This window comes from Leptodactylus fuscus, chromosome 9, assembly GCF_031893055.1.
Source record: "Leptodactylus fuscus isolate aLepFus1 chromosome 9, aLepFus1.hap2, whole genome shotgun sequence".
NCBI lineage: Eukaryota > Metazoa > Chordata > Amphibia > Anura > Leptodactylidae > Leptodactylus > Leptodactylus fuscus.
In genome coordinates, this window is record NC_134273.1 from 54,229,726 (window position 1) to 54,367,843 (window position 138,118).

Genomic DNA, 138,118 nt, shown 5'->3' on the forward strand with positions numbered 1-138,118 from the left:
GTTTGGTGTGGAATTATATCCAATTCGGCTTTTTGACAATTATTTTTTTGTTTTTCCATTGCAGACAAATTAAATGAAGATAATAATACCAAAGAATTTGTTATTGCAATTATTTTCTGGAAGAAAATGTATATTATCTGACAGAATTGCAGGGGTGCCAATACTTTTGGCCAACACTGTATATCCATTGATTCTATGCTTGGGACTTGGTTGGTTACTTAATGGGGAGTTAGTATGTGTCGCTGAGGCTATGTCACTGGCTCTGGGGGTGGTAGGCAGAGTTTATTGACTGGGACAGTGTCAGTGTATCTAGCCTGTCAGGGTCCGGGAGCTACATGACTGGGGGATGTCTATGGAGGTCTTGGGCAAGCCTTTGGCAGTTACATGGCTGGGTGTTACAGAAGGGGACTCCACCAGCCACTTCATAAATATTCATTGATCTGACACATCACACTTTATTCACAGTGAATTCTGTGATGCGACCTGTAGTTTGCCCACCATGTGCTACCAGTACATGGCTCATCTCTGCAACAATTTTTGTCTCTTCCTCCCGGGTTGCATGGTGGAGGGTAGATTAATGAAATAGGCAATGGGCACATCGTTTAATTGATTTTCACTCTTGGGACTTCTTTCATGTATGCTGCACTCATATCTATGTAATCTAGCTTCATCTCAGGTGCTGATCAGAGTCCAGCCTGGCGTTTGCATATCTCTTTCCATTTCCTCATCTTTCGATTCCATGATATATCAGTACAACCTTAAATAGATACCTAGTGCTGATTTTCAATCTCTCTATGTTCTACTAAGAGACTATAAGTACAATATGTGATCAAAAGTATCCGGATCCCTGGCAGAAAATGACTTACAAGTTCGTGGCGCCCTCCATCGGTAATGCTGGAATTCAATATGGTGTTGGCCCACCCCTAGCCTTGATGACAGCTTCCGCTCTCGCAGGCATACGTTCAATCAGGTACTGGAAGGTTTCTTGGGGAATGGCAGCCCATTCTTCACGGAGTGCTGCACTGAGGAGAGATATCGATGTAGGTTGGTGAGGCCTGGCACGAAGTTGGCAAACATCCCAAAAGTGTTCTATAGGATTCAAGTAGGACTCTGTGCAGGCCAGTCCATTACAGAGATGTTATTGTCGTGTAACCACTCCACCACAGGCCGTACAGTATGAACAGGTGCTCGATCGTGTTGAAAGATGCAATCGCCATCCTCAATTGCTCTTCAACAGTGGGAAGCAACAAGGTGTTTAAAACATCAATGTAGGCCTGTGCTGTGATAGTGCCACGCAAAACAACAAGGGGTGTAAGCCCCCTCCATAAAAACACGACCACACCATAACACCACTGCCTCTGAATTTTACTGTTGGCACTACACAAGCTGGCAGATTACGTTAACCAGGCATTCGCCATACCCACACCCTGCCATCGGATCGCCACATTGTGTACCGTGATTCGTCACTCCACACAACGTTTTTCCACTGTTCAATCGTCCAATGTTTACGCTCCTTACACTAAGCGAGGCGTCGTTTGGCATTGACCTGCGTAATGTGTGGCACCCAATCACCTGACCACGTTCGAAGTCCATGAGTTCCGCGGAGTGCCCCATTCTGCTCTCTCACAATGTCTAATGTCTACTGAGGTCGCTGATATGGAGTACCTGGCAGTAGGGGGCAGCACAATGCACCTAATATGAAAAACATATGTTTTTGGGGGTGTCTGGATACTTTTGATCACATAGTGTATATAGGTAGGGAGGATGAGCTATAAACATTGTCTCCTTAGCTTTGTGACAGCAACTGACTGCAGCTATCCATAATATATAAAGTCAGGCATCTATACGTTAAGATCTAAAGGAATAACCAAATAACATAAGATTGGGGTTTTTTTTAGTCAAAGACAGGAGTGGATTGAGCAGAAGGTAGAAATATAGAATCTTCCTTTATATTTCCCATTCTCATCATATAATAGTGCTACATAAGAAAGCTAAAAAAATACAAAATATTTTTTTTATTGGTAGCACGTATCTGTGTTTAAACTGAGGGTGTATTGGCAACATGTAATAGTGACAAAGATGATAGGACTTTGCCTTGGTGGTAAATGATTCCTTCTTTCCTGCCACACCCATACACACAACACTTACATTAGGTGTGCTTTTCGTGTTTGTATATACCATATTAATACAATCATGGCTGTAAGTGTTGGCACCCCTTACATTTTTCCAGAAAGTTAAGTATTTCTCCCAGAAAATTATTGCAATTACACATGTTTTGTTATATACATGTGTATTTCTTTTGTGTGTATTGGAATAACACAAAAAAACTGAGAAAAAAAGCAAAAAGAAATTTCATGCAAAATTCCAAAAATGGGCTAGACAAAATTATGGGCTCCCTCAACTTAACATTTGGATGCAGACTGTTTGGAAAAAACAACTGAAATCAATCGCTTCCTGTAGCCATGAACACGCTTCTTACACCTCTCACCTCTCAATTTTGGACCCCTTTTCTTTTGCAAACTGCTCCAGGTCTTTCACAGTTGAAGGGCACCTTCTCCCAACAGCAATTTTAAGAACTCTCCACAGGGATTTAGATACGGACTCATTGCTGGCCACTTCAGAACTCACCACCATTTTGTTTGCATCCATTTCTGGGTGCATTTTGAAGTATACGTGGGGTCATTGTTCTACTGGAAGACCCATGACCTAAGACACAAACCCAGCTTTCTGACACTGGGTCCTACATTGCAACCTAAAATCTTTTGATAATCTTCAGATTTCATGATGCTTTACACACAGTCAAAGCACCCAGTGCCAGAGCCAGCAAAACAACCCAAAAACATCTTTGAACCTCCACCATATAAGATAAGATAATCCTTTAATAGTCCCACAGTGGAGAAATTTTAGTATGTTACAGCAGCATAGTAATACAGATACAGGATAATACACAGTAATACAGTCCTATGAAAAAGTTTGGGCACCCCTATTAATCTTAATCTTTTTTAGTTCTAAATATTTTGGTGTTTGCAACAGCCATTTCAGTTTGATATATCTAATAACTGATGGACACAGTAATATTTCAGGATTGAAATGAGGTTTATTGTACTAACAGAAAATGTGCAATATGCATTAAACCAAAATTTGACCGGTGCAAAAGTATGGGCACCTCAACAGAAAAGTGACATTAATATTTAGTAGATCCTCCTTTTGCAAAGATAACAGCCTCTAGTCCCTTCCTGTAGCTTTTAATCAGTTCCTGGATCCTGGATGAAGGTATTTTGGACCATTCCTCTTTACAAAACAATCCAAGTTCAGTTAAGTTTGATGGTCGCCGAGCATGGACAGCCCGCTTCAAATCATCCCACAGATGTTCAATGATATTCAGGTCTGGGGACTGGGGTGGCCATTCCAGAACATTGTAATTGTTCCTCTGCATGAATGCCTGAGTCGATTTGGAGCGGTGTTTTGGATCATTGTTTTGCTGAAATATCCATCCCCGGCTGAACTTCAAATTCGTCACTGATTCTTGAACATTATTCTCAAGAATCTGCTGATACTGAGTGGAATCCATGCGGCCCTCAACTTTAACAAGATTCCCGGTGCCGGCATTGGCCACACAGCCCCAAAGCATGATGGAACCTTCACCAAATTTTACAGTGGGTAGCAAGTGTTTTTCTTGGAATGCTGTATTTTTTGGACGCCATGCATAACGCCTTTTTGTATGACCAAACAACTCAATCTGTTTCATCAGTCCACAAGACCTTCTTCCAAAATGAAGCTGGTTTGTCCAAATGTGCTTTTGCATACCTCAGGCGACTCTGTTTGTGGCGTGCTTGCAGAAACGGCTTCTTTCTCATCACTCTCCTATACAGCTTCTCCTGGTGCAAAGTGCGCTGTATTGTTGACCGATGCACAGTGACACCATCTGCAGCAAGATGATGCTGCAGCTCTTTGTAGGTGGTCTGTGAATTGTCCTTGACTGTTCTCACCATTCTTCTTCTCTGCCTTTCTGATATTTTTCTTGGCCTGCCACTTCTGGGCTTAACAAGTCCCTGTGGTCTTCCATTTCCTGACTATGTTCCTCACAGTGGAAACTGACAGGTTAAATCTCTGAGACAACTTTTTGTATCCTTCCCCTGAACAACTATGTTGAACAATCTTTGTTTTCAGATCATTTGAGAGTTGTTTTGAGTAGCCCATGATGCCACTCTTCAGAGGATATTCAAATAGGAGAACAACTTGCAATTGGCCACCTTAAATACCTTTTCTCATGATTGACAGACTGGGACAAAAATCTTCAGAAGGTTTGGCAAGAAGCGCTCACCCAATTGGATAACGATATGTTTATTAAGGCACGACGCGTTTCAGGCACTTAGGCCCTTTATCAAGTGCAATAAATCACCTTAAAAATAAGTACAACATAATAATATAATAATAATATATAATATATATATAATAATAATATATAATAATAATAATAATAATAATAATAATAATAATATATAATAATAATATAAAGGAACATCATCTAAAATTTAAGCAGTAGACAACAATTAAGCTGGTCAACAATGTAAAATCACACAAAGTTTTTCACAAAGTTTTTTTTTTCCACAAAAAACGTTTTGTATATATCTTATAACATATATATATATATATATATATATTTATACAAGATATATACAAAACGTTTTTTGTGGAAAAAAAAAAAACTTCAAACACAAAGTTTTTCACAAAGTTTTTTTTTTTTTTCCGCAAAAAATGTTTTGTATATATCTTATAACATATATATATATTTATACAAGATATATACAAAACGTTTTTTGTGGAAAAAAAAAAAAACTTTGTGAAAAACTTTGTGTGATTTTACATTGTTGACCAGCTTAATTGTTGTCTACTGCTTAAATTTAAGATGATGTTCCTTTTGTCTGTATGTTATTATGTTGTACTTATTTTTAAGGTGATTTATTGCACTTGATAAAGGGCCTAAGTGCCTGAAACGCGTCGTGCCTTAATAAACATATCGTTATCCAATTGGGTGAGCGCTTCTCCTTGCCAAACCTTCTGAAGATTTTGGTCCCAGTCTGTTGATGCCTCTACGTCCCAGTGACGTTTCTTCCAGCTGCTTCCCTCTCGGTTTCTAACATCTTTTTAAATGTTGGGGTTGTTGTGTCCTACACAACCCCCTAAGGTGAGCGGCTTTCCATTTGCTTACCTTTACTCATACTTGTGCTGAATTTACTACACTAGGGTCGGCTCGGTGCCGTATTTTTCTTTTTCTCCTTTTCTCATGATTGGATACACCCAGCGCCGCACCTCCCATGAGGCGACCTGAAGCGACCGCTTCAGGCGGCGCTATGCCAAGGCTCCGGGGAGGACGGCATTTTTTCTTATCTAAGCCAGTCCAGGACAAGCTGTCCTGGACTGGCTTAGCACGGAGCAGTGGATTGGGGAGGCCACTGGAGCAGCGCTGCTAAGGCAGCCTCCCCTCACGCTCAGGCAGAGAGCAGGTCTTCTCCGTGCCTGCGAACGGCGCTAAGCCCCGCCCCTCCGCTCCACCACGCCCCCTCCTCCCAAGAGGGGGGGGGGCTTTCTGTAGTTCGCTTCGGGCAGCAAAAGGGGCAGGTTCACTCCTGGATACACCTGGCTATGAAGTTCAAAGCTCACTGAGGTTACAAAACCAATTTTGTGCTTCAGTAAGTCAGTAAAAAGTAGTTAGGAGTATTCAAATCAATAAAATGATAAGGGTACCAAAATTTTTGCACTGGTCAAATTTTGGTGTAATGCATATTGCACATTTTCTGTTAGTACAATAAACCTCATTTCAATCCTGAAATATTACAGTGTCCATCAGTTATTAGATATCAAACTGAAATGGCTCTTGCAAACACCAAAATATTTAGAACTAAAAATGATTAAGATTAATAGGGGTGCCCAAACTTTTTCACAGGATTGTATATTACAGAAGTTTAGAAAAGTAGACAAGAAAAACCGCGCTTCCTTTTAGATCTTAGAAAAAGCAGGAATAATTCGCCTTAGCAAAAAAAAATTTTTGGTAAATAAAATCTCCTTAACGGTGTGCCGAGCATATGATGGCAGCGTTGAACTCACGATCAAAGATCGAAAATCATAGTGGGTACTGGATATACCAGAGATAAAGTAGAACGCGCTCACTCGGACCAATTTAAAACAATTATTGTAGTTTATTCAGATAACGCGTTTCGGGGTTTGTTTGGAGTCACACAGGATTCCACCCCTTCATCAGTGCATTGAGTGCAAGATCTGATGAAGGGGTGGAATCCTGTGTGACTCCAAACAAACCCCGAAACGCGTTATCTGAATAAATTACAATAATTGTTTTAAATTGGTCCGAGTGAGCGCGTTCTACTTTATCTCTGGTATATCCAGTACCCACTATATTACAGAAGTAGGCACACATATGCTGAGAAGAGAAGATATACTAGGAGTCCATAGCAGCTTAGGAAGAGAAGAAAGAAAGAAGGAAGACTTCATAGTCATACTCATTTAGTTTTCTGTGCGGGGTGATCTTCGCTTGGTCTGATGTACTGTAGATTATATTTGACTGTTGGTTCTGTATTCTTTTCTTTGTCGGCCTCATTGTGTTTTCGGTAAACAGTAGAACGATCATCTGTTCACAAGATGTTTTCCCAGAAAGATTTTGGCTTACTCACATACATTTTGGCACACTTCCGTCTAGGTTTCTTATGTCTCTGTGTGAGCAGTGGGGTCCTCTGGGGTCTCCTGTCATAGTGTTTCATTTCATTCAAAAGATGCACCCTGAGCCTGCAGGACAGCTTAAAATTCTTTGGAACTTGATCGGGGCTAGATGGCATTTATCTATGATCCAGACTATCCTACGTTGCAACCTGTCATCAATTTTTCTCTTCCATTCATGTCCAGGGAAATTAGCTACAGTGCCAAGGGTTTGCAATCATTTTCAGGGAGAAATACTTATTTTTCTGGAAAAATTTCAGGAGTGCCAACATTTACGGCCATGCCTGTATAATAGAACATACATGAGTGAGTTTGTTAATAGATAATATATACAATGTTAAGCATGTTTCAAAAAATTGGGTACTGTTGAGGTATATATAATCATATATACTGTATAGTCAAATCAAGTCAAATCAAAGAGGCTTTATTGGCACAACTGAATAGATATTTGGCATTGCCAAAGCAAGTAAAGTGGGGAGGGGGAGAGAGTTGGGGTTTGCGGGGAGAATGGTGGGTGTATGGGGGGTGATTTGTGGTATAATAGTCTTTGGGGTCTCATCTTCCTCTTAGTTGGTGGCAGGTGGACACCTATTGGGCAGCGATCTCTACAGTCGACTCCACTTCTCCCAGTAGGATGTAGAATTTCCTCTTCTCATCATCCAATCAGATTAATGCAAGTCGGAAGAGCTTTATTGGTGCCAGAGGGAATGGTTCGTATGGAGGGCAGGGTGTTGGGATATGTGGGAGTGGGTAATTGGGGGGGGGAAGAAATGTCCAGGGGTGAATGGGTGATTAGGGGGTATAACAGTCCATGGGTTTCATCTTCCCCTCATTTGGTGACAGCTGGACACGTATTGGGCAGCGATCTCCACAATGGACTCCTCTTCTCCCAGTAGGATGTAGAGTTTCCTCTTTTCATCTGCAGATGTGAAGTCTGGGATGTGGGCAGAGAGTCTTTGGTAGTAGACGGCCCTCTCAGCTGAGTATTTGGTGCAGTGTAGCAGGACGTGTGCCTCGTCTTCTAGGACCCCTGGTCGCAGTGTTGGCACAGTCTGTTTTCTCGTGGCTTGTACGTCTACCTGTGTCATCCTGTCTCCATCTCCAGACTGTGGGAGCTCAGTCTGTACCAGCTCAGGGTCTGTCTGTGTTTGGGGTGGGGTATTTTTTCCAAGTAGGTGGCCATGATGTAGTCCCTTTGCAGAGACTGGTATACAGTGAGTTTCTTTGAGTTATTTATTGCGCTTCTCCATTCCTTGATGTACCACTCTTTGTCACTCTCAATGGCCCTTTTTATTTCAGCCTTGTTGGGGGTTTTGGTTTGGCAGACAGCTGATGCTTGTTTGGGGGGTGTCGGGTTTGCACAGGGCTCTGTGGCTCAGCCAGGCTTGATGGTGGCAAGAGCCGGGGTTGCTGCCCTGTATATGTGTCCCATGTTGGAGGTACCACTATGGACATGGAGGAGGTACTTGCAGAACTCTAGGGATGGGGGATTTATTGTGGCCCTTCTTCTGAAATACCATGTCTTTGGTCCTCTTGTGGTTGATGGGTAGAGCCCATGTGGTGCTGAATTTTTCCAGTACTGCCAGGATGTCTTGGAGGTCTTTCTCGGTGGTGGACAGAAGCAGGAGGTCGTCAGTATACAGCAGGAACTTCACCTTGCGATAGTGGTGTTGGTGAGGCCTCTAGGGCTGTAGCCAGTTCATTGATGTAGATGTTGAAGAGTGTTGGGTTCAGGCTTCAGCCTTGTCTGATCCCTCAGGTCTGTTGGAAGTATGCTGTCTTTTTCCCGTTCACCTTCGCACTGCACTTGTTTCCGATGTAAGAACTCTTGATGACGTTGTAAGTTCTTCCTCCTAATCCATAGGTTTTTGTCTTGTATGTTGAGGGGGATATGGTGTTCGGGACTTTTTCCTGGCAGGTGACTTCTTGACAGGTTTTTGTCTCATATGGGGTATGGGCCGGGGGTCTCTGTTGAGCACTATGTCTTTAAGTTCTTTGGCCAGAAGACCGACTCCTTGTTTGTTGAGGTGTTTATCATCGTACAGGTGATGCTGGTTTATGGAGGGGTGTTGTGCCAGGGTGATGTCTGGTGTTGATCCGATTTTGTCTGCTAGCTCTGTGTTGATCTCCCTGATGATGTGTTCAGAGACGTCTTTTCGAGGAAGAAGAGATGACAGGATGATTTCACGGCCCGGGAATTGTTGTTGCGCCTTCTCTGCTAGCTGGGTCAGCTGTCTTGCTATCTGTTGTTGTTGGTCCTGGACCTGGAGGTTTTCTGTCCCTGCGTGTATGACGATGTGGTTGGATTTGGTGAAATATGGGTTGTTGATGATGGCGGTTACTTTTTCGATTGTTAAACAGCAGATTTTGTTGACTCTTTTCCCTGGAAAGAGTCTATTTGTGTCCAGGTATTTGCCATTGGAGTCTGTGATCAGGACAATATCTGGGCCCGGTGATTTCCTAGTCATGTCTTGCCTGCTGTTGGGCTGGGTTGTTGGGGTTTGTTCTGGTTCTGTTCTTGGGGTGGGGGCAGCTCTGGCCTCCCTTGTGTTGTTTTTCCTTCTGCTTTATTGGTAATCTGTCTGTTGTCTGTCCTTTAGTTCTCACCCCCCTCATTCTCTGACCTTCTCTCTTGGGTGAGGTGTAGAGATGAGCGAGTAGTGTTCGATCGAGTAGGTGTTCGATCGAATACTACGGTATTCGAAATACTCGTACTCGATCGAACACTACTAGCTGTTCGAAGTTTAAGGTTCGATGCAGAACCAGCGTTGATTGGCAGAATGCTATACATTCTGCCAATCAACGCTGGTTCTTCTCTTACCTTTAGAAGTCTTCTTCGTGTAGCGTCCCTGCGGCGTCTTCCGGCTGGAATTCAGTCTGCCTAGGCATCCGGCCTAGGCATAGCCGACTGCGCATGTGTCGGCATGCCCACGCATGCGCAGTCGGCTCTGCTCAGGCGTCGGGCTGGGCAGAGCCGACTGTACATGTCCGCGCATGACCGCGCATGCGCAGTTGGCTCTGCCTAGGCCCCGATGCCTAGGCAGAGTGAATTCCAGCCGGAAGAAGTCGCGGGGACGCTGCGCCGGGAGAAGACTTCAAGGAGAATCCAGCCCGACTGTCACTCGTGGACTTGGTAAGTATAATTTTATCGAATTTTGCATACACCTGAAACGAGCATTTCCCCCCATAGACTATAATGGGGTTCTAAATCCGTTCGAACAGTCGAACAGTGTGCGGCTGTTTGAATTGGATTTTGAACCTTGGACATTTTAGTGTTCGCTCATCTCTAGTGAGATGTTGTATCTGAGATTTCATGTCTACTAATGCTCTCCACAATTCTGAATTTTCTTGGCATAGTTTATGAAAATCGCGTTCTAGTTTCTGCAGGGCTTCACATTTCAGTCTGGTCGGCTCAGCAGTTGCTTGATTTGTGTTTTGGCTCTCCTGTGTTAGTCATTATACAGGCAGATGGCTCTTCCGTGTTGGTCTGTATACAGGCAGGTGACTGTCCTGTGTTACTTTGAATACAGGTAGAGGTGTCTGTCTTCTGTTTGTGGGTTTGTGCCAGTCTCTTAATCTTTGCAAAGGCATCTTCAAACTGCTGTAGATTGTCTTCCCTGCCCTGTATTGTTATACTACCAGTATTGTATACAGTTATTGTGAGTATCACGTCGTCATCATTTTGTGAGTCTTTTACCCTAATTTGTCTGCCCGAGCTGTTGTTCCCTTTTGTAGTTTTCTTATAGTGGGTGGACAGGGCAGTGTGCCAGGCAGATGGCTGCTTAGTATAGAATATTAAATTGGTTCTTCTCCTGGCTTCTCCATTAAGAGAGTAATCAGAAAACAGGATCTCTGGATGAGCTCTGAGTGTCCCATGTTTTATGGCTCTCCGTTCTTTGATGCTTAGGCTGTTAGGATATGCAATCTCCAGGGTGCCTGACCCCCTGCTGTGCAGCGATGCTGTCCTAAGCTCTGTCTTATTGTTAGCTATAATGCTGGGGCATTCTTCCTCTAAATTTTGGTAATCCATATTGTAATATCCCAAATTCTTAGGGTGTTCCCAATTTCCTTATTTCTGCTGGAGACTAGAGGGATGATCTACTTGGTTTGGGGAGTAGCCAGATGGCCTTACCTTCAGATGTTCAGTTCTGAAGTGAGGTTATGTGAAGTCAGATGTGATTCTCCTGTTGCTTACAGCCAGTCCTGTAGGTAGGATTCTTGTTTTGTATTTTAGGTTCCTTTTTTGTTCTTGTTTCTTTTTTCCTTAAGCTAATTTTAGTCTTCCTTAGTTCTGTCTTCCATGGAGTCGATATTTTCCAAGTTTCGTCTTGCAGGTAGCTCATTACAAGGTATTCATTTTTTTGTGGGGATTCAGGAGCTCATTTTCAGTGCTCCTTACTCCTCAGACTCCAACAGCCCGAATAGTTTCATACAAATCAGATTTAAATTAAACCAATATTTGGTGCCTACAAAACAGCATCAATTATTTTAGGTACAATTGCAGACAGTTTCTTAAGTTATGTAGGTTTTCTAGTTGCCTAAGTCAGAAGCCCATTGATCTTGGCTGCATGAGCAGGTGCTTCGTCTTTATTACTCCCAAAGAACTAAAGACCACCGACCCTCCATCTCATATTTAAAGATGTTCTCCAAGCTAACATGACCTACCCTAAAAGTAGGTCACTGATCACAGAACTTGGGAGGTCTGATATCCACCAACCCCAAAGACAGACAGAATATGAAAAAAAGGAGTAACCATTAAAAATTGGTAGAAAATGTAAATGAAAACATGGATAAGACATGGGAGTCACTCCTGTGAAATGAAACAAATGGCTGATTTTTATAATAGGAAAATAACATTATGTCAGCAAAGGAGTATAAAAAGAGGTCAGAGGCAGAGAAGTCAAATGGAAGCAGAGTATAGCTAAATGTCTAAATGAAATTCCAAAAATGACTCTCAATGACTTTCAAAAACTTTAGTATGGGAATATTCCCCTACTGGTGGCATGCATGTATCTTTTAGCATATGGACCTGAGAATAAACTTTTCTCATTATCATTTATGAGGGAAACAATCATCTTAGTGGCTTCAAGATCATCCATCTCCAGATTAGATTCTCTGCACAGCTTTTCTGGCCCTGAGCTACATGGAATTTGTGCCAGTATAATTTTCTTAGAAATAGTGCTGGCTCCTTGAACCATAAGAAAGGATCATATTAAGTAAGGATACAAAGAACAGCCCAGAGAAGATAGGTTAACCACCTGTGTGTTCAAGCTTGTACAATTCCAACCTAACTGTGATCTTCTGAGCGACTCCTTACCGATATTGGTTCGGAACCAATTTCTGTGATAAAAAAAATAGTGTCACTATTAGTCTGACTTATAGTGTTTGTGTTTTTTGTAGGGGAATTTTTTTCATGGCGTCTATTACTCCTGTCTTTACTTCCATGTCCTCTCATCCTTTGCCACCTCTACTAAAATGGTGGGGAGGTTTTCTCTCAATCTGACAGTGATCAGCCTTGAAGGAAGATTGATCAAAGTCTTTAATTGATCTGCCTTTATTTACCATCAAGCTATATGCTGGCTTTTCTTTAAATTCTTGTATGTCACGCAAAAACTTTTGTTGCTTACCCTCACTTACGGAATATTGAAAGCTCTCAATTGTCCCTTGTAAGATGAGTTCTTTCTATGAAAATTGAGGATCATTTTTCAGTTTCAAAACCTGTTCTCTCCTTTCATTGACTTCCTTATTCTTTGATTCCCATGAGTTCTTTTCCTCATCAAGTAACCTATGGAAAGAAGTTTGTTTCAGCCCTTATTCAACGTTTAACCCTTCTGAACTTTGTACTGATCATGCAATGCTTGGCCATTTCACTAGTAAACCAATGTGTTTATGATGTGCATACTGCAGTACTACATGTTCTTTACCTGTGCCAGAATGAGCTGATCTTTTGGACACCAGTTTGTTGTACTTGATGTTTCCGGTATATATATATATATATATATATATATATATATATATATATATATATATATATATATTGTGTACACCTTGATCTTTTATTTTAAACGTATACTGTGCCTGAATGTGGGATTGAATAGACGTTTTAAGTGCAAATATATGTTTTAGTGCATTTTCTCAAAAAATCTTTTTTTTAAATATAAAACATTAACTTTAAATCAAAATTACGTGAAGGTTCCTGTTTGCATACAGTACCAAGTGGCATTCTAGCAATGCTGCAGGTGTCTACTTTAGGGAAAATGTATAGGCATAGGGGGGTTGGATGATTTTTATTTTTTTTTAGTGTTGCAGTTTGTCCATCTGAAAACTGTGAAAATTGCTCTGACTAGGTTGGGTGAGGTGCAAAATTTCTGGAAACCCCTGACAGTGAAAGGGGTTAAGGGACCAATATGTACAAAAAGTTAAAAAAAAAAAAAAAAAAAAAAAAAGTGCTTCATAAAATGCTGGTAAAAGGAAAGCACATAACATTTTCGATAATCATAAAAAATCAGAAAACAAAACTTCTGTAATGTATGCTGAAGGCCTGACGCAATAACCCTTTCTAATAGATATTTATCTAAATATGAATAGAGGACAGTAATATAGATTCTATTTTAGGGTTGAGCTGATCTTGAAATTTCAGGATCGTTTTTAAAATCTGATTTTGAAATTAGCTCGATCACCGATCAGGATCCGATCTTTCCTGATCCCGATCGCTCAACCCTATTCATGATATATACATGAATAGGGTTGTCTCAATCTTGAGATAACCTCCGACCTTGATCCCGTCAGAAAAGATCGTGATCGGAATTCCAATTGCGATTGTGAAAATTACTTGATTGCCGATTGGAATCTGATCTTTTACGATCCCGATCGTTCAATCCTATTCTACTTCCTTAGATTGTGTTTTTTCAGGGTTTTAAATATATGTAAAAATTGCCAATATAACATCACACCATTGCAGGCCACAGTCATATACCCCTAACAGAAAATGCAACAAAACATTACGCAACGCACCATAAGAAATGCTGTAAAATACTGTTTGCAAATTGAAAGTTTTTTTGAATGATAATAAAAATGTTTAAACTGAAAAATTTTATAATTTTTGCTATTTTATACACACTAAAATATACTTATTACTGTCTCAAAAAAGGGTTGTATGTATCTATGTGGTATGCTTCAGTCACTTGTGCTGATGAATATGGGATAGCCACTCCTAGCACAATCTTCCTTTACAATATACAGTCTGAGCCTGAATGTACTTGTCATTTTACAGTATGTTACTTTCACGTTTCTCTATACAGGGTCATATGACCTATTCAGTCAGTTACTATAGTTAGTCGTGTAGTACTGCCGTGTTGCTCTGCATTTCCTCTATGTACTGTTACATGGTAAGATGACTGCTGAGCTTATAATACGAGTAAACAGCTCTAGGTGTTGTAGCCCCACCTTTGTCCATTATCACACTCTGGCTTACTTGTCTCCTGACTTATTTTCAGCACGCTCTACATGTAATACTTAGATCCCGGTAAGTGAAATTTATTCAGACTAATATAACATTGTAAACTGATTATAGCATATACCATCTGATTGTTATCTGATAGATACATAAATCATTATGTAAGTATTGTATATGGCTTTATGCAGATGTTCCATTCCCTTCACTGTACAGAGTTTGTTCTAAAGATAATATTTTTTCCAAGTGTAGTAAATACACAAAATATTTTTAGGAAAATACTTTAATGCATCAATTCTATTTACATATTATTAGTTAAATCAAGTTTTAGTTAAAATAACTTACAAATAGGTAAATTGTTTTTTATGACAAATCTTGTCATAATATACTGAGCAAGGATGGATCTGCAGGTCTCAGGTTTATTCATTCATTTAATAGCTAGTATGATTGTGTTACTTTTATTATAGTCAAAATCATAATATCAGTAACAATCTTAGGTTATAAGTATATACAAAGTATCATACAAATGGTAACTTATACAAAGCAGTTATTAAGAACATAAAACAAACCGGGGTTCTTACCATTTGCATGTTCCTGGGCAGTATGCAGCTTGTCATAGTCCAGGCGAGGTGAAGTCCATTAAGTGGCCAGTGCAGACATACCAAGTTCGAGTGAAAGGGTCAAGGAACAACTTAGGGTGTGGATTCATGGATATGTATGGACAAGGTACACACCAACCTAGTAAAGGTACAGCTCAGTATAGCAGGCAATCCTATTGGCAGTCAGCCAAATCCATAGTTCCTCAAACTAGGATTGTTTCTGATCATACAATTATCATTAAAGATTATGTTTTAGTTTGTTCACTCTTTGGATTATGACCAGTGATAGTTGATCAATTAAATAGCTGATACTAGACCAGTCCAACAATGCAAATGGATCTTCTGACTACTAGAGATGAGCGAGCACCGTTCGATCGAATAGGTATTCGATTGAATATCAGGGCATTCGATGTATTCGTTCCCAATCGAATACCAGGCCGCATACGCAGTAAAAATTCGTATCCCCTCCCACCTTTCCTGGCGCATTTTTTGCACCAATAACTGCGTAGGGGAGGTGGGACAGGAACTACGACAACAGAAGCAGTGAAAAAAATTAAAAAAACCCATTGGCTGCCGAAAACATGTGACCTCCAATTTATAAGAATAGGCCAGCCCAATATTTGTCATTTCGCGGTGAGAGATAGGGAGAGAAAGACATCTGCTAAGGGCTAGATAGTGATTAGCTTCTGATAGGCAGGGAAGAACTGAACAACAACAGCTCTTCTCAGAGCTATACACTGTAGGGACAGGAGTCCAGCTTTGCACGGACGGTAAAAACAGGGATACAGAACAGTTACAATTGATATATAGCTGAAAAACAGCTTTCATTTTTGGCTGTCCGCACACAGAATAGCTGGAATCCATAGCAGTTACAAGTAGATATATAGCAGAAAAAAAACTTCCATTTTGGGGCATCCTGTGAAAAATAGCAGGAATCTATTCCAGTTACAAGTTGATATATAGCAGAAAAAAGCCTTTCATTTTGGGGTTGTCCCCTGAGAAATAGCAGTAATCTATACCAGTTACAAGTTGATATATAGCAGAAAAAAACCTTCCATTTTGGGGTGTCCTGAAAAATAGCAGGAATACATAGCAGTTACAAGTTCATATATAGCAGACAAAAACCTTTCATTTTGGGGTGTCCCCCACAAAATAGCAGCAATCCACAGCAGTTACTTCTTGCTATATACGTGCAAACCACAATGAAATCTATGTATTGTACCTTCCCATATTTGTGGTCCATGTATTGATGCATCTTAGTGCATTTGCAAGAAGAGGCCCACAGGGCAATATCAAGGAGGGACAGCTTTCTTAGAGTGGCTAGGGATTCTTCAGATTGTTTGCTGTTATCAGTAACTTCACCACCAATAACTTGACCAGGTGCACCTGCAGCAGGGGTGAACCTGCCCCTTTCGTCGCCCGAGACGAACTACAGAAAGCTGCCCCCCCCCCGCCGGAGGAGGGGGCGGAGCAGGGGCGTGGCTGAGCGGAGGGGCGTGACAAATTGATGGGGGCGGGGCTTATCGCTGTTCGCCGGCAGAGAGCAGGCTCGGACAGGGCCTACTCTCTGCCTGAGCGTGAGGGGAGGCTGCTGGAGCAGCGCTGCTCCAGTGGCCTCCCCAAACCACCGCTCGGTGCTAAGCCAGTCCAGGACAGCTTGTCCTGGACTGGCTTAGGTTAGCAAAAATGCCGCCCTCCCTGGAGCCCTGGTATAGCGCCGCCTGAAGCACTCGCCTCAGGTCGCCTCATGGGAGGTGCGGCGCTGACCTGCACGTATCTGTTATATCTGGATCGTTGAAGTTCCCCATAATAATTATCTCATTATACTTAGAGGACTTCTCTTTTTTGTTCCATTATTAACTTCCTCCATTATACTTCGAGACTTATGGGTGATACACATGGAGGAATTTGATGCAAATTTTTCAAGCAGAAAGATTGAAGCAGAATATTTCTGCTTTTCCACCTCTCTTTCATTTCAATGGGAGTTCTCAGCAGAATCCACCTGAAGAACGAACAGGAAGCTTTTTTTTTTTTTGCACTAGCTGAAATGAATGGCAGATTTCAAGTGAAAATTGAACTGGATTTTTAGGCAGATTCTGCCTCAAATTCAGCATCAATTTTCTATGTGTGAACACCACCTGTTGTTATCAGGTATAAGTATGCAGAGGCGCATTAAGGCTATCATGGACCTTGACTGTATGAAGATTGTATAACCCACCCACAAAGCTAAAGTTTTTTCTGATCTGCCAGCTGAAAAAGTTAGAATATACTCAGAAGTGGAATGCATACTATGACCCTGAGAACAGCGTTTGGAAAGCAGAATGGAGCCTGGATTATTCTGCCAGTAATTAATGTATGAGAGCACATGCCATTTCAACATTGCACCGAACCTGCTATATTTCTAGATTGTGGCCTCTGAAGCTCAAAACATTGACACAGTGGGCCAATGAAATCTATATATTGTACCTTCCCATAATTGTGGTCCATGTATTGATGCATTTTAGTTCATTTGCAAGAAGAGGCCCACAGGGCAATATCAAGCAGGGACAGCTTTCCTAGAGAAATAATGGTGGCTAGGGATCCTTCAGATTGTTTGCTGTCATCAGCAACTGCACCACCAATAACTTGACCAGGTGGGAGTTAAAGTTGCAGACCAGCCAGATGACTGGGCATAGGTTGCTGTTTACCAGACACACATTCCTTTTATGCATAATGACTGACATTGGTGGGGAGGAGGAGAAGGAGAAAGAGATGGAGATGATTATGATGATAACCATATACTAAGTGTAGATATGGCCTGTCTACAAAGACCATGGGTGAGACAGGTGTGTCTTCTGTATTTTTCCGGCACAATACATTTGGCTTTGCCCTTTTTAGTTCATTCGAGAACTGGCATTTGTTTGGTTTTGTTAAAAAATTAACAATTTGGAATATTTGGATCAAACCAAGTTCGTAAAGGAATTAATTCACCCATCTCTAGTTCCAGGCAGCCACCCAAAAAGGTCAAATTTAGAGATGAGCGAACAGTGAAATGTTCGTAGTTCAAAGTTCGATTCAAGTAGCTGCTCAATACTCGACTGTTTGATCGAACATTAAACCCCATTATAGTCTATGGGGAATAAATACTCGTTTAGGGGGAAACCACTATTCGACTCAGGAGGGTCACCAAGTCCACTATGACACCCCAGGAAATGATGCCTATACACCCTGGAATACAAGTGGGACAGCAGGGGAAGCATGTCTGGGGGCATCTAACATGCCCAAGTCACTGTATTACGTCAGGATCCCTGTCAGTTTGCGATATGCGCGAGCTGACTTTTTCCCATAGGAATGCATTGACCAGCGTTGATTGTCCGAATGCCATACAGAATACAGCATTCGGCCAATCAACGCTGGTTCTGCCGGAGGCTCGTCTATGAGGAGGCGGAGTCTAAGATCAGACCAGAATGGAGACTGCTGTGGATCGATCTTAGACTCCGCCTCCACCGGCAGAAAAAGCATTTATTGGCCGTATGCTGTACTCTGTATGGCATTCGGCCAATCAATGCTGGTAAATGCATTCCTATGTCGAGATGTAGCAGTGCTACACTGGATAAGAAGCAGAGCTGAGTGTGCGCTGAACCCTGCTGCACACTCAGCTCTGCTGCATCAGAGATGCTCTGAACCCTGCTGCACACTCAGCTCTGATACAGCTCAGCAGAGGTGAGTGTGCAGCAGGGTTCAGCGCACATTCAGCTCTGACTCATCTCCGGTGTAGCAGTGCTGAGCGCACGGCCAGCACTGCTACATCTCGGCATAGGAATTCATTGACCAGCATTGATTGGCCGAATGCCATACAGAGTACAGCATTTGGCCAATCAACGCTGGTTCTGCTGGAGGAGGTGGAGTCTAAGATCGGTCCACAACAGTCTCCATTCTGGTCCGATCTTAGACTCCGCCTCCTCACAGACGAGCCTCCGGCAGAACCAGCATTGATTGGCCGAATGCTGTACTCTGTATGGCATTCGGTCAATCAATGCTGGTCAATGATTTCCTATGGGAAAAAGTCAGCTCGTGCATATCGCAAGCTGACAGGGATCCTGACCAGATAGAGCCCCAAAGAGCTGGATGAGTTACATTCCCACCTAAATAAAGGTAATCCCTAGCTAACCCTGCCTGTAGATCTATCCGTCTCACAATCACATAGTTCACAGTCTCATATGACCCGGATATTAAATCCACTATTCGTATAAATTGGAGGTCACCTGATTTAGCCAGCCAATTACTTTTTCCGATTTTTTTCGATGCCACCATTGTCGCAGTTCCTGTCCCACCTCCCCTGCACAGTTATTGGTGCAAAAAAAGTGTCAGGGAAGGTGGGAGGGGAATCAGATTTTTAGTGAGTTTTCCACCTGGTGTTTGACTCGAATCGAACATCTCAAACAGCCTGATATCCGAGCGAACATGTACTCGACTGAACGCTGTTCGCTCATCTCTAGTCATATTATTTTTTTCTACTGTTAGTATCTGAACTTTGGCCTGAGTGAAATCTAAGCTTGTACTAATAGTTTACTACGTGTGATACTATGCTCTGCTGTCTTCAATAAATGGAATTTGCACTCAGCTTTACTACACCTTGGTTTTGATCTCACCTCTGTTCTTGAGCCTTGATTCTTGAGTCTTGAACTCTACCTATACCTGACTAAGTGGCTTCCAAACCATTTGACTATTGTGCTTGAAACATGTAGAACTAAACTGAATCCTGTTCTTGTAACCCTTGGAACTTTATGTACTACTTGTAGTGACTGTACTGTTCCATATTCTGATTATTGACTGCTTCTTCAGCAACAAACCCAGTCAGTAACTGTTTTGGGGACCATAACCTGTAGATTCTCTTGCAGGCAGCAGGAGTGAGTCCTAGGCAATTGCTTAGGCTCTGTATCATGATCTAGTATACACCTACCATCTACTGTGGTTTCCAGTCCACACAGGTGAGCAGTCACAACTCGCCATGAATTGTCTACAGAATCCTCTGAATTCCTTTATCACTACATTTCTTTAAACCTTCTAATTATTATTTAAAGTAACACCATTCTTCTTCTACATTTCTTCAAAAACCCAACTTCCAAAGTTCTAACAATCTAAACTTCAATGTACCTATGTAATGCTGCATAGTGCTACAGATTTTAACATTCCAATCCTGTCCATTCAAACATTAAAGTTGGTAATGGAGGAAGGATAGAGAAATATCTAGTTTTGTATGGCCAGATTGTTATCCTAATCTGGCCATCCTTTTTTTTCCAGGCAAATCCCTTAGCTTTGTGTCTTGTGTGCAAGTCATAAAAACATCTCTTTAGTCTAAGGCCCCACATTGCAGGCCACTGTGAAAAATTCCATCAGTGCCAAAATCAGTAGAGCATAGCAATGTAAAGTATGCAAAGAGTTACAGTTGGTGGAGGCGGTGAAAAGTCCTATTTAAGGCCGGGCCCCATGTGGATGAAAGGCATCGCGTTTATTCCTCAGCACTTTTCACAGAAAGTCCTCAGTTTTCCTTTTCAAACTTTCTGTTTACTTTCTACCTATAGGAAAACTGCCAGTGTTTCTGTAGGTATAATTGACATGCTGCAATTTCTATAAACGTGGCAGTTTGGGAAAACACCACATTTACGCTGCAGGTATTATTCTGTGATGGCCCTCACACAATGTCCTAAGCTATTCTCCTGGCAATTTCTTTTGACCACACATCTTCTGTTACAATCAGTCTGATGAAGGTTGTGGATGCAACCGAAACGTCACATTATTTGTTTGGATTGCATTATAAAATAAATCTCAAACTCAATTGCAACACAACCCACTTGAGTGCCAAGTATTTGTTTTCTAGGGGAAACATGGTGGCTCAGTGGTTTGCAGTACAATCTTGCAGCGCTGGAGTCCTGTGTTTGAATCCTGCCAGGAACAACATCTGCAAGGAGTTTGTATGTTCTCTCCATGTTTGTGTGGATTTCCTCCCATTCTACAAAAGATGTACTGATAGAAAAAAGAAAATGTACATTGTGATCCCTATATGGGGCTACCAATCTACATTAAAAATAATTGAAAAAAAAAAGTATTTGTTTTCTATGTACATGGGGTGCAACCCTACTTGTAGCACACAGATGGAGTGGACGTGTATCTTCTAGCTAGAGAAAAAATTCCATCTGCACCAGAATTAGAGGAGGGGCACTTTTGAAGCATAGTGTCAGTGTCTTCTCATTTTCAGAAAATCCTACAAAACGAGTACTATACAGTGTTGGCCAAAAGTATTGGCACCCCTGCAATTCTATCAGATAATACTCAGTTTCTTCCAGAAAATGATTGCAAGCACAAACTCTTTGCTATTAATATCTTCATTTATTTTGCTTGCAATGAAAAAACTCAAAAGAGAATGAAAAAAAAAGTCAAATCATTGATCATTTTACACAAAACTCCAAAAATGGGCCGGACAAAAGTATTGGCACCCTCAACCTAATACTTGGTAGCACAACCTTTAGACAAAATAACTGCGAACAACCGCTTCCGGTAACCATCAATGAGTTTCTTACAATGCTCTGCTGGAATTTTAGACCATTCTTCTTTGGCAAACTGCTCCAGGTCCCTGAGATGTGAAGGGTGCCTTCTCCAAACTGCCATCAAGAGATCTCTCCACAGGTGTTCTATGGGATTCAGGTCTGGACTCATTGCTGGCCACTTTACAAGTCTCCAGTGCTTTCTCTCAAACCATTTTCTAGTGCTTTTTGAAGTGTGTTTTGGGTCATTGTCCTGCTGGAAGACCCATGACCACTGAGGGAGACACAGCTTTCTCACACTGGGCCCTACATTATGCTGCAAAATTTGTTGGTAGTCTTCAGACTTCATAATGCCATGCACACGGTCAAGCAGTCCAGTGCCAGAGGCTGGGTCCGACCGCGGGGGTTAACCCCCGAGATGCTGGGTCAAACATGACCGCCAGCATCTCAGGGGTTTCGGTATATAATTGTGCCAATCAGCACCCCCAGTGATGGTTTAGGGGGGTGCCGTTCTTGGTAGTGGGCAGTGGGGTCTGATCAGTGACCCCACATGGTCTGCCCCATGCTGTCCCCTCCACGTACCTGGTTGATCCTGCCAAAATGGAAGCTGTCAGCCCGTGCATGTGCACGGGGCTGAGAGCTTCCTGTACTCTGCAATACACATGTAACACGTGTATTGCATCTATATCTACTGAAGCAGTGATCAGCAGATCACTGCTTCAATCCCCCATGGGGACAGAAAAAAAAGTTATAAAAAAGTTTAAATAAGTTTCAAATAAATTAGAAATAAAGAAAGCCCCCAAAATACCATTTACCCATATAAAATGTTTTATTATGTAAAATAAAGAAAAATAGAAAAAAACATTACATATTTGGTATCACTGCGTCTATAATAACCTGAACAATAAAATTAAAACATTATTTAACCCGAACGGCGATCATAAAAAAAACGTACAAAACCGCACAAAATAATGATTATTCATCACCTTTGCCTTACAAAATGTTCAATAAAAAGTAATCAAATGGTCAGATGAAAACCAAAATGGTACCAATAAAAAGCAGAGGTCATCCTGCAAAAAATAAGCCCTCAACCAGCTCTGTCTACCGAAAAATAAAAATGTTATGCCTTTCAGAAGATGGCGATGCAAAAATAATAGATTTTTTTCACCTACTTTGAATTTTATTCTGCACAAATAGCAACGCATTAAAGAATAATATAAATGAGGTATCGCCGTAACCGTACCGACCCGCAGAATAAAGGTCACATGTTACTTATGCTGTACTCTGCACAGGAAAACAAATAAATGCTAAAAAGCAATGCCAGAATTGATATTTCCTTTTACATCCCACCCAGAAAGAGTTAATAAAATGTAGTCAATAAGTTACAGGCACCCCAAAATGGTGGCATTGAGAAACACATCTAATACCGCAAACACCAAGCCCTCATACGGCCACATTGCCAGAAAATAAAAATCTAGCTTGTACAAAGTGAAGACAAAAACCCCAAAAGTCGCCAAATCATTAGGACGTAAGTGGCTGCAACTAGAATGAAATGTATAAGCGGTGCAAGCGTTTTCAGGGGACCCCCATATTTAGAGCTTATGAGAGATAATACACCAGCGCTGATCCCCCAGAATGCCCCTCTTCCCCGTCCGTGTCATAGGAGCTAGTGGGAAAATAGAATGGGATTTGGTGTACCCAATTTACTCCGCACAGCTTACATATTCACTTCTGGGTTACTAATGCTCACTACATCGCTTGATAAATTCTTTGAGGGGTGCGGTTTTCAAAATGGGGTCATTTTCTAGAGGTTTCCACTGTTTTGACACCTGAAGGGCTTTGTAAATGCGACATGGCTCCTGAATCTGATCACAGCCAGATCTGCCCTCTAAAAGCTCCTTGGCGCGCCTTCCCTTCTGTGTCTCGCTGTACGTCCATATATTAGTTTACACCCACAAGTGGGGTACTATGGTAGTCGGGAGAACTTGCCTAACAAATTGTGGGATGCGATTTCTCCTTTAACCCCTTGTGAATGTGCAAATTCTAGGGCTAAATGAAAATATTAGTAAAATCAAATCAAATTTGAAAATTTCACCTCCATTTTGTATTAATTCCTGTTAAGCACTTATAGGGTTAAATTAATAGGTATATGTTGTTTTGGCTTATTTAAGGGGTGCAGATTTGAAAATGGGGTGATTTATGGGGGGGTTTAATACAAGGGTCTTTCAAAACCCCTTCATAACTGGATTAGTCCCTTAAAAAATGGGTTTTAGAAATTTCTTGAAAATTTTTAATATTGTTGTTTCACTTGTAAACCTTCTAATGTCCGTAAAAAATAAAAGGGTGACTAAAGTTTAATGCCGACATAAAGCAGAGATCTGGGATATGAGATTTATGATATAATTTTGGCGGTCTGACTATCTGTACGCAATGCACATCATTTCAAACTTTATAAAATGCATATTTTTCAAAATTTCCACCAAATTTCCTATTTTTTCATAATTAAACACAAAATATATCAACCAAAATTTACCACTAACATGAAGTACAATGTGTTACGAGAAAACAGTCTCAAAATCACTTTGGTAAGTTAAAGCGTTCCAAAGTTATTGCCACATAAAGTGATGCATGTCAGTTTTGAAAAATCGAGCTTGGTCAGGAAGTCAAAAAGTGCCATCGGCGGGAAGGGGTTAAGAGCTGCCAAAACCCCGGAGCAGGCAAAACATCAAAGGCAGCAATTTGCTGAATATAGACAGATCATCGACTCCAACAACATGCAGACAAAGTCATGGGCAGAGGCTAGTTCCTTACATTTTGTGGAAGAGTGCGATCACAGCAATAACATTTGTATAGTTTTTCCTGTTTTAATGCCTTCGATAAAATAAAAAATCTTTACATGAAATGAACATTGTTTGCATTTGTAAGGAAGCGAAGGGTTAACCCTTTTAGTAAGCAACCCTGGTTGGGGATTAGTAAATGACCATGCATTCCTACCCAAGATGAGTTAGCATCACTTTGTAACATGTATATTCGATACTATGGTTGTTTCCTGGATATGCTGTGTAACTCTCTGCAGTGCAAAGTATATTGTGTTTCCTTGGCAGATGTAAGGGATGAGTGCAGAAGATTAGATGCACATAGGAGCAGTTCCATTGAGGAAGTTCTTGAAGGTGCCCCCATAGTGTGAAGTTGGCTACATAAAGAGAAGTCTTTACACCTTAAATTGTCTCTGTTACATTTAATCAGACCTTGTTGTTCCAGTGAGCAGCAACTGCGCCAATAAGTGTCAGAAATGTACCTTTGATTTGAAAAAGAGGTGTAAATCCCAAAACCCCTGTACATTTTTATTCTTATTTTTTATTTAATAAGTCAATCTACTAACCTTAACCTTGGTTGGTCACACGTTTGCTAAAATACTTTCATCATAACCAACAACCGGTGAGGAGCGCTTCACTTGGGTCAATGGACTAAGATTCTGGGAGATTTCTTCCCAATAAGTTTTGGAGGCTCCAGTGACTGTGGTTGGGAGTGTCATCTGTACGAACAGGAGAGATAACAGATAGCTCATAAGAGTAAGTCTCAGGTGCTTATTACATTTGCCGTATCCTACATGTTCCTATTGCCGTCTTGTTTTCTTCAATCAGGATAAGTGTGCAGATGCCTATTAAATTATTAAATGGAGCTCTTTTCTGCTGCGCTCTTATGTCAGTTATGCTTGATGGAATCTGTATTGGAGAGTCCTAGGCTGAGGCTCCACATTGCAGAAATGCAGCTTTTTGAGAAATATATTAATTTTTAATAGTTCTCCTGCAAAAAAATCACAGCAAAATCTTCAGCCTTAGGGCTAGTTCACACGTGAGTATAAGGGGAGGTTTTTGACAGCGGATTTCGCGTCCAAAACCTCCCCTTATAATGGTGGTCTATGGAGACCGCCGGACTTCTGTTCTCCGCTAGCGGCGAGCTGCTGCTAGCGGCGAAAAGAAAGGACATGTCCTTTCTTCAGGCGGAAGCCGCGCAGGCTCAGCCGCGCGGCTTCCGCCCCCGGCAGCTCCCTCCTATGTCGGCTCATTCATTTGAGCCGACAGCAGAGGGTTAAGCCGCGACAGCGATGGTCGCGGCGGGCGGGTTTTGACAAGAGAGAGACGTGGCTCGCCGCGTCTCTCTCTCTGTCAAAACCCGCGCGGGCAGTTCACGTGTGAACTAGCCCTTATCCTTAAAGAGGACCTTTGACATCCTCTGACACCCATGCCATTATATACCGCTAGAAAGCCAAATGAATTCAGCACACTGTCAACATTCCAGATCTGGGCCTCCCCACCTCTGACAGTAACCTTTCATAGCACATATGAAACATATTCTGTACTGTCCAACGGTATCCCTTCTGAAAGTGAAGGGATATCGGTGCCGAAACTAACGGTACCGATAGCTCAGGCACCCAAGCACATACTGTCAAAGCTGACAGCTTTCCAGCAATATATAATACTGCCAGTCAAAAAGGATGTGAAAGGTCCTCTTTAATAGAGCCTCCCACGCAAATATGAACAGGACCTACTGTAAGATGTATCTAGTGTTTATAAACCCACTCAGGTATTTTGCGTTGGTTTAAACAGGTCACATGGCTGTGATATATTAGTCATGGATGTGAAGCTCTATGTAGCAATGTCTCACTCTCATGTCTTAGGTTCCAAACCTATTTAAGGCTAAGGCCCCAGGTAAAGAGCCACAGCCAAAAAATGATGAGGAAAACACTGCGGCAGAACTGCATCACAGCATTTTTTTTTCTGTAGATTTTTTCACAGAAAGTCCACAGAGTTTCCATTTCAGCTTTTATTATACCTATATGGAAAATGCCTGCCTTTCATTAGGTATAATTGATAAGCTGTTACTTGTAAGAACGCTCACGTTTTTGAAATAGCAGCATTTTCGCAGCAATTTTTTTTCTGCCATGTTTGGATGGAATTAGCCAGAATCCCATTCACTTTACAGGTAATGTAAAATGCAGGTTTTTGGAATGCAACTGGGACAGCAGGGTAAGCATGTTTGGGGCATCTAACATGCCCAAATCACTGTATTATGTCGGGATCCCTGTCAGCTTGCGATATGCGTGAGCTGACTTTTTCCCATAGGAATGCATTGACCAGCGTTGATTGGCTGAATGCCATACAGAGTACGGCATTCGGCCAATCAACGCTGGTTCTGCTGGAGGCTCGTCTGTGAGGAGGCGGAGTCTAAGATTGGATCAGAATGGAGACTTCTGTGGACCGCTCTTAGACTCTGCCTCCACGGCAGAAACAGCGTTGATTGGCCAAATATAGCATTCGGCCAATCAACACTGGTCAATGCATTTCTATGCTGAGATGAAGCAGAGCTGGCCATCGGCTACTCCGCAGTAGCCAAGCTTAGTGCAGTGTCCGATGTAGCAGAGCTGAGTATGCAGCAGGGTTCAGCTGATCCTGCTGCACACTCAGCTCTGCTGCATCGGACTGCTACATCAGACACTGCTACATCGGCCAGCACTGCTACATCGGGCTGTGCACTCAGCTGGGCTACTCCAGAGATGCAGCCGAGCAGAGTGCATGCCCAGCATTGCTACATTGGAGATGAAGCAGAGCTGGCCGTTGGCTGAGGTCGTCTACTCCGGAGTAGCCAAGTTGAGAGCACGGCCTGATGTAGCAGTGCTGGCCGATGTAGCAGTGTCCGATGTAGCAGAGCTACAAGCTAAGCAAATCTGCCTTACATATGTGACTAACCTACGATTAACAACTGTGAGTGGGCATCTATCACTCAGGATGTCTCCCTCAAGAAATAACTACTAAGGGGGCATTCACACTACTGTTGTTAATGTTCGTTGCTGTATTTTATTATAGGATGACAGCAATGGACATTAAACTGTCACAGAGAATGGTCACAGACTGATTCTGTGACAGTTCCCATTGAAATTAATGTAAGATATCTTCCATCATGTTTGTTTACTTTTGTAATGGAAGATAAAGTCATGCATGCAGGACAATGGTGAACAAACATAAGATGGTCTGTGTGCGGTCATTACTTCGTCATGCTCTATGCGTCTTATCACATTATAGAATATTTATAGCTGTTGTTACTGTTTATGGGCATCGACTCCTGATGACTTAATGAAACATGTAAGGTCTACGTTCTTAGTGGATTCACAGTGCTGCGCCTTGTGAATATTTAGAAAGCTTGACTTTGTTGGCATGACATTAGGCCGCTATCCTTAGAATATATTCCTCCTCTGTTGTTGATTCACGGACATAATATTAGTGTTCATACAGTACTGAGTCCCAGTCATATAAGATAATCCTTTAATAAGATAAGATAATCCTTTAATAGTCCCACATTGGGGAAATTTCTATGGTTAGGGAGGGCTATTCCCCTAAGTTTTGAGACTGGGTGGGTCCAGGATTGGATCTTACGATAGGTTCACACTAGCGTAGACTCTCCATCGTTTGTGTTTGGATAGAGACCCAGAAAGATGGAGAAAAAATAAAAGGGTGACTAAAGTTTAATGCCGACATAAAGCAGAGATCTGGGATATGAGATTTATGATATAATTTTGGCGGTCTGACTATCTGTACGCAATGCACATCATTTCAAACTTTATAAAATGCATATTTTTCAAAATTTCCACCAAATTTCCTATTTTTTCATAATTAAACACAAAATATATCAACCAAAATTTACCACTAACATGAAGTACAATGTGTTACGAGAAAACAGTCTCAAAATCACTTTGGTAAGTTAAAGCGTTCCAAAGTTATTGCCACATAAAGTGATGCATGTCAGTTTTGAAAAATCGAGCTTGGTCAGGAAGTCAAAAAGTGCCATCGGCGGGAAGGGGTTAAGAGCTGCCAAAACCCCGGAGCAGGCAAAACATCAAAGGCAGCAATTTGCTGAATATAGACAGATCATCGACTCCAACAACATGCAGACAAAGTCATGGGCAGAGGCTAGTTCCTTACATTTTGTGGAAGAGTGCGATCACAGCAATAACATTTGTATAGTTTTTCCTGTTTTAATGCCTTCGATAAAATAAAAAATCTTTACATGAAATGAACATTGTTTGCATTTGTAAGGAAGCGAAGGGTTAACCCTTTTAGTAAGCAACCCTGGTTGGGGATTAGTAAATGACCATGCATTCCTACCCAAGATGAGTTAGCATCACTTTGTAACATGTATATTCGATACTATGGTTGTTTCCTGGATATGCTGTGTAACTCTCTGCAGTGCAAAGTATATTGTGTTTCCTTGGCAGATGTAAGGGATGAGTGCAGAAGATTAGATGCACATAGGAGCAGTTCCATTGAGGAAGTTCTTGAAGGTGCCCCCATAGTGTGAAGTTGGCTACATAAAGAGAAGTCTTTACACCTTAAATTGTCTCTGTTACATTTAATCAGACCTTGTTGTTCCAGTGAGCAGCAACTGCGCCAATAAGTGTCAGAAATGTACCTTTGATTTGAAAAAGAGGTGTAAATCCCAAAACCCCTGTACATTTTTATTCTTATTTTTTATTTAATAAGTCAATCTACTAACCTTAACCTTGGTTGGTCACACGTTTGCTAAAATACTTTCATCATAACCAACAACCGGTGAGGAGCGCTTCACTTGGGTCAATGGACTAAGATTCTGGGAGATTTCTTCCCAATAAGTTTTGGAGGCTCCAGTGACTGTGGTTGGGAGTGTCATCTGTACGAACAGGAGAGATAACAGATAGCTCATAAGAGTAAGTCTCAGGTGCTTATTACATTTGCCGTATCCTACATGTTCCTATTGCCGTCTTGTTTTCTTCAATCAGGATAAGTGTGCAGATGCCTATTAAATTATTAAATGGAGCTCTTTTCTGCTGCGCTCTTATGTCAGTTATGCTTGATGGAATCTGTATTGGAGAGTCCTAGGCTGAGGCTCCACATTGCAGAAATGCAGCTTTTTGAGAAATATATTAATTTTTAATAGTTCTCCTGCAAAAAAATCACAGCAAAATCTTCAGCCTTAGGGCTAGTTCACACGTGAGTATAAGGGGAGGTTTTTGACAGCGGATTTCGCGTCCAAAACCTCCCCTTATAATGGTGGTCTATGGAGACCGCCGGACTTCTGTTCTCCGCTAGCGGCGAGCTGCTGCTAGCGGCGAAAAGAAAGGACATGTCCTTTCTTCAGGCGGAAGCCGCGCAGGCTCAGCCGCGCGGCTTCCGCCCCCGGCAGCTCCCTCCTATGTCGGCTCATTCATTTGAGCCGACAGCAGAGGGTTAAGCCGCGACAGCGATGGTCGCGGCGGGCGGGTTTTGACAAGAGAGAGACGTGGCTCGCCGCGTCTCTCTCTCTGTCAAAACCCGCGCGGGCAGTTCACGTGTGAACTAGCCCTTATCCTTAAAGAGGACCTTTGACATCCTCTGACACCCATGCCATTATATACCGCTAGAAAGCCAAATGAATTCAGCACACTGTCAACATTCCAGATCTGGGCCTCCCCACCTCTGACAGTAACCTTTCATAGCACATATGAAACATATTCTGTACTGTCCAACGGTATCCCTTCTGAAAGTGAAGGGATATCGGTGCCGAAACTAACGGTACCGATAGCTCAGGCACCCAAGCACATACTGTCAAAGCTGACAGCTTTCCAGCAATATATAATACTGCCAGTCAAAAAGGATGTGAAAGGTCCTCTTTAATAGAGCCTCCCACGCAAATATGAACAGGACCTACTGTAAGATGTATCTAGTGTTTATAAACCCACTCAGGTATTTTGCGTTGGTTTAAACAGGTCACATGGCTGTGATATATTAGTCATGGATGTGAAGCTCTATGTAGCAATGTCTCACTCTCATGTCTTAGGTTCCAAACCTATTTAAGGCTAAGGCCCCAGGTAAAGAGCCACAGCCAAAAAATGATGAGGAAAACACTGCGGCAGAACTGCATCACAGCATTTTTTTTTCTGTAGATTTTTTCACAGAAAGTCCACAGAGTTTCCATTTCAGCTTTTATTATACCTATATGGAAAATGCCTGCCTTTCATTAGGTATAATTGATAAGCTGTTACTTGTAAGAACGCTCACGTTTTTGAAATAGCAGCATTTTCGCAGCAATTTTTTTTCTGCCATGTTTGGATGGAATTAGCCAGAATCCCATTCACTTTACAGGTAATGTAAAATGCAGGTTTTTGGAATGCAACTGGGACAGCAGGGTAAGCATGTTTGGGGCATCTAACATGCCCAAATCACTGTATTATGTCGGGATCCCTGTCAGCTTGCGATATGCGTGAGCTGACTTTTTCCCATAGGAATGCATTGACCAGCGTTGATTGGCTGAATGCCATACAGAGTACGGCATTCGGCCAATCAACGCTGGTTCTGCTGGAGGCTCGTCTGTGAGGAGGCGGAGTCTAAGATTGGATCAGAATGGAGACTTCTGTGGACCGCTCTTAGACTCTGCCTCCACGGCAGAAACAGCGTTGATTGGCCAAATATAGCATTCGGCCAATCAACACTGGTCAATGCATTTCTATGCTGAGATGAAGCAGAGCTGGCCATCGGCTACTCCGCAGTAGCCAAGCTTAGTGCAGTGTCCGATGTAGCAGAGCTGAGTATGCAGCAGGGTTCAGCTGATCCTGCTGCACACTCAGCTCTGCTGCATCGGACTGCTACATCAGACACTGCTACATCGGCCAGCACTGCTACATCGGGCTGTGCACTCAGCTGGGCTACTCCAGAGATGCAGCCGAGCAGAGTGCATGCCCAGCATTGCTACATTGGAGATGAAGCAGAGCTGGCCGTTGGCTGAGGTCGTCTACTCCGGAGTAGCCAAGTTGAGAGCACGGCCTGATGTAGCAGTGCTGGCCGATGTAGCAGTGTCCGATGTAGCAGAGCTACAAGCTAAGCAAATCTGCCTTACATATGTGACTAACCTACGATTAACAACTGTGAGTGGGCATCTATCACTCAGGATGTCTCCCTCAAGAAATAACTACTAAGGGGGCATTCACACTACTGTTGTTAATGTTCGTTGCTGTATTTTATTATAGGATGACAGCAATGGACATTAAACTGTCACAGAGAATGGTCACAGACTGATTCTGTGACAGTTCCCATTGAAATTAATGTAAGATATCTTCCATCATGTTTGTTTACTTTTGTAATGGAAGATAAAGTCATGCATGCAGGACAATGGTGAACAAACATAAGATGGTCTGTGTGCGGTCATTACTTCGTCATGCTCTATGCGTCTTATCACATTATAGAATATTTATAGCTGTTGTTACTGTTTATGGGCATCGACTCCTGATGACTTAATGAAACATGTAAGGTCTACGTTCTTAGTGGATTCACAGTGCTGCGCCTTGTGAATATTTAGAAAGCTTGACTTTGTTGGCATGACATTAGGCCGCTATCCTTAGAATATATTCCTCCTCTGTTGTTGATTCACGGACATAATATTAGTGTTCATACAGTACTGAGTCCCAGTCATATAAGATAATCCTTTAATAAGATAAGATAATCCTTTAATAGTCCCACATTGGGGAAATTTCTATGGTTAGGGAGGGCTATTCCCCTAAGTTTTGAGACTGGGTGGGTCCAGGATTGGATCTTACGATAGGTTCACACTAGCGTAGACTCTCCATCGTTTGTGTTTGGATAGAGACCCAGAAAGATGGAGAAAAAATAAAAGGGTGACTAAAGTTTAATGCCGACATAAAGCAGAGATCTGGGATATGAGATTTATGATATAATTTTGGCGGTCTGACTATCTGTACGCAATGCACATCATTTCAAACTTTATAAAATGCATATTTTTCAAAATTTCCACCAAATTTCCTATTTTTTCATAATTAAACACAAAATATATCAACCAAAATTTACCACTAACATGAAGTACAATGTGTTACGAGAAAACAGTCTCAAAATCACTTTGGTAAGTTAAAGCGTTCCAAAGTTATTGCCACATAAAGTGATGCATGTCAGTTTTGAAAAATCGAGCTTGGTCAGGAAGTCAAAAAGTGCCATCGGCGGGAAGGGGTTAAGAGCTGCCAAAACCCCGGAGCAGGCAAAACATCAAAGGCAGCAATTTGCTGAATATAGACAGATCATCGACTCCAACAACATGCAGACAAAGTCATGGGCAGAGGCTAGTTCCTTACATTTTGTGGAAGAGTGCGATCACAGCAATAACATTTGTATAGTTTTTCCTGTTTTAATGCCTTCGATAAAATAAAAAATCTTTACATGAAATGAACATTGTTTGCATTTGTAAGGAAGCGAAGGGTTAACCCTTTTAGTAAGCAACCCTGGTTGGGGATTAGTAAATGACCATGCATTCCTACCCAAGATGAGTTAGCATCACTTTGTAACATGTATATTCGATACTATGGTTGTTTCCTGGATATGCTGTGTAACTCTCTGCAGTGCAAAGTATATTGTGTTTCCTTGGCAGATGTAAGGGATGAGTGCAGAAGATTAGATGCACATAGGAGCAGTTCCATTGAGGAAGTTCTTGAAGGTGCCCCCATAGTGTGAAGTTGGCTACATAAAGAGAAGTCTTTACACCTTAAATTGTCTCTGTTACATTTAATCAGACCTTGTTGTTCCAGTGAGCAGCAACTGCGCCAATAAGTGTCAGAAATGTACCTTTGATTTGAAAAAGAGGTGTAAATCCCAAAACCCCTGTACATTTTTATTCTTATTTTTTATTTAATAAGTCAATCTACTAACCTTAACCTTGGTTGGTCACACGTTTGCTAAAATACTTTCATCATAACCAACAACCGGTGAGGAGCGCTTCACTTGGGTCAATGGACTAAGATTCTGGGAGATTTCTTCCCAATAAGTTTTGGAGGCTCCAGTGACTGTGGTTGGGAGTGTCATCTGTACGAACAGGAGAGATAACAGATAGCTCATAAGAGTAAGTCTCAGGTGCTTATTACATTTGCCGTATCCTACATGTTCCTATTGCCGTCTTGTTTTCTTCAATCAGGATAAGTGTGCAGATGCCTATTAAATTATTAAATGGAGCTCTTTTCTGCTGCGCTCTTATGTCAGTTATGCTTGATGGAATCTGTATTGGAGAGTCCTAGGCTGAGGCTCCACATTGCAGAAATGCAGCTTTTTGAGAAATATATTAATTTTTAATAGTTCTCCTGCAAAAAAATCACAGCAAAATCTTCAGCCTTAGGGCTAGTTCACACGTGAGTATAAGGGGAGGTTTTTGACAGCGGATTTCGCGTCCAAAACCTCCCCTTATAATGGTGGTCTATGGAGACCGCCGGACTTCTGTTCTCCGCTAGCGGCGAGCTGCTGCTAGCGGCGAAAAGAAAGGACATGTCCTTTCTTCAGGCGGAAGCCGCGCAGGCTCAGCCGCGCGGCTTCCGCCCCCGGCAGCTCCCTCCTATGTCGGCTCATTCATTTGAGCCGACAGCAGAGGGTTAAGCCGCGACAGCGATGGTCGCGGCGGGCGGGTTTTGACAAGAGAGAGACGTGGCTCGCCGCGTCTCTCTCTCTGTCAAAACCCGCGCGGGCAGTTCACGTGTGAACTAGCCCTTATCCTTAAAGAGGACCTTTGACATCCTCTGACACCCATGCCATTATATACCGCTAGAAAGCCAAATGAATTCAGCACACTGTCAACATTCCAGATCTGGGCCTCCCCACCTCTGACAGTAACCTTTCATAGCACATATGAAACATATTCTGTACTGTCCAACGGTATCCCTTCTGAAAGTGAAGGGATATCGGTGCCGAAACTAACGGTACCGATAGCTCAGGCACCCAAGCACATACTGTCAAAGCTGACAGCTTTCCAGCAATATATAATACTGCCAGTCAAAAAGGATGTGAAAGGTCCTCTTTAATAGAGCCTCCCACGCAAATATGAACAGGACCTACTGTAAGATGTATCTAGTGTTTATAAACCCACTCAGGTATTTTGCGTTGGTTTAAACAGGTCACATGGCTGTGATATATTAGTCATGGATGTGAAGCTCTATGTAGCAATGTCTCACTCTCATGTCTTAGGTTCCAAACCTATTTAAGGCTAAGGCCCCAGGTAAAGAGCCACAGCCAAAAAATGATGAGGAAAACACTGCGGCAGAACTGCATCACAGCATTTTTTTTTCTGTAGATTTTTTCACAGAAAGTCCACAGAGTTTCCATTTCAGCTTTTATTATACCTATATGGAAAATGCCTGCCTTTCATTAGGTATAATTGATAAGCTGTTACTTGTAAGAACGCTCACGTTTTTGAAATAGCAGCATTTTCGCAGCAATTTTTTTTCTGCCATGTTTGGATGGAATTAGCCAGAATCCCATTCACTTTACAGGTAATGTAAAATGCAGGTTTTTGGAATGCAACTGGGACAGCAGGGTAAGCATGTTTGGGGCATCTAACATGCCCAAATCACTGTATTATGTCGGGATCCCTGTCAGCTTGCGATATGCGTGAGCTGACTTTTTCCCATAGGAATGCATTGACCAGCGTTGATTGGCTGAATGCCATACAGAGTACGGCATTCGGCCAATCAACGCTGGTTCTGCTGGAGGCTCGTCTGTGAGGAGGCGGAGTCTAAGATTGGATCAGAATGGAGACTTCTGTGGACCGCTCTTAGACTCTGCCTCCACGGCAGAAACAGCGTTGATTGGCCAAATATAGCATTCGGCCAATCAACACTGGTCAATGCATTTCTATGCTGAGATGAAGCAGAGCTGGCCATCGGCTACTCCGCAGTAGCCAAGCTTAGTGCAGTGTCCGATGTAGCAGAGCTGAGTATGCAGCAGGGTTCAGCTGATCCTGCTGCACACTCAGCTCTGCTGCATCGGACTGCTACATCAGACACTGCTACATCGGCCAGCACTGCTACATCGGGCTGTGCACTCAGCTGGGCTACTCCAGAGATGCAGCCGAGCAGAGTGCATGCCCAGCATTGCTACATTGGAGATGAAGCAGAGCTGGCCGTTGGCTGAGGTCGTCTACTCCGGAGTAGCCAAGTTGAGAGCACGGCCTGATGTAGCAGTGCTGGCCGATGTAGCAGTGTCCGATGTAGCAGAGCTACAAGCTAAGCAAATCTGCCTTACATATGTGACTAACCTACGATTAACAACTGTGAGTGGGCATCTATCACTCAGGATGTCTCCCTCAAGAAATAACTACTAAGGGGGCATTCACACTACTGTTGTTAATGTTCGTTGCTGTATTTTATTATAGGATGACAGCAATGGACATTAAACTGTCACAGAGAATGGTCACAGACTGATTCTGTGACAGTTCCCATTGAAATTAATGTAAGATATCTTCCATCATGTTTGTTTACTTTTGTAATGGAAGATAAAGTCATGCATGCAGGACAATGGTGAACAAACATAAGATGGTCTGTGTGCGGTCATTACTTCGTCATGCTCTATGCGTCTTATCACATTATAGAATATTTATAGCTGTTGTTACTGTTTATGGGCATCGACTCCTGATGACTTAATGAAACATGTAAGGTCTACGTTCTTAGTGGATTCACAGTGCTGCGCCTTGTGAATATTTAGAAAGCTTGACTTTGTTGGCATGACATTAGGCCGCTATCCTTAGAATATATTCCTCCTCTGTTGTTGATTCACGGACATAATATTAGTGTTCATACAGTACTGAGTCCCAGTCATATAAGATAATCCTTTAATAAGATAAGATAATCCTTTAATAGTCCCACATTGGGGAAATTTCTATGGTTAGGGAGGGCTATTCCCCTAAGTTTTGAGACTGGGTGGGTCCAGGATTGGATCTTACGATAGGTTCACACTAGCGTAGACTCTCCATCGTTTGTGTTTGGATAGAGACCCAGAAAGATGGAGAAAAAATAAAAGGGTGACTAAAGTTTAATGCCGACATAAAGCAGAGATCTGGGATATGAGATTTATGATATAATTTTGGCGGTCTGACTATCTGTACGCAATGCACATCATTTCAAACTTTATAAAATGCATATTTTTCAAAATTTCCACCAAATTTCCTATTTTTTCATAATTAAACACAAAATATATCAACCAAAATTTACCACTAACATGAAGTACAATGTGTTACGAGAAAACAGTCTCAAAATCACTTTGGTAAGTTAAAGCGTTCCAAAGTTATTGCCACATAAAGTGATGCATGTCAGTTTTGAAAAATCGAGCTTGGTCAGGAAGTCAAAAAGTGCCATCGGCGGGAAGGGGTTAAGAGCTGCCAAAACCCCGGAGCAGGCAAAACATCAAAGGCAGCAATTTGCTGAATATAGACAGATCATCGACTCCAACAACATGCAGACAAAGTCATGGGCAGAGGCTAGTTCCTTACATTTTGTGGAAGAGTGCGATCACAGCAATAACATTTGTATAGTTTTTCCTGTTTTAATGCCTTCGATAAAATAAAAAATCTTTACATGAAATGAACATTGTTTGCATTTGTAAGGAAGCGAAGGGTTAACCCTTTTAGTAAGCAACCCTGGTTGGGGATTAGTAAATGACCATGCATTCCTACCCAAGATGAGTTAGCATCACTTTGTAACATGTATATTCGATACTATGGTTGTTTCCTGGATATGCTGTGTAACTCTCTGCAGTGCAAAGTATATTGTGTTTCCTTGGCAGATGTAAGGGATGAGTGCAGAAGATTAGATGCACATAGGAGCAGTTCCATTGAGGAAGTTCTTGAAGGTGCCCCCATAGTGTGAAGTTGGCTACATAAAGAGAAGTCTTTACACCTTAAATTGTCTCTGTTACATTTAATCAGACCTTGTTGTTCCAGTGAGCAGCAACTGCGCCAATAAGTGTCAGAAATGTACCTTTGATTTGAAAAAGAGGTGTAAATCCCAAAACCCCTGTACATTTTTATTCTTATTTTTTATTTAATAAGTCAATCTACTAACCTTAACCTTGGTTGGTCACACGTTTGCTAAAATACTTTCATCATAACCAACAACCGGTGAGGAGCGCTTCACTTGGGTCAATGGACTAAGATTCTGGGAGATTTCTTCCCAATAAGTTTTGGAGGCTCCAGTGACTGTGGTTGGGAGTGTCATCTGTACGAACAGGAGAGATAACAGATAGCTCATAAGAGTAAGTCTCAGGTGCTTATTACATTTGCCGTATCCTACATGTTCCTATTGCCGTCTTGTTTTCTTCAATCAGGATAAGTGTGCAGATGCCTATTAAATTATTAAATGGAGCTCTTTTCTGCTGCGCTCTTATGTCAGTTATGCTTGATGGAATCTGTATTGGAGAGTCCTAGGCTGAGGCTCCACATTGCAGAAATGCAGCTTTTTGAGAAATATATTAATTTTTAATAGTTCTCCTGCAAAAAAATCACAGCAAAATCTTCAGCCTTAGGGCTAGTTCACACGTGAGTATAAGGGGAGGTTTTTGACAGCGGATTTCGCGTCCAAAACCTCCCCTTATAATGGTGGTCTATGGAGACCGCCGGACTTCTGTTCTCCGCTAGCGGCGAGCTGCTGCTAGCGGCGAAAAGAAAGGACATGTCCTTTCTTCAGGCGGAAGCCGCGCAGGCTCAGCCGCGCGGCTTCCGCCCCCGGCAGCTCCCTCCTATGTCGGCTCATTCATTTGAGCCGACAGCAGAGGGTTAAGCCGCGACAGCGATGGTCGCGGCGGGCGGGTTTTGACAAGAGAGAGACGTGGCTCGCCGCGTCTCTCTCTCTGTCAAAACCCGCGCGGGCAGTTCACGTGTGAACTAGCCCTTATCCTTAAAGAGGACCTTTGACATCCTCTGACACCCATGCCATTATATACCGCTAGAAAGCCAAATGAATTCAGCACACTGTCAACATTCCAGATCTGGGCCTCCCCACCTCTGACAGTAACCTTTCATAGCACATATGAAACATATTCTGTACTGTCCAACGGTATCCCTTCTGAAAGTGAAGGGATATCGGTGCCGAAACTAACGGTACCGATAGCTCAGGCACCCAAGCACATACTGTCAAAGCTGACAGCTTTCCAGCAATATATAATACTGCCAGTCAAAAAGGATGTGAAAGGTCCTCTTTAATAGAGCCTCCCACGCAAATATGAACAGGACCTACTGTAAGATGTATCTAGTGTTTATAAACCCACTCAGGTATTTTGCGTTGGTTTAAACAGGTCACATGGCTGTGATATATTAGTCATGGATGTGAAGCTCTATGTAGCAATGTCTCACTCTCATGTCTTAGGTTCCAAACCTATTTAAGGCTAAGGCCCCAGGTAAAGAGCCACAGCCAAAAAATGATGAGGAAAACACTGCGGCAGAACTGCATCACAGCATTTTTTTTTCTGTAGATTTTTTCACAGAAAGTCCACAGAGTTTCCATTTCAGCTTTTATTATACCTATATGGAAAATGCCTGCCTTTCATTAGGTATAATTGATAAGCTGTTACTTGTAAGAACGCTCACGTTTTTGAAATAGCAGCATTTTCGCAGCAATTTTTTTTCTGCCATGTTTGGATGGAATTAGCCAGAATCCCATTCACTTTACAGGTAATGTAAAATGCAGGTTTTTGGAATGCAACTGGGACAGCAGGGTAAGCATGTTTGGGGCATCTAACATGCCCAAATCACTGTATTATGTCGGGATCCCTGTCAGCTTGCGATATGCGTGAGCTGACTTTTTCCCATAGGAATGCATTGACCAGCGTTGATTGGCTGAATGCCATACAGAGTACGGCATTCGGCCAATCAACGCTGGTTCTGCTGGAGGCTCGTCTGTGAGGAGGCGGAGTCTAAGATTGGATCAGAATGGAGACTTCTGTGGACCGCTCTTAGACTCTGCCTCCACGGCAGAAACAGCGTTGATTGGCCAAATATAGCATTCGGCCAATCAACACTGGTCAATGCATTTCTATGCTGAGATGAAGCAGAGCTGGCCATCGGCTACTCCGCAGTAGCCAAGCTTAGTGCAGTGTCCGATGTAGCAGAGCTGAGTATGCAGCAGGGTTCAGCTGATCCTGCTGCACACTCAGCTCTGCTGCATCGGACTGCTACATCAGACACTGCTACATCGGCCAGCACTGCTACATCGGGCTGTGCACTCAGCTGGGCTACTCCAGAGATGCAGCCGAGCAGAGTGCATGCCCAGCATTGCTACATTGGAGATGAAGCAGAGCTGGCCGTTGGCTGAGGTCGTCTACTCCGGAGTAGCCAAGTTGAGAGCACGGCCTGATGTAGCAGTGCTGGCCGATGTAGCAGTGTCCGATGTAGCAGAGCTACAAGCTAAGCAAATCTGCCTTACATATGTGACTAACCTACGATTAACAACTGTGAGTGGGCATCTATCACTCAGGATGTCTCCCTCAAGAAATAACTACTAAGGGGGCATTCACACTACTGTTGTTAATGTTCGTTGCTGTATTTTATTATAGGATGACAGCAATGGACATTAAACTGTCACAGAGAATGGTCACAGACTGATTCTGTGACAGTTCCCATTGAAATTAATGTAAGATATCTTCCATCATGTTTGTTTACTTTTGTAATGGAAGATAAAGTCATGCATGCAGGACAATGGTGAACAAACATAAGATGGTCTGTGTGCGGTCATTACTTCGTCATGCTCTATGCGTCTTATCACATTATAGAATATTTATAGCTGTTGTTACTGTTTATGGGCATCGACTCCTGATGACTTAATGAAACATGTAAGGTCTACGTTCTTAGTGGATTCACAGTGCTGCGCCTTGTGAATATTTAGAAAGCTTGACTTTGTTGGCATGACATTAGGCCGCTATCCTTAGAATATATTCCTCCTCTGTTGTTGATTCACGGACATAATATTAGTGTTCATACAGTACTGAGTCCCAGTCATATAAGATAATCCTTTAATAAGATAAGATAATCCTTTAATAGTCCCACATTGGGGAAATTTCTATGGTTAGGGAGGGCTATTCCCCTAAGTTTTGAGACTGGGTGGGTCCAGGATTGGATCTTACGATAGGTTCACACTAGCGTAGACTCTCCATCGTTTGTGTTTGGATAGAGACCCAGAAAGATGGAGAGACTGTCTGCTGAAACGGACACTCCATGGAGGACTTTTCTCTCTGCTGATGTAAGGTGGCATCTGTTGCAGAGTCTCCTACGGACATTCCAACGCAGTTGTGAACCTAACCTGACTTTATTGGTGCTGGAGGTTGTTTTGCCCTACAGGTGACATGAATTACCATTGGGTTTCACTAGTCCCTACCATACACACCAGCCAATTACTGTATGTATTTAGGCCGTTGTGCTGTTTTTAGCAGATTATTTATTTAAAGCTAAGTTTTATTTCCATTACTATAGGCTTCTCACAAAATATTTTTTCAGTGAACAATAACTTTTAATACAGCTAGAAAGTTTTAATAGGGGTTATGTTAACACAACAGTATCTTCATTTGTGATTCACATAGCAGGAATCTTGGCCAACTACATGTTGTTTAAACCTATTTGCATATTCTTGTCCAAAATTCCTAGGTCAAGTGTGACCTTTAAATCTCTGTACATCTGCAAATGGCAGGCAGGCATTCTCCACAAACAGACATAGTACCCTTCCAGACTAGCATTGATAGTAGCAAAGATTATTGGGCTAAATCTATGAAGTAACAAAAGACAGAAGAGATAAGCGGGATGGCACTGCTGGATCTGTAAATATGATTATTGGTAGGCTGGAGATGAATTGGAGGAATTCGACCTTGTAGATAAAGAGCCGTAGGGGTGCTCAACAACCAGAAAATAGCACTATGGCAATAACAAAAAAGAGAGAAAATTGGAAGAGCATTCACCCACATGGAGGCTCATCTTCATAAAAAAGCTTCCTTTATTAGGGTATCACATCTTAAAACAATTCTTTGTAGGGAGGGAAGAACAGCATCAAATGGCAAGAAAGGCCATTCTCTGTATAGTGGTGGAACCAGATTCCTGCAGATTAGCGCCCATTCATTTGAGAACAGTTAATTCAGTGGCAGGTCCATAACTAATTTGATATTAATGACATATTTCTAGGATACAATAATTCTAGGAACAATAATTTTAGCCGGGCCTTGAAATCAGTGGTATATTTCTATGTAGAATATATGTCTGGAGGATACATTATTCAAGATATAAGAGAATGTTAAAGATACTTCTTACTAGCTTTCTGTGTACTTATAGGTTTGTCGTATTACTAGGTATACCTGGGCCTACCAGTGGAATTGATTCTAGGGGACCACCCTACTGTTAGCGTACAAGCCATAATAAAGAAAAAGTCATATCAATTCCCTGGCCACATCAGATTTATCATCATTTACGCCAGTTCTTTAGTATAAATGATGCCAGAGTTCTATGCGAGCAAGAGGATTTTACGGAAATCTGTTTAGGTGCATGGACCTTGGAGGATGTGACTAATTTATGACGATGTGTACCCTTCATTATAAATTATGTGCAAATGCCGACAGATAGAAAACATTAATCTTAATAAATCAGCCCTTATATTTTCTATGTTACTCAGAGGTGTCACAGTCTATATTGACTGTGGCATCTGAGGGGTTAAATGGCTGAGATTAGAGCAGCGGACACTGTAGCATCATGATACAGTAGTTGGCAAGAATAAAACTACAACTCTCAGCAGGTCCTTAGGATCTTAGGGTGCATGCACACTACGTAACGCCGGGTGTGTATGAGAGCCGTACACGCCGGCGTTACAGCAGACTGCCGAACACTTCCCATTCACTTCAATGGGAGCGCTCGTAACAGCGGCGTTTACGAGCGCTCCCATTGAAGTGAATGGGAAGTGTTCGGCAGCCCTGCTGTAACGCCGGCGTGTACGGCTCTCATACACGCCCGGCGTTACGTAGTGTGCATGCACCCTTAGGCTGCTGGGATTGTAATTATCAGAGGGTCAGGGAAGAGTAAGGACTTGTTCAGATGGCAGAAAATGAAGAGAAACTGAGGCAGACTTCTGCCTCAGATTCCTCTTTATTTTCTAGCCCTCTAGCTCCCTAGAGTGGAAAACCGAAATAAAGCTTTGGCCGCCATAGGTGTAGCTCCAATTCATAGACAACCCCTTTAATATTTTCCCCACACGCTTTAATGTCCTTCCCATAGGATATTAGCCCCCCTATATAATATAATGACACTATCACTGCTCCCCAGTGCCATGATGTCTCTTTGCTCCATGTGCACTGTTGTGATGTTATGTGCACCTGGTCAGGAAGGAGCAGGAAAGGCCGGGGAGCAAATAGGTAAGTATCAATACTTACTTGCACATAGCTTGTAGGCAGCATGCTCAAGCTGAAGAGATCAGGGCACCTCTTCTCCACGGTTCCTACGGTTCTGCAATCCTGTTGTGTTTTTATAAGAACTGGGAGAACCAGCTGCATCCTTCACTTACCGATCACTGATCCTGCCCATGGCCTACTCATAACTAGTGTTGAGCGAGTAGTATTTGATCGAATACCTCACCGGCATAGGAACGTGTGTTATCGGCTGAACACCAAGGGGTTAAACGCTTTGAATATTCAATACGTTTAACCCCTTGGTGTTCGGCCGATTACACGCATTCCTATGCCAGCGAGGTATTCGATCGAATACAATTCGCTCAACACTACTCATAACCATACATTTCTTCCATATGTGAGATATAAAAAATATCTAAATTGTTGTCTTGGAACTTAGTGGAAGACAATAGTTTATGTCACTAATTTATTACCTACAGTTCACAAGTGTAAATTAAGCAGCACAAAAGGGCATTACATGTAGAAGGTAATATTCCATGAAGAAATAGAATATTCAATGGCACACCAGAGTATTATATGTCGCAACGTCTGTGAAATGTGACAAAGAATACTGTTTTACAACACAATAACTGTAGGAGAGATGTAATACTATGCATAGTGTGTGTAACCATGACAAATGTAAAAGATAAGACTCTGAAGGAAGTTTTATGTTTCTGCTAAACTTTAACTAGGGAAAAAAAATCATCATCAAACTCAAACCAACAAACTGAATGGCCCTGGAAATTATAATTTAGCAAATTGTAGTTTTGTACAATTTTCGTCTATTCGTACTATTTTCTGTTATGGACAGCTTTTTTATCACTTTTTAATTAATTTTTTTGGGGGAAGGTGAAATAAACCAAAACACATTAATTTGTGTATTTCGATATTTATTTTTTTTAAAAGGGGTTGTCCAGAAACCTGTCCCTAGCATTACTACTTTGTTATGGGTAGAATAAGCCACTGTCATAGCCATGTGTACCTTTTTACCTACCGAAGTGGCTACCGCCCATTAGTGGCGCATACGGATGATGGTGGGAGACATCAGATGTTGATTGGCTCCCTTCCAGTTATGCACACTAGGGGGGCGAGTCGAGGTTCGCGTTTTGGCAATAAATAGCTGGTTGAGCTCAGTGTTGACATCACCTATTCTAAGTACCGGAGCTCACCATTGGAGCTCTGAGAACTGCAGTTATTACTGCATTCTCTACCATTGTCCTCTATCTGTGTTATGGATTTGCTAGATGACAATTCCCCAGAAGCTGCTGGAGAATCCTGGAGGAAGGGGCATCAGAGGTGACTGGGCACTGGGCAGCAATATGTCCCCGCTCATGGCATCTCCAACACTGTACCAGCCCTGGTTTCTCCAGCAGAGAGTCCCTTCTTGGGCTGGTGGACTGCCTAGAAAACACATCTTCAGCTCTTTTCCCTCCGCTCTCAAATAACGGAACAGTCTTACCGGGAGGTGCCCTCCGCCAGGTGTTCTTTGGGGATGGTCGCGCTATAGGGTCATCATGGAGTTCCGCCTCAGTCGCCAGGTACGTTTCCAGAAGGCTGACGAGCTGGTTAGCATCTTTGGGGTCTCCATGTCCAACCCAGTGCTGCAACGCAGGAGGAAAAGCTCCGGTGAACCGGTCAAGGACCACCTTCTCCACCATCTTTGCAGGGGTTTATATATGCAACAAGTTGTCTGCTGAGAACAAACATTCCTGGAGTTTTCTCATCTCACCCACCTGAGTAGTCTGGGTGAGATGTACACCCCCTCCATTACCTGACCAGCCATCAGCTTACACTATATATATGTAGAAAGTTTACTTGCCTGTAATTTTGATCTCCTGTAGTCCATAGTCTGCACACGATGGGTTAATATTCTATGAGTTGGCTACTATTTATGAGTGTCAATTAAATATTTAAGAGTACTTAGTAGCATATATAAACCCCTGGGAAACAAAAATAAGTATATATAATTGATGCAAAAAATAAACAATGATACAATATCTATAAAATATATAAATTTTATTTAATAAATAGTAAAATTCATTTCAGCAGGGCAGATGGAAATAGCCAATTGGACATACACAGAACAATAACGAGAGAACAAAAATTAATAATGTATATGCAGTAAATAATATACAGTCCTATGAAAAAGTTTGGGCACCCCTATTAATCTTAATCATTTTTAGTTCTAAATATTTTGGTATTTGCAACAGCCATTTCAGTTTGATATATCTAATAACTGATGGACACAGTAATATTTCAGGAAATGAGGTTTATTGTACTAACAGAAAATGTGCAATATGCATTAAACCAAAATTTGACCGGTGCAAAAGTATGGGCACCTCAACAGAAAAGTGACATTAATATTTAGTAGATCCTCCTTTTGCAAAGATAACAGCCTCTAGTCGCTTCCTGTATATATTAGACCATTAGGTATTATAACACAAGCATATACATAAAGATATTAACACACCATTGACTTGACAAATCCATCACTATTGTGATAAGAGATATTACTATCGGTTAACATAGGTGTAGAGTAAAGAGATGTTAACCAAATGGTACGTCAATGGCATAAAGGAAAATCTGAACCAGGAGAGATGTATATATTCATCACAATTGTGAACTGGACAGAAAAGCCAAACATATATATATACATATACACCAATGCAATTGGCATGTATATAAATGTTTGTTGTACAGACACTCCCTATGCCTCTTGAGGAAGCCTGAAGTCAGGCGAAACGCGTAGAGGCGCTCATCCGGGGCACAGTATTGAGACCGGGATCTTGTTTTCTTTACACACCATGGCTACAGGTATAACATCTGCTCCCTTTTTTTTGTATGTGGTAATTACGCTGTTACGGGCTGTTACTACGATATATATATACACTTTGGCCTGTCTGTTTGGCACACATTTTGTGGTTATATTTTGCGAGTTCAGATTTGTCCATTATAATAATATCAGTGATATATTTATTGGGGAGTAACTGGTGTATATGTATTACTATATCTGTTTGGCTTTTCTGTCCAGTTCACAATTGTGATGAATATATATATCTCTGCTGGTTCAGATTTTCCTTTATGCCATTGACATACCATTTGGTTAACATCTCTTTACAGTAATGAATCATTTTAGCACCCTATTGATGTATTGAGGCTTGTGGGAAAGACAAGGACCCTCAAAACAAAGAAAAATGAACCTATATATAACAAAAGGCTTGCAGAAGCAAATCTTTGTAGAAATTTGTGACTTATATGCAACACTTAACGTGACAATATGTATGTATGATTCATTACTACTAGGGTTCTGCTGTCCACTAGGTGCATGCACACCCTGTAGACTTGGATATAAAGTCAGAAAGTCACATGGTCACATCAGCCGAAGTGGAATGACAACATTGCATAGATACATAGTTAGTAGTGTTGAAAAAAAGACATAAGTCCATCAAGTTTAACCAGGTTTATGGGAAAGGACATGATGTTCAACACATTTCCATAACAATGAATGCTATTTTGTTCTAAAAAGGCTTCTAATCCTGTTTTGAAGCTGTCATCTCTGACAGAGGGAGTGCACCTTGTTTTTGTGGGGTATTTTACACAAAAAATTGTTTCCGCATATTTCTTGTATGGGTCACTGATATATTTATATAGCTTTATGATATCTCCCCTTAAACACCTCTTCTCCAAACTAAACAGATCTAACTCTTTTAATATATCCTGAGGTCCGTCATGTCTCTTATTAGTTTTATGGCCTTCTGCTGAACCTTTTCCAATTCTAGGACATTGTTTCTATGAACTGCTGCCCAGAACTGACCTGCATATTCCAGAGGGGGCCACACTAATGACTTGTACTGTATATTTGTAACATTACATCCCTGTCCCATGAGTCTAAACCCCTTTTAATACACGACAATATCCTGTTGGCCTTAGAAGCAGCTGACTGACATTTGTATGCTGTTATGTAATCTACGATCCACAAGTACACCTCATATAGCACCATCAAGGATAACCATCTGACTGGTGAGTTTCTGCTAACATCATCCAGTGAACGGAGAAGCCAGCCAAAAAGATCCTAATAAGAAAAGTAACCAGGTCATGAGGCCAAGAGTCCAGAGATATGTAGCCAAAAGCCACATCTGGGTGAGGGACATGAAAACCTTCCTGTATACAACCGATAGCACAAGTAAAGGAAGAGATGAATGAATATACAAATATAGCAGCTTCTGAAAGAAGGTTCTTTCTATCCATTCTTGAGGAAAAAATAAATGACTTATCCTTGTCTCCTGGGGGGTTAGATCTGCTACTATTTGAGTACTCTTAACTATTTAATTGACACTCATAAACCTGTTCTCTTCTGTCTCGAGCCTAGAATATTAACCCATCATGTGCTGTCATATATAGCACAAATATTCAATATCAGTCAAAGTAGCAAATGTTGCAAAGTAAGAATTCTTTCAAAAATAGAAATGTTAATTGTTTATTATTTGTAATGAACAAAATGCAAAGGGACCAAAGATAAATGGAATCTATATCAAATCAGTTGGTGTGAACTTTACCTTCAGTATTAATTCTTCTACACTTGCAGAAAGGGATAATTGTAGGATTATAGTCAGGTATATGATTGTCCTAATATACCAACAAGCGAAACTGGAAACATTTGAAACAGAGACAGTTGTGTAGGAGGCTTAAACTTGCATGAGGAACATCAGATGAAAGACACTTTATACTTACTTTCCTTCGAAATCTGAAAATTTTATCTGGGACACTGTACGCCTATATACTGTTCAGTGAAATGTAATCAAGGCTTCATGGAAGAATTAGAGCTAAAAGTCATATTGTTGATGTGCAGACAAGGCCAAGCAAATCAACTATGCATGAAAACATAGGAAGTGACTGCTCTCAAATGGCAGCTCTGGAACAACATCTCAAAATATGTAACAGAAGGCAGTACAATAATAAGAGTCTGCAGGATATAGTGAAGCTTAGTGGAGGTTCCTTTAAAGTTTGGGGATTTCGTCAGGATTAATGATGTTCTCAATGCTCAGAAATACAGTTAGAAATGTCAATCATGCAACACCAGTCAGGAGGTGTCTGACTGGCTCCAAATTTAGTCTTCAGTAGGAAAATGACCCCACACCTACAGCCAATATCATTAATAACTAAGTTCAGTATAAAGAACTACAAGGAGTAAAAAGTGATGATATGGCCCCACAGAGCCCTGATCACATCATCAAGTCTGTCTGATATTTCATTAAAAGACAGAAAGATTTCAGAAAACCTACACCAACAGGTGATCTGTGGTTAGTTCTCCAAGATTTTTGGAACTATATCCCTGCCGAGTTCCTTCAAAAACTGTGTTCAGGTACACCTGGAAGAACTGATGTTGTATTGAAAACAAAGTGTGTTTACACCAAATATTGCTACAATTTATATTTCTGTTTTGCTGATTCATTTTGCATTTCGTTAATTGACAAAAACACACTTAAGAAATAGAGATGAGCGAACAGTGTTCTATCGAACTCATGTTCGATCGGATATTAGGCTGTTCGGCATGTTCGAATCGAATCGAACACCGCGTGGTAAAGTGCGCCATTACTCGATTCCCCTCCCACCTTCCCTGGCGCCTTTTTTGCTCCAATAACAGCGCAGGGTAGGTGGGACAGGAACTACGACACCGGTGACGTTGAAAAAAGTAGGAAAAACCCATTGGCTGCCGAAAACATGTGACCTCTAATTTAAAAGAACAGCGCCGCCCAGGTTCGCGTCATTCTGAGCTTGCAATTCACCGGGGACGGAGGTTTCCGTTCATTTAGCTAGGGCTTAGATTCTGGGTAGGCAGGGACAGGCTAGGATAGGAAGGAGAAGACAACCACAACAGCTCTTGTAAGAGCTAAATTCCAGGGAGAAGCTTGTCAGTGTAACGTGGCACTGACGGGCTCAATCGCCGCAACCCAGCTTTCCGCGGATCCTGAATGGAATACACTGACAGTGTATTCCCGTATACCCCATATATACACCCCAAATCCCTGTTCCAACGGTGTGCCCCCCCCCCCACCTTCACCCCAGAAATACCCTGCAAGTCCCCTAGCAATAGAATTGGGGCTATATACACCCACTATTTTTGCTACTGCCATATAGTGCCATTGTCTGACTGGGAATTCCAAGAATATATTGGGTTTACAAATACCCTCATTTCTTGCTACTGGTATATAGTGCCATTGTCTGACTGGGAATTCCAGGAATATATTGGGTTTACAAATACCCTCATTTCTTGCTACTGCTATATAGTGCCATTGTCTGACTGGGAATTCCAATAATATATTGGGTTTACAAATACCCTCATTTCTTGCTACTGCCATATAGTGCCATTGTCTGACTGGGAATTCAAAGAATATATTGGGGTTACAAATACCCTCATTTCTTGCTACTGCCATATAGTGCCATTGTCTGACTGGGAATTCCAGGAATATATTGGGTATACAAATACCCTCATTTCTTGCTACTGCTATATAGTGCCATTGTCTGACTGGGAATTCCAATAATATATTGGGTTTACAAATCACCTCATTTCTTGCTACTGCCATATAGTGCCATTGTCTGACTGGGAATTCCAAGAATATATTGGGTTTACAAATACCCTCATTTCTTGCTACTACCATATAGTGCCATTGTCTGACTGGGAATTCAAAGAATATATTGGGGTTACAAATACCCTCATTTCTTGCTACTGCCATATAGTGCCATTGTCTGACTGGGAATTCCAGGAATATATTGGGTTTACAAATACCCTCATTTCTTGCTACTGCTATATAGTGCCATTGTCTGACTGGGAATTCCAATAATATATTGGGTTTACAAATACCCTCATTTCTTGCTACTGCCATATAGTGCCATTGTCTGACTGGGAATTCCAGGAATATATTGGGTTTACAAATACCCTCATTTCTTGCTACTGCCATATAGTGCCATTGTCTGACTGGGAATTCCAGGAATATATTGGGTTTACAAATACCCTCATTTCTTGCTACTGCCATATAGTGCCATTGTCTGACTGGGAATTCCAGGAATATATTGGTTGGGTTTACAAATACCCTCATTTCTTGCTACTGCTATATAGTGCCATTGTCTGACTGGGAATTCCAATAATATATTGGGTTTACAAATACCCTCATTTCTTGCTACTGCCATATAGTGCCAGTTTCTGACTGGGAATTCAAAGATTATATTGGGGTTACAAATACCCTCATTTCTTGCTACTGCCATATAGTGCCATTGTCTGACTGGGAATTCCAAGAATATATTGGGTTTACAAATACCCTCATTTCTTGCTACTGCCATATAGTGCCATTGTCTGACTGGGAATTCAAAGAATATATTGGGGTTACAAATACCCTCATTTCTTGCTACTGCCATATAGTGCCATTGTCTAACTGGGAATTCCAGGAATATATTGGGTTTACAAATACCCTCATTTCTTGCTACTGCCATATAGTGCCAGTTTCTGACTGGGAATTCAAAGAATATATTGGTTTTACAAATACCCTCATTTCTTGCTACTGCCATATAGTGCCAGTTTCTGACTGGGAATTCAAAGAATATATTGGGTTTACAAATACCCTCATTTCTTGCTACTGCCATATAGTGCCATTGTCTGACTGGGAATTCCAAGAATATATTGGGTTTACAAATACCCTCATTTCTTGCTACTGCCATACAGTGCCATTGTCTAACTGGGAATTCCAGGAATATATTGGGTTTACAAATACCCTCATTTCTTGCTACTGCCATATAGTGCCAGTTTCTGACTGGCAATTCAAAGAATATATTGGTTTTACAAATACCCTCATTTCTTGCTACTGCAATATAGTGCCAGTTTCTGACTGGGAATTCAAAGAATATATTGGGTTTACAAATACCCTCATTTCTTGCTACTGCCATATAGTGCCATTGTCTGACTGGGAATTCCAAGAATATATTGGGGTTACAAACACCCTCATTTCTTGCTACTGCCATATAGTGCCATTGTCTGACTGGGAATTCCAAGAATATATTGGGGTTACAAATACCCTCATTTCTTGCTACTGCCATATAGTGCCATTGTCTGACTGGGAATTCCAAGAATATATTGGGTTTACAAATACCCTCATTTCTTGCTACTGCCATATAGTGCCATTGTCTGACTGGGAATTCAAAGAATATATTGGGGTTACAAATACCCTCATTTCTTGCTACTGCCATATAGTGCCATTGTCTGACTGGGAATTCCAGGAATATATTGGGTTTACAAATACCCTCATTTCTCGCTACTGCCATATAGTGCCATTGTCTGACTGGGAATTCCAAGAATATATTGGGGTTACAAATACCCTCATTTCTTGCTACTGCCATATAGTGCCAGTTTCTGACTGGGAATTCATAGAATATATTGGGTTTACAAATACCTTCATTTCTTGCTACTGCCATATAGTGCCAGCTTCTGACTGGGAATTCAAAGAATATATTGGGGTTACAAATACCCTCATTTCTTGCTACTGCCATATAGTGCCATTGTCTGACTGGGAATTCCAGGAATATATTGGGTTTACAAATACTCTCATTTCTTGCTACTGCCATATAGTGCCATTGTCTGACTGGGAATTCCAAAAATATATTGGGGTTACAAATACCCTCATTTCTTGCTACTGCCATATAGTGCCATTGTCTGACTGGGAATTCCAGGAATATATTGGGTTTACAAATACCCTCATTTCTTGCTACTGCCATATAGTGCCATTGCCTGACTGGGAATTCCAAGAATATGTTGGGGTTACAAATACCCTCATTTCTTGCTACTGCAATATAGTGCCATTGTCTGACTGGGAATTCAAAGAATATATTGGGAATACAAATACCCTCATTTCTTGCTACTGCCATATAGTGCCATTGTCTGACTGGGAATTCCAGGAATATATTGGGTTTACAAATACCCTCATTTCTTGCTACTGCCATATAGTGCCATTGTCTGACTGGGAATTCCAATAATATATTGGGGTTACAAATACCCTCATTTCTTGCTACTGCCATATAATGCCATTGTCTGACTGGGAATTCCAGGAATATATTGGGTTTACAAATACCCTCATTTCTTGCTACTGCCATATAGTGCCATTGTCTGACTGGGAATTCCAAAAATATATTGGGGTTACAAATACCCTCATTTCTTGCTACTGCCATATAGTGCTATTGTCTGACTGGGAATTCCAGGAATATATTGGGTTTACAAATACCCTCATTTCTTGCTACTGCCATATAGTGCCATTGTCTGACTGGGAATTCCAAGAATATATTGGGTTTACAAATACCCTCATTTCTTGCTACTGCCATATAGTGCCATTGTCTGACTGGGAATTCAAAGAATATATTGGGGTTACAAATACCCTCATTTCTTGCTACTGCCATATAGTGCCATTGTCTGACTGGGAATTCCAGGAATATATTGGGTTTACAAATACCCTCATTTCTTGCTACTGCCATATAGTGCCATTGTCTGACTGGGAATTCCAAGAATATATTGGGGTTACAAATACCCTCATTTCTTGCTACTGCCATATAGTGCCAGTTTCTGACTGGGAATTCATAGAATATATTGGGTTTACAAATACCTTCATTTCTTGCTACTGCCATATAGTGCCAGCTTCTGACTGGGAATTCAAAGAATATATTGGGGTTACAAATACCCTCAATTCTTGCTACTGCCATATAGTGCCATTGTCTGACTGGGAATTCCAGGAATATATTGGGTTTACAAATACTCTCATTTCTTGCTACTGCCATATAGTGCCATTGTCTGACTGGGAATTCCAAAAATATATTGGGGTTACAAATACCCTCATTTCTTGCTACTGCCATATAGTGCCATTGTCTGACTGGGAATTCCAGGAATATATTGGGTTTACAAATACCCTCATTTCTTGCTACTGCCATATAGTGCCAGTTTCTGACTGGGAATTCAAAATGCGCAAGGCTCCCGGAAAGGGACGTGGACGAGGCCGTGGGCGAGGTCGGGGGTATGGTTCTGGGGAGCAAGGTAGCAGTGAAGCCACAGGGCGTCCCGTGCCTACTCCTGTGGGGCAGCAAGCATTGCGCCACTCCACAGTGCCAGGGTTGCTTGCCACATTAACTAAACTGCAGGGTACAAACCTTAGTAGGCCCGAGAACCAGGAACAGGTCTTGCAATGGCTGTCGGATAAGGCTTACAGCACATTGTCCAGCAGCCAGTCAGACTCTGCCTCCTCTCCTCCTATTACCCAACAGTCTTGTCCTCCTTCCTCCCAAAATTCCCAAGCTTCACAGAACAATAACCCCAACTGTCCCTGCTCCCCAGAGCTGTTCTCCGCTCCTTTCATTGTCCCTCAACCTGCCCCTCCACGTCGCGATTCCACGAACCTAACAGAGGAGCATCTGTGTCCAGATGCTCAAACACTAGAGTCTCCTCCATCTACGTTCGATTTGGTGGTGGATGACCAGCAACCCACCCTCATCGATGACGATGTGACGCAGTTGCCGTCAGGGCATCCAGTTGACCTGCGCATTGTGCGGGAGGAGGAGATGAGACAGAAGTTGGAAGAGGAAGTGGTGGATGATGAGGACACTGACCCGACCTGGACAGGGGGGATGTCAAGCGGGGAAAGTAGTGTGGATGTTGAGGCAGGTGCAGCACCAAAAAGGGTAGCTAGAGGCAGAGGTCAGCAGCTTAGGCGAAGCCAGGCCACACCCGGAATCTCCCAAGATGTTCCAGTTCGTACCCAGCCCCGAAAAACTCCCACCTCGAGGGCATGTTTCTCGAAGGTGTGGAGTTTTTTCAAGGAATGCGCCGAGGACAGATATAGTGTTGTCTGCACAATTTGCCTCTCGAAATTGATTAGGGGCTCTGAGAAGAGCAACCTGTCCACCACTTCAATGCGCCGTCATTTGGAATCCAAGCACTGGAATCAGTGGCAGGCAGCAACGGCAGGACAAAGGCCGCCTGCCGTTCACGCCACTGCCTCTGCCTCTGCCACTGCTGACTGTGCTGGCGATACACTCCAGAGGACGAGCCAGGACACCACTTCATCTGCCTCCGCCACTTTGTTGACTTTTTCCTCATCCTCCCCTGTTCTTGTCTTATCTCCTTCTCCTGCACCATCAAAGGCACCATCAGGCGCTTCTTTACAACAACCCACCATCTCTCAGACATTGGAGCGGCGGCAGAAATACACTGCTAACCACCCACACGCGCAAGCCTTGAACGCCAACATCGCTAAACTGCTGGCCCAGGAGATGTTGGCGTTCCGGCTTGTTGAAACTCCTGCCTTCCTGGACCTGATGGCAACTGCGGCACCTCGCTATGCCGTCCCTAGCCGTCACTACTTCTCCCGGTGTGCCGTCACCGCCTTGCACCAGCACGTGTCACTCAACATCAGGCGGGCCCTTAGTTCCGTGCTTTGCACAAAGGTCCACTTGACCACCGACGCGTGGACAAGTGCATGCGGACAGGGACGCTACATTTCACTGACGGCACACTGGGTGAATGTAGTTGAGGCTGGGACTGCTTCCCAAACTGGCCCGGTGTACCTCGTCTCCCCGCCTAACATTCCTGGCAGGGACACGAGAAGAACACCCCCCCCTCCTCCTCCTCCACCGCCACCGCCACCGCCTCCTCCTCCGCTGTTAGATTGACCCCAGTTACGAGTTGGAAACGTTGCAGCACTGGCGTTGGTAGACGTCAGCAGGCCGTGCTGAAGCTGATCAGCTTGGGGGACAGACAGCACACTGCCTCCGAGGTGAGGGATGCCCTCCTTGATGAGACGGCAATATGGTTTGAGCCGCTGCACCTGGGCCCAGGCATAGTCGTTTGTGATAACGGCCGGAACCTGGTAGCAGCTCTGGAGCTTGCCGGACTCCAACATGTTCCATGCCTGGCCCACGTCTTCAACCTAGTGGTGCAACGTTTCCTAAAGAGCTACCCCAATGTTCCAGAGCTACTGGTGAAAGTGCGGCGCATGTGCGCCCACTTTCGCAAGTCGACAGTAGCCGCTGCTAGCTTAAAATCTCTCCAGCAACGCCTGCATGTGCCACAACACCGGCTTTTGTGCGACGTCCCCACACGCTGGAACTCAACGTTTCAGATGTTGAATAGAGTGGTTGAGCAGCAGAGACATTTGATGGAATACCAGCTACAAAACCCTAGGGTGCCACAAAGTCAGCTGCCTCAGTTTCTCATCCATGAGTGGCCATGGATGAGAGACCTTTGTGACATCCTACGGGTGTTTGAGGAGTCCACAAGGAGGGTGAGCTCTGAGGATGCGATGGTGAGCCTTACAATCCCGCTCTTGTGTGTTCTGAGAGAATCCCTGATTGACATCAGGGATAACTCAGATCACACAGAGGAGTCAGGGATAGCATCCGATCCGTCACAGCTGGAGAGTAGGTCCACACATCTGTCCGCTTCATCGCGTTTAATGGAGGAGGAGGAGGAGGAGGAGGAGGAGGAAGAAGAGTTGTCCGATGATGTGATGGTGATACAGGAGGCTTCCGGGCAACTTCGAATAGTCCCATTGTTGCAGCGCGGATGGGTAGACATGGACGATGAGGAGGAAATGGAGATTGAACTTTCCGGTGGGGCCAGAGGAGTCATGCCAACTAACACTGTGGCAGACATGGCTGAGTTCATGTTGGGGTGCTTTACAACCGACAAGCGTATTGTCAAAATCATGGAGGACAACCAGTACTGGATCTTTGCTATCCTTGACCCCCGGTATAAAAACAACATCTCCTCTTTTATTCCGGTAGAGGGGAGGGCCAATCGCATCAATGCTTGCCACAAGCAATTGGTGCAGAATATGATGGAGATGTTTCCAGCATGTGACGTTGGCGGCAGGGAGGGCAGTTCCTCCAGTAGGTGACCAAGTTCTCACCGGTCCACACAAACGAGGGGCACACTGTCTAAGGTCTGGGACACCTTGATGGCACCCCCTCGCCAAAGTGCCGCCACGGAGGGTCCTAGTGTCACCAGGCGTGAGAAGTATAGGCGCATGTTGCGGGAATACCTTTCCGACCACAGCCCTGTCCTCTCCGACCCCTCTGCGCCCTACACGTATTGGGTGTCGAAGTTGGACCTGTGGCTTGAACTTGCCCTATATGCCTTGGAGGTGCTGTCCTGTCCTGCCACCAGCGTCCTATCTGAGAGGGTGTTCAGTGCAGCCGGTGGCATCATCACTGACAAGCGCACCCGTCTGTCAGCTGAGAGTGCCGACCGGCTCACTTTGATAAAAATGAACCACCACTGGATAGAGCCTTCATTTTTGTGCCCACCTGTGTAAAGCACCCCAAAATGAAACTCCATGTCTGTGCTCAACCTCTCCAATTCCTCCGCATCCTCATACTCATCCACCATAAGCGTTGCACAATTCTGCTAATACTAGGCTCCCTCCACCCTGATTTCCCCCAACTCTGCTGGTTAGAGGCTCCCTCCACCCTGATTTCCCCCAACTCTGCTGGTTAGAGGCTCCCTCCACCCTGATTTCCCCCAACTCTGCTGGTTAGAGGCTCCCTCCACTCTGATTTCCCCCAACTCTGCTGGTTAGAGGCTCCCTCCACCCTGCTTTCCCACAACTCTGCTGGTTAGAGGCTCCCTTCACCCTGATTTCCCACAACTCTGCTGGTTAGAGGTTCCCTCCACCCTGCTTTCCCACAACTCTGCTGGTTAGAGGCTCCCTCCACCCTGATTTCCCACAACTCTGCTGGTTAGAGGCTCCCTCCACCATGAATTGGTCCAAACTGGGGTTTTTAGAGGCTCCCTCCACCATGATTTCCCCCAACTCTGCTGGTTAGAGGCTCCCTCCACCCTGATTTCCCCCAACTCTGCTGGTTAGAGGCTCCCTCCACCCTGATTTTCCCCAATTCTGCTGATTAGAGGCTCCCTCCACCCTGCTTTCCCACAACTCTGCTGGTTAGAGGCTCCCTCCACCCTGATTTCCCACAACTCTGCTGGTTAGAGGCTCCCTCCACCATGAATTGGTCCAAACTGGGCTGTTTAGAGGCTCCCTCCACCATGAATTTGGCTTAACTGGGGTTTCTAGAGGCTCCCTCCACCATGAATTGGTCCAAACTGGGGTTTTTAGAGGCTCCCTCCACCATGAATTGGTCCAAACTGGGGTTTTTAGAGGCTCCCTCCACCATGAATTGGTCCAAACTGGGCTGTTTAGAGGCTCCCTCCACCATGAATTGGTCCAAACTGGGGTTTATAGAGGCTCCCTCCACCATGAATTGGTCCAAACTGGGTTTTTTAGAGGCTCCCTCCACCATGAATTGGTCCAAACTTGGGTTTTTAGAGGCTCCCTCCACCATGAATTGGTCCAAACTGGGCTGTTTAGAGGCTCCCTCCACCATGAATTTGGCCTAACTGGGGTTTTTAGAGGCTCCCTCCACCATGAATTGGTCCAAACTGGGGTTTTTAGAGGCTCCCTCCACCATGAATTGGTCCAAACTGGGCTGTTTAGAGGCTCCCTCCACCATGAATTGGTTCAAACTGGGCTGTTTAGAGGCTCCCTCCACCATGAATTTGGCCTAACTGGGGTTTTTAGAGGCTCCCTCCACCATGAATTGGTCCAAACTGGGGTTTTTAGAGGCTCCCTCCACCATGAATTGGTCGAAACTGGGGTTTTTAGAGGCTCCCTCCACCATGAATTTGCCCAAACTGGGCTGTTTAGAGGCTCCCTCCACCATGAATTTGGCCTAACTGGGGTTTTTAGAGGCTCCCTCCACCATGAATTGGTCCAAACTGGGGTTTTTAGAGGCTCCCTCCACCATGAATTGGTCCAAACTGGGTTTTTTAGAGGCTCCCTCCACCATGAATTGGTCCAAACTGGGGTTTTTAGAGGCTCCCTCCACCATGAATTGGTCCAAACTGGGGTTTTTAGAGGCTCCCTCCACCATGAATTGGTCCAAACTGGGGTTTTTAGAGTCTCCCTCCACCATGAATTGGTCCAAACTGGGGTTTTTAGAGGCTCCCTCCACCATGAATTGGTCCAAACTGGGCTGTTTAGAGGCTCCCTCCACCATGAATTTGGCCTAACTGGGGTTTTTAGAGGCTCTCTCCACCATGAATTGGTCCAAACTGGGGTTTTTAGAGGCTCCCTCCACCATGAATTGGTCCAAACTGGGCTGTTTAGAGGCTCCCTCCACCATGAATTGGTCCAAACTGGGGTTTTTAGAGGCTCCCTCCACCATGAATTTGCCCAAACTCTGCTGGTTAGAGGCTCAATCCACCCTGATTTTTAAAACAAATGTTGGTGCCAACCTCAACTTACTACAAGGGCCAAATTCACTGCTGGTGACAAGCTCTCCTCACTCCAAGTGCCAAATACACATGTTTCAAGGTGTTCTCCTACTGTCAGAGAGGTGGTATTGAGTGTGTAAAGTGTGTAGTTGTTAGGCTGTGATGTTGGGGTAATAGAGGGTCTTTGGTGTATTAGATGCCCCCAGACATGCTTCCCCTGCTGTCCCAGTTGTATTCCAGAGGTGTTGGCATCATTTCCTGTGGTGTCATAGTGGACTTGGTGACCCTCCAGACACGGATTTGGGTTTCCCCCTTAACGAGTATATGTTCCCCATAGACTATAATGGGGTTCGAAACCCGTTCGAACACACGAACATTGAGCGGCTGTTCGATTCGAATTTCGAACCTCGAACATTTTAGTGTTCGCTCATCTCTATTAAGAAACACTTCTGTATTTGAAAGCATTCTAACTTTGAAACCTTTATCTACACATGCCTAAAACTTTAGCACAGCACTGCATATACAACAAAAGGTAAAATGTATTATTATTATTATTATTATTATTATTATTATTATTATAATAAAGGTAATGCCATTAAAGTACAACTCATCCTGCAAAAAAGTCTTTATATGGTTATGTTAATTGAAAAGCTAAAAAAAATATGGCTGTTGGAAGGTAAGTATAAAAAAACTAAAATTTCAAATTAAGCATGCTGCAATTTGAAAATGTAAAAAATCACCACTAACCTCAAAAATGCTAAAAAAAAAATCAAACACTAAATATTGTATGTGTAAACTTTTCAGTATTTTACTAAAGACCTTAAAGTCTATAGCATTTTTGAACAAATTATAATATATTGAAAATTAACCAGAATTCTAGTGTAATTTGCAAAAAAAAGCAAATCATATATGTTTTTTGAACCTTACCTGACAAAGTGGTGTAGTCTAAGCGAAAAGAAGTGTGGCTTTCCAGAAAAGGGGCATGACTTAAGATGTGCTATTGTAGATTTAAACTTAAACTAGACAGCCTAAAGATATGCTAAATTTATCAACCACATTAGTCACTGTGGAAAATCTGTAACATTGGCTAGTCTAAGTAAAAACTTTAGCATTTTTGTTACATCTGCTTGAACTTCTGCACCATCCACTCGCACACTGTGGTGCAGAAGGCGTGTTCAGTTTTGATTCTTTAATTTGGGTTTTTCTTGTGTTTGAGCACTGTCCTATTCCCTCATCTTGGTAATTGATTTACCACCACACCCTTCTCCTTCACCTTGGTTTCCCTCTGCCCCTCTAAAGGTTAATATTGGTCTTGCCTGTATGATTGACAGCCTATCTCCCTATCAGGTCTGGGGCGGGTTCTGCCTTATTGTTTTCTCACATTTACATTGGTGCTTGCTATTGCCTTGTGTGTGCTGGCATCTGGAGTTATCCTGCCCCTTTCGCTGCCTGAGGCGAACGACAGAAAGCCGCCCCCCCCCCCCCGGGAGGAGGGGGCGGTGGTGGGTGGGGCGGGGTGGGGCGGAGCATAGGGGCGGGGCTAAGTGAAGGGGCTGGGCTTAGCTGTGTTCGCAGGCAGAGAGCAGGCACGGAGAGGACCTGCTCTCTGCCTGAGCGTGAGGGGAGGCCGCTGGAGCAGCGTTGCGTCCACAGGGCCTCCCCAATTCACCTCTCAGTGCTAAGCCAGTCCAGGACAGCTTGTCCTGGTCTGGTTTAGGTAAGCAAAAATGCCGCCCTCCATGGGGTCCTGGCATAGTGCCGCCTGAAGCGGTCGCTTCAGGTCGCCTCATGGGAGGTGCGGCGCTGGCTGGCATTTCTCTTGCTGTTAGTTACTTATATTCTTATTCTTGACCTCTGGCTTACCCTTTGACTACTCTATTGGATTTTGATTCTGTACTACATTGCTTGACTGTTATTGTACCCTTGGCTAGCTAACCTCTCTTTGTTGTTGTTGGTCTTGTCTGCGTTCTGTGTTGTCACATATATAGGAAGGGCTTGTTGTCCAGTTGTCGCCTATTGTTTAGGATAGGACCCGCAAGCAGGAAGGGACAGTGGGGGGTTTCAGCTTAAGGCTCACTGTCTATTGTGCCCCTCCCCCCAAGGTTCACCAGCAGCTGCTGGTGAATTGCTGCTCTAGCAATCCCTTACAGTTTTACAGTCCCTGAAAAGTGAATCCCATCCACACACTGCAGAAATACAAAAAAAAAAAAAAAAATGCTGCAATTTCTAAGACCACTGCAGTTTTGGAGATCACAGGATGTCAATTATACCCATGAAAATGCTGGTGGTTTCCTTACAGGTATAACTGAAGCAGAAGTTTCCTCTGTAGACTTCCTTGCAGTGAAAAGCGCTGCAGGGAAAAGTTGTGATACATTTCTGCCATTGTTTTTCCTTACAGTACTTTTTCGCTGCGGCCCACTACATTGGGGCCTTAGCCTAAGGCTGGATTCACACTAACGTTGGAGTTTCCTTGGGACACTCCACCAATGAATCCACAAGGACATCACTATACCACAATTTAGTGAAAAGAGTTCATGTAGGTATTGGTGATAAGTCTCTAATTATATTTATCTTTACTATTCATGTATGAAAAGCCATTTTGTAAATGGATGTACTATATACACTAGCACAAATACAGTACTATAGACTCTTTGGAGAATCACTAAGAGCTGATTAAGGTCAGGGACCAATGTTTTGTATTTTTATTCCCTCCCATTGTTTACACATCGTGTAACTATAACTACAGACCTATAGGACCACAGATTTATAACCACAGACCTATAGGACCACAGACCTATAACCACGGACCTATAGGACAAGTGACGTTACTCACTCGCTGCTCTTGCCGGCAGGACAATCATTCAGCTAATTGCAGTTTTGCTGATAAATCTGAGTCTATTATGTAAACATACAGATAACACTGAGACCATTCTGTACAAGCATCTGCATATTATCTGATCTGTATAAGTGTTGAGTCCCATTCAGCAAAAAGAGGGGGGGGGGGGGAAATACAGGAAGTGAGAAGTGCAGACTGAATGCAAAGCTGCTGCGTCACTCAGATGGGAAAACCCCTTTAACATCTTATTGTTGCATAGAATTGGTAGAAGTGGTCTACGTTGATGACCGTAGAAGTTAGTTATAATATTACCAAATTCAAAAAACTGTTATATTACTGTTTATTATGTTCCACCACCTCCCCTAGGGCTCTGATTATTATACTTGGGGGTCTGAAAAGGTCTGCGTTAGTTTAGAAAGAAAAAATAATAATTAAATTGCCACGGCTCCTCCAGAGTGCCACCTGAGGCCACTTCACCTTGCCTCATTAGAGGTAAGGCCCTACCCCTGCACACAGTTGCCAAAACCGTGTCAAAACTGCTTCAAAAACCGCTAGTGGTTTTTCCGCCTCCCACTGACTCCCGTTGGTCGTCTTGCTTTCTTTTTCCACTAGAGGAAAAAATCCGCTAGCGAAAAAAAAAAAAAAAGCAAGCGGATTACACAGAACTCTATGATGAGGAGTTTTTTTGGAGGCAAATTCTGACATGGATTCAGCATCAAAATCCTCTCCAAAAAACTCCATGTGCATTGACCCTTAGCCAAAATGTGTTATAATTAGAGATGAGCGAACAGTGTTCTATCGAACACATGTTCGATCGGATATCAGGGTGTTCGCCATGTTCGAATCGAATCGAACACCACGTGGTAAAGTGCGCCAAAATTCGATTCCCCTCCCACCTTCCCTGGCGCCTTTTTTGCACCAATAACAGCGCAGGGGAGGTGGGACAGGAACTACGACACCGGGGGCATTGAAAAAAATTGGAAAAAGTCATTGGCTGCCGAAATCAGGTGACCTCCATTTTAGACGAATAGTGGATTTCAAATCCGGGTCATATGAGAATGTGAACTTTGTGACTATGAGACAGGGATAGCTGTACAGGCAGGGATAGCTAGGGATAACCTTTATTTAGGGGGGAATGTTATTAAAAATAACTTTTTGGGGCTCTATCGGGTGTGTAATTGTGATTTTTGTGAGATAAACTTTTTCCCATAGGGATGCATTGGCCAGCGCTGATTGGCCGAATTCCGTACTCTGGCCAATCAGTGCTGGCCAATGCATTCTATTAGCTTGATGAAGCAGAGTGTGCACAAGGGTTCAAGCGCACCCTCGGCTCTGATGTAGCAGAGCCGAGGCTGCACAAGGGTTCAAGCGCACCCTCGGCTCTGATGTAGGAGAGCCGAGGGTGCACTTGAACCCTTGTGCACCCTCAGCTCTGCTACATCAGAGCCGAGGGTGCGCTTGAACCCTTGTGCACACTCTGCTTCATCAAGCTAATAGAATGCATTGGCCAGCGCTGATTGGCCAATGTATTCTATTAGCCTGATGAAGTAGAGCTGAATGTGTGTGCTAAGCACACACATTCAGCTCTACTTCATCGGGCTAATAGAATGCATTGGCCAGCGCTGATTGGCCAGAGTACGGAACTCGACCAATCAGCGCTGGCTCTGCTGGAGGAGGCGGAGTCTAAGATCGCTCCACACCAGTCTCCATTCAGGTCCGACCTTAGACTCCGCCTCCTCCGGCAGAGCCAGCGCTGATTGGCCGAATTCCGTACTCTGGCCAATCAGCACTGGCTAATGCATTGTATTGGCTTGATGAAGCAGTGCTGAATGTGTGTGCTTAGCACACACATTCAGCTCTACTTCATCGGGCTAATAGAATGCATTGGCCAGCGCTGATTGGCCGAATTCCGTACTCTGGCCAATCAGCACTGGCTAATGCATTGTATTGGCTTGATGAAGCAGTGCTGAATGTGTGTGCTTAGCACACACATTCAGCTCTACTTCATCGGGCTAATAGAATGCATTGGCCAATCAGCGCTGGCCAATGCATTCTATTAGCATGAACTGAGTTTGCACAGGGGTTCTAGTGCACCCTCGGCTCTGCTACATCAGATTGCTACATCTGATGTAGCAGTGCCGAGTGTGCATCAGATGTGTAGTTGAGCAAAACTGACTCAGCACTGCTAAGTCTGCATTCGCATAGGAATGCATTGGCCAGCCTTCGGCCAATCAGCGCTGGCTCTGCCGGAGGAGGCGGAGTCTAAGGTCGGACCTGAATGGAGACTGGTGTGGAGCGATCTTAGACTCCGCCTCCTCCAGCAGAGCCAGCGCTGATTGGTCGAGTTCCGTACTCTGGCCAATCAGCACTGGCCAATGCATTTCTATGGGGAAAAGTTAGCTTGCGAAAATCGCAAACTGACAGGGATTTCCATGAAATAAAGTGACTTTTATGCCCCCAGACATGCTTCCGCTGCTGTCCCAGTGTCATTCCAGGGTGTTGGTATCATTTCCTGGGGTGTCATAGTGGACTTGGTGACCCTCCAGACACGAATTTGGGTTTCCCCCTTAACGAGTTTATGTTCCCCATAGACTATAATGGGGTTCGAAACCCATTCGAACACTCGAACAGTGAGCGGCTGTTCGAATCGAATTTCGAACCTCGAACATTTTAGTGTTCGCTCATCTCTAGTTATAATATGTTATTTTTATTTCGTAAAAATTTTGAAAAATGCAAGTTTCAATCTTTGAAATTATACACCTTTCATATAGTCATACTACCCAAATTACTTCATAAGTGTAATGCATTTTTTCTGCTTTATGTTGGTTTCAAATTTTAATCCCCTTTTATTTATTTTTTCAGACATTATAAGGCAAAGAGGAAACCCCCATAAATCATCCCTTTATGAAAACTGCACTCCTAAAAAAAATTAAAAGTAGCATTGAGGAAGTTTCTTAACCCTTTCAGCATTTCAAAGGAATTAAAATGGAGGTAAAATATACACATTTCAATTTCTGTCACTAATATATTACTTTATCCCTAGACTTTGTACATTCACAAGGAAGGGTTAAAGGAAAAATGCATCAGCAATCTGTTGTCCAATATCTTCCAAGCATGGAATTATCACACATGTGGACGTAAACTATTGTATGTGCGCACTCAGGGCGCCAAAGAGAAGGAGCAATATTGGGATTTTGAAGGGCAGATTTTACTGCAATCATTTTCAGGTGCCATGTTGCCCCTGAGGTACCAGAACAGCAGAATCTAACAAAATGTGACTCCTTTTTGTAAAGAAAACCTTTACGGAATCAAGGGGAATAGTGAGCACTTTGACCTTTCATGTGTTTCATGGAATTGGACTGTGAAATTGCAAAGCAATCTTTTTTCCTAGAAAATGTTGCTTCAACTCCAATTTTTGCATTTCCACAAGGGGTTAAAAGACAAAATTCACCCCACAATGTGCTAAGCATCTTCTACTCCACATGTGGATGTAAACTGATGCGAGGGCATACAGTAGGGTACAGAATGAAAAAAACACTATTTGGATTTTGGAGTGCAAATTTTGGTGGAATTTGTTTCAGGCACCATGCTGCATTTGCAGAGCCACTGAATGTGCCAGAACAGTGGAAACCCCCCCAAAATGACCACATTTTCCAAACTAGACCCCTCAAAGAATCAAGGGGTATAATGAGTACTCTGATCCTACAGGTGTTTTACAGGACTTTTTACAATTACAATGTGAAAATGAAAATGTACTTTTCTAATACACTGTTCATCAATAAGTATTTGGACACCCATGCAAATGAAGATATCTGTGGTTGTGATGTACGTCACACCTTCCGCCATTAAATAGGAAACAGCATTGGCATTAGTGCATTGGCATTAGTCGCATGCAAGATGCCACGAACTGCAGAGTTGCCTGATTTTGGGAAAGGGGTAATTGTGGGGTACCACAGAAATGGTCGATTCTTAAGGGACTTAGCAAGTGAACTGAATTACCCCAAATCAACAGTGGCCTATGTGATTACGAAGTGGAAGGTGAACGGTGATTGTTGGAATGTGCCCCGAGTCAGCAGACCCCTGAAACTGGGAGATAGAGATCGACGAGTGCTGGCCAGAGAAACCGTACCCAACCGATGGCTCACATACACCAGGAGTTTCAACAGGCATCCGGGAGTATTGTGCTGATCAATACCATCCATAAGGAAGCATCTGCTGGGTTCTACCAACTATTGAATACGAATAAACGTTGTTTTTCTATTCTACCACAGATGTCCAAATATATTTTCATATGAGGTTAAAGGGGAAAAAAAGCACTCACAATTTGTTAAGCATTTTCTCCTAACTATGTAAATGCACCACGTGTGTATAAACTGCTGTATGGACACACAGTGGGACAGAACACTTTTTGGAGGGCATATTTTGCTGCAATAGTTTTCAGGAACCATGTCTCATTTACAGAGTTTTTTAGTCTCACAACAATGGAAATTCTAAGTATATGACCCCATTTTGGAAATTAGACCCCTCAAGAAATTAATCAAGGGGTATATTGAGCATTTTGACCCCACAGATGATTTATAGAATTGAGTAGTAAATGTGGGACATGACAATTTTCAAAATGTTGATTTAACTCCATTTTTTTTTCATTTCCACAAGAGGTTAAATTTGAAAATGTACTCACAATTAGAGATGAGCGAACAGTGTTCTATCGAACTCATGTTCGATCGGATATTAGGCTGTTCGGCATGTTCGAATCGAATCGAACACCGCGTGGTAAAGTGCGCCATTACTCGATTCCCCTCCCACCTTCCCTGGCGCCTTTTTTGCTCCAATAACAGCGCAGGGTAGGTGGGACAGGAACTACGACACCGGTGACGTTGAGAAAAATAGGCAAAACCCATTGGCTGCCGAAAACATGTGACCTCTAATTTAAAAGAACAGCGCCGCCCAGGTTCGCGTCATTCTGAGCTTGCAATTCACCGAGGACGGAGGTTTCCGTCCAGCTAGCTAGGGCTTAGATTCTGGGTAGGCAGGGACAGGCTAGGATAGGAAGGAGAAGACAACCAACAGCTCTTGTAAGAGCTAAATTCCAGGGAGAAGCTTGTCAGTGTAACGTGGCACTGACGGGCTCAATCGCCGCAACCCAGCTTTCCCAGGATCCTGAATGGAATACACTGTCAGTGTATTCCCGTATACCCGATATATACCCCGATACCCGTTCCAACGGTGTGCCCCCCCACCTTCACCCCAGAAATACCCTGCAAGTCCCCTAGCAATAGAATTGGGGCTATATACACCCACAATTTTTACTACTGGTATACAGTGCCATTGTCTGACTGGGAATTCAAAGAATATATTGGGAATACAAATACCCTCATTTCTTGCTACTGCCATATAGTGCCAGTGTCTGACTGGTAATTCAAAGAATATATTGGGAATACAAATACCCTCATTTCTTGCTACTGCCATATAGTGCCAGTTTCTGACTGGTAATTCAAAGAATATATTGGGGTTACGTGCACCCACAATTTTTACTACTGGTATACAGTGCCATTGTCTGACTGGGAATTCAAAGAATATATTGGGAATACAAATACCCTCATTTCTTGCTACTGCCATATAGTGCCAGTGTCTGACTGGGAATTCAAAGAATATATTGGGGTTACGTGCACCCACAATTTTTACTACTGGTATACAGTGCCAATTTCTAACTAGGAATTCAAAATGCGCAAGGCTCCCGGAAAGGGACGTGGACGAGGCCGTGGGCGAGGTCGGGGGAATGGTTCTGGGGAGCAAGGTAGCAGTGAAGCCACAGGGCGTCCCGTGCCTACTCCTGTGGGGCAGCAAGCATTGCGCCACTCCACAGTGCCAGGGTTGCTTGCCACATTAACTAAACTGCAGGGTACAAACCTTAGTAGGCCCGAGAACCAGGAACAGGTCTTGCAATGGCTGTCAGAGAACGCTTACAGCACATTGTCCAGCAGCCAGTCAGACTCTGCCTCCTCTCCTCCTATTACCCAACAGTCTTGTCTTCCTTCCTCCCAAAATTCCGAAGCTTTACAGAACAATAACCCAAACTGTCCCTGCTCCCCAGAGCTGTTCTCCGCTCCTTTCATTGTCCCTCAACCTGCCTCTCCACGTCACGATTCCACGAACCTAACAGAGGAGCATCTGTGTCCAGATGCTCAAACACTAGAGTCTCCTCCATCTCCGTTCGATTTGGTGGTGGATGACCAGCAACCCACCCTCATCGACGATGATGTGACGCAGTTGCCGTCAGGGCATCCAGTTGACCGGCGCATTGTGCGGGAGGAGGAGATGAGACAGGAGTTGGAAGAGGAAGTGGTGGATGATGAGGACACTGACCCGACCTGGACAGGGGGGATGTCAAGCGGGGAAAGTAGTGTGGATGTTGAGGCAGGTGCAGCACCAAAAAGGGTAGCTAGAGGCAGAGGCAGAGGTCAGCAGCTTAGGCGAAGCCAGGCCACACCCGGAATCTCCCAAGATGTTCCAGTTCGTACCCAGCCCCGAAAAACTCCCACCTCGAGGGCACGTTTCTCGAAGGTGTGGAGTTTTTTCAAGGAATGCGCCGAGGACAGATATAGTGTTGTCTGCACAATTTGCCTCTCGAAATTGATTAGGGGCTCTGAGAAGAGCAACCTGTCCACCACTTCAATGCGCCGTCATTTGGAATCCAAGCACTGGAATCAGTGGCAGGCAGCAACGGCAGGACAAAGGCCGCCTGCCGTTCACGCCACTGCCACTGCCTCTGCCACTGCCTCTGCCACTGCCACTGCTGACTGTGCTGGCGATGCACTCCAGAGGACGAGCCAGGACACCACTTCATCTGCCTCCGCCACTTTGTTGACTTCTACCTCATCCTCCCCTGGTCCTGTCTTATCTCCTTCTCCTGCACCATCAAAGGCACCATCAGGCGTTTCTTTACAACAACCCACCATCTCTCAGACATTGGAGCAGCGGCAGAAATACACTGCTAACCACCCACACGCGCAAGCCTTGAACGCCAACATCGCTAAACTGCTGGCCCAGGAGATGTTGGCGTTCCGGCTTGTTGAAACTCCCGCCTTCCTGGACCTGATGGCAACTGCGGCACCTCGCTATGCCGTCCCTAGCCGTCACTACTTCTCCCGGTGTGCCGTCCCCGCCTTGCACCAGCACGTGTCACTCAACATCAGGCGGGCCCTTAGTTCCGCGCTTTGCACAAAGGTCCACTTGACCACCGACGCGTGGACAAGTGCATGCGGACAGGGACGCTACATTTCACTGACGGCACACTGGGTGAATGTAGTTGAGGCTGGGACTGCTTCCCAAACTGGCCCGGTGTACCTCGTCTCCCCGCCTAACATTCCTGGCAGGGACACAAGAAGAACACCCCCCTCCTCCTCCTCCTCTACCGCCTCCTCCTCCGCCACCGCCTCCTCCTCCGCCACCGCCTCCTCCTCCGCTGTTAGATTGACCCCAGCTACGAGTTGGAAACGTTGCAGCACTGGCGTTGGTAGACGTCAGCAGGCTGTGCTGAAGCTGATCAGCTTGGGGGACAGACAGCACACTGCCTCCGAGGTGAGGGATGCCCTCCTCGATGAGACGGCAATATGGTTTGAGCCGCTGCACCTGGGCCCAGGCATGGTCGTTTGTGATAACGGCCGGAACCTGGTAGCAGCTCTGGAGCTTGCCGGACTCCAACATGTTTCATGCCTGGCCCACGTCTTCAACCTAGTGGTGCAACGTTTCCTAAAGAGCTACTCCAATGTTCCAGAGCTACTGGTGAAAGTGCGGCGCATGTGCGCCCACTTTCGCAAGTCGACAGTAGCCGCTGCTAGCTTAAAATCTCTCCAGCAACGCCTGCATGTGCCACAACACCGGCTTTTGTGCGACGTCCCCACACGCTGGAACTCAACGTTTCAGATGTTGAATAGAGTGGTTGAGCAGCAGAGACCTTTGATGGAATACCAGCTACAAAACCCTAGGGTGCCACAAAGTCAGCTGCCTCAGTTTCACATCCATGAGTGGCCATGGATGAGAGACCTTTGTGACATCCTACGGGTCTTTGAGGAGTCCACAACGAGGGTGAGCTCTGAGGATGCGATGGTGAGCCTTACAATCCCGCTCTTGTGTGTTCTGAGAGAATCCCTGATTGACATCAGGGATAACTCAGATCACACAGAGGAGTTAGGGATAGCATCCGATCCGTCACAGCTGGAGAGTAGGTCCACACATCTGTCCGCTTCACTGCGTTTAATGGAGGAGGAGGAGGAGGAGGAGGAGGAGGAAGAAGAGTTGTCCGATGATGTGATGGTGATACAGGAGGCTTCCGGGCAACTTCGAATCGTCCCATTGTTGCAGCGCGGATGGGTAGACATGGAGGATGAGGAGGAAATGGAGATTGAACTTTCCGGTGGGGCCAGAGGAGTCATGCCAACTAACACTGTGGCAGACATGGCTGAGTTCATGTTGGGGTGCTTTACAACCGACAAGCGTATTGTCAAAATCATGGAGGACAACCAGTACTGGATCTTTGCTATCCTTGACCCCCGGTATAAAAACAACATCTCGTCTTTTATTCCGGTAGAGGGGAGGGCCAATCGCATCAATGCTTGCCACAGGCAATTGGTGCAGAATATGATGGAGATGTTTCCAGCATGTGACGTTGGCGGCAGGGAGGGCAGTTCCTCCAGTAGGCAACCAAGTTCTCACCGGTCCACACAAACGAGGGGCACACTGTCTAAGGTCTGGGACACCTTGATGGCACCCCCTCGCCAAAGTGCCGCCACGGAGGGTCCTAGTGTCACCAGGCGTGAGAAGTATAGGCGCATGTTGCGGGAATACCTTTCCGACCACAGCCCTGTCCTCTCCGACCCCTCTGCGCCCTACACGTATTGGGTGTCGAAGTTGGACCTGTGGCTTGAACTTGCCCTATATGCCTTGGAGGTGCTGTCCTGTCCTGCCGCCAGCGTCCTATCTGAGAGGGTGTTCAGTGCAGCCGGTGGCATCATCACTGACAAGCGCACCCGTCTGTCAGCTGAGAGTGCCGACCGGCTCACTTTGATAAAAATGAACCACCACTGGATAGAGCCTTCATTTTTGTGCCCACCTGTGTAAAGCACCCCAACATGAAACTCCATGTCTGTACTCAACCTCTCCAATTCCTCCGCATCCTCATACTCATCCACCATAAGCGTTGCACAATTCTGCTAATACTAGGCTCCCTCCAACATGATTTCCCCCAACTCTGCTGGTTAGAGGCTCCCTCCACCCTGATTTCCACCAACTCTGCTGGTTAGAGGCTCCCTCCACCCTGCTTTCCCACAACTCTGCTGGTTAGAGGCTCCCTCCACCATGAATTTGCCCAAACTGGGCTGTTTAGAGGCTCCCTCCACCATGAATTGGTCCAAACTGGGGTTTTTAGAGGCTCCCTCCACCATGAATTGGTCCAAACTTGGCTGTTTAGAGGCTCCCTCCACCATGAATTGGTCCAAACTGGGGTGGTTAGAGGCTCCCTCCACCATTAATTGGTCCAAACTGGGCTGGTTAGAGGCTCCCTCCACCATTAATTGGTCCAAACTGGGCTGGTTAGAGGCTCCCTCCACCATGAATTGGTCCAAACTGGGGTTTTTAGAGGCTCCCTCCACCATGAATTGGTCCAAACTTGGCTGTTTAGAGGCTCCCTCCACCATTAATTGGTCCAAACTGGGCTGGTTAGAGGCTCCCTCCACCATGAATTGGTCCAAACTGGGTTTTTTAGAGGCTCCCTCCACCATGAATTGGTCCAAACTGGGGTTTTTAGAGGCTCCCTCCACCATGAATTGGTCCAAACTGGGCTGTTTAGCGGCTCCCTCCACCATTAATTGGTCCAAACTGGGCTGGTTAGAGGCTCCCTCCACCATGAATTTGCCCAAACTGGGCTGTTTAGAGGCTCCCTCCACCATGAATTTGCCCAAACTGGGCTGTTTAGAGGCTCCCTCCACCATGAATTGGTCCAAACTGGGGTTTTTAGAGGCTCCCTCCACCATGAATTGGTCCAAACTTGGCTGTTTAGAGGCTCCCTCCACCATTAATTGGTCCAAACTGGGCTGGTTAGAGGCTCCCTCCACCATGAATTGGTCCAAACTGGGTTTTTTAGAGGCTCCCTCCACCATGAATTTGCCCAAACTGGGCTGTTTAGAGGCTCCCTCCACCATGAATTGGTCCAAACTGGGCTGGTTAGAGGCTCCCTCCACCATGAATTTCCCAAAACTTGGCTGTTTAGAGGCTCCCTCCACCATTAATTGGTCCAAACTGGGCTGGTTAGAGGCTCCCTCCACCATTAATTGGTCCAAACTGGGCTGGTTAGAGGCTCCCTCCACCATGAATTGGTCCAAACTGGGGTTTTTAGAGGCTCCCTCCACCATGAATTGGTCCAAACTGGGGTTTTTAGAGGCTCCCTCCACCATTAATTGGTCCAAACTGGGCTGGTTAGAGGCTCCCTCCACCATGAATTGGTCCAAACTGGGTTTTTTAGAGGCTCCCTCCACCATGAATTGGTCCAAACTGGGGTTTTTAGAGGCTCCCTCCACCATGAATTGGTCCAAACTTGGCTGTTTAGAGGCTCCCTCCACCATTAATTGGTCCAAACTGGGCTGGTTAGAGGCTCCCTCCACCATGAATTGGTCCAAACTGGGTTTTATAGAGGCTCCCTCCACCATGAATTTGCCCAATCTGGGCTGTTTAGAGGCTCCCTCCACCATGAATTGGTCCAAACTGGGCTGGTTAGAGGCTCCCTCCACCATGAATTTGCCCAAACTGGGCTGTTTAGAGGCTCCCTCCACCATGAATTGGTCCAAACTGGGTTTTTTAGAGGCTCCCTCCACCATGAATTGGTCCAAACTGGGCTGGTTAGAGGCTCCCTCCACCATGAATTTGCCCAAACTGGGCTGGTTAGAGGCTCCCTCCACCATGAATTGGTCCAAACTGGGGTTTTTAGAGGCTCCCTCCACCATGAATTGGTCCAAACTTGGCTGTTTAGAGGCTCCCTCCACCATGAATTGGTCCAAACTGGGGTGGTTAGAGGCTCCCTCCACCATTAATTGGTCCAAACTGGGCTGGTTAGAGGCTCCCTCCACCATTAATTGGTCCAAACTGGGCTGGTTAGAGGCTCCCTCCACCATTAATTGGTCCAAACTGGGCTGGTTAGAGGCTCCCTCCACCATTAATTGGTCCAAACTGGGCTGGTTAGAGTCTCCCTCCACCATGAATTGGTCCAAACTGGGGTTTTTAGAGGCTCCCTCCACCATGAATTGGTCCAAACTTGGCTGTTTAGAGGCTCCCTCCACCATTAATTGGTCCAAACTGGGCTGGTTAGAGGCTCCCTCCACCATGAATTGGTCCAAACTGGGTTTTTTAGAGGCTCCCTCCACCATGAATTTGCCCAAACTGGGCTGTTTAGAGGCTCCCTCCACCATGAATTGGTCCAAACTGGGCTGGTTAGAGGCTCCCTCCACCATGAATTTCCCAAAACTTGGCTGTTTAGAGGCTCCCTCCACCATTAATTGGTCCAAACTGGGCTGGTTAGAGGCTCCCTCCACCATTAATTGGTCCAAACTGGGCTGGTTAGAGGCTCCCTCCACCATGAATTTGCCCAAACTGGGCTGGTTAGAGGCTCCCTCCACCATGAATTGGTCCAAACTGGGGTTTTTAGAGGCTCCCTCCACCATGAATTGGTCCAAACTTGGCTGTTTAGAGGCTCCCTCCACCATTAATTGGTCCAAACTGGGCTGGTTAGAGGCTCCCTCCACCATGAATTGGTCCAAACTGGGTTTTTTAGAGGCTCCCTCCACCATGAATTTGCCCAAACTGGGCTGTTTAGAGGCTCCCTCCACCATGAATTGGTCCAAACTGGGCTGGTTAGAGGCTCCCTCCACCATGAATTTCCCAAAACTTGGCTGTTTAGAGGCTCCCTCCACCATTAATTGGTCCAAACTGGGCTGGTTAGAGGCTCCCTCCACCATTAATTGGTCCAAACTGGGCTGGTTAGAGGCTCCCTCCACCATGAATTGGTCCAAACTGGGGTTTTTAGAGGCTCCCTCCACCATGAATTGGTCCAAACTGGGGTTTTTAGAGGCTCCCTCCACCATTAATTGGTCCAAACTGGGCTGGTTAGAGGCTCCCTCCACCATGAATTGGTCCAAACTGGGTTTTTTAGAGGCTCCCTCCACCATGAATTTGCCCAAACTGGGCTGGTTAGAGGCTCCCTCCACCATGAATTGGTCCAAACTGGGGTTTTTAGAGGCTCCCTCCACCATGAATTGGTCCAAACTTGGCTGTTTAGAGGCTCCCTCCACCATGAATTGGTCCAAACTGGGGTGGTTAGAGGCTCCCTCCACCATTAATTGGTCCAAACTGGGCTGGTTAGAGGCTCCCTCCACCATTAATTGGTCCAAACTGGGCTGGTTAGAGGCTCCCTCCACCATTAATTGGTCCAAACTGGGCTGGTTAGAGGCTCCCTCCACCATTAATTGGTCCAAACTGGGCTGGTTAGAGGCTCCCTCCACCATGAATTTGCCCAAACTGGGCTGGTTAGAGGCTCCCTCCAACCATGAATTGGTCCAAACTTGGCTGTTTAGAGGCTCCCTCCACCATTAATTGGTCCAAACTGGGCTGGTTAGAGGCTCCCTCCACCATGAATTGGTCCAAACTGGGTTTTTTAGAGGCTCCCTCCACCATGAATTGGTCCAAACTGGGGTTTTTAGAGGCTCCCTCCACCATGAATTGGTCCAAACTGGGCTGTTTAGCGGCTCCCTCCACCATTAATTGGTCCAAACTGGGCTGGTTAGAGGCTCCCTCCACCATGAATTTGCCCAAACTGGGCTGTTTAGAGGCTCCCTCCACCATGAATTTGCCCAAACTGGGCTGGTTAGAGGCTCCCTCCACCATGAATTGGTCCAAACTGGGGTTTTTAGAGGCTCCCTCCACCATGAATTGGTCCAAACTTGGCTGTTTAGAGGCTCCCTCCACCATTAATTGGTCCAAACTGGGCTGGTTAGAGGCTCCCTCCACCATGAATTGGTCCAAACTGGGTTTTTTAGAGGCTCCCTCCACCATGAATTTGCCCAAACTGGGCTGTTTAGAGGCTCCCTCCACCATGAATTGGTCCAAACTGGGCTGGTTAGAGGCTCCCTCCACCATGAATTTCCCAAAACTTGGCTGTTTAGAGGCTCCCTCCACCATTAATTGGTCCAAACTGGGCTGGTTAGAGGCTCCCTCCACCATTAATTGGTCCAAACTGGGCTGGTTAGAGGCTCCCTCCACCATGAATTGGTCCAAACTGGGGTTTTTAGAGGCTCCCTCCACCATTAATTGGTCCAAACTGGGCTGGTTAGAGGCTCCCTCCACCATGAATTGGTCCAAACTGGGTTTTTTAGAGGCTCCCTCCACCATGAATTGGTCCAAACTGGGGTTTTTAGAGGCTCCCTCCACCATGAATTGCTCCAAACTTGGCTGTTTAGAGGCTCCCTCCACCATTAATTGGTCCAAACTGGGCTGGTTAGAGGCTCCCTCCACCATGAATTGGTCCAAACTGGGCTGGTTAGAGGCTCCCTCCACCATGAATTTCCCAAAACTTGGCTGTTTAGAGGCTCCCTCCACCATGAATTGGTCCAAACTGGGCTGGTTAGAGGCTCCCTCCACCATGAATTTGCCCAAACTGGGCTGTTTAGAGGCTCCCTCCACCATGAATTTGCCCAAACTGGGCTGTTTAGAGGCTCCCTCCACCATGAATTGGTCCAAACTGGGTTTTTTAGAGGCTCCCTCCACCATGAATTGGTCCAAACTGGGCTGTTTAGAGGCTCCCTCCACCATGAATTTGCCCAAACTGGGCTGTTTAGCGGCTCCCTCCACCATTAATTGGTCCAAACTGGGCTGGTTAGAGGCTCCCTCCACCATGAATTTGCCCAAACTGGGCTGGTTAGAGGCTCCCTCCACCATGAATTGGTCCAAACTGGGGTTTTTAGAGGCTCCCTCCACCATGAATTGGTCCAAACTTGGCTATTTAGAGGCTCCCTCCACCATGAATTGGTCCAAACTGGGGTGGTTAGAGGCTCCCTCCACCATTAATTGGTCCAAACTGGGCTGGTTAGAGGCTCCCTCCACCATGAATTGGTCCAAACTGGGGTTTTTAGAGGCTCCCTCCACCATGAATTGGTCCAAACTGGGGTGGTTAGAGGCTCCCTCCACCATTAATTGGTCCAAACTGGGCTGGTTAGAGGCTCCCTCCACCATTAATTGGTCCAAACTGGGCTGGTTAGAGGCTCCCTCCACCATTAATTGGTCCAAACTGGGCTGGTTAGAGGCTCCCTCCACCATTAATTGGTCCAAACTGGGCTGGTTAGAGGCTCCCTCCACCATGAATTTGCCCAAACTGGGCTGGTTAGAGGCTCCCTCCACCATGAATTGGTCCAAACTGGGGTTTTTAGAGGCTCCCTCCACCATGAATTTGCCCAAACTGGGGTGTTTAGAGGCTCCCTCCACCATGAATTTGCCCAAACTCTGCTGGTTAGAGGCTCAATCCACCCTGATTTTCAAAACAAATGTTGGTGCCAACCTCAACTTACTACAAGGGCCAAATTCACTGCTGGTGACAAGCTCTCCTCACTGCAAGTGCCAAATACACATGTTTCAAGGTGTTTTCCTACTGTCAGAGAGGTGGTATTGAGTGTGTAAAGTGTGTAGTTGTTAGGCTGTGATGTTGGGGTAATAGAGGGTCTTTGGTGTGTTAGATGCCCCCAGACATGCTTCCCCTGCTGTCCCAGTGTCATTCCAGAGGTGTTGGCATCATTTCCTGGGGTGTCATAGTGGACTTGGTGACCCTCCAGACACGGATTTGGGTTTCCCCCTTAACGAGTATCTGTTCCCCATAGACTATAATGGGGTTCGAAACCCGTTCGAACACACGAACATTGAGCGGCTGTTCGAATCGAATTTCGAACCTCGAACATTTTAGTGTTCGCTCATCTCTACTCACAATTCAAGTAATTTCTTCCAACTACAGAAATGTCCCAGTAAAGTCCCACATGTAGATCTTAACTGCTGTACTCAGTGGCATTCAGAAGGGATAAAATGATATTTGTAGGGTACATTTTACAGAGTTTACAAGTTTTCCAGTGCCATGCTGTATTTGCAGTGCCCGTGAATTACCAGAAAAATGAAAACCCCCAACTACTGACCTCAGTTTGGAAGCTAGACCCCTTTAGAAGTTTATCAAGGGGTATAGTGAGTATTTGGATTCCATAGGTATCGCATTAATTTAGTGCAAAAAAAATAGAAAAAAATCAGGGCACTCACCAGCCAGTAGTAAAATTCACCAAACTGTAATAATCTTCCATAAAAATAGGCACTTAAACAGCATTTACAGACGGGGGTAGGGTAGATGGAATGTAGAAGAAATGAAGCGACGACCGTTTCGTGCTAAATGCACTTCATCAGGCTTCCCACGTGCCTATTTTTATGGAAGATTATTAAAGTTTGGTGAATTTTACTACTGGCTGGTGAGTGCCCTGATTTTTTTCTATTTTTTTGCACTATATTGGACTATTTGTTTAACAGTGAGCACCACCTGAATGCCAGATCATCTAGTTTGAGATCCAGTGATTTGGTGTATGTTCACACTCACAGAACGGTGCCGCTGCTTTTGAACTTTTTTGCATCGCATTAATTTATTTTCCAGAAATTGATGCACTGAGGGTAAAAGTAAATCTGTACGGAGTACATCAAGGTATAAATCAATTATTTAACCCTTTCCTGACTTCTGTAATAGTATGGCAAATTCTGGGTCTATAAAGAGGGCGACCTCTCAGCTGCGCTGCGGCCGCTATAGTAATTAGGTCTCTGCTATCCTACAGTGGAGGCCCGGTGCTAATGCCCGCGATCAGACTGAAATCTGATCGCGGGCATTGAAATCCAGGACTCCCCTTCCTTTCTCCCCCCCAAAGTTACAAAAATACAGGCTACTGCACAGCGAGATCATGGGAGCCGACCTTTTCTTCTGACAGCCAGGAGCCTTCTGAAGGCTCACAGGTAGATGTCATACTGATAAATGGTGTGCTTCCTTCTGCCCCATTTGGAGCACACTCTGGACTTTTCTTGGGTATTCCCTTTCTTTGCAGTTTGTGGGACTTCATTTGGAAAGTGTTGCCTTGGTATAATATGGGCACCTTCAATTCCAGAAGTATTGGGGCTTGCCATTTCCTGGTCCCCAAATATCAAGGTCTTGACAACTTCCCCCTGAAACTGATGGAATGTTCCTGTCCTGCCTGCACATCCTAATATCACATAAGTGTTGCACAGCACAATCTGTACAATATGCATTGCCAGCTTTTTATACCACACTCCTGTTTCCTCATGACACTATGCGGCTTTAGAACTTGGTCAGATAGATCAACTCCTCCCATATATTTATTATATGACAGGATGCTGTTTGGTTGGGGGTAGTAGCATTGGTATAGTGTCCAGTGCTGCCATCACAATGAATTGTGGCATGTGCTAGGAGATCCCTCTCGTCCTTATACTTGACCAAGAGCATGTTCTCATTGTAGTCTGGCCTGCTCTCAACCTTCTAGAAGGTTGCACAATCTGTGCCCTACGAAGGCTTCTCTGAATTTTGGCACTCTCCCTCAAGCTGAACATGTAAATAAAACTATATAATTTTGGTATCCTACCGGAAACATGCAGAAACATAAAATACAGGATACGTCATTTTTGTTGCAGAGTGAATGCAGCCCACAAAAGTCATACAAATGTTCTTTTTTCCAATTCCGACCATTCTGAATTTTTTTCCAACTTCCCAGTACATTGTACAAAATATTAAATGGTACCATTATGAAGAACAATTTGTCCTGCAAACATTAAGCCCTCATATGGCTCTGTGAACTGAAAAATAAAAATGTTATGGGGTTTGGGAGGCAGGGTGTCGAAAAACGAAAATCGAAAAATGTCAACTGGTGGTAAGGGGTTAAATAGTGGAGAATACTACTTCATGTAATATTGTTATAATATTTCATATTTCATGTTTTTCAGATGGTGCATTCAAAAGAATAGAAGTCAAGGATCTTCATTCTGAACTACTCCAACATGAATTTAATTAAAAAGTCAAACTGCACCAAGTTGAGCGTTAAACTGTTATTGTTCCTCTTTTTGGTTCTTCTGACCCTGGCCTTGATAATTTTAGCCAATTCCATTTGGATTCCATTGAGTTTAGTAAATCCACTTACTAATTTACAAATCGTGGTTCATAATATTTCACAGAAATTTCAGGAGCTAAACATCATTGAAAATAATTTTCCATACATAATTAAAGAGAAAAAATCTGAATATGAAGCAAGAAATATTTTAATTTCTGGAGAAACTATGACTAACATATCTAAAGGTATACAAAAAACGCCATATCAGTATATTATCAATGAACCTGATAAATGCAAGGAACATGCTCCATTTCTGGTTCTGCTTATAACTGTGGAAAGATGGCAGAAAGAAGCACGTCAAGCTATAAGGAATACATGGGGAAAGGAGGATCTTTTGCCCGGAGTCAAAATACTTAGGTTATTTTTCCTAGGTAAAGAGTCCAAGCTGAATACTGATGCTGAACAGGCCATTTTAAAGGAAAGTGAAGAATTTCATGACATTATCCAACAGGACTACTTGGACACATACAAAAACCTTACCATTAAAGTACTGATGGGTTTGAACTGGATAACCACATACTGCCCCTATGCCTTATATGTTATGAAGACAGACAGTGACATGTTTGTTAACACTGAATACTTGGTTAACAAGCTTCTGAAACCAGATGAAGCACCAAAAAAAAATTACTTTACCGGATATTTAATGTTAAATGGTTCACCCATTCGCAACTTAGACAGTAAATGGTATGTGTCACCAGATGTATATCCGGAAAAAAGCTATCCTCCATTTTGTTCTGGAACTGGATATGTGTTATCAGGAGACCTACCCCACAAAATAGTTAATGTCTCTTCAAGCATTAGATGGATACATCTTGAAGATGTGTTTATTGGTTTATGTCTTGATAAAGTAGGAGTTCAACCAGTGGCTCCACCTAAAAATTCTGATTTTAATAGCTGGAGAGTCATGTATTCAGACTGTGGATATCACAATCTTGTAACATCACATGGCGTGAGTCCTGCGGAGATGTTACATTATTGGGGCAGACTACAAAGAGGTAAACATCAGTGTACTTAAAGAGTAACTGCTTCAAATATTTATTTTATATATGAACAGTTCAAGTGAATATAAGAAAATTTGCATTATATGTTTTCTGAGGAAAATGCTCTGCTTTTATTAGGTCATCTCCTGCCTGGTAAACTGCTGAGTTCAGTGACAGAAATACATCTTCATTGACCAAAAGCTGCAGTTCAAACAGCTCTGCAGAGAGAGGAGCAGGAAGAGAAATGAATGAGACATAAGGGAAACAGATTTCCTGGAGCAGATTACAGAAAGATCTCTCTTTCACCAGAGCTTTATTCACATCTATACAACTTAATCATGCTAAGACTGTTTTAAAAAGTGTTTTAAAAGAAATAAATCTTGTTCCTCTCTGCTAGCCTCTGCTTCTCCAGACTCTTCCTTCTGCGTGCCATGGTAATTTGATCTGTGAGTGAGCTAAACTGTATTCACAGTGAACACAGATCTGTCACTGAATTCAGTAGTTTGCCAGGCAGGAGAGAAGCTAATAACAACTGATAAGAGCATTTTCAAAATGTATTACAAAAAATATACTAGTGTATAGCAACAGATTGTTGCCCTGAGGCCTTGTAGAGGGCTATCAACCCAAGATCAGAGAGGCATTAATATCCCAATTGGATTATTGGAAGGCATATTGAAATGAGTTGTAGTTCTGATGCATTCAAACAACAGAAGATTTTTTAGTTGAGTTGGAAATTTACTCCATTGTAATTGTATTCTATTCACTCTTGTACACATAGTGTATGGCATGTTTGTTATCTTAATACCACATAAATATTTTTATCAACTTTTTGTAAATGTTTAAAAAAAAAAAAAAAAAAAAAAGCCGCAGTTTTATAGTGGTTTTTAGAAGCATTGTTAATGTCATTTTTTTTTTTTAACAATTAACAAATGCCATTGATATTTTTTACTTCTGGTAGTAAGGACAATTTTCAAACCTTTGCTATGAACACAAAAAAACTAAAGTAAAACATAAAAAGTATTCTAACCCCCTGACTCCCTCTCTATATATTTTCTGAAAGAAGATATACTCGACATGACAAAAGGTCTTGGCTTTATGGGCACTTTCATGCAATTATGATTTAAACTATACTTTTTATTATTTTATTTTTTTAATAATAATGCATAAAAAAATCCTATGCAGAAATTTATATGCACCATACCTCCTAAATTAGTAATTCAACATGTGGAAAGCTCATATATATTACTTAGGTCTATATCTACATGCACAAACCTTTATAAAATAACCAGAACTGGAAGGAACAAAAATCTGCTTTCATGCTGAAAATGAGAAAAAACAGCACAGTACTCCTCAGTTTATTGGTTCTAGGACAAAGAATAAAAGTTTAAACCATTGTAACTTGAGACCATAACTCTATGAAAACTAGTTATTGGCTCTGAAGACCCAAAATGCCACCAGAATTATGAAAAAATTTACATTAATGAGAACCCATTAGAGATATAGCAAATCCTTACACATAAAAGTCATAAAGAGCTGCTGGACGCTGTAAGTAACTTTCGGTCATGCTACCAAGAGCTATTTCAGGGTTCTGAAAAGTATATATATATATATATATATATATATATATATATATATATATATATATATACTATGTTCCAAATTACTATGCAAACTGGATTTGAGTGTCATAAAGATTGAATATTATGTTTTTCAATTAAACTCAGTTTATCGTTGGTATTGTGTTTCAGTGCTCTTTGGATCAATCTTAAATATCTGTGATAAATAGTTCGCCAATTGAGTCCAATTAAAGGAAACCTACTTAAGGCTAAGGATTCATGTAGCAAGCCACGGCCAAAAGATCTGTCAAAATCCTGTGAATTTTGCTAATCTACCAGCAGTGGCCGCTGTTTCTCTCACTCTGAACTATTGTGTTGCACTTCCACTCCTCACCACTGGAGGCTGCTGTGTTCATCCTAGGAATTGCCTTTAACAAAGCCGCACTTTGGACTACTACTCTTCAATACCTATCTGCTCCTGGCTTATTTCATCTGGCCATATGGATATGTTTTCAGTTTAGTTCCTTATTGCTTTGTCTGAATATACAGTGGCTTGTAAAATTATTCATACCCCTTGAACTTTTTCACATTTTGTCACCTTACAACCACAAACTTAAATGTATTTTATTGAGATTTTAAGTGACAGACCAACACAAAGTAGCACATAATTGTGAAGTGGAACAAAAATGATACATGGTTTTCAAATAAAAACAAGGAACCAATTATCTGGATGACTCTGGGAGCGATTGAGAGAAGATGCTGTGGTCAGATGAAACAAAAATTGAGTTAACTCAACTCGCTGTGTTTGGCAGAAGAGAAATGCTGGCTATGACGCAAGAACATCGTCCCCACTGTCAAGCATGGAGATGGAAACATTATGTTTAGGGGTGTTTCTCTGCTAAGGCCACAGGACTACTTCCCGAAATCAATGGGAGAATGAATGGAGCCATGCACTATAAAATCCTGAGTAACAACCTCCTTCCCTCTGCCAGGACATTAACCCCTTCCCGACATGCGCCGTAATAGTACGGCGCATGTCGGGTCTGTAACTATGGCGACCGTCATAGCCGCCGGGTGTCTACTGCTTTAAGCAGTAGACAACCGGCTCTGATGCCTCCGATCGGTCCCCGGACCGATCGGAGGCATTAACCCCTCCAGCGCCGCGGTCAAAGGCGTCCGAGGCGCCATTTTCCCGGGAGCGCATGGGCGCCGCCATTTTGGCCGGGATCGCCGTTTCCTGGAGCATGCTCCAGGGCTGACGTCCCGTTGCCATGACAGCCGGGAGCCTTGTACAGGCTCCCAGGCTTGTCTGCAAATCCTCTCTTTTGCAGGCTGGTCTATGCAGCCTGCAAAAGAAAGGATGCTTTTTTGCAATACATTGCAATGCATTAGCATTGTAATGCATTGCATTAGTGATCAGACCCCCTGGGGTTCAACACCCCTAGGGGGTCTAATAAATGCAAAAAAATAAATAAAAAAAAAGTTAAAAAAATATAAAAAAAATATAAAAAGAATTAAAAGTTCAAATCACCCCCCTTTCCCTAGAACACATATAAAAGTAGTTAAAAACTGTGAAACATATACATGTTAGGTATCCCCGCGTCCGAAATCGCCCGCTCTACAAATCTATAAAAATATTTTTCCTGTTCGGTAAACGCCGTAGCGGGAAAAATAGTCGAAAGTGCCAAACCGCCGTTTTTTCACTGTTTTGATTCTGATAAAAATTTGAATAAAAAGTGATCAAAGCAATAACATTTCCCGAAAATGGTAGAACTAAAAAGTACACCCGACCCCGCAAAAAAAGACGCCCTATGCATCTCCGTACACTTACGTATAAAAAAGTTACGGCCGTCGGAATATGGCGACTTTTAGAAAAAAAAATTTTTAACACAGTTTTGGAATTTTTTTTAGGGGTCAAAATGTAAATAAAACCATATAAATTTGGTATCCCTGGAACCGTACCGAAACACAGAATATAGGGGACATGTCATTTTGGCTGCACAGTGAACGCCGTAAAACCAAAGCCCATAAGAAAGTCGCAGAAATGCATTTTTTCTTCATATCCACCCCATTCTGAATTTTTTTCCTGCTTCCCAGTACATTATATAGAATAATTAATGGTAGCATCATGAAGAAAAAGTTGTCCCACAAAAATTAAGACCTCATATGGCTCTGGGAGCGGAGAAATAAAAAAGTTATGGGGTTTAGAAGGAGGGGAGTCAAAAACGAAAAACAAAAATCAAAAAATGCCATCGGCGGGAAGGGGTTAAAAATGAGTCGTGGCTGGGGCTTCCAGCAGGACAATGACCCAAAACATACAGCCAAGGCAACCAAGGAGTGGCTCACAAAGAAGCACATTATGGTCACGGAGTGGCCTAGCCAGTTTCCAGACCTTAATCTCATAGAAAACTTATGGAGGGAGCTGAAGCGATAGCCTCAGAATCTTAATGATTTAGAGGTGATCTGCAAAGAGGAGTGGACCAATATTCCACAGGGGCTGCAGCTCCCTGTGTCTATCATAGCATAGATTTACCGTGCACATGGATATCTATGATAGACACTGGGAGCCCCTGCTCTGTATAGATCACTACTTAGAAGACGACGAAGGACCTTGTAGTGCTTTCATCACAGGGACAAGCCAATCACACAGCAGTAGTGATGTCATCACAGGGACAAGCCAATCACAGAGCAGTAGTAACATCATCACAGGTCCTGTGCCACTAGCAGGGAAGAGACAGGTAGAGGCAGTGAATCGAAAGCAGGAGGAGGGACTTACATAGAAGAACCAAGAGAGGAGGGCATGAACAGAGTATGACATGAGGGGTGCACGGGAACGCCCACAGTGTACAGAGGGCTTATTTACATATATGTTTAAAAGGTAATTCATTAAAACGAGGGGGGTATCTTTTAACAGACGATTAGCAGGACTTGAATAGCCTTTTTAAAGGCTATTCAGGCATATGTTTATCTAAAATAGCAAAAATCCAGTGATAGAGCCCCTTTAAGGTGTGATATCCCTTTTTTGCCTTTACTTTTTTTTATCTGTACCTACTGTCTCTGCAATGCCTCCACCTTGGAGCTTTAGTATGTGTACATTGTATTATCCATGCAGCTGTAACACTCTGAATTTCCCCATGGTGGGACTATTAAAGGATTATCTTATCTTATCCAACTGCTATATCCCCATGAAAGCATATGTGAATGCAAATGTACTCCCTGTAGATAAAAAGATACACTAAATCATCAGGAACGTAACTAGGAAATACACACAATTATTTGCACTAGACTCACACCAGTTCTACAAGTGCATCTCAATAAATTAGAATATCATCAAAAAGTTATGTTTTTTAGTAATTCAACTGAAAACGAAAACACATATATTATATTGAGTCATTACAGAGTGAACTTTTTAAAGGGGTTGTCCCATCTCAAAGATCCTATCTATACTGGTAGCTTATGAAAATTGAAGACTTTTCCTAATATACTGCTTTAGAAATTCTGCTTTCATCTGTTATGTGACCTTATTCCTCCCATTGTTTACACTGTGTTGCTATAACCACAGACCTGGAATATAGGACAAGTGATGTCACTTAGTGCAGGCAGGACAATGGTTCAGATAATTGCAGTTTGCTGATAAATCTTGGTCTGTTATCTTTATATGTAAACACACAGCTAACACTGAGTCCATTCTGTACAAGTTTCTGCATATTATCTGATCTGCAGAAGTATTGTGAGACTTCTCCAGCCCGATCTGGTTAGCAAGAGGGAGGGGGCAGAGCTGAAACAGTGAAATGGGAAAACCCCTTTAAGTGTTTCTTTCTGCTAATGTTGATAATTATGGCTTACCGCAAAGAAAAACCCAAAATTCATTATCTCAGAAAATTAGAATATTATAAGACCAGCTGTAAAACAATTATCTAACACAGAAATGTTGGCCAAATCAAATGTCTGTCCAGTAAATGCCCTCAATACTTGGTGGGGACTCCTTTTGCATGAATGACTGCATTAATGCAGCAAAGTGTCATGGAGGGATGAGCCTGTGGAATTGTAGAGATGTATGGAGGCCCAGGTTGTATGATAGCAGCCTTCACTCGTCTGCAATGTTGGGTCTGGTGTCTCTCATCTTCCGCTGACCATCACTGACTGTGGAAACTTTACACTAGACCTCAAGCAGCTTGGATTGTGTACAGTGGCCTCTCCACTCTTCCTCCAGACTTTGAGACCTTGATTTTCAAATGAAATTCAAAATTAACTTTCATCTAAAACCAACATTTTTGACCACAGAGCAACAGTCCAATTCTTTTTATCTTTGGACCAGGTAAGACGCTTCTAGTGTTGTCTATTGGACATGAAAGGTTTGACACATGGAATGCGACACTTGTAGTCCATGTCCTGGATATGGTGTGATGGCTCTGGAAGCAATGACTCCAGCAGCAGTCCACTCCTTGTGAATTTCCCCCAAATTTTTTAAGGACAGGATGTTAGTACAGGGGTAACACTGCTGTACCATGACACTTCCTCTGAAAGCCAGGGGAAAGTCTTCTCCAGTAAGAAGAGGGATAGGAGCGCAGAGAAGACTAGACAGGTGATGGTAGTGGGAGATTCAATTATTGGGAGAAGAGATAGGGCAATCTGTCACATAGACCGGGATCATTGTACGGTGTGTTGCCTTCCTGGCGCTCGAGTTCGACATATCGCGGATCGGGTTGACAGATTACTGGGTGGGGCTGGTGTGGATCCAGCGGTCATGGTGCACGTTGGCACAAATGACAAAATTAGCGGTAGGTGGAAGGTCCTTAAAAATGATTTCAGGGATTTATAAAGCAAGCTGAAGGCAAGGACATCCAGGGTAGTATTCTCAGAAATACTGCCTGTTCCGCGAGCCACACAGGAAAGGCAGCGGGAGATTAGGGAGGTGAACAAGTGGCTCAAGTGTTTGTGTAGGAAGGAGGGGTTGGGGTTCCTGGAGAACTGGGCCGACTTTGCTGTGGGCTACAGGTTGTATGCTAGGGATGGGCTGCATCTCAATGGGGAGGGTGCAGCTGTGCTGGGGGAGAAGATGGCTAGATGGTTGGAGGAGCGTTTAAACTAGGTACTGGGGGGAGGGCAAGATAGTGTAGAAATTGTAAAAGGGCTAAATACTGTAACTGGGGGTGGAGCGGGGGGTGGGGTTAGAGCAGTCAGTAGGCAGTGGAAGAGTAGGGAAGATAAATCTATGAAATGTATGTATACGAATGCCCGAAGCCTTACTAACAAGATGGAGGAACTAGAAGTGATGATGTTGGAAGAAAATTACGACATGGTGGGGGTAAGTGAGACATGGCTGGACTCTAGCTATGACTGAGCTGTAAATATACAAGGGTACAGCATGTTTAGAAAGGAGCGTACAAATAAGAAAGGGGGAGGGGTTTGCTTATACGTAAAATCCTGCCTGAAGCCAGTCCTGCGTGAGGACATCTGGGAGGAAAATGAATATGTGGAGTCCTTATGGGTGGAAATTACAGGAGGAACAAAAAATAATAAAATACTGATAGGGGTTTGTTATAAATCTCCAAATATAATGGAAGAAGCTGAAAATATACTAATAAAACAAATAGATGAGGCCGCAAAGCATAATAAAGTCATTATTATGGGGGATTTCAACTACCCAGATATCAACTGGGAGGCAGAAACCTGCAGATCCAACAAAGGGAACAGGTTCTTGTCAGTAATAAAAGACAATTACCTATCGCAACCAGTGCAGGACCCAACAAGAGGAGAGGCACGACTAGACCTAATTGTAACAAATGAACCTGACACACTGTCAAAAGTGGAGGTTGGGGGACATCTGGGTAATAGTGACCATAACATAATAAGTTTTCTTATACACATTAAGAATATGTTCATTAGAGGGGGTACAAAAACACTAAACTTCAGGAAGGCAAATTTTAACCAGCTGAGAGAGGATTTTAGCAGCATAAACTGGGACAATGTCCTCAACGTGACGGGAACACAAACTAAATGGGACATCTTCAAAAATAGAAAATCCGTGAAGAAAATCCAGCTCCACTCCAAGGTCTTTTTAAATAAAACTTAACATTTATTGTACACTGTGTAAAATCCAATCAAAAATGAAGAAACATGAACACCATTACGGTGTTTCCATATCCCTTGTTACAAAAGACGCAACTGACGCGTTTCGAGGATTGTTCCTCTTAGTCGTAGCCAAAAATATACTAAATAGGAGCACTAGTAAACACATACCCTATAGGAATAAGCGGGCCAGAAATCATAGAAAACCAATATGGCTAACTAAAACCATACAGAATGCAATGGATAAAAAGGAAGCATTTAAAGTACTAAAACAAGAGAGTAGCGACACAGCATTAAAAAACTATAAGGAGAAAAATAAATTGTGCAAAAAACAAATAAAGGAGACGAAGATTGAGGCTGAGAGAAAAATTGCCAAGGAAAGTAAAGTAAAGTAGTGTTTATACAAGAAAATCCAATAGCCAGCAACATGAGTAGGGGTAATGTTAACTCTCAATAGATTGTAAGCCCTCGCGGGCAGGGCCCTCTACCCCACTGTACCAGTCAGTCATTGCTAGTATTATATCTACCTATATATTTTGTGCATTGTATGTAAACCCTCAAATGTAAAGCACCATGGAATTAATGGTGCTATACAAATAAATAAATAATAATAATAACAATAAAATGTCACCTGTTTAACCCAGGAAGAAGTACAGCGCCGCCTGCAAAACACTAAAATAGAGAAATTGCCCGGTCCAGATGGAATACACCCCTGAATTCTGAGGGAATTAAGCATGGTCATAGATAGACCCTTGTATCTAATATTTAAGGATTCAGTAATGACTGGGTCTGTACCACAGGATTGGTGAATAGCAAATGTGGTGGCAATTTTCAAAAAGGTGTGTAAAAGTGAACCTGGAAACTATAGGCCAGTAAGTTTAACTTCTGTGGTGGGAAAGATATTTGAGGGCTTTCTAAGAGATGCTATCCTGGAGTATCTCAATGTAAATAATCTTATAACACCCAATCAGCATGGGTTTATGAGGAATCGGTCCTGTCAGACTAATCTGATCAGCTTCTATGAGGAGGTCAGTTCAAGGCTGGACATGGGTAATGCAGTGGACGTGGTGTATCTGGACTTTTCAAAGGCTTTTGATACTGTTTCACATAAAAGGTTGGTATGCAAAATGAGAATGTTGGGACTGGGGTAAAACATATGCATTCGGGTTCACAACTGGCTCACTGATAGGATACAGAGGGTACTTGTTAATGGTAAATATTCAGACTGGGCCACAGTCACCAGTGGGGTGCCGCAGGGGTCAGTATTAGGTCCTCTCTTGTTTAATATTTTTATTAATGACCTGATAGAGGGTTTACAAAGCAAGGTGTCCATATTTGCAGATGATACTAAACTTTGTAAGGTAATCAATAATGAGGAGGATAGAATATTACAGGGGAATCTAAGGAAACTGGAAGCATGAGCGGAGACTTGGCAAATGAAGTTTAATGTGGACAAATGTAAGGTAATGCACTTTGGTCGACGTAATAAAATGTATGACTATGTTCTTAATAGAAAATTACTGGGTAAGACTGCAATGAAAAAGACTTGGGGATTTTGGTGGACAGCAAGCTTACCTTTAATGACCAGTGTCAGGCAGCTGCTGCCAAGGCAAATAAAATTATGGGATGCATCAAAAGAGGTCTAGATTCTCATGACAAGGACATAGTTATGCCTCTATACAAATCACTGGTACGGCTACAATTAGAATATTGTGCACAATTTTGGGCCCCGATATACAAGAAAGACATAAGTGAACTTGAAAAAGTGCAAAGACGGGCAAACAAAATTATTAGGGGAATGGGTGGACTGGAGTACAACGATAGATTAACAAACTTGGGGTTATTCAGTTTAGAGAAAAGACATCTACGGGCAAATCTAATAACAATGTACAAATACATGAAGGGACAATACAAAGAACTTTCTAAGGATATTTTTACTCCTAGGCCAGTGACAGTGACAAGAGGACATCCTCTACGTCTGGTGGAGAGAAGGTTTCACCAGAAACATAGAAGGGGATTCTTCACAGTAAGAACAGCGAGGCTATGGAACTCTCTGCCCCAGGATGTGGTGATGGTGGATTCATTAAACAAGTTCAAAGAGGGCCTGGATGTCTTTCTTGAAGAGAATAATATAACAGGTTATGGTCTATAGATTTTAAGGACATGGGTTTTTATAATGACTACCAGATTGGAGTCGGGAAGGAATTTTTTCCCTGAATTGGGGCAAATGGCAAGAGCCTCATTGGGTTTTTTGCCTTCCACTGGATCAACACTGTAGGGATTGTAGGGTTATAGGTTGGACTTGATGGACTGATGTCTTTATGCAACCTCATCTACTATGTAGTCTTTTCTTAACAATCCTATCAAGGCCGCGGTTATCCTGGTTGCTTGTGCACATTTTTCTACCACACTTTTTCCTTCCTCTCAACTTTCCATTAATTTGCTTTGATACAGCAATCTGTCAACAATCAGCTTCTATAGCAATGACCTTTTGTGGTTTACCCTCCTTGTTAAGTCGGCAGTCTTCCCCATGATTGTGTTGCCTACTGAACCAGTCTATGGGACCTTTTTAAATGCTTAGGAAACCTTTACAGCTGTTTTGGGTTCATTATTCTAATTTTCTGAGATAATGACTTTTGGGTTTTCCTTGGCTGTAAGCCATAATCATCAACATTAACAGAAATAAACACTTGAAAAAGTTCACTCTGTAATGACTCAATATAATATATGTGTTTCACTTTTTCAATTGAATTACTAAAAAAGCCAACTTTTTGATGATATTCTAATTTATTGAGATGCACTTGTATATAATAGACCATATAGAGCCTCAGTTCATGAGGTATAGTCGGATGTGCTGTAGTTGCTAATACGGCAAAAATAGGACTGTATAAAACAGGGGTACACGAGTTTAGGGTCTGTCCAAGTATATTAACCAGTACCCACAGAAATGGGCAGGCATACAGCACACAGTCTTGACCATGAAAGAAGAAGAAGAATACCATTATCCCATCATATTCGAGATTGCTAAGAAAATCTAAGGTAGAACATAAGTCATGTCATACAGAATTTGCCAGTCATATGACGTAATATCATACCAATTAGAGAGAAATTTAACCATATAATGGATGAGACCATGGCAGGTCTATGATTTGTACTAGTTCTGTCTGTTCTTGCTTGGCACTATTTCAACATTGTCACATATCAAATAGAAACCTCTTATATTCCCTAAGATCAGATATCTTCAGAAAGGAACTCTATTGGTGTCTACCTCCGCTCACAAAGCTAAAAATCAATAAAACATAAGCCCATGTCCTGGTCATACAGACAATGAAACACAGTACAAAAGAAAATTACTGTCTAAATAAAACACATAGGAGATTCTGTCATTGAGGCCGAGGGGTTTGAGGCTATTAATTTGAAAGACCCGCTGTTCCGCCTCCTGCAGTTATGGTGCAAGTAACTAATAAATCTGGTGTATTTAGGATATGTAAGAGGACTGGAGTGTGATACCAAAACATCAACAGCTTATATTGAGTTTAATGGAATGTAACACCTGTGGATGATTTGGCCACACATGACCATATGATCTGCCATTGTGCTGGGGAGATCTGCCTACCCAAAGCCTCTGTCCACCTGACCATGTATTTGTGGACAGGGGGAATATATCCTTCCGAAGAAGAAACTATGCAATAGATCCCCATTATAAGGCCCTTTTCAGAAGTACCAGTACGACAAATCTTCTCAAAGAGTGTAGGGACAGACCAGTGGCGTAACTAGGAATGGCGGGGCCCCGTGGCGAACTTTTGACATGGGCCCCCCCAACCGAAAAAAGACGTCAAAGACCTCGACCGGCCCCCTCCTCCGCTCTCTATTATGTCCCTTAGTGGCCCCTGCACACAGTATTATGTCCCTTAGTGTCCCCTACACACAGTATTATCCCCCATAGTGGCCTCTGCACACAGTATTATGTCCCTTAGTGGCCCTTGCACACAGTATTATCCCCCATAGTGGCCCCTGCACACAGTATTATCCCCAATAGTGTCCCCTGCACACAGTATTATAGCCCATAGTGGACACCCATAAACAATTATTATACTCTGGTGTCTTTTCAGACAGGCCGGGTTCATGTGACATCAGAGACATCAGAAAAGACGTCAGGACGGAGGCCTGGCAGGATCGCGGAGAGGTAAATAACAGTATTTTTTATGTTTATTACCTCTCCCAGTCCACGGATCATTATACTCGGGGGTCTGCAAAGACCCCCGAGTATAATGATAGTACTTGTGGGGCCCGCGGTGTCACTTACCAATCCCGGCCCAGCCAGGATCGGCAAGTGAATAGGGCCCATAATGGCCTATAAAAAAAAAAAAAAACAACGCAGCGGTAGCGACTGTCACCGGGCCCCCTAATGGCCCACGGCCCTGTGGCAGCCGTCTCTGGTAGTTATGCCCCTGGGACAGACACCCGCAGAGCCACAGAGAGGACATAAAATGGGCTATCTGCCTATAATGAAGCTACTTAATAGACGGCAAGTGCAAATTGAAGGTAAAATAAGCAAAGCGCCTGAGCTCCAAGGTAAATGGGTCAGGTCAGCAACATGAAACAGGCCTAACCTGCTCTAAGGATTCACCATATCGAGTCCCAGCCCTCCCGGAAGGAGAGGGTTAAAAAAGAAAGAGACCCTATAGGAATGGAAGGAAGTGAGTGAGAAAAGCTTGTGTCAGGTAATCCAGAAAGCCCTAGCAAAGCAGATGGGACCCAATAAGATAAGATAAGATAATCCTTTAATAGTCCCACAGTGGGAAAATTTCAGTGTGTTACAGCAACATAGTAATACAGATACAGGGATAATACACAGTAATATATTACAGAAGTAGACACACACATAAGCTGAGAAGAGAAGATATACTAGAAGTCCAAAGCAGCTAAGGAACAGAAGAAGAAAGAAGGAAGACTTCATAATCATAATCATAATCTTTAGTTTTCTGTACGGAATGATCTTCGATTGGTCTGATGTAGATTATACAGCCTGATCGCGGTTGGAAGGAAAAACTTGCGATAGCGCTCCTTCTCACACTTGGGGTGAAGCAGATGGTCACTTACAGTGCCATCAAGATCTCATACATGGGGTGGGATTTATTCTCCGCATAGAGCTCACCACGGACCGGACAGTATCCTTCTGTCACCCACCAGAGCTGGCCCTTCTGTCAAGCCAGAACTGTCAGACCTGTCAAGTCTATTTCTGTCCCTGGTTGATATACTGCTCCCCCAGCAGGCCACACCGAAAAAGATGGCTGAAGCAACCGCAGAGTTGAAAAAGGCCCTAAGAAGTGGCTCCTGGACTCCGAAGGCCCTCAGTCTCCTGAGAAGGTAGAGCCTGCTGTGACGCCTCCAGGTGATCAGCCCAGTCTAGTTTATTAATGAGGAGCACACCCAGATATTTATAGGTATAGAGGGGTGAGTGGCAGAGGGGAAGAATAGGACCATAGGAATGTATTCGGATAGACAGGAGCCAACCATAGTTTTTCCAACTCCACCCATAACACCACATCATGCTCAATATCATAGCTGAGATCGGCTGAAGGAAGGGGGGAAGTTTGACAGGAACAGGAACTTCACCGTGGAGAGCAGAAGACAATCACGGGCACTCACGGCTGGACACTTTGTAAACCCATTTAAGTGTCCAGTTTCTCGGGCAGGAAACGGAAATCTGCAAAGCGGAGACCGTGCGCAGGTGTAAACCCGCCCTCAGATGGCTATTAGAGATGAGCGAACAGTGAAATATTCGATAGTCCATATTTGATATTCGTTTCGAATAGCCCCTCAATATTCGACTATTCGAACGAATATCAAATCCCTATGGGGAAAAAATGCTTGTTTCAGGGGAAACCACTATTCGACTCAGGAGGGTCACCAAGTCACCAAGTCCACTATAACACCTCAGCAAATGATGAAAACACCTCTGGAATGCAACTGGGACAGCAGGGGAAGCATGTCTGGGGGCATCTAACACACAAAAGTCACAGTTTTACCCCGCTATCACTCACCTTGGGGTGAGTAGGTGCCTTGCACCAGCAGTGTTTTACTTTTTGGCCCTTGGGGTGAGTAGAGCCTTGCATCAGCAGTGTTTTTCTCTTTGGCCCTTGGGGTGAGGAGAGCCTTACACCAGCAATGTTTTATTTTTTGGCCTTTGGGGTGAGTTGAGCCTTGCACCAGCAGAATGGTAGGCCCTTATGGTGAATTGAGCCTTGTAGCAGCAGAGTGTTAGGCCCTTTGGGTGACCCCCTAAAATATTGATTTGCAGGCACTTGCGGTGGAGCCCTAAAACATTGAATTGCAGGCCCTTGTGGGGGAGCCCAAAAAAATTGATTTGCAAGTCCTTGAGAGGGAGACCTAAAAAATTACATTGCAGGGGAGAGCCCTAAAAAATTAATGAGGTAACCTCAGTGAGGTTTTTTAAGTATTACATTAGGGTGAAGGGGCTGGGGCTGGAGGAGGAGGAGGATGAGTGAATTGGGTGCTGGCAGCCACTCTCCAGTACCTGAACTGTGGACCGGATACCCAGCTGGATATCCACGTCCTCACTCCCTTCTGCTACTGACGAGGGGCACTGCTAGGTACTCTCTAGTACCTGGACTGTGGACTGGATACCCAGCTGGATATCCACTTCCACGTCCTTGCCCCCTTCTGCTACTGACGAGGGGAACTGCTGGAAGCCCCTCTCCAGTACCAATGTTTTAGGGCTCGCCCACGTCCCCTGCTGCCTGATTGGCAGGTTCACTCTATGTGTACAGTGTTCCTGCAGTGCAGCTCTGAAAAGAGCTGTTTTATAAGAATGTAAAGGGGCCCCCCAGGAATTTTTGCCTGGGGGACACATGGGGTAATGGCCCATAATTAGTTAGTTAGTTGTTTAATTTTTTATTAAAAAAATTGAGGTGTTTCTTGGTGTGGTACGGTGTTTTCTCCCCCCTTTTCTCCCCCTCTTTATTCCTCAGGTTCACAATGGTACTCACCAGGAGGGTCCCCCTCTGAAGTTGGTTGCAGTGGTCGTCACCGTTAGTTCCAGAAGATTCTATCTCTGGGCAGATGTTTCCTCCATCAATGGGCAAGCTTCTCCGTCACCGGGCAGATTTCTTCAAACAGCTGTTGATTGGTCAAGGGCTGGAAAAAGAGCGGGAAATTTGAACATAAATAAGCTGGATTGACGTCGTGGTCAAGCAGTTTTTGTCAAGGAGCTATTGGAACCGGAGCTATACTGAACCTTAGCTATACTGAACCTTGCCATGGAGAAGCTCTTGTCAGAGCTCATCAGGAAAGCGGAGTTCCAAGGCGGTGAAGCCTGGCTGCGGCAATGCTTAGAGGAGCCGCTAGCCAGCGGAAGCAGAGCGGAGCCATCAGCAGAGGAGGCGGCAGGGAGAAGTGTAGCAGGCTGCTCAGAAAGGGATCCAGAGTGCAGCGGCAGGAAGAGGAGGTCACATTGGATTATGGTTAAATTTAATGTTGCCTCAAAAATCAATGTCTTTCCGCCAATCAAATCTTAGTCATTTGAATGTTAATCAATCAGTTAGTAATGCTAATTCTATGCGCAAAGGAGTGTGTTTTTGCATATAATGAGTCTCAATGCAAGTGGATGTCTAATTGTAGATATAAACATGAGTGCGCTTTTTGTGGTGGGACGCACCCGATGTGTCGCTGTTATAAAAGAGCTAATCAGCTACACACCCCTACCACAAAAGAGCAGCTTTCCAAGAGCGTGGACGCCAGTGAGGCTGGAAAATCTGCTTCCCTGGCTAAAACGCTATCCCGACTAGGAGAAAGCTAGATTGTTAATGACAGGCTTTGACACTGGATTTGTGATTCCTAGTTATAAAGGTTCCGGTTGTTTATGGGTTAATAATTTGAAGTCGGTTGAAAATTTTAAAGAGGTTGTTAAAGATAAATTGTTAAAAGAAGTGTCTGCGGGAAGAATGGAAGGTCCGTTTCCCGCGCCTCCCTTTCAGAATTTTAGACTTTCCCCTTTGGGTATAGTCCCGAAGAAGGAACCTAATGCTTTTAGGCTTATCTACCACTTATCCTACCCAGTTAATGGATCTCTTAATGATGAGGTGGATAAGTCAAAAGCATCGGTTCATTATGCATCTTTTGAAAGTGCTATATTGTTGCTTCAGAGATTTGGACCCAATGCTTTGTTAGCAAAGGCTGACATTAAGTCAGCTTTTAGACTTTTACCAATTGACCCTGAATGTTTTAGTTCATTGGGATTGAACTAAATTTGAAGGTCAATACTTTTTTGATAAATGCTTACCTATGGGTTTTTCTCTTTCTTGCTTTTATTTTGAAGCGTTTTCTTCCTTTCTACATTGGGTTGTGCAGTGCTTAGTCCCGGAAGGGGGAATTGTCCATTATTTAGACGATTTTTTGTTTGTAGGTCCGGCTGATTCCAATGTTTGCAGTAGATTATTAAATTCTTTTATTGAAATTGCTAATGATTTTGGTGTTCCTTTAGCTAATGATAAGACAGTGTTACTGTGTACATGTTTGGAATTTTTAGGTATAAGTATTGATTCTAGTTTAATGCAATTTAGTTTACCTGAGGAAAAGTTAATTATATTAAAATGTCTAGTGATTAATTTATTGTCAAAAAATAAATGCACTTTGAAGGAGATGCAATCTGTCTTGGGTATGCTTAATTTTGCTACAAAAATCATTCCGATTGGGAGAGTTTTTTTGAAGCGCTTATATTTCTCTACCAGGGGTTTAAAATCGCCTAGGGCTCATATCAGAATTACTAAAATGCTGAAAGAGGATCTAGCTATCTGGCTAGAATTTTTATCTAAATTTAATGGTAATGCTATCTGTCAAAGTGCATTTATCAGCTCTAATCAATTGGAATTATTTACAGATGCAGCAGGGAGTTCGGGTTATGGGTGTTATTTTAGAGGTCAATGGTCAGCGGAATTATGGCCAGTTAGTTGGATTATGAATAAAGTGATTAAGAAAATTGTTGTTTTAGAGTTATTTCCAGTTGTTGTATCTGTAGTGATTTGGGGTCGATTTTTTAGGAATAAGAGAATATTGCTGCATATGGATAACAAGGGAGTGGTATTTGCTATTAATACTCTCTCTTCCAAATGTGACCTTGTAGTTAAATTATTGAGGCATTTGACGTTATGTTGTTTAGAGTTCAATATTTGGATTAAGGCGAGTTATTTGGAAGGTAAGAAAAATGTCATAGCAGATGCTTTGTCTCGCCGTAACTTCCAGAAATTCAAGGAGTTGGCACCAGAGGCCGAGACGCAGGGGATTCCGTGTCCACCCCATCTATGGACCTTGATTTGGGTTTGATTATGGTTAACTTAAAGAAAACCATTGCTCCCAGAACATGGGCTGATTATTCAGCTGCATGGAGGGAATGGATGGAATTTTGTAACCTGAATCAATCTGGATATTGGAATCAAGAGGTAGGATTAGCGGTAAGATTTCTCAACTTATTGATGTCTAGGGGTTTATCGTACTCTTCAGTTGCGAAGTGTTTAGCTGGTGTGTCATTCTTTTTGAGATTAGCAGGTTTACTACCTATTACAGCCCATTTTATAGTGAAACAGGTTCTAAAAGGTTATAGGAGACGAAGTTTTAAATTACCTAGTAGGAGACCTGTTTCTTTTAATTTATTGATTAGAATTTGCGATAGCCTACCGGAAGTCTGTAGTAATAGTTTTGAGGTGTGTCTTTTTAGTACAGCTTTCATCTTGGCATTTTTTGCAGCGCTAAGAATTGGTGAGTTAGTTGCTGATAGTAGAAATAAAGTATCAGGTTTGTTATGGCATAATGTGCAAATTGGAGTTGATCACATAATGCTTCGTATTGAACGGTCTAAAACGGATCAATTAGGTAGGGGTAGGTTAATTAGATTGAATTGTTTACAGGGTTCTCAGTGGTGCCCGGTTCAGACTTTACAGAGATACATTAGGTTGAGACCGAATGGGAAAGATGTATTCTTGATTCACAAGGATGGTTCGCCAGTAACAAAGTTTCAATTTAATTTTGTTTTGAAGGGCTGTTTAAAGAAATTGAAGTTAGATAAGCTGAATTTTTCTTCACACTCTTTCAGGATAGGTGCTGCCACAGAGGCGGCAGAATTGGGTCTGGATGAAAGCGTAATTAAGCGTTTAGGTCGTTGGGACTCAAATAGATTTAAAATTTATATTAGGCCTGATTTAGATGTAGTTTAACATTTTATTTTATAGGAAAATTGACCATATGGATTGTTGGTCATTCCTTCATTTATTGGGCTAAGAAGAGAGCGGCTAGAAGGCCCTACACTGAGAATCTGGCTCTGGACACTAATAAATTTTCAGTATTTTGGCATGGGGTAAGGGGTTTGAAATGGAACTCATTAATTAGTGAAGTAAAGAAAGTTGCTTTGTTATGGCCGGACCCTAATCTATTAATTCTACATGCAGGAGGTAATGACATTGGTAATTACAAAACATTACAATTGATGTTTGAGATCAGAAGGGATATGTCAGTGTTAAAGAGCATGTTTCCATACTGTACCATAGCATTTTCAGAGATTGTCCCTAGGCTTCATTGGTCCCTGAAGGACTTTAAGTTCAAAGACCAGATTAGAAAACGTGTCAACAAAACTATGGAGAAATTCCTGCCTGTTCTGTGTGGCCTTAGCTATAGGCACTTAGATTTGGAGGGTTTCTGTGATGGTCTTTACAGGGACGATATGGTACATCTTTCGGACATTGGTATTGACATATTCAATCTGGGTCTTGAGAGCTTAATTGATAAATGGCTGCGATGTTTGGTTGGAGGGGCCATGACTTAAAGACATGGCTGTTGGGAAATGGTCACCCAGCTAATGCTGGGTAGACTAGATTGTTGGTTTTTTCATGCTTATTGGTTATTTATTTGATTGATTGAGTTGGTTTTTATTGGTCAATTATTTAATTATTTATTTATTAATTATTTATTTAATTATTTATTTATTCATTGGTTCCTGAATTTTGATTAATTTGGTATTTAATTCTAACGAATTCTTATGTAACCCTTAACAAATAAATATCGCGGCCTAATTTTAGCCACATAAAGTCTTTGTGGAGTATTTATTTTTTTATTGTTTAAGGTTTTAGATTTAGTTAAGTTTATTCTAGGGAAATTGGGCCTATTACACCATGTTTTCCTGCCTAGAAAACGCTAAAATCTGTTTCTCATCCTGAGAAAAAGCTCTCCTTATCGCTCAAAAAACGAAAATGAGACGAACATGGCCAACACTATTCTTATGAATCAGAAGTTACCTGATTTCGTCAGCCAATGGCTTTTTCCTATTTTTTTTCAATGCTTACGTAGTTCCTGTCCCACCTCCCCTGCACAGTTATTGGTGCAAAAAAAGTGTCAGGGAAGGTGGGAGGGGATACGAATTTTTACTGCGTCTGCGCGTGGTATTCGATTGGAATCGAAAATCTCGAACAGCCTGATATTCGATTGAATAGCTATTTGATCGAACGCTGTTTGCTCATCTCTAATGGCTATGTTATGTTTTTCACAGGATTTTTGGGAAGTCTTCAAAACTTTGGACTTTGTTTATACATCTAAACTTATTTAGTAAAAGTTAAGTTTTCCACTCTGCTATTGTGATAATTAATTAGTTGGTGGATTTTCTATTGTTCTGGGACCTTTTTCTTTTTTCAATAGTTTTTGTTGTCATCCCGATAAGAGGCCATTATCACTCACGCAAAGACAACATAAGATTTGGGAGGGAAGTATGAGAGTTGGTGAGGGTCATCATCAGTGAAGAGACTCAATCTCACACAGAAATCCCAGTAATATCAGGATTGGAAAGTATTTTGGATGCTAGGGGTGCAATACAGAAAGCAAAAATAAGGGGGGATAGGAGACATCCCTGGCAGGTCAGTATCTCGGTTTTAATGTGCCTTTGTAGAGTGCCTTATGGCATGTTTTATAGCTTGTCCTGTAATGAAGATTCAGTGACCTTAAGACTAGTACAGATAATACAACATTAATAACGGCGAAAGTTCATTGCACTGAGGGGTACCCTTCTTCCCAATCCATGACAAGTGTCTGTGAGTATATTTCTGAATAGTATGTTAAGGAAACACACAGAAAAAGGTAAATAGTGAACAGATACAGACCAGAAGTGAAAGGTACTCTAGGTTCTGCAGAAATCTCTGTTCAGAAGTTTAACTCTTTGTTCCTTCCAAACTGTCACTAAGAAAAATGAGATTCATGTGATATTTTAATATTTTAATGTATGTGTACGTATCCTAATGTAGGAAATAGTCATAAGAAGTAGAAAACAGGAAGTAGGGAAGGGGGAAGTGGGAGTTTATAGATGAGGATATAGTGCCGAAGGCACTTGGATGTGTACGGGAACCTTCTATATTGTTAGAATATAGTGGGTATAAACGAAGTTGGGGTTCAGTTACCTTGTAGGAAATCATGCTGCTTGAGGATTCAAGTGCCTGTGCTATCAGCTACCATAGGTGGTCAATGATGGGACACCTACAAGGGTACATGAAGAGTGTTATAAAGTCTCTACTGGTGATAATACTGATTGTTGGTGTAGAAGAGGGGTTGTGAAATACCATGTGTTACTTTTGTCTTTGATAAAGGTGAAAACCCGGCTCTGGCAACGCACCCACAGTTCCCAAAGTCCTAATTTGGACCCTGCAGAGTCCATTGTTAGTGTTATGTCACCTACATTTATGCATTAAGTAAAGTATAGTGTGATTAAAGGTGCATACAGTACCTGCATTCTGGTCTATATGGTTACAAAAGTTCTGGTATGTAAGGCCTAAGAGAGATAGGTAATTGTTAGGGCCCCTTCACATGGAGTAAACGCGCGTGTATTTTTGGCAAAATACACGTGTAAAAATACACGTGTAAAAATAAGACTCCCATTGACTTCAATGACATTTTACACGTGTATTTTGACGTGTTTTTTTACATGTGTAAAAAGAAATGCCTTTGAAGTCAATGGGGGACTGATTTTTACCCGTGTATTTTTTACACGTGTATTTTGCCAAAATACACGCGCGTTTACTCCATGTGAAGGGGCCCTTAAATAGCTGCGGCTATGTTATTAAAGGTACAGAGGTGGATTTATATGAGTTCACTACCTTGTGGCTCTAATGTGTCTCCCCGTCCGGTGCTTGCTGGCCCCAGTTGCTTGCAGTGGTCTTGTTCTGTGCTGACATTGTATTGCTCAACATGGCGCCCTTGTGACGTCGCAAGCTTCTATTCGTGTGCTGACGTCACTGTGTCACGTGATTGCTGATCTGATCACGTAACATGAGACCTGGGAGTTCCTGAACGCTTGTGTGGGTGGGGAACTGGTATGTGCTCTGTGGTAGAGTGTACCTGGATGGGCGGAAACCCTGGGCGTGGCCAATGTATGTGACGTGGCCTAGTGGTCACGCCCCTGTATAATGCAATCACTTAGGGAACTCTGGGATGGCGATGCCTGTTAGTGGGCATGGGTATGTTAATGTAATGAAAGTTATCCAGCAGGGGCTGACACTTATAGGTTGATTGAGAGAAAGGAGAAAGAAGATAGGGATATGTATTAAATATGGGAGGAAAACATGCTTGGAATACGGCAGGGGGAAGGGAGAGTGATGCAGATGGACAATAGTCCGGAGTATACGAAACCGGACCCCTATCAATGAGTGGGTTAGCCTGGGGTTATCAAGTAAAAGTCAGATAATGGCAAGTTAGAGAGTGAAAGCCTAATGAAAATAAAATAACAATAAAAAGAAAGGTGCCAGTGTTCTGGAATAAACCTGTAGTGGTTAGTATCTGATAAAAAGAATAGACAGTAGGGAATCGAAATAGTTAGATTAATGTTAGGGGCAGAGTTCAGATCAAAAGGGAGGAGTGCCATGTATTGTAAAGAGCACAATACATGTCCCGTCACGGATTAAGGATACAGATTGTAGATAGTCAGATGCATAATGTTGAAGGCATCCTATTAATGGATAGGTAATAAACAAACATAAGTTACTCTCCATCACAAATGAGAAAACACAAAGTTAGATAAATGCAGTTATTTCACATTCTCTATATAGTCCCATGAGTTACATTGCCTGGTGTCTGTGAATCCAGAATGCCTCCCTTTTTTTTTGAGGAAGAGTATTCTGTCTCCCCCTGCGTAGAATATCAACGTGTTCCTGAACCTGGAATCTAAGCTGGGCGATGGTGTGGCTTTTTTCCATTAAGTGAGCAGGAATCGATAATTGTGTGTTTTGGCATCTTAATGTTGGATTTGTGTTGTCTTATGCGGTCTCACACACGCTGGGTGGTCTCACCAACGTATGCGAGACCGCATGGGCATTTAATGAGATAGACTTTATCACACACTTCATGTACCCTTGTAGGTGTCCCATCATTGACCACCTATAGTAGCTGATAGCACAGGCACTTGAATCCTCAAGCAGCATGATTTCCTACAAGGTAACTGAACCCCAACTTTGTTTATACCCACTATATTCTAACAATATAGAAGTTTTCCCGTACACATCCAAGTGCCTTCTGCACTATATCCTCATCTATAACCTCCCACTGCCCCCCCTTCCCTACTTCCTGTTTTCCTGAGTCCGCATGAGGACCCCCCGAATGGAATACCGAATGCAACTGCAAGCGGTGTTCCAGTGATAGCACACAGACCCCATAGACTATAATGGGGTCCGTGTGCTTGCCACCAGATCTCTGTAGGGATTATGCGGACAGGAAAGTAGTTCACAATCTACTTTTCTGCCCGTATGATTCGTGCGGGCAGCGCGCGGCAAGCACACAGACCCCATTATGGTCTATGGGGTCCATGTGCTTTTACTGCACAGCACTTGCAATTGCGTTTGGTATTCCGTTCGGGGGGTCCCATGCGGACCCAATGCAGATGTGAACCATGCATTGCTTGTATCACTTCAGATCTCCAGTGGGATCTGTAAAATATCAAACGTAAGTATTGGGACCCTATCCTGCAGAATCAAACATGGGCGCATTCCATACCATTAGATGGATTTCTCTATATACTGTTACATGGTAAGATGTCTTCTGAGCTGATAATAAGGGTTAAAGAGCTCTAGGTGTCGTAGCTCCACCTTTCTGTTCCCTTATAAGTCATTACATTCTGGCTTACCTGTCTCCTCACTTATTTTCAGCACACTCTGCATGCAGAATACAGATCCTGGTAAGTAAAAGTTTATTTAAGCTACTTTTTAAAATGAGCCGTAATGTATTTTGAGCTAACCATGATAGACGATTGTAAAACAGGTGCATAATGCATTGAAGATAAGAATAGATACATGGTATGGTTAAAAAAAGCCATTTATCCATTTATCAAGGAATGGGAGAGGATGAGGATGCAGGAAAGAGCATTGACAAACCAGAATGCTATATATTTCTATAAGCTACTCCTGAGGTATGTCTGAATGGAGGATGGAGGATTGACCTATGGACTACGGGTGATTATATTGCTACATGTATATAAACCTCATGGCACGTTATAAAGATGTCATTTGTGATAAAAGGCTATGTGCCTGAAGCACCATTTTTTAAAGCTGTTTATGTGAAAACAGATGAATCCTGTGAACTGATATTGGTCCATTGTTTAAAGACTGCTGGATATCCTCAGTGTATGCCAGAAATCTATACTATCATGTAAAATTAAAAATGATAAAAATAGTATACTATCAACATCTGATAAGATTTGCATCCCAACTATGGGAAACGCACTTTTCTCCATAACACACTGAACCCAATTTCCAACCAGTGCTAGACCTGCAGTGAATCAAGAAGTTGCCGAACATGCAAGGCATTCCATTTACTTCTATGGCAGTTCTGTTTGAATCTCATAAAAGTGAATGGCGAGAATAGGTAGGTGGGTTCTATAGGTAGGCCCCATATCTCTCTAGTGGATATTCCATAAATGTATGTGAGAGGATTACAGTTTTTAGATTTTTTTTAAACATTCAGACATTTATTTTTATTACTGAGTTCTGGGAACGACAACATTTGTTTCATTTAGTTTTTTTCTCTGTAGCCATATGGGAAAAAACAACAATACAGCCATTGATTTGATATTAGAACACCGAGCGCTCTAAGCGTAGTGAGTACGTGACATTTTTCAAAGAGGTATTTGTAATAAATAAATTGACCAGTTGACCTCTCACCTGATGGGGTTGTGAATTGTTACAACCCCAAGTATTAGCTTTTGAGGTTGATAATGCAGGTGGGAGTGGCAGCAGAACTAACAGTACACCAGACACCCTGAGGAAGAGTGGATAGAAACCGAAAACCAAAGGTTCGTGTTGGAATGGAGGTCTGCATTTTCTGCGTTTTTTTTTTTTTATTGATGATGTAGAGACCAGATTTTGGGATATATAACGGATTTATTATGAAACAATAAAATCACAACACGTTTCAGGCAACCACGGGTCCTTTCTCAAGTGCAAGAATTTCTTGACACGTAGGGCCAGATGCAAGATGATTTGATATTGATTTGTCATATCAATTACACTACATTCACATCTGTGTCTGATTCTCCATCTGAATTCTCCAGTCCAGTGTCCATTAAATAGCCAGGATGAAAAAGTCCTGCAAGCACAACATTTTCATCCAGTGATGTCTGTAAAAATTAACATACAGCTGACTGTCTACACTGTTCTGTAATAATATCCGTATGCAGAGGCGTAATAAATACAATCTTTTGTCCGGGGCCCCTACCTCATGCCTACCGCAAATTCTTGATAGTGATGGTTACAGGTGCTAAGGAGTTTACTGAACCTTAGTGTGGTTAGGGTAATCAGTAGGTCTCCTTGGCTTATCAGCCAGATGGAAGCTGCAATCTCAATACTGATGCCAATGCTTATGCGCCCCCTAAGGCTTCCGGGCCCCAGTCTAACTGCTCCCTCTGCACCCCCTCAAATTATACCACTGTCCATATGTGGTTAAAGCTAAGGCTGACTGTAAAATTTTCCTAAAATTCTTGAATAACTACAATTTACGTAAAAAATAGTACATGAATGGATAATAATACATTACTCAACCAGAGAGGAACTTAATGAGGTCCTTTCATGTCCACATGAATGTGCTAGAAAACTGACAGTGTGCCTCCTGTCAGTGGTGAACCTAGCCTCTCTGTTGCCTGAGGTGGACGATCGAAAGACGCCCCAACCCCCCACTCCCGACTGAAAACCGTTTGGGGAGTTTGGTTTGCTATTGGTAACTTTGCCCACCCAACTATTATGCACCACAATTTCACACCCAACCTCTATTATGCTCCCATTGTAGCCTTCCCATGAACTATTATTATACTCTGCCGTCTTTGTAGACCCTGGAGTGTAATAATCGGTGACTCAGGGAAGGTGAAAAAACATATTAAACACTGTTACTAACTCAACTCTACTGGATCTGCTGTTACTCCTAGCATAGGCTTCGGACCTATATGGTAATGTCCGAGACGTGATGTGGAAATTGAACTTATTAAAAACGTTTCCCATTGTTGGTTCTTCCATCATAATAGGTCAATAGTTTGTGTATATGCTGAAATTAACAAGAAGAATTCATGGTGAGAGAACAGTGTGTTCTCATGTATCTACCTAGTGATGATTTTGATTAAATTTAAAGGGGTTGTCAAGGATTTGGGGCAACCAGTCAGGCAGCCAGAAAGGATATAAACATTTTTTAAAAAGGCATTCCCACCTATAGCTGGTGCTCAGTTGTCCACTCCTAGTCCCCATTCTGTTGCACGCCAGGGTTTGCAGTGCTGAATGTCATGAGGCTCACATACCCAATGAGACCATTCAGTGGCCACAGAGATCACTGTTCAGGAACCAGTGATATATATGTGAGTCACAGCTCCAGACCTTACTATAACTGCAGACCCCAAACCAGACCCTAAACACATCTTTCAATTTGCAAATTTTGCTGTTAATTTTTTTGCAACTTGTGTTGTACAGGCAGATGTGAGCAGAGATTTAGCTAAAAGCATACATGGATCCTAAACACAGAATAATTACAATGGAAACACTTGTATTCTATCTCTTTCTTGAATATAGTTCTGATCTTGGCTTTAAAAAGAGATGAAAAATATTGATAAAAGCTACACTATTTTCTAGAATGGATAGAAAGGAAGAAGTTTGCTTCAATGTCTATCAGCCTATCAATGAGGAACTTTGGGCAAGCTTGCAGGGTCCAAGCTTAAAGGGGTTGTCCCATAATAATAAGGATCCTATCTATACTGCTAGTTTATGTGGATATAAGACTTTTCCTAGATACATTGCTTTATCAAAACTGCTTTGTTTGGCCGCTATCTTAATTTATTCACTTCATTGTTGACACTGGTCCTTGGGATAATCTTCTCATTTGTCAAGTGACATAGCTGCCTGCTCTCAGGGGGGGAGGGAGGGGCTGACAAGCAACTGAGCTCCTCATATAGGGGAGGGGGAGGTGAGAGCTCTGGGATTACTGTGCTGTCTATCTTCAGCTTTTCCACTTATCAGCCGATTTAATTGAATTTGGCTGATAAGGGCTGAGATAAGGAGTCCGTTACCTCTGTATGTAATGCAAACTGACTCAAATCCAGCTCTGCTACATCAGTTTCCACATCAGCGTCATACTGTGGATCATAGCAGATAGCAAAGCAAGTGAAACCCTGCCCACCAATGTGCAAGAAATCCAGGAAGTGAAGAGAGTACAGAGCCTTCAGGCTGCAGAACAAGAGTTATGGGAATACCACTTTAGCTTTTGCACTAGGATCCATGAATACTTAGTGTAGCTACACCCAATTATTTACTAAAATAGTCAGGTCAGGAATGCTGACAGGACCTCTTTATATGATGTATCCTTAATGGTTATACATGTCTGTATTTTAGGTATTCATGGGTTAGCTTCTTCACTGCCATCACTTGCAAGATCATCGAATTATCACATTACTGCTTTATGTAAAGGCTAGAAAACTGCCTGGGTACTCTTACTTTGAAAGCAACTTTTTCCTATCTGATTTAAACAAACACGTCACTTTTACGCCAATAGTGCAAATACAGTACCTTAGTGAAATACTCAGTCACCATACACTGTATATCAGGCTTTAGCATATCAAGAAACCATTCAACCACAATAGTAGAGCATCATCACTATCTTCCAATCTGCCCCCACATACTGACCACTGACAAGATAGAGATACCAAACTCTAACAGGGAATATAAAATCCCAGGTACGTTCACCTGTAACACACCTAATGTGGTGTATTTGATCATTTGCACCAAATGTTCCACTGAAAATCTGTATGTTGGAGAGACTGGTCAGAAACTCAGAATGAGAATTAATTCACATCGCCATACAATCAAACAACAGAGAACTGATCTTCCCGTGCCAAATCATTTTTGCCAGGAACACCACAGCATCATCAATGACATGAAAATCTTGATCTTAAAAGGGAACTTTAAATCAAGGAAACAGCGACTGATTTATGAGTACAAGGCCATGACCCTATTCCAGACGTTGGACAATGGGATGAACATCTCACGTGGGTTTATGTCTTTTTATACACATCATTAAGACAGCCATTAAGATAAGAACTGGGGGATCTGGCAATTGATTGTTTGTTGTTATAAGTATATAGTAACTAGCCTCTTCCCCCCCTCCCTCCTGTAATTCTAGCCCTGTGTCCAGTTATAAATATGCAGCCTCTACAGAGTGTTTTTTAGTTATATCTGAAGAAGAACCTCAGAGGAAAGCTTTGAAACGTCATATTCTGTCATCATTATGAGTTAGCCATTAAAAAAGGTATCACCTACTGAAGACTTGCAAAGTTTTTTTTTTTGTTTTTTATATTTTATCTTCCAATAGGAAGAAAGATGGATCATAGGCTCATATATATTACCCACAAGTCTTCTTGGTTGAGCAGAAGTAGAGATCAGATGTGATAACGTTTCACAACACCATCTGCCTAGGTTAGGATGTTTTTTCTCAATGTAACACTGTGGTGTATATAGCTACTACAGATAAGTGTTGAGATAATTTGTTATAAGTCAGGGTCACAATGATATAGCAAATAGTGCACTAAAAAGACAATAGTAACAATAGGAATAAGAACTCACATGATATTTTCAAAGTCATGATCCATAAAACACTGAAGGGTTTTGCAACCTCACGAAATTTAACTCCTCTGGCAAACTTTGTACCTTTCTGACACTTTACACAATAAGGGCTGGTTCCCACGATGTAACGCGGCGCTCAATCTGACACATAAACACGTGTCAGAGTCAGCGCTTCAAAACAGAATCCCATTGACTTCAATGGGTTCCATTTAATTCACGTAACACATTGAAATCAATGGATTAAAAAGCCTCCCTTTGATTTCAATGTGTAGCTCGCGTAAGACGAAGCCAATGGGATTCTGTTTTGAAGCACTGATTCTGACACGTGTTTACATGTCAGAATGAGCGCCGCGTTACATCGTGGGAATGAGTCCTAAGAAGGATGGCAAAAGTAGTTACTAAAAAAAAATGGACATTAAAGATACATGAAACTCAGTTTTTAATGTCTGTGTGACTTATTTTTCATCACCTGTCAGTTTGTCCATTTTAAAAGGGTTCTATCGTAAAATGATTTATTCCTAAATGCACCTAGGAATAGCCTTTATAATTCATAATGGTATGTTAAAACAGTATGTTAAAAAAAAATCAGACAAATGTATGTCTCCATTGACTTCTATTGTTCTTAAAATGAACATGTAATGAATGTTAATAAAACGTCTGCTACAAGTCTATTTTAATGTAGGTGTGGATGGGGCCTTAGAATTGGGCATTTCTATATTTATGCTGGTTTGCATTAGCATGAATAAGCAGACTTGAGAAGACCCGCAGTTTTCTGTAGCTGTTATAGTTATTGTTTATTATTTCTGTTCTTCCACGTATTTCTTAATAGACATAAATTTATTTTAACAGAATATTTCAGCATAAGGCACTTTTGTGGTCAGTGCAATATAGGTTTCTGCCATGTCCTTCAGTAAGTCAGAACAGATATTGCCTGATATGTCAATATGTATATGAATTACAAAAAAACACTAAATCCTGCCATTTTTCTCCTGGAAATTAACCCTAATGGACTGAACTTGACAATTTGACTTTGCGATAGACATATTGCTGAATAGCCTTTAGAAAGGCTATTCTGGCCCCGCTACTCAATTATTAAAAGACCCCCCTGTTATTACGTTCAACCTAAAAAACGTATACTTACCATGCATGGTGGGCGTTTCGTGCACTCCTCCGCGTCATCCATCGTTGACGCCCTCCTCTGGCTTCTTCTCTGTTAGACATCCTCCTTCTTTTGAGATGTTCCTAATTTCACTACACAAAAAGCGGAGCGTGCGCAGTAACGCTCCAGCACCATGTTCCTACTAGTGAGAAAGAGATCCCACTTATAGTCAAGTGGCTACTTCTTGTGATGTTCGCAGGCTGGCCATGTCTGCACAATAAAGCCTGAGGGAAGTGATTTCTGTTTCTGGAAACAGGGAAACGGAACGTCACTGGAAAATTTAAAAATGTGCTTGGGCAATCTAGGTAAATTTAGATTTTTGGTAACCTAAGTAGTTTACAAGGTAGGCAGGGGAACCTAGATTAGAGAGATCAGTTTATCTCAGACAACCCCTTTAAAGGGGCTCTATCACCTAAATTTGGCATCATGGAAGTCAGATTTGCATATTCTTCCCATGTTCCTTTGCACAGTGGAGCACTCATGGCTTAAAGGGGTTGTCCCGTCACAAGGATCCTATCTATAATGCTTGTAAATGTGAATGTAAGACTTTTCCTAAATATACTGCTTCAGCAAAACTGCTTTGTTTGGCCACTATCTCACTTTATTCATTTTTTTGTGGCCACAGCCCTGACCTGAGTCAAGTGATGTGTCTGCCTGCTCTCAGGAGGGAGGGAGGAGGGGCTAAGTACACGGGAGCGAGCCTGGAGGGGGGGGTAGTTTACCCTTTGGGGGACAGGTGAAGTCAGCAACATCGCTATGCTTCTGCCCTGCATGAAGCAAGCAGCGGCAGAAGCGATGCTGCTATTCCGGGGCGGGGGGCGGAGGAGCGGAATAACAGCATCGCTTCTGCCGCTGCTGTCTTCATGCAGGGCAGAAGCATAGAGATGTTGCTGGCTTCACCTGTGCCGGCATCTAACTCCCCGGCATCCGCTGTAATAGGCGGATGCTGGGGACTGTTAGACGCCGGCACAGGCACATCGCTATGCTTCTGCCCTGCATGAAGACAGCAGCGGCAGAAGCGATGCTGTTCCGCTCCGGGGTCACATATGCAAAGCCAAGCGGCGAGATGCCGCCGACCCTGCGTGCACACTCATACACCAGTCTAGCCTTCACAATGCTAATACAGACCCGCAGGGTGTCGGGTCTGTGAAAGCTAGACTGGTGTATGAGTGCGCACGCAGGGCCGGCGGCATCTCGCCGCTTGGCTTTGCATATGTGACCCTGCCCACCAATGACGAGACAAAGCCGGAAGACAGAAGATTTTAGAGGAACGAAGACGGGTAAGTATGCGACGTGGGAATACCCCTTTAATAAGACTCCACACACCTAAATGGTGGTTCTCTCCCTATGGAGTGATGATATCCCCCCAACCCTGTCTAAGCCTCTCACCTCTGCCAGGTCAGTCCTCTCTGCGCCAAGCTGATGAGATGCAAATACACTGAAACAGCTGTCCGTGGGTGAGAGACTGTACCTGGTATAATCCCAATTGCAAACAAAGGCCTCTGAGAAGGTCGGCATGATGTTAAAGGGAGCGACCTCTATTGGTTTGCTTGACTGAGACTCTGTCTTCCTAATTACATCATGGAAGATAGACTTGCACATTCTCAGTGAGCGCCCTCTATTGGTGTGCACACTTGAGGCACTGGCATCCTAATTACATCATGGAAGTCAGATTTGCATATTCTTCCCATGTTCCTTTGCACAGTGGAGCGCTCATGGCTTAATAAGACTCCACACACCTAACTGGTGGTCTCTCCCTATGGAGTGACGATATCCTCACTTGTGGGACTCATTTTGTCATGCATGGTGATGTAAAGGCAATTCAAAGATAGTAGGGAACCACAGATGTCTTAATCAAATGATCTGTCTATTATGATGTGAACTAACAATGAAGTAAATTATATATTTCCCTAGCCCCTCTCTATTGTATAAGATATGCATACAGTTACAGGTACAAACATGCCAGGACATGTCTTATGAGACGCCTATTAGAGATGAGCGAACAGTGTTCTATCGAACTCATGTTCGATCGGATATTAGGCTGTTCGGCATGTTCGAATCGAATCGAACACCGCGTGGTAAAGTGCGCCATTACTCGATTCCCCTCCCACCTTCCCTGGCGCCTTTTTTGCTCCAATAACAGCGCAGGGTAGGTGGGACAGGAACTACGACACCGGTGACGTTGAAAAAAGTAGGCAAAACCCATTGGCTGCCAAAAACATGTGACCTCTAATTTAAAAGAACAGCGACGCCCAGCTTCGCGTCATTCTGAGCTTGCAATTCACCGAGGACGGAGGTTTCCGTCCAGTTAGCTAGGGCTTAGATTCTGGGTAGGCAGGGACAGGCTAGGATAGGAAGGAGAAGACAACCACAACAGCTCTTGTAAGAGCTAAATTCCAGGGAGAAGCTTGTCAGTGTAACGTGGCACTGACGGGCTCAATCGCCGCAACCCAGCTTTCCCAGGATCCTGAATGGAATACACTGACAGTGTATTCCCGTATACCCCATATATACACCCCAAATCCCCGCTCCAACGGTGTGCCCCCCCACCTTCACCTCAGAAATACCCTGCAAGTCCCCTAGCAATAGAATTGGGGCTATATACACCCACAATTTTTGCTACTGGTATATAGTGCCATTGTCTGACTGGGAATTCAAAGAATATATTGGGGTTACGTGCACCCACAATTTTTGCTACTGGTATATAGTGCCATTGTCTCACTGGGAATTCAAAGAATATATTGGGGTTACGTGCACCCACAATTTTTGCTATTGGTATATAGTGCCATTGTCTCACTGGGAATTCAAAGAATATATTGGGGTTACGTGCACCCACAATTTTTGCTACTGGTATATAGTGCCAGTTTCTGACTGGGAATTCAAAGAATATATTGGGGTTACGTGCACCCACAATTTTTGCTACTGGTATATAGTGCCATTGTCTCACTGGGAATTCAAAGAATATATTGGGGTTACAAATACCCTCATTTCTTGCTACTGCCATATAGTGCCAGTTTCTGACTGGGAATTCAAAGAATATATTGGGGTTACAAATACCCTCATTTCTTGCTACTGGTATATAGTGCCAGTTTCTGACTGGTAATTCAAAGAATATATTGGGGTTACGTGCACCCACAATTTTTGCTACTGGTATATAGTGCCATTGTCTGACTGGGAATTCAAAGAATATATTGGGGTTATGTGCACCCACAATTTTTGCTACTGGTATATAGTGCCAGTTTCTGACTGGGAATTCAAAGAATATATTGGGGTTACGTGCACCCACAATTTTTGCTACTGGTATATAGTGCCATTGTCTGACTGGGAATTCAAAGAATATATTGGGGTTACAAATACCCTCATTTCTTGCTACTGGTATATAGTGCCAGTTTCTGACTGGTAATTCAAAGAATATATTGGGGTTACGTGCACCCACAATTTTTGCTACTGGTATATAGTGCCATTGTCTGACTGGGAATTCAAAGAATATATTGGGGTTACAAATACCCTCATTTCTTGCAACTGTTATATAGTGCCAGTTTCTGACTGGGAATTCAAAATGCGCAAGGCTCCCGGAAAGGGACGTGGACGAGGCCGTGGGCGAGGTCGGGGGAATGGTTCTGGGGAGCAAGGTAGCAGTGAAGCCACAGGGCGTCCCGTGCCTACTCCTGTGGGGCAGCAAGCATTGCGCCACTCCACAGTGCCAGGGTTGCTTGCCACATTAACTAAACTGCAGGGTACAAACCTTAGTAGGCCCGAGAACCAGGAACAGGTCTTGCAATGGCTGTCGGAGAACGCTTACAGCACATTGTCCAGCAGCCAGTCAGACTCTGCCTCCTCTCCTCCTATTACCCAACAGTCTTGTCCTCCTTCCTCCCAAAATTCCCAAGCTTCACAGAACAATAACCCCAACTGTCCCTGCTCCCCAGAGCTGTTCTCCGCTCCTTTCATTGTCCCTCAACCTGCCCCTCCACGTCACGATTCCACGAACCTAACAGAGGAGCATCTGTGTCCAGATGCTCAAACACTAGAGTCTACTCCATCTCCGTTCGATTTGGTGGTGGATGACCAGCAACCCACCCTCATCAACGATGATGTGACGCAGTTGCCGTCAGGGCATCCAGTTGACCTGGACAGGGGGGATGTCAAGCGGGGAAAGTAGTGTGGATGTTGAGGCAGGTGCAGCACCAAAAAGGGTAGCTAGAGGCAGAGGCAGAGGTCAGCAGCTTAGGCGAAGCCAGGCCACACCCGGAATCTCCCAAGATGTTCCAGTTCGTACCCAGCCCCGAAAAACTCCCACCTCGAGGGCACGTTTCTCGAAGGTGTGGAGTTTTTTCAAGGAATGCGCCGAGGACAGATATAGTGTTGTCTGCACAATTTGCCTCTCGAAATTGATTAGGGGCTCTGAGAAGAGCAACCTGTCCACCACTTCAATGCGCCGTCATTTGGAATCCAAGCACTGGAATCAGTGGCAGGCAGCAACGGCAGGACAAAGGCCACCTGCCGTTCACGCCACTGCCACTGCCTCTGCCTCTGCCACTTCCACTGCTGACTGTGCTGGCGATGCACTCCAGAGGACGAGCCAGGACACCACTTCATCTGCCTCCGCCACTTTGTTGACTTCTTCCTCATCCTCCCCTGTTCCTGTCTTATCTCCTTCTCCTGCACCATCAAAGGCACCATCAGGCGCTTCTTTACAACAACCCACCATCTCTCAGAAATACACTGCTAACCACCCACACGCGCAAGCCTTGAACGCCAACATCGCTAAACTGCTGGCCCAGGAGATGTTGGCGTTCCGGCTTGTTGAAACTCCCGCCTTCCTGGACCTGATGGCAACTGCGGCACCTCGCTATGCCGTCCCTAGCCGTCACTACTTCTCCCGGTGTGCCGTCCCCGCCTTGCCCCAGCACGTGTCACTCAACATCAGGCGGGCCCTTAGTTCCGCGCTTTGCACAAAGGTCCACTTGACCACCGACGCGTGGACAAGTGCATGCGGACAGGGACGCTACATTTCACTGACGGCACACTGGGTGAATGTAGTTGAGGCTGGGACTGCTTCCCAAACTGGCCCGGTGTACCTCGTCTCCCCGCCTAACATTCCTGGCAGGGACACGAGAAGAACACCCCCCTCATCCTCCTCCTCTACCGCCTCCTCCTCCGCCACCGCCTCCTCCTCTGCCACCGCCTCCTCCTCCGCTGTTAGATTGACCCCAGCTACGAGTTGGAAACGTTGCAGCACTGGCGTTGGTAGACGTCAGCAGGCTGTGCTGAAGCTGATCAGCTTGGGGGACAGACAGCACACTGCCTCCGAGGTGAGGGATGCCCTCCTCGATGAGACGGCAATATGGTTTGAGCCGCTGCACCTGGGCCCAGGCATGGTCGTTTGTGATAACGGCCGGAACCTGGTAGCAGCTCTGGAGCTTGCCGGACTCCAACATGTTCCATGCCTGGCCCACGTCTTCAACCTAGTGGTGCAACGTTTCCTAAAGAGCTACCCCAATGTTCCAGAGCTACTGGTGAAAGTGCGGCGCATGTGCGCCCACTTTCGCAAGTCGACAGTAGCCGCTGCTAGCTTAAAATCTCTCCAGCAACGCCTGCATGTGCCACAACACCGGCTTTTGTGCGACGTCCCCACACGCTGGAACTCAACGTTTCAGATGTTGAATAGAGTGGTTGAGCAGCAGAGACCTTTGATGGAATACCAGCTACAAAACCCTAGGGTGCCACAAAGTCAGCTGCCTCAGTTTCTCATCCATGAGTGGCCATGGATGAGAGACCTTTGTGACATCCTACGGGTCTTTGAGGAGTCCACAAGGAGGGTGAGCTCTGAGGATGCGATGGTGAGCCTTACAATCCCGCTCTTGTGTGTTCTGAGAGAATCCCTGATTGACATCAGGGATAACTCAGATCACACAGAGGAGTCAGGGATAGCATCCGATCCGTCACAGCTGGAGAGTAGGTCCACACATCTGTCCGCTTCATCGCGTTTAATGGAGGAGGAGGAGGAGGAGGAAGAAGAGTTGTCCGATGATGTGATGGTGTTACAGGAGGCTTCCGGGCAACTTCGAATAGTCCCATTGTTGCAGCGCGGATGGGTAGACATGGAGGATGAGGAGGAAATGGAGATTGAACTTTCCGGTGGGGCCAGAGGAGTCATGCCAACTAACACTGTGGCAGACATGGCTGAGTTCATGTTGGGGTGCTTTACAACCGACAAGCGTATTGTCAAAATCATGGAAGACAACCAGTACTGGATCTTTGCTATCCTTGACCCCCGGTATAAAAACAACATCTCCTCTTTTATTCCGGTAGAGGGGAGGGTCAATCGCATCAATGCTTGCCACAGGCAATTGGTGCAGAATATGATGGAGATGTTTCCAGCATGTGACGTTGGCGGCAGGGAGGGCAGTTCCTCCAGTAGGCGACCAAGTTCTCACCGGTCCACACAAACGAGGGGCACACTGTCTAAGGTCTGGGACACCTTGATGGCACCCCCTCGCCAAAGTGCCGCCACAGAGGGTCCTAGTGTCACCAGGCGTGAGAAGTATAGGCGCATGTTACTCATCCACCATAAGCGTTGCACAATTCTGCTAATACTAGGCTCCCTCCACCCTGATTTCCCCCAACTCTGCTGGTTAGAGGCTCCCTCCACCCTTATTTCCACCAACTCTGCTGGTTAGAGGCTCCCTCCACCCTGCTTACCCACAACTCTGCTGGTTAGAGGCTCCCTCCACCCTGATTTCCACCAACTCTGCTGGTTAGAGGCTCCCTCCACCCTGATTTCCCCCAACTCTGCTGGTTAGAGGCTCCCTCCACCCTGCTTTCCCACAACTCTGCTGGTTAGAGGCTCCCTCAACCCTGATTTCCCCCAACTCTGCTGGTTAGAGGCTCCCTCCACCCTGATTTCCCCCAACTCTGCTGGTTAGAGGCTCCCTCCACCATGAATTGGTCCAAACTGGGTTTTTTAGAGGCTCCCTCCACCATGAATTTGCCCAAACTGGGCTGGTTAGAGGCTCCCTCCACCATGAATTTGCCCAAACTGGGCTGGTTAGAGGCTCCCTCCACCATGAATTGGTCCAAACTGGGGGTTTTAGAGGCTCCCTCCACCATGAATTTGCCCAAACTGGGCTGGTTAGAGGCTCCCTCCACCATGAATTGGTCCAAACTGGGGTTTTTAGAGGCTCCCTCCACCATGAATTTGCCCAAACTGGGGTTTTTAGAGGCTCCCTCCACCATGAATTTGCCCAAACTGGGCTGGTTAGAGGCTCCCTCCACCATGAATTGGTCCAAACTGGGGTTTTTAGAGGCTCCCTCCACCATGAATTTGCCCAAACTGGGCTGGTTAGAGGCTCCCTCCACCATGAATTGGTCCAAACTGGGGTTTTTAGAGGCTCCCTCCACCATGAATTTGCCCAAACTGGGCTGGTTAGAGGCTCCCTCCACCATGAATTGGTCCAAACTGGGGTTTTTAGAGGCTCCCTCCACCATGAATTTGCCCAAACTGGGGTTTTTAGAGGCTCCCTCCACCATGAATTTGCCCAAACTGGGCTGGTTAGAGGCTCCCTCCACCATGAATTGGTCCAAACTGGGGTTTTTAGAGGCTCCCTCCACCATGAATTGGTCCAAACTGGGGTTTTTAGAGGCTCCCTCCACCATGAATTTGCCCAAACTGGGGTTTTTAGAGGCTCCCTCCACCATGAATTGGTCCAAACTGGGCTGGTTAGAGGCTCCCTCCACCATGAATTTGCCCAAACTGGGCTGGTTAGAGGCTCCCTCCACCATGAATTGGTCCAAACTGGGGTTTTTAGAGGCTCCCTCCACCATGAATTTGCCCAAACTGGGGTTTTTAGAGGCTCCCTCCACCATGAATTGGTCCAAACTGGGGGTTTTTAGAGGCTCCCTCCACCATTAATTGGTCCAAACTGGGCTGGTTAGAGGCTCCCTCCACCATGAATTTGCCCAAACTGGGCTGTTTAGAGGCTCCCTCCACCATGAATTTGCCCAAACTGGGCTGGTTAGAGGCTCCCTCCACCATGAATTGGTCCAAACTGGGTTTTTTAGAGGCTCCCTCCACCATGAATTTGCCCAAACTGGGCTGGTTAGAGGCTCCCTCCACCATGAATTTGCCCAAACTGGGCTGGTTAGAGGCTCCCTCCACCATGAATTGGTCCAAACTGGGGGTTTTAGAGGCTCCCTCCACCATGAATTTGCCCAAACTGGGGTTTTTAGAGGCTCCCTCCACCATGAATTTGCCACAACTGGGCTGGTTAGAGGCTCCCTCCACCATGAATTGGTCCAAACTGGGGTTTTTAGAGGCTCCCTCCACCATGAATTTGCCCAAACTGGGCTGGTTAGAGGCTCCCTCCACCATGAATTGGTCCAAACTGGGGTTTTTAGAGGCTCCCTCCACCATGAATTTGCCCAAACTGGGCTGGTTAGAGGCTCCCTCCACCATGAATTGGTCCAAACTGGGGTTTTTAGAGGCTCCCTCCACCATGAATTTGCCCAAACTGGGCTGGTTAGAGGCTCCCTCCACCATGAATTGGTCCAAACTGGGGTTTTTAGAGGCTCCCTCCACCATGAATTTGCCCAAACTGGGGTTTTTAGAGGCTCCCTCCACCATGAATTTGCCCAAACTGGGCTGGTTAGAGGCTCCCTCCACCATGAATTGGTCCAAACTGGGGTTTTTAGAGGCTCCCTCCACCATGAATTGGTCCAAACTGGGGTTTTTAGAGGCTCCCTCCACCATGAATTTGCCCAAACTGGGGTTTTTAGAGGCTCCCTCCACCATGAATTTGCCCAAACTGGGGTTTTTAGAGGCTCCCTCCACCATGAATTGGTCCAAACTGGGCTGGTTAGAGGCTCCCTCCACCATGAATTTGCCCAAACTGGGCTGGTTAGAGGCTCCCTCCACCATGAATTGGTCCAAACTGGGGTTTTTAGAGGCTCCCTCCACCATGAATTTGCCCAAACTGGGGTTTTTAGAGGCTCCCTCCACCATGAATTTGCCCAAACTGGGCTGTTTAGAGGCTCCCTCCACCATGAATTGGTCCAAACTGGGTTTTTTAGAGGCTCCCTCCACCATGAATTGGTCCAAACTGGGGTTTTTAGAGGCTCCCTCCACCATGAATTTGCCCAAACTCTGCTGGTTAGAGGCTCAATCCACCCTGATTTTCAAAACAAATGTTGGTGCCAACCTCAACTTACTACAAGGGCCAAATTCACTGCTGGTGACAAGCTCTCCAGTGAGCGGCTGTTCGATTCGAATTTCGAACCTCGAACATTTTAGTGTTCGCTCATCTCTAACGCCTATGCATCTTACATTATTATGGTAGATGCTAAAACCCCTAGCAATTTACAAGCTAATGGCTGTATACAAATTAAGCAGATAAAGTGTTACAGTGCATATAAATTCAAATATACAGTTAGCAGAGTTACATTATACAATAATATACACATGATCAGTACTAGAATCCTGACAGTATTTACAATTTACATGCTTAACCAAGAAGATTGTAGCATGGGAGTGAGTCGCTGTTTAGGAAATAAGCTGGCCTTGGTAAAACCAATAGCTTCGGAGGGTTTGGCCAGGAGATGACACTTAGGAGTGAGATTTACAGACGACTCAATCAGTTTCATTTTTAAACCATCCAGCATCTTTCTAGTAGATGAATTACCTACAACAGTAGATGGCAGTAATATTTATGTTGGCCATAGTAAATGCACCCAAGCCCAGAGGGGTTTTGTTTCTTGGGAGCCTGTGGCTTTGCGTCACATTGCACACAAGGTCCAGTATGTTAGCCTATGACTACAACATTAGAAAGAACATGGTTAACACATCATCTGAGGTGGTATGTAAAATATGGAACATCTAAAGTACTAGAGAGTAATAGAGGAATATATTGTAAAGCAGTCTAGAAAGGTCCTTTATTACTTTTTTCAGATTCTAGACATTGTTTGATTCTTCCACACACCATGTCACCCTTAAGATCTGTTCACACAGAGTTTTTTGCAGGCGGATTTTGATGCGGCATCTGCCTGCAAGAAGGTCTCCCATTCATTTCAGTGGGAAGCCCTCGCTTTTTTTTTATCCTCTAGCGATTTTTTTCAGCTACTAGGAAAAAGATGTGACATGCCCTATCTTGTCGTGGATTCTGCGGCTGAGGCTTGAGACTCACTCCCGATTAGGCCCATTCATTCGAGCCTAATCAGGAGAAGGATGCGGCGACAGCATAAGTCAATTAGTTTAACCAGTTTTTTGTGGTAAAATTAGGGGCCTCGGCTTATATTCGGGTCGGCTTATACTCGAGTATATACGGTAGTTATATTAGGATTTTGCTAACCAAATTGATAAAATGCTTAGAAAATATATGTTTTCTCCCATCCCTTATCCAGATTTAAAGGATCACATAATTTGTAGAGAGGAGCTTGAGTGGAGGTTGCATGTGAGAAGAAGATCTGACCCAAGGTTTGGTGGCCCATACCAGGTGCAACTGGCCATTGCCACATCTTTAAAATTGGAGGCAAGAACAATGTGAGTTCACACTAGCCACTGCACGAAGGTGTTGAATCTGGAAACTAATTCTCATGATGTGGCCCCTGATGGGGTTGGTCCTAGTGTTGCCCCTGGTGAATAATTTACTTAAAGAGGATTGGGACAAAATATTTCTAAAATATAATGAAAAAAATATGAAAGGATTTCCATTTGATATGTATTCATGCCCCTGTAGCTACTAGAACTATATCTTACCTTGCTTTACCAGTTACAGAATAAGAGATGTTCCAGCCACAGTGCTCAAAAATGACTAAAGTTAAGTTTAATATAATATATTATGTCTAAGGTTCAGTTTCCCATTCAAAAGCTAAGCTTAAATCGTGGAACAAGACTCTGGTGTCTATTGCCATAACTGAATGGGTATAAAATCTCTGGTGGCAGGTGAACCTGATGGAGGGAAAGAATAACTTGCCTGATTATAAGGAGGAACGAGCGGTATGGTTTTAACACATGAACATATGATTAGCAGTATTGCAGACCCAACAAACAAGGGAAAGGGAATGTGATTTTGGATCTTGTTCTTTAAGAACTGTGTATGACAAGACATGAGCATGTCACTAAAGACCCAGGTGCTGTTTTTCCAATTCCATTCGGATGTAGTATATGTTGTCTGACAGAGTATATGTGGTTTGCAGTGACCATGCATTCTAATGCATAGACTTGGGGGGCTGGAGGCACCTGCACAGTGACACGGCTTACTCCAGCCATATACCTTGTACCTCATGATGTAGGTGATGTGAGTGTTATCCCACAACAAACCCTTTTATTGTAGCGCTTCAGATAATAAGCCACATGGTGTCAGTAGGATGTTGCAAATGAGGCTAATACAGAGGTGCTATAAGTTTGCAGAGTCAATATACTATTTAAAGGATTATTCATAGAGTATTCGGGTTTAACTAATTTGGTTTAGAATAGCAATGACTAAGCACACTAAGGAATTAGTCTACCTCACTGCAATACAGTGAGGTATGTATCAAATAATAGGTCTAAGTTGTTGTCACTATATAGACCTTGCTGGTAATCTTCAGATCAAAGCAGATATGGTTAAAGAGCTGCAGGAAAAAATTGGTTAGAAGAACATGATATTAACAAGGATAGTTGGTGGGGAAATAGCTTTTCTATTTTTGTAACCCTATAAATTAGTTCAAGAGCTTGAGTGGGTGGCTTATGGGAATCTTGCAAAACTTATTCCAGATTGTGCTGTTGTGTTTATGTATTTTACATTTTTATTTGGTCTATAAATGTTTTTATGAGAAGATGTAAAGATAAGATACAAAAACAGGAAAGTAACAACAAGAAACCGGCCACACAAAGAGGCCTATCCAATGAGCATGAACTACTAATACAAGGAAATACACGGTTACATAGTGTGGAGAAGTTAGCTCGATGGAAGCAGTGGTGCAGACCCAAACAGTCAAGATAGGGACACAAAATGCATCAAGCTGGTTTATTTAGAAAGAAACTGGAAAATAAATAAACCTTAACTTCAGATACAAAAAAATAAACAAAACAAAGTACAGCCTTAACTTCAGCAAAAAACAAAATAAGTAAGTAACAGTGTTTTTTATGTTTCTTACCTCTCCTGGTCCGCCAATCAGTCTATAATGATAGCAGCGGTAGCGGCTGTCGCCGGGCCCCTAATGTCCCGGGCCCTGTGGCAGCTGCCTCTGCTGCTATGGCAGTAGTTACGCCACTGCCAGGATCTACACCTGTACTGAGGCCTACTCCACATCCGCCCTGAAGCACACATACGTCAGAAACCTGGGGCTGATATATCTGGACTCCGGCACTCTGCCTGTCACCTTCTCATATAAAAATCTTTAGTCTTTAGTAGTTGATAATTTTTTAATGGCTAACAAAAATGATGACAGATTGCAAACTTTCGAGACTGCTCAGGTCTCTTCATCAGGCATGGTATAACACGATTTCTGAAGGGATGCATATGTATACATAAAAAAGACACTGGAGAAAAGTGTGCGGTGCAACAGGTGATGGAAAGAAGTATACACACAAATAAATAGATACGTTAAGAAACAAATGATCAGTTCTAAGGATGGCCCTCTGAGTTTTATGGTCCCTTTGATTAGTGATGCCTAACTCTTGTAGGAGGACATAATTCCATGTAACATATTTAACCCCCTCTGGAATGTGTCAAAAACGGTCATGAGTTTATAGTCCCATATTCTCCTGTCTCTCTTAGATTTGAAATCCCCCCTTAAAAAGGTATCGACTTCTGAATACTCTCAATTTTTATATTTCACAGTGCTTGCATTAGCGTTGGTATTCCGTTCGGGGGGGGGTCTTCATGCGAACTCCTTGCGGACAGAATACAAGCGCTAGTGTGAACCAACCCTAAAGTGGACTGAATTACATTAAAATTGGATACTTACACATACTATTAGGATGTATGACTATCTCCAGAGACCCGTAATCTATGTTTGATTTATTAATTCGTTTTTCACAGAAGGTATTCAGCAGAATTTGGTCTGCACATCAAATTGCAACAACACTGGTAATACATCAACCAATATACTAAACTGGATAAACATAGAAATGGTCCAAACCAACTAAACAAAATAAATGTGAGCAAGGCTCCAGGTCCAGAGGGATTACACCCACAAGTATTTACAGAACTCAGTCCCATCATTGCTGTTCTTAATTTTTAGGGATTCTCTAGTGACTTGTGGAGTGCCAAGGGACTGGCACAAGACTAATGTGGTGCCTATTTTCAAAAATGGCTCTAGGACTGGTATGTTTCACATTCATTGTGGAGACATTGTTTGAGGGGCTCTTAAAAAAACTATATACAGGAGTATGTGACTACATGTAACATTATAAGTGACACACAGCATGGTTTTGCTAAAGATAGAAGTTGTCAGTGAACTAACAATGTTAGTTCTTACATACAATTGTGGTTGAGGGAGTTGAGTCAGCCCATGGGTGGAGAGTGATATTCTATCATTATATATCTCCTGGGGACCAGCTCTGTTTGCTCGGCGACCACAAGAGCTTAAAAAGTTGGGGTTCCTTACCACTGCTGTTTGGAGGCGGACTATTGTGTGATTTTATATTAAACGTCCGAGTAAATTCTATTTTTTTAACCTTGATAGTTAAATAAAAGTGAAGTTTTATTGATGTTTTTTTGTATATCAATGTCTCCAATTGAGATATCTTCTATGGTCACATTAGCATTCTGTGTCCATTCTGGGACTCCGTCTCCTATTACACTTAAAATATGCAAGCAGAACTTTTCTCTCTGACGATTTAAGGCAGTCTTCATTATAGTCACAGGTACTCACTTTTTAAACGGATAGGGTTTCTGTTTTTTGGGTTCCCAAATGGACCCAAAGAATGGAAACCTGAACGCTAGTGTGAACCTAGCATCAAATCTTTATAAAAAAAAAAAAATTACTTGCATAATATTGGCCTACGAGGAGCTTCTAAAGCGGCAGTTCTCAACCCTTTGGGGTTCGAACAACCCTTTCACAGGGGTCGCCTAAGACCATCGGAAAACACATACTACAATAGGGGAAACTGGTTAATTTAATTAAAAGTTCCACCTGTCCTAACCGCACATAGGGGCAGGAATACCCCATCTTGTGCTGCTGTTTGGGCTAAGGGAAAACAGATTATCTATATAATCTTCCAATCTTTGTCTCAGAAAGAAAGAAAAGGGAAAGAAGAAGGGTTAACAGACACCTTCTTCCAACCCCTACAGGAGGCCACAGGGCGTCCTCACCACCTGTCACACAGGACAGAAAAAAACACGCGGGGGAGGGTCTCTGTGCCCTCTTATAGAGGCCAGCCATGTGTAAATAATTTGGCTAATTAAAAACTCCTGTCAGGGAAAAACCTGTTATAAATGATCAACATTTGCCTGCAAATAAACATTGTGCAAAAAATGTAACACCATCCAAAACACATGTGCAACACGCAAAAAATAAAGAGAGTTTACAGTCCAAACTGATAATTTTCATTGACAACCCCCTCCCCAAACGGACTACCGAACACATTGGTAAGGGGTGTGCAGTCAAAACACACTGACCCCATAGACCATAATGGGGTCCATGTGCACTCCACGCGGTGTCCGCACGAGTGATGCTGGCAGAAAAGTACTTTGTGGTCTACTTTCATGTCCGCATGATTCGTGTGGGCAGCGCGCAGCAAGCAGAAGGACCCCATTATAGTCTATGAGGTCTATGTACTTTCACTGCACACTGCTTGCTAGTGTATTTGGTAGTCCGTTCGGGGTGGTCCCCATGCAGACTTCCCGAACAGATTACCAAACGCAGATGTGAACCAGGCGTAAGGAGTACAGGAGCCTTGTGTAATCACGCAAGCAGCTTCCTCCATTTATTATATACTATGGTAGAAATATTGATACAGAGACAGATTTGGGGTCAGGGTACAGGCACCTCGGTAGACAAGAAGTAGGTCAAGATGGGTTACAGACAAGTAGATGGGATCAAAAGATAAACTGGTTTAAATTTCAAGAACGTAGAATAGAACACTTTTGCATTTGCTAATATATAATGGACCTTACTGCTCCCCCACTGGGTGTTGGGTGAAGGGTCCTTAAAAGCTTGTGATAAATGGGCATTGCATGGAACAGAAATGCTTTGACCAGTGGCGTAACTAGGAACGGCAGGGCCCCGCGGCAAACATTTGACATGGCTCCCCCCCCCGACCAACACCGATGACCTCGACTGACCCCCTCCTACGCATTCCTGCGCGTTCTATTATGCCCCATAGTGGCCCCTGTACGCAGTATTATCCCCCATAGTGGCCCCTGCACACAGTATTATCCCCCATAGTGGCCCCTGCACACAGTATTATGCCCCAATAGTGTCCCCTGCACACAGTATTATCCCCCATAGTGTCCCCTGCACACAGTATTATGTCCCATAGTGTCCCCTGCACATAGTATTATGTCCCATAGTGTCCCCTGCACACAGTATTATCCCCCATAGTGGCCCCTGCACACAGTATTATCCCCCATAGTGGCCCCTGCACACAGTATTATCCCCAATAGTGGCCCCTGCACACAGTATTATCCCCCATAGTGGACCCTGCACACAGTATTATCCCCCATAGTTGCCCCTGCACCCAGTATTATGCCCCATAGTGGACACCCATAAACAATTATTATACTCTGGGGTCTTTTCAGACCCCAGAGTATAATAATCGGAAACCCGGGGGAATAAAAACATAAAAAAAAACACTGTTATTTACCTGTCCCCTGGCTCCTACGCGGTCTTTTCTGCTGCCGTCCTTCCGCTATGACGTCGGACATCACATGACCCGGGACGCAGGCCGGGTTCATGTGACGTCAGAGATGTCAGAAAGGAGGCCTGGCAGGATCGTGGAGAGGTAAGTAACATGTTTTTTATGTTCCCTTACCTCTCCCGGACCGCCAATCATTATACTTGGGGGTCCGAAAAGACCCCCGAGTATAATGATAGCAGTGGTAGCAGCTGTCTCCGGGCCCCTAATGTCCCGGGGCAGCTGCCTCCGCTGCTATGGCGGTAGTTACGCCACTCGCTTTGACATTCCACAGATGCCTAAAGAGTATCAGTGAAAGACACAGGAGACAGAGGACTGAAGGTTAGCAAGAGCCTAGGTTAAGCAGCACTGGAAAACAGGAGACCGAGCAGAGATGGTGAATGGCAGGAAAGTAGTAAAAGGTAAAAAGTATGACAGCAGCCATGACAAATAGCTGCAACTAATAGGTGTACTTACATTGTAGGACCTACAACATACCCGGAACTCATATGTCTTATACCATAACCAATACTAATCTTTATCGTGTCTAATGCTGCATTAAGGTGTATGTAGACAATAGAAAATAATTGGAGGACACTACAGTATGTTATATTGTTTCACTCATGTTTTTCAGATGGTGTATTCAAAAGAATAGAAGTCAAGGATCTTCACTCGGAAGTGCACAGGCATGGCTTTCATTAGAAAGTCAAATTGCATCAAGTTGACCATTAAACTGTTATTGCTCTTATCTTTGGTTCTTCTGACACTGGCATTGAAGATTTTAAGCAATTCCATTTGGTTTCCATTGAGTCTTAAAAGTCCAGTTAGTAATTTACAAATTGGGACTTATAAATTCTCATGGAAATATCAGGAGAATAACACAGTTAAAAATGATCTCTCATATATAATTAAGATGAATGACTTCTATATGAAAAAATCAGAAAATGAATCAAGAAATCTTTTATTTTCTAGATTACCTATGACTAATACATCTAAAGGTATACAAAAAACACAATATCAATATCAGTATATTATCAATGAACCTGATAAATGCAAGGAACATGCTCCATTTCTGGTTCTGCTTATAACTGTAGAAAGATGGCAGCAAGAAGCACGTCAAGCTATAAGGAATACATGGGGAAAGGAGGATCTTTTGCCCGGAGTCAAAATAATTAGGTTATTTCTCCTAGGTAAAGATTCCAAGCTGAATACTGATGCTGAACAGGCCATTTTAAAGGAAAGTGAAGAATTTCATGACATTATCCAACAGGACTACTTGGACACATACGAAAACCTTACCATTAAAGTACTGATGGGTTTGAACTGGATAACCACATACTGCCCCTATGCCTTATATGTTATGAAGACAGACAGTGACATGTTTGTTAACACTGAATACTTGGTTAACAAGCTTCTCAAACAAGACCAAGCACCAAAAAAAAATTATTTTACAGGAGTTTTAATGGTCGGTCATTCACCCATTCGCAGATTACAGAGTAAATGGTATGTGTCACCAGATGAATATCCGGAAAATGATTATCCTCCTTTTTGTTCTGGAACTGGATATGTTTTATCAGGAGACCTATCCCCCAAAATAGTTAATATCTCTCCAAGCATTAGATGGATACATCTTGAAGATGTGTTTATTGGTTTATGTCTTCAGAAAATAGGAGTTCAACCGGTGGCTCCACCTAAAGATTCAGATTTTAATGCCTGGACAGTCATGTATTCAGACTGTGGATATCACAATCTTGTAACATCACATGGCGTAAGTCCTGCGGAGATGTTAGAGTATTGGGACAGACTACAAAGAGGTAAACATAACTGTACATAAGTCACTGCAAACAAACTCATGAAGTCAGAAAAAATCTCTCAAATATCAACATCCTTTTCACAATTGTACTTTAAATAGTTCAACAAAAATGTATAAAAAATTTTTTTTAAATAAAATGATTCTGTAATTCTGTAAATTTAATTTAGTTTAATCACAAATAATGCAGCATTCACACTTGCGCCGCTGTCTGACCTTTGTGTTTCCGCCTAAATCCCGAGAAAAACTGCATAGGGACTGTTTGCTGGAGGTCAGTTTAAAAACCCATTCGTTTCAATGGGTTTTTAAAATAATCTGCAGGCGTATGTTTTGAGCCTTTCTGTCGCGTATTCGCTCTTTTGAATGAAGACCAAAGTGGGACTTGCAGGACTTTGTGTCTGTACAAAAAAGTAAGGATACATAATGGACCGCCTCAAAGCTGTTTCTTTAACATTGAGGTCTATGGAAGACAGATTATAAATGGATTACAAAGGATAGTTTGCAATCCATTTTTCCCACTGAGCATGCTCAGAATGAAGGAGGAAAAAGAGAAAAAAAAAAAAAACAGACACAAACTGAAAAAATTTTGCCCATATGTGTATATACACCTGTATATATACCTATACATAAATACACATTTTCCGTCTGCGTGGAATTTGATGCGGAATTGGATGCGGACTTTGGAATTTGGCCCTACCCAATAAAGGCAAAATATTGTGACACTTTCTCCTAATAGTCATGTGGAAAAATCTGCTTCAAATTCCTCAAGCAAACATTTTCTGCTTGACTAATTCAGCATCAAATTCCTACGCGTGAACACCCCCTTATTCTTTAGAACCAGTATGGTTCAGTAGTAATGTGATATCAGCGGTCTGCGACTACCAGCTGTGGTCAAAGCTGCCACATCTTTCCATAGCTCCAGTGCTCTTCTTGTCTCCCTACTGCAGCTCTCACTCCTGCTGCCTCTAGCGCCCACTCTATTGCTATTACTTAAAAGGTCGGTATGCACACACTCCAAAGTGTCGCTAGCCAGTCCTTGGCCACCAATATCTATATATGTCAACTTTTCAGGTCAAAGGGCACCTGAGCAAAGTATCTTAGATTTATAGTCTACTGTGCTAATGTTCTTTTAAATTCCTGGTATGAACTGGCATCTCTTGGCCAGCTTGGCTAGCTGCCACCTGGTGGTCTCATTGCAGTGAAGTCCAGATTCCATATAGGGGCTAAAAGTTGAACACTGGAAAAGCTACATAGAAAATGCCCTGAGGAGTGGCCAAACCAGTTTTGTAGCGCAATGAATTCACATTCGCTGATTGTTACAAATAGAATTCCACGACTACAATTCAAGGAAGCCACCACTTTGGATACCTTAGATTTGCATATCTCACCAACTGTTGCATTTCTAGTTCTTTGCTGCCACCTAGTGAACTCAGGAAGGTATATATAGTGCTGATATCAGTTGTCTGTTACAGGTGTAAGAAGAGAGGAACATATCAGCAGTGTCAGACAGTGGAATTTTTTTCTGTGGACCCACCCAACAGCTTCCTGCTAATAGTCTACACCACAGCTCACTCACTGACATGTTGCATATGTGTTGACTATCCAGTGTTACTGAGTATGGTACTACTATAGTCATCCCCTATAGTATGTGCAAGATTATAGTCAGGGAGCTGTAATGTAGACATAACACACAGGGCTGACAGCAGGAATTTTCATCCCCCCTCATACACACACACATACACACACACAGAGTATAATGCTCCACATAATATATAATGCTCCACACTGCCCTCCACAGTATGAAATGCTCCCCTGAGTCCCCCCCCCCACACTGTGGCTCCATATGGTATATAATGCCCCACAGTGGCCCCACACAATATAGTATGCTGCACTCAGTATAGCCCCCCATAGCTGCCCCCAATATAATGCTCCAAAGTGCCCCCACACAATATAATATACTCCCCACAGTGACCACATATAATATAATATGCTCCCCAGCGTATTCCTCCCAGTATAATGCTCCACAGTGACCCTGCACAATATGACAAGCTCTCCAGAGGGCCCCACCACTATAATGCTCCACAGTGCCCCCCCCCCCCCAGAACCTTGAACCACTTGAGGCGAACCCATCAAATGAGTTTTGACGAATATTTGAGAGGTTTTCCCATTCATTTCAGTACTATTATCATACTCTGGGGTCTCTTTCAGACTCCAGAGTATAATAATTGGAGGTACAAGTGAGGTGAGGGTAAATAACAAACAGTTATACTTGGCTTACCTCTTCTGGGTATCCTCATGTTACTCTGCTGCCTCCGCTGGCTTCCTCCTCGGGTCTACGGCTATCAGCACTGAGACCGCAGTCATGTAGAGCACGTTGATGATATGACATCAGCGTGCCCCATGAAACCACTGAGGCCAAATCACAGGCTTCAGCAGTGATGACTAGAATGTGAGTTGTCAGCTACAGTTCAGAAGATGGCACAGGATCGCCAGATGATCAGGAGAGGTAATAAAAATATTTGTTATTTTTACAGACCCCCCCTGGGCGGGCTTCTATTGGAAAGAGGCCCTGTGGCATATGACAGCCGGCCCCTGTACATTATCGATGTGACTGGGCCTAACTCATGATCTGGAGTCATCAGGGTGGCCCCTTTGGAGATTATCGCCAAATCTGCCAGCCCTGCCTAAAGGCACGTTCAATACCAGAGGATTCACTGATACCCTGGTGGGCTAGTCCAGAACTGCAAACTAACTAACTAACTGCAAATATTGCAGCAACCTCTGCAATATTTTTTTGTTGTTGTCTTTTTTGTCATTTTTCTTTATTCTCGTTTCTCAACACGCACCTGTCATGAATTCCACTGTTTGTACAGTGTTTCAACCTTGAGGTATTGCTAAAAATGATTGACATTTCTAACTTGATTTACAGTCTCACTGCAACATAGTTTCTAAGGCTCCAAAAGAGGACACACTGCATGTCCATCCTGTTCAACCTAATATATTAGCCTGCAATCCTCCCCCCGCTCCAGAGAATGGTAAATCCTCATAAGATACAGTGCGAGTTAATTCTCCATCCTTTTCTGCTCCAAACTGACAGTCAGAATAAAAGCCTGAATCAGCTTCCCAACACCAAATATCTAGTAAAAACTGGAAGGTGTAGCAGCCTGCTGCTGCCAGTTCTGTTGTGATACAGGCCTCGGAGGGAGTTGCCCCGCCCCCAGCGGCTATTTTGTCAGAAGTGTTAGTCATCTTACTGCCCATGGGCCTTACTGGCTCTACAGGTGGTACTGTGGCTGGCAATGAAGCCCTCTCCTTCCGTTCAAACCTTATTGGCCATTGATCCGTCTGCCCAGGTTGCCATGCCCCTACCGCCACCACCTGGTAGGCTGGCTCTGTGGTTTGACTGGGCCACCCAGCGGTTGAAATAGCAGATGCATCCTCCGCCGTGCCTCCCACCACGGGTCTGGTGTCTCTCCTGGCCCCTCCCTCCACCCCATCTCTGGTTCCACACATAGAGGCAGTAGCCTCTCCTAGCGTTATTACGGACAGTGAGGAGGAGTTTTGATTCAGATTACATTCTGCGGACTCCTCACCCACTTCCAGGGGTGCTTCAGTATTCCGTTTCGGGTTTTTTGCGGGAGCATCAGCGCTGCTTTTTTCATTCCAAGGGCCTTTTTTTTTAGCAGTGTTTGTCTATGTGGGACTTTTCCCTAAGACTGTTTTTTGGATGGGCCACTTCACCCATCCTGTTTTTTTCATGCAACTTTGGATGACCATGCATGCACACAACCTCGTCTTTTGCTGTCATGCATGATTGTTACACTTGAGATCATACTTTCCCGTGCACAATGGGCGGTTCGTGTTCTGGTGGACATCATCATGAGCAGTATGTGCACATAGTTCTAAGGGGAACTTAGAAGTATGACAAAAATGGGGCTGGAGCGTGTGCAATAGCGCTCCGGAGGGAGCGCTACTGCGCACGCATGGGATTTGAGCACAACCCACCAGAAGAAAAGAAGATCAAGGTGTGGAAAAAGAGCCTAGGAGGATGTCGCTGGAAGAAGAAAGAAAAGGAAGGCATGACAGATGACGTCCACCAGTGCACGAACCGCCCACGGGTAAGTATGATTTTAATAATCGTTTTTGGGGTATTATTTAAAAACAGGGGGAGCTTTTAAAATAAGATTAGCGTTGCCTGAATAGCCTTTGTAAAGGCTATTCAGGCATATGTGGGGCTCATACTGCATAATTTTGCTGATAGAGCCCCTTTAACCCCTTAGAGACACAGCCCAAAAGTACATTAAGGACCAGGCCTCTTTTTTCAAAACTGACATATGTCACTTTAAATGGCAATAACATTGAGACGCTTTAAAGGGGTATTCCCACCTCACATACTCATCAGTCTTTACTGCTGTAAAATCTTCTTTCTTCCTGGTTTCTTGCATCATTTGGTGGGCGGGGTTTCACATGCAACCTGCCATTTAGCCTCGCCCCCAAATTCACGTGTAGCTCCGCCCACCCATTTTGGACTATGAAGTTCAGGCAGCAGCATGTCACAATACCCTTTCTATTTTCTAGAGACCAATGGCTGGGAACAGTGAGTCTAGCAATAGTAATATACAAATTGACTTACAGTCTGTTCTGTGGAAGGCAGGGAGGCTTGGCCGGAAGCAGTGGTCCTATACTCAGCAGGAGGGCTTGCTGGAGGCTGTAGTTCCACGGCTCCTTGGGACCGGGTGGGTGGCAAAGTCCTTGTAGCAGGAGGGCTTGCTTGGATCAGTAGTTCCACGGCTCAGTCTGTTCTGTGGAAGGCAGGGAGGCTTGGCCGGAAGCAGTGGTCCGATACTCAGCAGGAGGGCTTGCTGGAGGCTGTAGTTCCACGGCTCCTTGGGACCGGGTGGGTGGCAAAGTCTTAGTAGCAGGAGGACTTGCTGGGGGTAGTGGTTCCAGGTAGCAACCAACTTGCAGGTAACTAACCAACTTGGAACAGTCAGTTTAAGCTTGAGGACCTTGCAGAAGACAGACTTCTGAAACCAATACTCAGGCAACTGGGTAATCAGAACACACATGCTAAATAATCGAGAAATCAGGAAATCAGGGTAAGTCACAGACAGGAAACACAAAAGACTCCATTTTGACTGCTGGCAAAAAAGAGTTCAATAAAACAAGATCCTGACATTACTCCCACCTCAGGAGCGGCCTCCGGACGATCCCAGACCAGGCTTCTCAGGATATTTATCATGAAATTGTTTAATCAATCGAGAGGCATTGATGTTGTCCAGAGGTTCCCAGGAATTCTCTTCTGGAGGATAGCCTTGCCATTTGATAAGATATTGTAACTTGCCCCTGAGAATCCTGGAATCCAGAATCTTCTCCACAACAAAATGTTCTTGATCATCTACCAAGACAGGACCAGGAGGAGGAGATGACCGTCCCGGAAAAGGATTTGAAATTGTAGGTTTCAGCAAAGAGACATGGAAAACAGGATGAATCTTCATGGTCTTTGGAAGATTCAATCGACAGGTTACTGAGTTTACCAGACCACTAATCTTAAAGGGACCAATGTACTTTTGTCCCAATTTTCGTGACGGCACCCTTAATTTCAGGTTCTTGGTAGATAACCAAACTGCGTCTCCTACCTTGAATGTTGGTGCTGGTTTACGACACCTATCAGCTGTGTTCTTAAATCTCTCTTGAGCTGTGCGCAATGTCTGTTTTAACAAATTCAGATCTTGTTGTAAAGAGGCGATTCTTTCTGTAACTGCTGGCACAGGGGCATCCACCGGAAATCTGGGAAAGATCTTTGGGTGATAGCCTTGGTTAGCATAGAATGGTGTTACTTTTGTAGAAGCACTTTGCGAATTGTTGTAGGAGAATTCTGCCATGGGAAGCAAATCAACCCAATCATCCTGTAAATGGCAGACGTAGCATCGTAGATATTGTTCCAGAGTCTGGTTAGTACGTTCTGTCTGTCCATTTGATTGTGGATGGAAAGCGGAGGACAAACAGACATCTATGTCCAATGCCGCACAGAACCCTCGCCAGAATCTTGCAGTAAATTGAACACCTCGGTCAGACACAACCTCATCTGGAACTCCATGTAGGCGAAAGATATTTTGAATAATTAAGTCAACAGTGTCTTTAGCTGAAGGTAGACCTGCACAGGGTATGAAGTGAGCAGCTTTCGTCAGACGATCAACCACCACTAAAATTGTATTTTTTCCCTTGGAGGTTGGCAGTTCTACAATGAAGTCCATGGAGATTGACCCCCAGGGGCGAGTTGGGATAGGAAGAGGCTGCAGTAGACCTGTTGGTGCAGAACGTGGTGTCTTACATCTGGCACAGACATCACATGAGCGAACATAATTCCTGACATCTTCTCGAAAACTTGGCCACCAGAAAAAACGAGAAAGGGAATCTTGGGTCTTCTGTATTCCCCTGTGACCTGCCATCTTGGAATCGTGCATCAGCTTCAAAATCTTTACTCTCACCGCTTCAGGAACATAAAGGCTTTGCCCTTGAACCCACACTCCGTTCCTTAGAGTTAAACGTACATCCCTTGTGGGTTGTGAAAGAAATGGATCTGAATTATAAGCCTCCTTAATGTCTCTCAACAAATCTTGATTGTGAATTACCCCTACAAAATTGGAATTTGACAGTATTGTCTTGGGTAAAGAACCCGGAGTAGGGTCAGCAGCGTACATTCTGGATAAGGCATCAGCTTTACCGTTACGAGAACCTGGCCTAAAAGAAATTACAAAATTAAATTGATTGAGGAATAAACTCCAGCGAGCCTGTCGGGGAGACAAACATTTAGCAGATCTGATAAACTCCAAGTTACGATGATCAGTGAGGACAACAATCTGTTGTGATGCTCCCTGGAGATGATGCCTCCATTCCTTAAAGGCAGCGATGATGGCCAATAATTCTTTATTCCCTACATCATAATTTCTTTCTGCGGGTGACAAACGTTGAGAAAAGAAAGCACATGGATGTAATAAATTCTTCTCTCCTGTTCTCTGAGAGAGAATAGCTCCCATAGCACTGTCCGATGCGTCTACCTCAACAATGAAGGCCCGTTCAGGATCAGGATGAATTAAGACTGGGGCTGTGGTAAATTTTTCCTTTAAACGGTCAAAGGCTTCCTGTGCTTGAGTGGTCCAAATAAACGCTGTTGACTTTCTTGTTAGTTGGGTAATAGGGGAGACGATCCCTGAAAAGTTCTTAATGAAGCGTCGGTAGAAATTTGCAAAACCAATGAAACGTTGAACTTGCTTAACGTTCTTGGGAACAGGCCAATCAAGGATTGCTTGTATCTTACTTGAATCCATGCTCAATCCTTGAGGGGTGATTATATACCCCAAAAACTGCACTTCAGTTCTATGGAACTCACATTTCTCAAGTTTGATGTAGAGATGATTTTCCCTCAGGCGTCCCAAGACGGTCTTTACATGCTGTTGATGTTCCTCGAGAGAATTTGAAAAAATCAAGATGTCATCCAGATATATGACCACGAAGAGATCTAGAAGGTCCCTGAAAATGTCATTGACAAGGTGTTGGAAGGTGGCTGGAGCATTACAAAGTCCGAACGGCATCACAAGATATTCAAAGTGCCCATACCGAGATCTGAAAGCGGTCTTCCATTCATCCCCGGTCCTGATGCGGACTAGATTATATGCACCACGAAGGTCTAATTTTGTAAATATCTTGGCCTGTCGTACTCTCTCCAATAATTCTGGGATTAAAGGCAAAGGATAGCGATTCCTAACTGTAACTTTATTTAATTCCCGATAGTCTATGCAAGGTCGGAGAGAGCCATCTTTCTTCTTGACAAAGAATATGGGAGCTCCAGCTGGAGATGAAGAGGGACGAATAAAGCCTTTAGCCAAATTTTCATCAATGTACAACTTGAGAGCTTTCAGTTCTGGCCCTGCTAGTGGATAAATGCTCCCAAAAGGTATCGATGCACCGGGTCGGAGATCTATCGGGCAATCATATGGACGATGTGGAGGAAGTAGATCGGCTTTCTTTTTGTCGCAAACATCAGAGAATATCTCATAACAAGGTGGTAAACTTAGCACTTGAGCTGGATCTTGAATCTTTATGCTGGTAAGTGGTACATTTGGAGCTGGAGCCGGATCCCGTATATGCATGCTAGCAGGGAGATCCTTTCCCGGAAAACGTATCTCACTAGTCTCCCAGTTGATATCAGGGTTCTGGGTCTGCAACCATGGAAAACCCAAAATAACAGGAAAGTGTGGCGAGGAAATCAGCATGAAGGTAAGTGTCTCTTGGTGATCAGGTTTCAGCTGGATCCTCAAGGGTACTGTCTCATGATCTACGGGCCCTGAGACTAGTGGAGATCCATCCACTGTCTCCAGTACCACCGGTGAAGCCCTCTTCCGGAACTTGATTCCATGCTCCTTGGCAAACAATAGATCTATGAAATTTCCACTAGCTCCTGAGTCAATCATGGCCGTACTAGTAACCCACTGAGAGTTGATCAATATCTGAATTGGAAGGAGGCAGTGTGATCCTCTTTCCTTTTCTTTAGGGTGCAGAGTCACAGGAGCTATGACAGCATTCAGAAGCAAAGCTGACTCCGAAACGACCGACTCAGAATCAGAAAAGTCACATTCAGCAATTGCTGCAGCCGTTCTAAGGGGACGATTAGGACAATTCATAAGGAAGTGACCCGAACCACCACAGTACAGGCATAAGCCCTCCCGAAGCCTATGTTCTTTACGGTCCTGACTTTGACGTCTCTGTAGAGAATCTATTTGCATAGGTTCAACCCCTGCATCCCGGGGAGGTTTACTCAGTGGATCCTTCACGGATGAAGAGGGGAAAAAATTACTACTCCGATTCAGGGCGAGCCATCTCTCTTTCTCCTGCCTCCGTTCAGAAATACGCGTGTCAATACGGATACAATGATTAATGAAATCGTCCAAGCTGGAAGGAGCCTCTGCTCGGGATAATTCATCCTTAATAATACTGGATAGGCCCTTACGAAAAAGAGGAAGCTGTGCCTGACTGTTCCAGGTGGTATCCACAGCCCATCTTCGGAATTCCATAGCGTAGTCAGTAACAGAGCGCCTGCCCTGACGTAAAGTTAGAATGGCAGCTTCAGCTGTAGCACATCGATTGGGGTCATCAAACATTAGATTCATAGCGGTAAGGAAATCGTCCAATTTGTCCAAGATGGGATCTTCAGTCTCAATGAAAGGGATGGCCCAAGATATGGCTTTATGAGTCAGGAGCATGATAATACACAGCACTTTGGAACGATCAGTTGGAAACTGGCTAGCATTGGCATCAAAATATAAACGGCATTGGTTTATGAAGCCACGGTACTTGTCACGTTCACCGCCGAATCTAAAAGGTGGTAACTTAGGAATGGGACTAGGAATGGGAACTGGTGCCTGCGCCTCCAATTGTGCAGTGCGGTTACGTAGTTCCTGAATTGCTTGCCCAAACACCTGGGTATTATGGTTAGATTGTCCCTCCATTGCATCAATCTTTGCTTTTAGAGCCTGCATCTCAACATGCATAGAGGTAGTCAGATTGTATAGTTTCTTGAAACGTACCTCCAAACTCTCTGAACCAGCGGTCTCCGTCATCATGGCCTGAGTATTCTGTCACAATACCCTTTCTATTTTCTAGAGACCAATGGCTGGGAACAGTGAGTCTAGCAATAGTAATATACAAATTGACTTACAGTCTGTTCTGTGGAAGGCAGGGAGGCTTGGCCGGAAGCAGTGGTCCTATACTCAGCAGGAGGGCTTGCTGGAGGCTGTAGTTCCACGGCTCCTTGGGACCGGGTGGGTGGCAAAGTCCTTGTAGCAGGAGGGCTTGCTGGGATCAGTAGTTCCACGGCTCAGTCTGTTCTGTGGAAGGCAGGGAGGCTTGGCCGGAAGCAGTGGTCCGATACTCAGCAGGAGGGCTTGCTGGAGGCTGTAGTTCCACGGCTCCTTGGGACCGGGTGGGTGGCAAAGTCTTAGTAGCAGGAGGACTTGCTGGGGGTAGTGGTTCCAGGTAGCAACCAACTTGCAGGTAACTAACCAACTTGGAACAGTCAGTTTAAGCTTGAGGACCTTGCAGAAGACAGACTTCTGAAACCAATACTCAGGCAACTGGGTAATCAGAACACACATGCTAAATAATCGAGAAATCAGGAAATCAGGGTAAGTCACAGACAGGAAACACAAAAGACTCAATTTTGACTGCTGGCAAAAAAGAGTTCAATAAAACAAGATCCTGACACAGCAACTCCATTCTGTGTTACATACAGACACTGCCTGTCTCTGCCATAATGAGCACAATTGAATTAGCTAGCCTGATAACTGGGAGAACAGAAGAAATGAAAGCAGCTCCTCTCCCCTATCTGCTAACAGGAAGCTAGGTCACATGGTGTAGACACAGGAATAGCTAGAAACACAGGCTCGCTCCCCTGCACTTAGCCCCTCCTCCCTCCCCCCTGAGAGCAGCAGATACATCACTTGGCTTATGACCAGATAAGTCAAGGGTTGTATAAAAAAAAAAAGAATAAAGTAAGATAGTGGACAAACAAAGCAGTTTTGCTGAAGCAATGTATTTAGGAAAAGTCTTACATCCACATTAACAAGCAGTATAGATAGGATCCTTGTGATGGGACAACCCCTTTAACTTACACAAGTGATTTTGGGATTGTTTTCTCGTAACACATTATACTTCATGTTAGTGGTAAAAATTAATCAATATTTTTGTATTTAATTATTTAAAAAAAATTAATCAGGGGGTGTGGTTTATACTTCACCTGATGTATCTTCTACCTGCCGTGTGAAAAAAAACACACAGCTATGACTAAAAACTGGTATGTCTGAAACACATAAACCACTGCTCCCCTGCGATGCACTGCACGAATTCGCTGTTTGTGCTAGTTTGCATGCATACATGAATTTTAGTAACTCACTAATAAAATGATAGATTGTTAATGAAGTGCTAGATCACCGCTGTGTTTGGACTGTTGGGTTTTATTATTTGTTTGGAATCAGTTTGCCAGTTAATCACTTTATTTCTTTTTTCACCAAACCCACTCCACTTGTGTTGGTCCCTTCATGAAAACGTACAAAAATAGAAGATGTTTATGTTTCTATACATGGTGTCTTATACATAGTCCAGTCACATTAATGTGACCACTGCCTACTTTTGACATCAACGTTAAATAACCAATCGCAGAAGGCACATGTCATCAGCCATCTGGGTGCACACATCATTGTGGAAGGCACGATGTATCAACACAAGTATGCATCTAACCTTGCGGACCATGTTCACCCCTACATGCAAATTGTTTTTCCTCAGGATAACGGCATCTACCAGCAGGACAATGCGACGTGTCATAAAGCTCACAGTGTATGTGCGTGGTTCGAGGATCACCAGGATGAGTTTACCGTACTCCTTTGGCCAGCAAATTCCCCGCACTTGAACCCAATCGAGAATCTGTGGGACCACCTCTATTGGGTTGTTCGCACAATGGATTCTCAACCGTGTAACCTAGCGCAGCTGGCCATGGCACTGGAGTCGGCATGGCTCAACATCCCAGCAGAGTTCAGCGCACAGCCAGCTCTGCTACATCTCAGATTTAGCAGAGCTGTGCGCTGAACTCTGCTACATCTGAGATCGGACCACAATGGAGACTGCTGTGGACCGATCTTAGACTCCGCCTCCTCCGGCAGAACCAGCGTTGAATGGCCGAATGCTATACATTGTATGGCATTCGGCCAATCAATGCATTCCTATGGGAAAAAGTCAGCTCCCGCATTATTAGTGGCATAACACAGTGACTTGGGCGTGTTAGATGCCCCCAGACATGCTTCCCCTGCTGTCCCATTTGCATTCCAGGATGTTGGCATCATTTCCTGAGGTGTCATATTGGACTTAGTGACTCTCCTGAGTCGAATAGTGGTTTCCCCAGAAACAAAGCTTTTTTCCCCATTAGACTATAATGGGATTCGATATTCGTTCAAATAGTCGAATATTGAGGGGCAATTCGAAACGAATATTGAATATTTCACTGTTCGCTCATGTCTACCAATAATCTAATTTTATCTAAGTCTGTTGCAATAGAGCAGTTTCTTCTGTATATAGCTGGTTTATTTTTTTTTTTATAAATGAATACGTATACTGTTCTAAAACTCCACTTGAATCCACTATCTGAAAATGCTATACTCCAAACCAAAGAACAGCGTAAAATTTAACTTTTATTAAATAATGTTAAAACAATAACTCCGGGTATATAGAAGATAAAGTGTCAAACTAACTGCATAACCTTCCTAATAAAGTCTTTGCATGAAAATGACTCAATTAGTGTCTAGCTCCCAACTCTCTAGTTCAGAAGCCAAGGGTATGCTTATTGATCCAGAAATAACTTCTCCCCTGGATCAATAACAGATAGACAAATGTCTCACTAATATTTAAATATTAAAAGAAGACAGAACATTGGCATGCCGTCTATAAAGTAGCAAAATGGGCTAGGGTATTCCTATATTAGGATATAAGCTACCTCCCACTCTGCCCAATGTTAGCTATCCGGCATCAAGCCGATATAGCAGCTGATGGTAATTTGCTGAGGATCTATTCAAAGGTTTTAGGTCCCCATTCACGTATAGTCCCGTCTCAACGCGTTTCCCTCCCGTATTTAGGAG

General features: G+C 43.5%; 2 protein-coding genes across 2 annotated transcripts; both read left to right on the top strand.

Annotated features, from left to right (window-relative positions):
* The first annotated feature begins 14,215 nt into the window (after nt 1–14,215).
* Nucleotides 14,216–79,684, top strand: LOC142218466 (beta-1,3-galactosyltransferase 2-like). The gene is made up of 3 exons (XM_075287215.1): nt 14,216–14,257; nt 63,541–63,669; nt 77,746–79,684. Exon 3 carries the CDS (start codon nt 77,800–77,802, stop codon nt 78,922–78,924), a length of 1,125 nt encoding a protein of 374 aa, XP_075143316.1. The 5' UTR covers nt 14,216–14,257; nt 63,541–63,669; nt 77,746–77,799; the 3' UTR covers nt 78,925–79,684.
* Nucleotides 79,685–124,313: 44,629 nt separating this feature from the next.
* On the top strand, nt 124,314–125,459 carry LOC142217965 (beta-1,3-galactosyltransferase 2-like). The gene has a single exon (XM_075286309.1). The coding sequence runs from the start codon at nt 124,314–124,316 to the stop codon at nt 125,457–125,459; it is 1,146 nt and encodes a 381-aa protein (XP_075142410.1).
* The last annotated feature ends 12,659 nt before the right edge of the window (nt 125,460–138,118 follow it).

Bases quoted from the DNA above. Each gene is read 5' to 3' on its own strand.
- LOC142218466 (XM_075287215.1), top strand. From the start codon at position 77,800: ATGAATTTAATTAAAAAGTCAAACTGCACCAAGTTGAGCGTTAAACTG.
- LOC142217965 (XM_075286309.1), top strand. From the start codon at position 124,314: ATGGCTTTCATTAGAAAGTCAAATTGCATCAAGTTGACCATTAAACTG.